The sequence below is a fragment of the Idiotropiscis lumnitzeri genome, chromosome 22 (assembly GCF_059441095.1).
Source record: "Idiotropiscis lumnitzeri isolate Australia: NSW breed Sydney's pygmy pipehorse chromosome 22, RoL_Ilum_1.0, whole genome shotgun sequence".
Taxonomy (NCBI): Eukaryota; Metazoa; Chordata; class Actinopteri; order Syngnathiformes; family Syngnathidae; genus Idiotropiscis; species Idiotropiscis lumnitzeri.
In genome coordinates, this window is record NC_142412.1 from 4,155,093 (window position 1) to 4,299,271 (window position 144,179).

General features: G+C 42.4%; 1 long non-coding RNA gene across 1 annotated transcript; it reads left to right on the plus strand.

Moving 5' to 3' along the window:
• The first annotated feature begins 37,949 nt into the window (after positions 1–37,949).
• On the plus strand, positions 37,950–68,033 carry LOC148316153 (uncharacterized). Its single transcript, XR_015840333.1, has 9 exons — positions 37,950–38,239; positions 38,315–38,373; positions 60,080–60,163; positions 60,462–60,518; positions 63,469–63,517; positions 64,525–64,623; positions 65,342–65,465; positions 65,676–65,701; positions 65,919–68,033. It is a non-coding gene; the product is annotated as an uncharacterized LOC148316153 (long non-coding RNA).
• The last annotated feature ends 76,146 nt before the right edge of the window (positions 68,034–144,179 follow it).

Below are 144,179 nucleotides of genomic sequence, written 5' to 3' on the forward strand. Positions count from 1 at the left end.
TTTCCAATGTAAATTTCCACCTTTATATAGTGTAGAAAGGCATCCTGAAGCCTGGAAAGTCATTAATTTGATTGTCCGTTTACAACTAATTGCAGGGGCAACGATATGCATGAATACAAAATACATCACTTTGCTTAAATGTATGGGATTAATTTGATTGTCCAATATTTCCCTTATGGGGGCTAACTAAAAGTCCGATTGTACTCTGTGGCAACAACCAAAGAGTGGTTGATGGGTGTGAGAAGTCTGCCAGTAAAAAATCTGATCCTCCGAGCAGAATGCCTCAGCTAAGAAGAGGTGCCACCACACTCGGAACAGTCCCTCACCTTTCCATTCTTTAACTCAAAATAAATACTTTCAACGTGACGTTTCGACGTCGAACGGCTACATACAAAGGTGGAAATTTACATTGGAAACGTTTAGTTGCGCAAATGAAGAGACGATGTCACTCATGATGTCGTGCATACGGAAGTGTTGAGGCAACTGGTAATGCTCTCTTGACTGTGTTTAACATAATTCCAAGAGGCTCCCAAATGTGTACAGTGCTATTCTTTTTAGCATTGGTAACGGATACAGGGCCCTCCCACTCGCCCCCCTCGGCCAGTCAGACCACCTGTCCTTTTTTTGGATCGCCTCTGTCATGCTTTCACCAGCAAGGATTTCAATTTTTTTTTTTGTCAGTGAATAAACGGCAAAAATTGTGCGATCACAAGGCTTCCTCTGATATGGTGGACATGAATCATCGTTTCTTTCCGATCAGTTTTTTAACCCGCCTAGACGCGTTGACACCGCGGGGTCAAAGACTTCACCGCAGCGGCATTTGCTATAAAACAGTCAGACGCCACAGAATGTTTGTTCAATCATTTCGATGCTTGTAATAGATAATGCAAGTGGTGAGAGTGGGTATCCCGAGGTGATCTTTGGCATGCTCGCGTCACAGTAAGCCGAAGAGGAGCACCTTCCGCCCGGGCTCCTTGATCAGCTGCCCTCATGTTGAGGGACATTCCCGTGTGTGTGTCAGAGAGGAGGACACGGGCGTCTCTGAGCTTTATTTCCTTCAGGATGCCTTTCTACACTATATCTCCTCTTTTATAGAGGGATTTGGATTGTGTAGTCATTAATTTGATTGTCCAGTATTTCCTTCATGAGATATAAGCGTAAGACCTGATCCTAGCACTCTGAACGGAGGCTGGTCAATTCTCTAAAGGCGCGTTCGAGCAAATTTATCAATATTTTATACGTTAGTTGTGCAGCTTTTTTGAAATGGCTCGCCATGGCCCTCGAGAAATGTTTGGCAAGACGCCATAGTTATGTTGATGAAATAAAAATACAAATCTAATTTTAAAAAATCCATATATTTTTAGAGAGCCCATGCATCTTGGCGGCCCCTCCTAATATGGAGTGGTTAATATAGAGACATTCAGCTTTGCATGCCTCCCAACCAGTATGGAAAATAAGGGGAAGGTGCTCCTCTTCGGCTTACTGTGACGCGAGCATGCCCTCCTCCTCTTTATTTTAACAGGGTGAATTAATTTGATGTTTGAAGTACCTGGCATGTGAATGCACGCCAGCGCGCGCTTGTCCAATATTTCCCTAAAATTGTCCAGTTGCCTTGGTTAAAAGTTTTAACATGACCCATCTGTGGAGTCACACATTTCCACATGAAATTACTTGCTCAGCATTTTAAAAAGACGTGCATATACATGAAAAATTGGTGTTGAGTGTGGGCTTCGTTAAAGCAGCTCGTATTGTGTCCTTCATCCTTCATGTATAACGACTAATATTAATGTAAATCTGTAAAAAGAAAAAAAAAGAAAATCGAAAAATTGCTCTCTTTGCAGCACAGGAATATCTCAAGACACGACAGGATGACCACATGATACGCATACCTCCTTTTCAGAGTCTGTTCGGACCGTACCAGAGCTCCAGCCAGCGTGCGTGGCAGTTAAGCCGAAGAGGAACAACTTCCGCCCAATTTATTTTTTTCAGTCTGAGGCGAAGAGAACAAACAACAGCGCTGGATCAGAGAGGACTGGAGGGAAGCATCTTGAAGGGCCATCCCTTTTTCTGAGTATCAATAGTGATGTGTAGTGACAGGCATACACAACTTTTGTACTCAATCACAATTAACTGTACTGTTATTATTTTTATAATTATTGTACTAGCATTTTTTGTTCGTTTTCAGAACCATTCTTAGGCTACTAATGAGATGAATGTCATACGTGATTATATCTCAAATGTCCTATGGGTTGTTAAGCAATGATGATTTATTCAGTGTTTGTCTTAAATAAGCGACCATATGCAAATGAGCAGCAGAATAATGTGTCTAATATTATATTAATATTTATAGAGATATTAAAAATTATTTACATGTAATATTTCTCAAGAGTGTGGCTCTCGACTGTGGCTCAATGTGTAAAGTGACTTGAGATCACTTCTGTTATGAATTGGTGCTGCATAAATACAATTGATTTGACTTAATTTTCGATGGTACGAGAGGCTGTTGTATAGAATAACTGTTTAGATAGAAATTCTAATACAGAATTTTGTTTGTCTTTTTTATGACATTTAAATAAACTAATTAAGAGTAAACCACTGAATAAAGGCATATTTATTATATTGTCACAGCAATGCATAATTGTATATAGTTAACTGTAGTTAGTTTTTGGATTTCTGAGATAAAATAGGTGGATTAAACTATATTATTGACAGATATTTACGCATATATTGATCTCCGGTGTAGCAGCAGGAGGAGAGGTGGTGTGAGCGAGGGTCAAAGAGGTGTGTGTGTGTGTGTGTGCGTGTGTGTATGCGCGTTAGGGGACACCAGTGGAACCTCGGTTCTCTCTCCCCGTATATATATATACATATATATATATATATATATCGGACATTCTGGGTCCAAACAAGTCTGATGTATAGCGTCAAACAAAACCAGACTGGGCAAACCTTCATTGTCAAAACTTAATTGTTCATGCAATCAGATGTGCGACCCGCTGGCCGGTTTTGGGCATTTTGTAGTTAACACCTGCGACCTTACCCAACTCTCACTCATCCAACAATATGCGCGCTCGTCCTTCAAAGTCTTCCTCCCCTCCGGGCTTTGGGCAGTGGACAAGCACGGACAGCTCGTTCAGCCGTACTGTGACGAAAAAAAGCATGTTCCCCCAAGCAAGAACAAAGCAAACACAGTCAAGAGAGAGGTACCAGTTGCCAGGATGGCTGAGCGGTCTAAGGCGTGTCGTGCCGCTCGGCGAAACTACAATGCCCCCGAATATTTTTTAGACCCGCGAAGCACTGAACCCGCGAAAGGTGAACCGCCCGAGGTCAAATGGCAGATCATGAGATATTGCAACACTTAGAAAAAGTGTACGCATGTGTACACCCCGCCATACAAATTACACAATTCGTTGGGTATGTGGTATACACTAAAACAATTGACGTCCGCCCGAATGGCCCCAACTGGACTTGCTGGTCTGGCCTCCTGGACATCCGCCAGACCAGCCTCGATCACGGGTCGTTGACCCGCCTCCCGGCCCCTTCCGCCCACCCTCGTTTTGAGAAAACAAAAAAAACTAAAAAAATTCCCCAAATGGTTTAAATTTCAGATTTAACCGAAATAATTATACGGGTTACGATTGTGACATTGGGACAGAAACAATTTAGGCAGCCGTTGATATGGGAATTTTACAGGAAATGTGAATTGGAAGGGTTTAAAAGATTTTTACGTGGAATTCAGACAAGTGTGCTCGTGTATTCAATGGCCTGTGATATCCGCTATTCCTATCCAATTTAAATTAGGTGACGTGTGCAAACTGTAAGAAGCCTTTGAAGAAAGGTCAGACGGCATACCAACGCAAAGGGTCGACGCACCTCTTCTGCTCCACCACCTGTCTCTCCGCCTTCTCGCACAAACCCGCACCCAAGAAAAGCTGTACCATGTGTAAAAAGTCTCAATTTATAATCTAATTCAATATAGCCTGATGACAAACAAAAAGTTTCCCTGCGAATCTAAACTGAAAGGTTCAGTAGTGCGTCATCACTTCAAAATAAAATGCAATACAGCATCAAATAACATCATCGGGTATGAAAATGCAAAATGAATAAACTGTAAACGTAAATGAAATCAGTGCTGGGACCACGTTCTGGCTAATATGCGCTCGGGCTCCAACACGTTTGAAGGCCGCAACGATGTGGTTCCAATGCCCATGCCAATTGCGTCAATCATTTCTTTAGCTCGGTCTGCTTTCACTTCTGCAGACTCCTCGAAAGCTGTCCGGACAAGTTGGTGGTGTTGGACGGGCATCTTGCTTTTTATCGACCTCGACTCTACTGGCACAACGGGGTGATGCCGTCATACGAGTGTTCGCATGTCGCAAGTCTTACCCACACCGCACGGAGGTCGAACCACGCCGACGACGTTTTTGTTCAGTCCACCACTTGCACTCTGTCGCCGTTGCAATCAACTGGAAGCCGAAATGTTCTCACACGGCTGACGGCTCATCTCGATCCATGTTTTTTCCCACACTCGCCCTTTTTTTTCTTTATTTGTTTTCATCTATTTTTAATTCTAAGACCAAATGTGGCGCTTGCTTGCTCTCAGGTGTGAAACCCATACGGGTCGTATACAAATGCCATTACACGCATGTGCGTGCGTCTCGCCAGCAAACTCGTCCGCCTTCTGGTTTGCAGCCAGTTTCGTGACACTCATTTGACTGAATCTAGTCAGACAAGCATCAAGTTATGAAAATTTTAAATCATTATGATCCTCGAAAATACAATGAATTAATGCATTTCCCGCTTCAACTTGTGTAAGTGGAGAAGCGATCACAGCGCATCAAAAATGTGACTGGAAAAAAAGGAATTTACCAGTGCAGACGCAGTGCGTGCTTTTCTGGGGCTCAAATAATTGGATTGTTGTTATGATTGTTACTTTGCAAACCGAGTCCACAACAAACAAGACAAAGCCAAATTAAAGAAACAAAAAAAAGACAACTGACAATGACATGTTCTGTGATGAGAAAAACCATAAACAGGTTAACGAATAGCATGTTTGTCTTGGTGTTGTAACCCTTCAAGCAATGGATATTAGAACACAACCGGTGGGTCAACACATGTAGAAGTAAATATACACATGCATATATTCTTTATCATCAGTGAACAAGGACAAAAATGAATGCAGCTTGTCGAGGGGCTGAGATTGGCTCCATGTACAGAATATGCATATGATGGCTGTATACTGCCCCCTGGTGGCCAAGGCGCATAGACTAGAAGGAGGAGCACAATGTCCATGACGATACTGTTTTAAAGATTACCAAGGCTTGTTGGACCTTTCTCTGCCACATAAATTACAGCATTTTCTTGGATGTTTTTCTCCGTGCAACTCAACAAGGCCGCCCTCATATATGCTCGGGAACGTGGAGCGGCGGCGGCGGCTGAAACAGTCCATTGTTCGGCATATACCAATTAATATTTCCACCTTTATATAGTGTAGAAAGGCATCCTGAAGCCTGGAAAGTCATTAATTTGATTGTCCAGTATTTCCTTCATGAGATATTGCAACACTTAGAAAAAGTGTACAGAGTGGCGAGAGAATTGCCCCCCAAAATAGGACTGCGACCCCCATGAATGCAAAATCGTCGAGGTGTTTTCAGTTTAGAGCCTGAATGTTTATGCGTATCCGGTTTATGTTCTCCGGCGTATCGCTTCGGACGCCGAGCTTGCGTCGGATTCGTCAAAAGGGCACCGTGCAGTACGTGAAAATTAAAATAAAAACAAATTTTTGATTCCACTTGGCGGCACTGTGTGTATAACAAAATAATAACATTAAGATGTCTTCAGGTCGGGACGTTTTATTTACAGGTGAAGGTTTGGATTTTTAGGAGCATGTGCAGGGGAGTTATTAAGCATTCATTTATTTGTATTAGGTTCATTTTGTCTTCTTATTATTGATATTTGACTGATTCATTAAAAGCAGACAATTATGTTTTAGGTTAATTTTTTACCTGACATGTTTCGGCGAGTCTTTCGCCTTCTTCAGAGTGTCGCATGATGGTGTCTGCCGTCAAGACAAATGTCTTCTTCTTCAGGGGATGTTGTTTTAAAAAGGAGGGAATTGATTATGGCCTCTCTGGAAAGCTGACATTTTCCATGGAAACGTTCCCATCCATTTTTATTGTTTTTTTTTTTTTTTTACTGTAGTTTATTGTCGCGTTGCTGTTGACTGTCGACACTTTCGTGGGTTCGAATCCCGCCTCAGACAGAGCCCATTGAAAGTACCAAGCAAGAACAAAGCAAACACATTCAAGAAAGCATTACCAGGTGCCAGGATGGCGGAGCGGTCTAAGGCGTTGCGTTCAGGTCGCAGTCTCCCCAGGAGGCGTGGGTTGGAATCCCACCTCAGACAGAGCCCATTGAAAGTACCAAGCAAGAACAAAGCAAACACATTCAAGAGAGCATTACCAGGTGCCAGGATGGCGGAGCGGTCTAAGGCGTTGCGTTCAGGTCGCAGTCTCCCCAGGAGGCGTGGGTTCGAATCCCACCTCAGACAGAGCCCATTGAAAGTACCAAGCAAGAACAAAGCAAACACATTCAAGAGAGCATTACCAGGTGCCAGGATAAGATGTCCTTTATTAGTCCCACAATGGGGAAATTTGAGAAAAAAATTCGAGATTCGAACCCAGGCCTCCTGGGGAGACTGGGTCCTGAACGCGGCGCCTTAGACCACTCGGCCATCCTGGCGGAGCGGTCTAACGCATAGGTATTTTGCCATTTAAGGTCTTTCTTGTCAAAAAATGATACACTGATGGGCTCCTCAAGTTTTTGGTTTAAATACGATACTGTTTCTACAAAAACGTGATTATGGGCAGAAAAGCAAAGATGTAAACTTGACCAGGGAACATAACAGATAATAACAGGGGACCTGTTTTTATGGTTTCGGGGGCGCTATGTAAGCTACCCACCCCCAGCCTGTGCCCGGGGAAGGTGCTCCTCTCCAGCCCCAGGTCGCCTCACCCCCTTACCCCTGGTCACCTAAACCCCTTACCCCTGGTCACCTAAACCCCTTACCCCTGGTCGCCTAAACGTCTCACCCCTGGTCGCCTAAACCCCTTACCCCTGGTCACCTAAACCCCTTACCCCTGGTCGCCTAAGTGGCCCACCCCTGGTCACCTAAACGTCCCACCCCTGGTCACCTAAACATCCCACCCCTGGTCGCCTAAACCCCTTACCCCTGGTCACCTAAACGGCCCACCCCTGGTCACCTAAGTTGCCCACCCCTGGTCGCCTAAGTGGCCCACCCCTGGTCGCCTAAACCTGCCGCCCCTGGTCACCTAAGTGGCCCACCCCTGGTCGCCTAAGTGGCGTATCAACGTTATCGTTGCCGTCCAATGGAAAAAAAAAATCTCAGTGGCGCTACTGGGATGCATTTTTGGTGAGGATTTGTCACGTCATTGTTTGTATAAAATGTTTTATTTTAAATGAATTTTATCTCATTTATTTATATTGCATTGATTTAAACACAATAAGTTGAATTACAATTCCTCAGTGGAGTCTATTACTTGCTTGCCACGCCGTTGCACATGCCCTCTCTGGATTCACAACATGTTTGCAGTTTAGCGAAAAGGACTTTGGTCAAACCACTACGAAATGCTGATGGTTTTCTGGTTTTCAAACTATCGTGAGTTGCCCTCACTCTGAATTGTAACATGCATGTGAGGCATTATCTCATAAGGGAAATACTGGACAATCATTTAGGTCAGCGTCTCTTCCAACTCAACAGTTGTATTTTCGTGAACCAACAGCCTTCCTCCTTATTTCTTCTAAGTCCCCTTTCCAGCGTCATGTGACACTCTGAAGAAGGCGAAAGACTTTTGTATTGTGACATGCTCAAGGCCTAAACACTCATCCGAGCAAATATAAGGTAGATTTTGTTAACCTGCCCGGAGAAAAACATCAACGAAATGTTATTTCGGCTGCAGCTCGTGTCACTGCGGTTTTTCCGGCAGTCTCCCACGGGCGTACGTCACCGCCAGAGTGGTCCGAGCTACCGCGGTGTCATTGGGAGGCGTCCATTCGGTTAAACTTAGGGGCCGCTTGGCACCGCCCGTGCTCACGATCACACAGAGCATCCAATCAACCGACCATGGCCCCAATAATAATTTCTACACAAAGTCCATTGTGGTGACCCGCCCCCTTTTAAGTAAATTCAAAATGGCCGACTTCCTGTAAAACCTAGCTCAAGGGAGGATTAGTAACAAATAAATGTCAATATCTCATATCTCAATGTTGGGAAAAATAACAAAACTGTCTCCACGCAGAGTTTGTCTCCACGCAGAGCTTGTCTCTGCGGCGATAATGAACCAACTCTAAACTGTGCAGCAGATGCAAAATGCTTAATAACTCTCCTGCACATGCTGCTAAAAATCCAAAACTTCACATATACATAAAAAGTCTGTACCTGAAGACATCTATATGAGTACTAGGGGGCACTCCGTAAAATGACTGCATCATAAGAGTCAAAGAAGAGAAGAGCGTAGGACTCCGGATGCCAACTTAGCTGTGCGTGTGAACGAGAAAATTAAGCAGACGTTGAGAAGTTATAAAATACAATTGACATCTACTCTAGTGCAACATTTAAAGAATATGCACACAAATTTTGGAGATGTGGATACATTTTCTGTTTATGTAATTCTGATCTAATTTAAGACAAATTAAGCTGAGTTTAAATGTAGTTTTTTTTTGTACTCCTCGCTCATTTCATTAATTGACACCCCCGTAATATTTCAAATTAAATGTAAACTATACTTCAGTTAATTCAAAATAATTAAATTAAAATGCGAATAAATATTTGTTGAAATAAACTATTGCATTCATACAAACCCGTTTTGTATGTGAGTATTTAGCCTTTATTCTCATAACATTTAACATTCCTTGTATAATAAAATAAAAACTGAATATACATTTAAAAATATGATATATTGAATAAAGAATTGATTGATAAATTCAGTTTGAATTACTTGTAAAAAAAAAAAAGCATTTCCAAGAATCGGCCTGATTCTATCAGAGCATTTGGATTCCGTGACAGTAGAAAACTTGTTCACTAATCGACGATACTGAAAGACAAAGAAGCTAAAAAAAATTAAAGACAATGATAATATATAAAATGACAATCCTGAATTAAAAGACTAAGATAAATTATTTAAAAGCCAAACAAATATTTTTAGTGCAACATGTATGCACAGATCTAGCATATGGCTCAACATAGGAAAACATGCCGACTGGTATGTCATGTACTGATGCCAGTGCTTTCGAGTGTGAATTCATGAGCAGTGTCAGGTGTTATTTGGCCTGGAGCACAAGTAGATGTCAGGTGTTTATAGGCCTCTCTGGCTCGGTTAGATCCCCCCCCCCCGCAGACCGCAGTCTTTGATCGAGTCAGAGCCACCATGTTCATTCAATAGACAGATCAGTTGTCAGTTAGCACTGATGAAAATTAGACTTAACTGATAAGGTTGAATGATTTGGGAAAATTAGCTAATTGCGATTCAATGACGATTAGCTGTTTGTGACGTGATGCAGCTTCAAGTTATAATTTTCAAACGTCGGTAAACATCCATGCCCTCCGCGTGATCCCCACTATAGTGGCGATGAAGCGCCGCACCCGAATGGCGAGAGCGAGCGGAGGCCATCACCTAAAATATCCAACGGCCTTTGCAGCTAACACACTCCGCCTTACAAAGAAGTGTTCAGTAAACACACACATCATGAGAAGATTTTGAAAAAAAATGGGATTTGGGTATTATATCGGAAAGAGCAGTTGTATACCAGCAGAGATTTTTTATTTTTTTATTCCCCAGCCATTCTTTTTGTATTTATTTAATTACTCAGACTTTTACCTGCTGGTACGTTTTACAGCCCCATACTCAGTAATGCACCAAAAGTTGTTTTCACTGACATTCAATGTTGCTTGCACCAGAGCTCCGGCCGGCGTGCGTGGCAGTTAAGCCGTAGAGGAGCACCTTCCCCGGGCACGGGCGGTGAGTCTTTTCTAGCCAATTTTCAATCAGATTCGTTAAAAGGGCACCGTGCAGTACGTCAAAATGTAGCCCAACCAAAAATCTGGTTAAATGCAAGACTGCCTCCTTTAATGATTCACCATCTGATGTCGATGATACAAACTTCAACACCCCGAGCTACTGTGTAACTTTGACCCTGGTGTCAAACCTCAACGTGATCAGGGAAGGAATTAAACTCAAGTCAAGGCAGCACAGTGTAACATAAGTGTTAGGGGAAAAATCATTCTCTAAGCAAAAATGTATAATTACTTTTATTCATGCGTTTCCAGGTTTGACAGCATTTACCAGCACGAATCTGGAGCGTAAATAAACCTGATCAAATAGACATACATGACACACCTTTTTGTCATGACGGGCACCGTGCAGTACGTCAAAATGTAAAAAGTGTCTGATGGGAGGCAGGCACGGAAAGGAATTATAGCAAGCGCCTATCGGACATTGTCGGAGTAAGAAATTCGGCCATGATGTTTATTTTATTTTTTTGAAACATTTATGCGTGTCAAATTGTAATAACAATCGAAATACAATCGACAACTAATCGATTATCAAGTTGGCTCATTCACTGCAAGCCCAGGTAAAATGAATGTACTTTTCTTGATTAACTCACTTACTGCCATTGACGGTTACAGACGTCAAGACGAACAATCGGAAAAATAATAATAATAATAATTTCTACAAAAACAATAGGGACTTCGTCTCAAAGAAGATATTTGCGGGGCTGGTGGGCGCGTCTCGCAGCAGCTGACGGCATGGCGGGAGACGATCTAAACAATTGTTGTCCATTTCTTAGTGATGTGGTCGCTCGCCAAAATCTCACTTCAGGAAAACGATGAGTATCCAATCGCAAAAACACGTTCATCACCTTCAGAAAGCCATCTTGTGTCATCTATGGGTAATTGAGAGTCTTAAAATCTACAGATTGGCCCTCAGTTGGCTAATATTCCCATGGTCACGAATTACATTTAAAAAAAAAAAATTACGTTTCCAAATTCCCAAATGGCTTTAATAATGGATGAAAAGGAGTTATTAAAAATTCTGCGCACTCACCCATGTCCAGACATGTTGACTCAAACAAATAACCCACAAGACAACCAATTTAAGTTTATTTTACTAAACATTTTTGTTTCGTTATCCACTTGAACCTTAGTTTTTGTTATTGTTTGGATCATCAGAACTTCTCTATGAATTTTGAATGTGTATATATTTCTCACAATGCTATCATTTTAAGTCAATATTATTATCAAACCTATGAAGTTAAATTTTAAAGTTATGAATTTTCTTTTAAAATGGGTGAAAATGACACTTTTACAAGAGAGCAATTTATTTGATCATGTAACAAAATTACAACTTGAGTGCAAGTAGATAAATGTTCCTGATATCCCACCAATGGACTAACCAGGATTGTAAATATTTATTATCATTTTATTTTATTATTTATATTTGCACTGGAGAGGGCATGCTCTCTAATCACGCTGCACACACATCAGAATCAGAATCAGAATGCCCATTATTGTCATTAGACTACGATCTACCTTTAAAAATCTGTCCTTTCATTTCTTTAAAAGTGGAGTGTAAGGAGGTAAACATGAAGTGATGAAGAGAGACTTTTGGGATTTTGGTGCTCAGCCGAGCTGCCGTTTTATCTTGCCGTTCTTTATCGTCCACCTGGCTCTTACTCCGGCTTTTTAGATGAATTTTCTGAATTCGTAGCTGATTTAGTAACTCATGCGGATAATATACTTATCATGGGCGACTTCAACATTCATATGAATCTCCCGTCGGAACCACTGAAAATAACTTAAAAAATGTATAAAAAAAATACACTACTGAATGAAAAGTAAACGATTCTGTCTTCAGGGCTGAAGTATCCTCAAATGTGTACAACTTCGAGAAGATAGGATCATCTGAGTCATGTTGGCGGTGGCACGAAAATAATGTTCGCGGTGAATTTAAAGCGCTTGTTCTGATTTACGGTAGAAATCTTTTAAAAGTGCGACGAATGAAATAAAACGTCAGCTGTCGCCGCCTCCCACTCGGCTCCTCTTTGGAATGACACGATTTCAGCGAGGGGGGACCTCGACGGGCGGCGAGGCCATCCAAGAAAGAAAGAAATACGGTCCCTCGGGTCGCCTTAATAGTAAAGTTAATGAAAGATTTTTTCTTTTAATTTAAATACGTTTTTGTTACCTTTTCATTTTCTTATTGAATATTGAAATTGCACATGTAACTGGTAATTTAGTTTTAGATATTATTTGAACCAGTGGAGGGCCATGCATTTCACACCTGGGCCTTCAATGAAGTATGGCGAACAATGTTGTTTAGCTCCGATGAGTCCTGCTGGACCTCATGTTGGGCACGGGCGGTTCCAAGCGGCTGACGCGGGCCTGGGCTCCCGCGCCCCTGCGTCATCATGATTCTGGTCTATATTCGGATATACCAAGTGGCAAAGACCAGGACCAGAACCACGTCAGATCGGCCTTTCATCAAATGGCTAACATTCTTGCAGAATCCATGTTGAGGAAAAAAAAAAAAGTAAAAATGGTGTGTGGGTAAAATAAAAAACACTACATATAATTTTACTAATATTTAATTATATTTCTTTTCCATATAAAGATAAGCATTTTATTGAAAATGAAGAAAAATATACCATAAATAAGTGAAGGTCTACCTACAGTCATGGAGTTACTCTGATATAATGTACAATAAGTTCATAGTGCATGTCATGATCTGTTTTCCCAAAATGGCTGACTCAAAATGCAGTCTGGTAGGAGTTGGAATGGAAACTCGAAATTTTTCACATTTGAGGATATTCAGGCCCTGAAGACGGCTGCCAACTTATTTTTGATCGCAGTGGTAGCGCCACCGGAAAATGTTTGCATAATGAACAACAAATGGAGGTTGATCATGCTCCAAGTAAAGTTAAATTTAGAGATGCATTATTGCCATTGAACAGAAAGAAAGACCCTAAATTGTTTTGTGTTTTGGGGAGCGAGGTGCTACGAAAAGCCATCAAAAGAAAGATTTAATCACAAATAGTTTTCATTGAACATCTTAAAGAGGTCAAAGGGATATTCACATCATATCCCCGGGAGGCGTGGGTTCGAATCCCACCTCAGACAGAGCCCATTAAGGGTACCTAATGGTGTCATTGATAAGAGCAAGAATCTTTTTGATGCCTTTACTTTTGGCTACTTTTTTCTACTAACTCATAACAAGTGCAGTGCAATGGATCCAGTGGGGGGTGGTACGGTGCCAATGTCTGGATCCACGGTTTCCACAAGAGGTATGTGGAGTAGGCTCTGGAGCAGCGTCACGTTTCACAATAACAAAAGTTGCTAATTAACCAAGAGGCTCAATTCTCATTGACGTCAACCTAAAACTGACTTTAAATAGAAGTTTTTGCCTTTTGGCAGAATTGTCATTTTACGTGACATCACTTCCAAATGGTGGAAATTTACATTGGAAACGTTTGGTTTAGGTGTTATAAAAGGGAAATTGTACGGAACCTTTGCTCGATATGAAGCTTGTTTTTGATGCGGTTGGCTTGCTGTCTTTTTACTCTATATAAAGGTGGAAATTTACATTGGAAACGTTTAGTTTAGCTGTTAATGAAGTTTCACAAATCTCTGAAGGCATCTCAACGCAGGTTGTTGCTCTATGCTTAAAATAAATAAATAAATAAATTAAATGCTATAATTCCCGGTTATGTCTTATGATTCACGTTTTTCTCCCACATTTTGCCTCAGATTCCGTTTCTCACAAGAGTCCAACACGTTTCCATTGTCACCGTGTCTCTCCAGTTATTATTTAGCAGACTGTGAGGAGGTGCCATAAAAGCTAAATGCACCCCGTGCGTGAGTTGTGCAGCAAACATGAAATTAGACACGATCGCATTTTTGACCATCCTTTAAACATCATCTTTAAAGTCTAAAAAGGTGAAATATGAATAGAAAATAGCCGCCCCTAGTGTCTTCTTGTGTCGAGGCTTGTTTAATTCAATTCATGACAATGCTCACAAAGACTGGAGGGGAACGTTGGCATTCGCAACAGCTGCTTCAAAGTGAACAATCTGCTCCCCATTTCATGACGTTTAATCCAGCAGATGGATGTTTGCAAAACTGGCCCGAATATGAGCACCTTCCCCGGGCACGGGCGGTGCCAAGCGGCCCAATGCTAACAATATGTAGCTCGTTGTGTGTTTTATTTATTTTTATGAGGACCTTCATCTCCGTGCTAAAAATAATAAATGCATTTGGGGCATGACTGATTTTAGCTTGACTTTGATAGGTTTGAAACTTGGCAATTGGAGGCAATGACTGTTATGTTATCAATTATTTATGGCTTCACCGTGTTCTGAATACGAGAGCGTAAAGCCAGTCTTTGCAATGGAATGCCCTAGAATTATTTTCCCCTTTTGCAGAGGCTAGAAGATTATCAGAGAAGACTGGACCTGTGGTCGTTTATATAGTAAGGCGTTTAAAAAAAAACAAAAAAAAACAACGACCATGTATAGTAAGTCGTTTGACTTGCTATACGTGGTCGTTTTTTTTTTTTTTGTTCAAATGCCTTACTATACGTCATCTTTTTTTTTAATAAAAAAAAAATCCTCACTCTATTTTTTTTTTTAATTAAAAAAAGCCTGTTTTTTTTTTTTTTTAAATCCTGACTATATCTGGTCTTTTTTTTACAAAAAAAAAGCCCGTTTGAGTGGTCACAGGATCATCATAGTCCAGTTTCTTGGATAAGTCAATAGTTTGTTCCTCAACTGAATCCTCAGGAGTACTTGCAGGTAATTTGGATTCCTCAGGTATGTCAGGAGTCAGAGGGGAACTATTTTAGTCATGTCAGAGGAATCCGAAATGTTCGGATTTGAACGAACTCGTCGCCAATTTTCGGCCAAAATATCGTAGGCTTTTGTTGTTTATCCACAATTTAAAACTGTGTCTTAGAAGACGGTTTCTTGAAAGGTGTCCCGCGCTTTCATCAAAACGTTCTTTCAATTGAACACCAGTGGGCTGGATCTCACCAGCGTGTTGCTGCCCGGTGTTGCTCCAATTTCAACCTCACTCGGCAGCAAGTTTCGCATTCATAACGGCCGGCTACTTGCTTCTTCTAGCAAAAGCAGAGCCGAGTGTGGATTTCAAGCGAGTTCGCTGTCTTGCGCACATTGTCAAACACAAATGCACCCCACATATCTTCATGCTATCAAGAAGCTAGCACTTTTATGACGCTAATCTGTGCATCCAATGTCACTCAGTGTAACTGAATTTTTTCCGCAAAGCCACCATTGGGTAATTTAACCATAAAACCCCTGCACAAACTTTTAACATGAGCACCCCTATAGATCGCATTATAAGAATTTCACTTGCCAGTTCATATAGCAGTGTGGCAGTGTGTCTCCCCCTGTGTCCCTCTTTCCCGGTGCTGCTCTATATTTAAAAGGGCCTTTTCAGCCAGAGTTATTCTTGCAGCTGCTGGAGAGAGAAGTGATAAAAGTTTAATGGTAGAAGAAAAAAAAAAAAAGGGGGTTTGCGGTACATTGGGTACACACACAGCAGCCATGCCAGCTTCCGAGTTGGCAGAGGGAAAAGATCGAAGGAGGCAAGGCAGGGGGCTATTAGGGCAATAAGAAATAGTGGGGGGAAGAAGAAAGCAGGACTCGAGGTAGGCTGAGGGAGGGGGATGTTGATCGGTGAGAGTGACAAGGGCTTCAAAAGATTGCAAGAAAGGTAGTAAAAGATAAAGCTAAATGGATTCGGAATGGTAAAATGGAAAAAGAAAATGGCAAAAGTTATTTCAGTTTAGAAAAATGAGGATAAACATGATTTGTTTCTTTTCAAAACTATTGGCCAATGGCTGCGATGTAAGATATTCGAGAAATTGTTAAAATTAGGTCAGACAAATATATAGAGCGTGCGGAGCAGCGCAGCTGAAAACTGCAGTCACATTTCTCCTCGTGCGCATGCATTTACGCCTCAGGGCTTCAAAACCAAAGACGGTCACGTGGTTGTATTTGCTAAGGATATGGGCGGGTCACCACAATGGACTTTGTGTAGAAATTATAATTGGGGCCCGAGCAGCGACCGCGGCCATCTTGTGATAAGCCCAGTCATTTATTGAAAATAAAACGTTCTTAGTACGACTAATTGGATTAAAAACAAGCGCCTGAACGTGTGCGTGTGTGTGTGTGTATGCGTGCGCAGGCGCGTGATGAAAGTTGAATGTGTTCCGGAAATGTGCTGACGGCAAACAGACGGGCGTGACGGCGTTCAGATTTTGAGGTTCTTCAGAGAGTCCGCTCGCTTCTTGAGCAGCTCAGCCGCCTCCTGGAGCGAGCGCAGGTGACTGCTCTGCAGCTTGTCCATGGCAGCCCTCGTAAACGACGACTCCTCCTGAAAGGACACAAAACACATGGGAAGTGTGCAGGAAGTCAGCAGAAAACGGTGCAAGTGTGGATGGTATCGAAAGCCTGCGCCGCCATACGTGGCGCTAAGCTTAAGCTTGTTTCCCCCTGCTCCCAATGCAGGTTAGCTGGTGGCTAACTGCGATAGCATGGAGCTTCAACTGTACATTTGCTACAAGTTAACAAAACTGCTCTGAGTAAATTATTTGATTAGCCGGTGTGTTTCAGTTGGCGAACCCACTAATGTGGCGTGCGACCCTTTCGGCAGGTTTCTGGGTTCACTGCAACGACTCCAAGATGAACGTGTGTTCCGTGGACGAGGTTTGCCGAGCACAGGCCTACATTCTCTTCTACACCCAGAGGCTAACTCAGGACAAAGACCGGCCCTTGTAGGCCAGGACGTCTGTTGGAAAGGACTTTTTCCCGTATCGGGCGGTGACGATGTAGCTTCTTCAGTGTACAGTTGGATTTTTAATCCGAGAAGAGAGGATGGCACAAAAAAGCAACAAGTCATGCATGGGGGAGCTCAGTCCTGCTAACTAAAAATTTCTAGTTTTTGTATGCAGGAAGGCAGGCAGGTGTTGGCAGGACTGGAAAGCCCAGAAGAAAGCTTCACTTTTAGTCCTCACATGCAGGATTGTGGCAGGTAATTTTGTTCCATCCCTGACAGATGAGCCAAAGTGTTTAAAAAAGCTGCACAACTAACGTATAAAATATTGATAAATTTGCTCGGCCTGATGTGTGTGTAAAGTTTCACTAATGTGTTCAAACGTCAAATGGAGCACGTTCCCCCGGACACGATCGGTGGCGACGTTTCGCGCGGTTCGGACCGTACCAGGGCTCCGGCCGGCGTGCGTGGACGAGCAGTACACGCCGACGATCGAGGACTTCCACAGGGTTTTGAAGGAATTGCTAGGACGAGGACTAATTGCCGTGGGAATAATAACAAATTTTCTCAAATAGTGGCTCGTGCTTTACAAAATACTAGCACACGCCTAGCATCCCTTGTACATAAAGAGTCTAGTTTTGTATTTTTTTGCTCTCTCGGAAGAGAGAAAAGGACAGCCTTCACGCGGGGTGAGAGGTCAGAGGTGGTGGCTGCGAGCCGAGCGGCAGGTCAGATCCAAAATGACAACAATTGTTCGACAATAAAATCCTGTATTTTTGTGAACAAAAATGTCATTTAACAATTACAAAGTCCTCCGATTAACGTAGTTTATTTCAGCACCTTTTGTCATGCTGTTTTTATTTTATAGAAGGAAAGCATTATTTTGATGTCTGAGCTGTCACAAAAGAAAAAATAGAACTGTTGAAGTCAAGTCAAGCTTGACGTGAGCCACTTTTGCCATCACTCTCGCCTCAGTGAGAATTTCTCACCTCCAAGCAACTATTATTCCTTTGAGCAGTTTTCCGCCATATAAATTGAGTAGAATGAAGAGTCAGAAAATGGCTGTGCCGTTTGAAAGGTGCTACAGAGAGGATTGGCAAAACTGCCCGAAGACGCTACGGATACTAAAGGATTAATAATGAAAATACTACTTCCAATTCTGTATATATATTCTATATATATATTATATATATAATATATATATATTTACCTCTTAACGGTTTCACGCCCTGTTGAACTCTCTCTTCAAAGTTCTAACCCTTTTAATCTTAATTCTCCACTGTACCATTTCGGTCGCGGCCGGAACCTGCGCGACCAAGACAATTAACATCTTGACATGTGTCAAGGTCCGATGTAACGGAGTGAAGACGATCACCTGTCAAGATAAAATTGTTTTCAGCCTCAAATAATAAATCATTTTTACATGCGACCTATTATATAAGTTCCAATGTTATTGTCAGTGAAGTGTCCATTTAAGTAGTCTAATATAAAACAAGCAAAATTGATTGCAAAAATAAAAGGGCTTCTGGGTATCCATCTCATCCTCAACCAAAGATATTTTTTCCGTGATAGGCAAACACGCTTATTTGGACGCTCGAGTTCAGAATTCCCAGTTTCAGAGATTCAGAGATCATTGAATCACATCCAAAGTACTTCACACTTAGGGAAAAACTTGGGCGAAGACTGTAGCGAAGGCACATGTATAAAGGTGGAAATTTACATTGGAAACGTTTGGTTTAGCTGTTATAAAAGTTTGGTTTTTTTAGTGCTGTAAATGCATTTTCAGCTCGCGCTGTACACATTTGCTATGAGAGGCATTATCTCATAAGGGAAATATTGGACAATCAAATTAATGACTGCCCAGGCTTCAGGATGTCTTTTTACACTATATAAAGGTGGAAATTTACATTGGAAACGTTTAGTTTAGCTGTTATAAAAGTTTGTGAGGGTTTCAGTGACGCCGCAGCAGAAGCGCAACTGGATGCTGTGGACGAGGACAACAGGTCATCAAGCAGAAAAGATGGCTTCTTCTGTAAGAATCTTCGCAAGGCCCCTTCTGTCAACAATTTCTTAAGTTTCTCAGTCTGTTTTCTTACCGGTCATCTCAGGCTTCTCTGCTTCTGGCAATTTGGTACCGAAACTACTAGTTTTCTCTTGGGACTTGGACCTTGCCTTCCTGTCTCTGGACCTGGGCTTTCTATCTCTGGACTTTGACCTTGTCTTCCTTTTGCGGGAGTTGGACCTGGGCCACCACTTGAAGAAAGACCAAGAGAAGCAAGCTAAAGTTAACTGCAGCATACACATAGCCAATAGAATCATGCCAGGATGCCTTTGTCTCTGTGTCATTTGCATATTGTGTCTATAAATTAATGCTGAACAGCGAAGACAAGCAACACATGTAGACAGACAAAAAGATCGTACTTAATGGAAAAGGTGTGAGAAGAAACGGTGCTGATGAGGCCCCTAAGTTTAACCAAATGGAAGCTCCGGGGGTATTTATTCAATTACTTCTTTTTGTATTTATTTAATTACTTCGACTTTTACCTGCTCCAAGCCCCGCCTTGGTTTCCATTCCAACAAAACCCTTTTTTTTTTATTTGATTAAAAATTAGCACAGCCATGTTTATATTCAGTTATACACCTTGCGCCACCAAAGCCATTACTGATATCCTGACCGACCTCTCCCGTCAATTTTAATCATTTGTACAGTCGTTACATCACGCAGACAAACTATGCATTACTACCACTCCAAAAACCTTTTTGTTTCTTAAATTAAGTACAGGATATATCGGCTTAACCTTTGTTAATTTTCCAATAATTCTTGATTCTCAGTAATTTCAAACACAGGGCAAGACTTCCACTAGTACAATCGGACTTTTCAGCACCGTAATATAGCAAATGTGTTCAGTGAAACCAAACGTTTCCAATGTAAATTTCCACCTTTATACATTTTGGGGCCGGTTAAAGTGTGATTGGTCCCTGACGTGACTCGCATTAGGGCACGGAGGGGCGGGCTAACAAGTTGTTTGCATCACTGCTCGTGTTCTGAAGAGACTCAAAAGGCAAAGTGGGTCTAACGAATTCCACCTCCGTCAAAGCATCCTTGCTTGATTCCGTGCCAGGTTCTCATCAGCGGTCATCATTAGTTGCATGCCGCAGGGCGACAGTTTTGAAGTGCTTCGTAAACAAAAACGACATTCCGAGCTCGCAAACCTGACGGTAGGTTCCCATCAGTGAAAGGTAAATTTGTTCTCAGCGATGCGTCCAGATGGCAATCAGACGCAGTCGCTTCTGATTTTTGACGGGATTTAGTACCGCCGAGGGTGACCCAACCATTCCGTCAAAGCCCCCGAACTATTATGTTCATGCTTGATCAGACACAACGCCGAACCTGGGTGATTGCTTCCTGTCTGTTGGAGCTCATTAAACACGACCAAGGCACATAACACTTTATACAGAACCGCTCGCTGCATATTCTTTCAGGACACTCAAGTACGACGCAGCGGCGGAGGCTTTGGAGCCGGAAGAACGTGGAAACGAGGGATGACAACGGCACAACAACGGCAACGGGACGAGCCCCCCCGAAGAAGTCAATAAATAGATCCGAGCCCAACTGTGCTCAACTCTGCGGAGCAGCAGAACCTGTTTCAGTGGATGCTATTTTACACTATATAAAGGTGGAAATTTACAAATTCCATGGTTTTTTTTTTTTAAACTTCTTGTAGGAACCTTGACAGTTCCATCACATGCGTCAGACATACCCAACCAGCTCTTGATGATATCCAAATAGTCGTCACGGTCCGTTGGAGAAGGTGCTTAGTTGGAGATCTTAGACGATGCGCCTGTCGCTACGACTTGCAGTCGACTAATCGCTACTCGTGTGGTTTCGGCAATAAAACACTGCATTTATGGCATAAATCAAAAAGTCAATGTTGCAATTGTTATGGAGTGTTGATTATTTTGCAGTGTCAAAGTGTGTGAAATGATGTTTAGCCTGGCGTCCCACATGCGGCCTGTTAAATGTTTTAATCTGGCCCGCCAAACTTGAAAAAAATTAGATTAATAAAGCTTGTTAATGTTTTATTTTCTACTTTCGTATTGTGACATCCTCAAGGCCTAAACACTCATCCGAGCGCGCGCCTGTGAGTCGCCGCTACTCTCCCCCCCAAATGACGTTTTGCGTAAATTTCCCCTCCCCTTCCCACAGAGCGACGAGCCGGGCACGTACACGCTGCGGCAGTTGTGCGTGATGTTGGCTTTATATTTCAAGAGATAATTTCATAACGCAGACTACTGCTATTAGCATTTAGCACCTGCGGGAATTGTTCATTACCAACCTTGCAGATTCACGGGTGATGTCAGTTGTCTCCCGACAACTTTGTGTAGAAATTATTATTGGGGCCCGAGTGACCACTTACGCAGTAGGAAAGTTACCAGGGGATATTGATTCTGGCAGCACCTTCCAGAATAGGTACCCCCCCCTCCAATCACAAGAATATTAACCCCAGACATCAAGTGAAAGAGGCGTGGCGACTGCTTTTCCTTTTCGGGGTCATCTTAATTCCCTCTCACATCCCCCAAAGGTATTTTGCTGTATCCCATACTCCTCGGGAACGTGCTATTAGACATTTTCACACTGACTATTAATTTTGATAATGTCATGAAAATCGGACTCCTTTATTGCTGTTTATGGACATGTGACTAGTTTGCACTGAAAATGATGATGTCACTCCTTCAGACAGCCCATTGAACGTACCGAGCAAGAAAAAAGCAAACACAGTCAAGAGAGCATTACCAGCTGCCAGGAATATTTTTTATACCCGCGAAGCACTGAACCCGCGAAAGGTGAACCCGTCAACAGTTTTATGCCCGCTGCTGCTTAACAATCAGCGGTCAGCATAGACACGACAGAGGATACATCACTGTGGTTTTTTAACCACGGGACATGTTTCCAACTTTTTTTTTTTTTTTTTTATAACCTCAGTCACATACTTAACTCACAAGAAGCCAAGACCACACAGAGATTTATGTCATGCGTGTCAGCTGAGGTGATGACATCATGTAACCAGTTGGCTTGGACTGTTAGTGATGAGCTTTCTCTAGTCGTAGATTCCGACCGTGCCTGCACATCGGATTGTAAAAAATGTTTTGCTACATTTCGGGGATTTACTGAAGTGTGTGTTGTCGATTGGTTTTAAGAGAAGACGGACGCAAAGATGTTTTGTGAGCTTTGCTGATGGTCATCGGATTAAGCCCAGGACACCCAGGGACGGACTTCCATGCTCACTTGCTTGAGCATTAAAAACAACAAAACGTAATTTCTTTTTAATGCAGGAAAATGATAATCATCATAATCAGCCCTATGGCAACACGAATGAATCGAGCGACGGAAAACGATTTCTATCGATGTGCGTCGTTGAGGCCCCTAACACAAGTCGTGTGAGTGGTTTCAGAGAGTTGGACAATGATGGAAGAAATTCCATTTGAGCAAGACGTGGAGGCCACAGCGACATTCGGCACTCAAGGGCTTGCTGAACGAGCGCTGGTAGCTGAACGTGGCCCCTCCGAAGTTGAGATAAATGCCTACATTCCGTTACCGGGAAACCGTGTTAACACGTTTGAATGCTCCGCATGAATAATGCTTTTCGTATAAGAAGTTTGGTTTAACATTTAAGAAGAAAACAACACTTCATCTTTTTGACAGGTCCAATATGTAAATTTCTGGAAGGCCAAATAATGACACGACCCCCATTAGGGCCTGAGCAGCGACCGCTACGAGGTCCCCATTGTTTTTGTGGAAAGCCGTATTTCCCGATATGGACTACATCGGGCGTGACTTACCTGTCACAAGAATGCTGGAATGGACTCTGATGTCGAAACTGCCACCAAGTCGTGTGTGAAGCTTGTTCTAACAGATATTTACTTGAATTATATCTTGGAATGAATGCAAACATCACCAAATATGAAGTAGATTTCAACAGCAGTCTAATATGTTCAGTAAATTGGCAATTATATTTTTCTGATTCTGGTTACCCCAACAAGAAGCACTTACTGCTTCAGAACACAAGTGAGTGCTTAGTTTTGAGTAAGCTTGGTGACGAAATGTCAAATTTAACTAGGTTGGGCATTGAAAAACACATTCCAAAACACGAGGCTGATTGAACACTCTAAATTGCCCCAGGCTTCAGGATGAAAATATTATATAGAATATATATTGAAATATTACAGCATTTTGTCCATTGCGGCGACGATATTCCATTCAAAGAAAAAGATGAGAAAATGAAAATCTTCACAAAAGCCTCATTTTACACGTTGTGTCATTAACATTTACATAAACATGACGGCGCTCGCTTCCAAATCCAATGGCAGGAATTTTGCCGCCCGCGGGAGACGGCCTCCCGCGGGGTTACCCCCTGTGTGCCCTGCCATTGGCTCCAGCATGCGACCCTGGTGAGGAGAAGCTGAACAGATTTTGAAGGATATTGAATAAATTCTCGAACAGTTTTCCATACATTTCTCACAGACAAGTAGAGCTTTTTCTGATCGGTGGCAACGTTTCGCGCGGTTCGTATGGCACAATAGCCTCGAGGGCTGTACAATGGCTGGAGTGGAGGAGGAATAAAAAAACAATACGTTTTAATAATAATTTGGTTTTTTTGTTATAACATTAATTTCACTCTCTCTCTCCCCGTATATATGAATTTTGTTCCTCTGTTTTTGTGCTCGTGCAATAACATGAAAGGTGGCATTCTTTATTTATTTATTTATTTATTCATTTATTCATTCATAACTGACAGCTTCGCGCTCCGTTTGTGCCCGGGCGGAAGACCTGACACCCAACTGTCAGGTTTGTGTTTGTGGGGACCCCGTAGAGCCATTTTTATTGTTGACAGTCACTCCCCATCAAAAAATTATGAGAGGCACGTTGATCGTATTTGAAAATCAGGTGAAATTGAAAAGCCCTCATGGAACATCAGCTGATAAAGACGAACTTATGTGCAATAAGTCTACATCGGCGTGACTTACCTGTCACAAGAATGAAGGCAAGTCACACCCCCCGCTGTCCGTTCACTCCGCCAAGATGCTGCTCAAGCCAAATAAACGCGTGTGCATCATCACCGTCTGCCCTCACACTCATACCTAGGGGCAATTTAGGACCAGTTTTGGCGACAAAAGTCGACGCTGCAGCCTCAGTGCACAAGAACCTTGTGAGTTTAGGTCCTGGCGTCGTGTCTCCAGCTCACATTCAGGCCACTTTGTAACAGATTTATTTCGCAGGGGCCTGCCCACACACACAAACACACACTATTCTCCGTGGCAACAAAAGTTCCCATTCTATTGTGTTTGACGCCTTAGACCGCTCTGCCATCCTGGCAGCTGGTAATGCTCTCTTTACTGTGTTCGCTTTGTTATTGCTTGGTACTTTCAATGGGCTCTGTCTGAGGTGGGATTCGAACCCACGCCTCCTGGGGAAATGCACCACTAGTGCCTCCCCGGTCCAAATGGCCTGAAAAGAAGAGTTGGTGTGAATTTTTCATGGCGAGGGCTGCCCCCCCAAACACAAAAAGCATTGCTCATCATTTTCCGTTTGGGCCGCATTCCGCATAATAAGAAGACAAAATGAACCTAATACAAATAAATGAATGCTTAATAACTCCCCTGCACATGCTCTCAGGAGCGGGAAAGAGTATATTCTTGAGCACTCAGGGTCTTCCTCAAGAACGTCCTCAGGCGAGGGCACAGCGCCGTGGCCACCTTGTGGTACAGATGAATTTGGAACTTGGAGTCCACCGCCTGGGCTAACTTGACTTTGAGCTAGTCACAAAACAAAAAAAAAAAGACATTTTATACGTTAGTTGTGCAGCTTTTTTGAAATGGCTCGCTTGCACATAACACTAAACGACTGAACTGTTGAACTATGTACAAAAATGAAATACATCAGTGTCATACATACTTTTTTTTTGTGTGATATAAAATAAAACAGTTGCCTTGAGGCATTATCTCATAAGGGAAATACTGGACAATCAAATTAATGACTTCCCAGGCTTCAGGATGCCTTATTTTTTTGTGTGATTTTGATGTCGGTGGTTATAAAAAGCACAAGTCCGAACATAATTGTCTGCTTTTAATGAATCAGTCAAATATCAATAATAAGAAGACAAAATGAACCTAATCAGAAGTAGGCCTACTCATCCCAGAACTATGGTTTATGCTTAGGTTTTTCTCATGTCCACTGCATTGGCTAGAATGTAATTTCCACAAAAACAATGGGGACCTCGTAGCGGTCGCTGCTCGGGCGTGACTTACCTGCCATGACGCAGCTTTATTTCAATGCGTGGTGCGCATTGAAAATTTAAATAAAAACAAATTTTTGATTCCACTTGGCGGCTTTTCATTTTTTCTAGGGCCGGGCGTTGGGCGGCAGGTTATGAGGGGGCTGGCCCGACAGCGCACCGCGACCCGAAACGACAGCACCGTCTTGAGACTTCGGGCTGGCTGAAGGATGAGAGGTCAAAGGTCATCAGAAGCCATTTGAGCATTGACCTGATTTTCATTTTAAAGGCCACCTCTCGTTCTCGCTCTCTCAACATTCGCTTTGTGCAAATGAGGAGACGCTCTTTGTCGTCTTCTTTTTGTTTGTTGTTCGTCACCTTCCCCGGGCACGGGCGGTGCCTCTATTGATGCAACTTAAAAAGATAATATACATTTTTTCCCCCCTTTACTCACACTCTCAGCATTTTACAATATCACATTTTCTACATAAAAAGATCTAAAAATGAGATTTGAATACTGAACTGTATTTCAGTGTTTTTGAGAATTTATTCCTTCATGTCCACGACCAGTTTTTAAAGTTCATATGATGATGCCAGTTTTATTTCAATTTAAGGGTGCATTACCAGGTGCCAGGATGGCCACGGCATCATCTCCATGACTAACAGAGAGCATGACTGAGGCTAACGCTCAGTTTACCAGAGGAACATTGTAGAGCTTTTTTTAACCTGTACAAAAAAAAAAGCAACATTTTGACGAAAACGTGTGAATAAGCCTTTTTTTCCAGCCATCTCAGCATTCACTTCCCCCCAACGGAGTCGTTGATGGCGGTGTTAAGAGCACAGGACACATATAGGACACACCTAATGGTTGCTGCAGATTAACAGTGCATAAGGGAAATACTGGACAATCAAATTAATGACTTCCCAGGATGCCCCAAATAGAAAAGACAATAAGGAAAATATTTATATTCAAGACATAATAATAATATTAATTACAATTATTATTATTATAAAATTTTTTAAAAAACACCTCATAAGTGTGCAAAACTGTTTTTGAAATATTTGAGAATTTTCATTTTTTTCATGGTGAATGGGTATCTTTTTTGGAATGACATCCATATTCATACCCTTTCACAAAATGTAGATAACAAATTTTCTAAATGTACTCAAAGTTAGCATAGGTATGAATGTCCAAATGCAATGAATAGAATGTGAGTGCCATCTATAACTGCATGTGTTTCTTTCTTCCTCTGTGTTTTTCTCTGAGGACAAGGGCTATTACCGGAGCTCGACGGTGGCCAACTCTTTGGATTTTTAACTCGGTCCTCACTCACGGATGCATTCAAAATAGTCATGTCTGTTAGTTTCTGCTTCTTTGGTCTTGTGTGTGTTTTTTTTTTTAATTTGCTGACAGGGGGTTCGCCGTGCGGCGGGAAGGTCGTGGCGGTCGGCTTGGCGGCGGGTGTCCTCCGCCCGGGCCCCCCCGGCGGATTTTTAGCAGCATGTGCAAGAGAGTTATTAAGCATTTTGTCTAAGTGGCGGCTGAATCACGTTTTCACAATAAGAATCATGTTGTTTGTTGCATGTCCTCGGTGGGTCATCAACAACCTGTGGATCCTGTCTCTCTTTCCCACAGTATACCAATAATAAATGCAAGCTCCAAATCATTTTAAGTGCCCATTTGCTATGAGAGGCATTATCTCATAAGGGAAATATTGGACAATCAAATTCCTTCAGACAGAATTTTAAGGCAATCAGATGAAGCCTTTAGGATCTGGTAGCGCCACCAACTGGTTAAAACAAATATGGGGACCTCGTAGCGGTCCAGCTGACCCAAGACGACTGTACTGTACTAACTATACATTACCGCAATTCTTGGCAAAAATCATGGTAGGAGGCCATCGCCGGCGCCGATGCCTCCCACAGGGCGGCCCATTTACCATGTGGTGTAAAATCCCCGTTAACCTGAGGATGCTGGTTCAAACTTTGTAAAAAATACGCGGGCCAGATCAGGCCCACAAGCTGGCTGCGTCGCCGAGGCTGAGGCAACTAGAAGCCTCCTTTTTGAAGAAATGCTTCCCGAGCAGCGACCGGGGACCTTTTCTTACAGGTGACGTTAACAATTTCTAGAAAAACAATAGGGACCTCGCAGCGGTCGACGTCAAGTCCGCTTTAATGCCATCAAATGCTTGCTGCTGTTGTGGTCCCCAGACCCACATGTTGGACTTCCTAAGCAGGTCTCTGAGAGGACGCGTCTTTTCCGCCAGGTGAGGTAGGAACTTTCCAAGATGATTAGTCATCCCTAGGAAACGTCTCACCTCGCTGATGTTGCTTGGTTCCTTCATAACTTTTACAGCACTCACTTTGTCAGGGTCTGCACTGACCCCCGATGAGTCGATAACTTGTCCCAAGAACTTTATTGTGATGGCATCACAGAACGTGCGCTGTACACATTTGCTATGAGAGGCATTATCTCATCAGGGAAATATTGGACAATCAAATTATCAATCATAATCGATCAACAGAATCAACAGTGGTTTTACTGTTTGAATTTCCTTGCCATGTTGCAAACAAGTACGAGCTGGTTCGTATCATAGAATTCCAATTATAGATTAGTCATTTGAGTAGTTTTTATATTTTCCGAAAATACGTCACAATAAAGTTGAATTAATTTTGGCCTTAGATGGAGTTTACCACCCGCTTTAAAGAATTTGATTTCTCTTAAAATTGTTTACATTTGAACTTTTTTGGGGTAATAAGAAGAAGAATCAGCACTAAAAAAACAAACTTTACAGACTTTACCTTCCATACCTTTCCAGTAGTGTCCTTTTGGGGCCCAGCTCACCTCACCAAAAGATAAATTTCTAGTCTTGGCTGATGACACACACATGCTTGATTCTCATCTTGCCATATTGGGGCCCTCGCGTAGTGGTCTGACTCTTTTTTATATTAGCGTAACTATTTTGAGACTATCACCATCTTGACGTGCGTCAATTGTAATTTTTAAAAAATATATATTTTTTTTTCATCTGTGCAGCCCTCGGACCCCGGTGCGCCGAAGAAGAGCGTGGGCGAAGAGGAGAGTGGACGAAGAAGAGCACGTTCCCCCGGACACGATCGGTGGCGATTTGTGTGCCTTGCCATTGCCTGGCAACCAGTTGATCTTATTGGTGTCACCAGCGCAACCTGCCAAATTCTCTTCATAAAAAAAAAAAAAAAAAAGATGTGGAAAATATTTTGACGTACTGCACGGTGCCCTTTAATCATGGTTATTACCATTATTCATTATCTCATTTACTGCCATTGACGGCTAAATACGTCAAAAATCAATTTTTTTTTTTTTTACTTGGCTGGTAGTTAATGAGTTAAGTTAAGTAAAACACACACTATTACTTTCCAATGAACAATAAGTAAACACTTTTCAGGGCAAAATCATATTTTAAAATTAATTGATTATCATTTTAGAATAAATGATCATTTAGAATTACCTGAAAATGTTACATTTACTAATGGCTAAAACTGAATAAATATGCCATTATCTTAACGCTGGCATACAAAATCTTGATTAAAATTTGATTAGCGTAATCGTGCAGCCCTACCAAGAGCACGATGTTTGAGCGTAAATCAGATGAACATGAGATTACTCTACAGGGGCTCCCGGGTTTAATGGCAGTCCGACATTTGTTTCAAGGGTCGAAACTAATTTGTGCGGCGCATAGATCGACACGAGGCCCGCCGCCCACGTTATCAAAGCATGATAGTTTAATGGCTAATATAATATAAGAATCATAAAATAAGTTTTGACCTACATGCACCAATCAAGACTCAATTGGCAGCATTATGCTTGTCGACCGTCACCATGATCATTACCTTGAAGGCCGGCAAAGGGCAGTTTAAGGAGGTTTGCCGGCTGTGTGGCGGCGGCGGCAAGTCCAGATAGAGTGGCCACGTTAGTAGTGGGCAGGGTGAGAACAGCCAGACCCCCTTGGCCCCCGATGGAGCCCGCCATACTGATGGGGATGAGCAGAGGCTGGCCCAGGGAGCCGGTCTGGGCCAACATGCCAGTCATCAGAGTGGCCAAATTTTCTTGGGACAGAACCTGCGTGGTTAAATCACACATTAATTCAGTACACACAAAACAATTGGCTGAGTTGTATTTATTTATATCTTTAGACAATTAGTTCAACAAATGTTGTGAAATGCAAGAAAGACAATTTTGACAGAAGTAAAACATCAAATATTTTGTTGAATTGCCCAACTTAAAATGTTATCAAAGTGTGTCGTCTTGAAATTTTCACCCAACTTTTTTATAGAGTGGAAAATGGATGGATGCATAATATTCTATTTGATTACATGTTAATATTTAATTAAATGTTGCGTGCAATTTGATTCCTTTCATGTTTTTATTAACAAGCTCATTTTACATCGATTACATGTTAATAATTTTGTCGCCCATGTGAAAGAAAACCAATTAAGTGATTATATGTTATTACATTATATGTTAACTATGTTAAGCTCAAACTCTTATATTCCTTTAATAGTCGACTGCGACCTGAACGCAACGCCTTAGACCGCTCCGCCATCCTGGCACCTGGTAATGCTCTCTTGAATGTGTCATGGGAAGCTCATCATGAGTGTGCAGCACTGGAGAAAAACAACCTCCTGCAGGCTTCTCGTTTCAAAGCGTTCCTGTGTTATTTAATGTCGTGGGCTCAGTGACTGCAAGGGATTTTGCTTCCTCTCATCGCCCGACGCGGCGGCGGATTCATCATGGTTAGAAAATAATGTCAGATAATAAGTAAATTCATTATAATAACTATTCACACCCTGCCCTTCCTTCCTTAGAGGAACACATTGGGTGTATTCAGCCTGGAAAGTTGACGCCCTCGACCTCCACTCGCTCGGGCCCTAATAACAATTTCTAGAAAAACGATAGGGACATCGCAGCGGTCACTGCTCGGGCCCTAATAATAATATTGAATCGTAAAAACAAATGAAGAATGTATTATATTTATAGAATATTTATATAGCGGCGAAACTACAATGCCCCCGAATATTTTTTAGACCCGCGTTAAAACTTTCATTCAGAGTTGTGTAGCCTAAAATGTTACTGCCAGGATGGCAGAGCGGTCTAAGGCGTTGCGTTCAGGTCGCAGTCTCCCAAGGAGGCGTGGGTTCGAATCCAAGACATCCGGAAGCCTGGGCCAGATTAAAATTGTATTTCATTTTAATGGAAGAGGTTATTTAGTATTTAAGTTTTTAATTTTCTGGTATGAAACCCCTGATGTTAGCCTCTCATCATGCACGGACGTTATATTTTTTATGGCACCGGGCGGTGTAGACGTCCGACAGTAAGGGGAGAGGGCAGCCAATAATCATGGCGTAGTCAAGAAAAATGAAGCATCTCGAAGCCCATTCGTGTGTGAAGTATTTCCCTGCAGGGCTTGGCTGCTTTATGGGGTTTCATTTTGCCATCACTACGGGGCCCCCGCCAGCTTCTCCGAGATCGTTTGCGTTACACACGCATGGTCAGCGGAGTTTCAGTATAAAAAGCGCTTGGGAGGATGCGAGGACGTTGCCATGGAGACGACGAGAGATCACTCATCATCGGCGCTCTCTGCAGCGATCGGTGATGAGGGGATTGACGATATGGACAGGACATTTGATTTTGCTCGCTTTCAACCTGTTTCAACAATCCGAGCGTCGGGCCCACACCCGGCCGTCGCCGGACGGATGGGCTGCGAGATCGAACACTGGTGCGGGCAGCGAAAGCGAGCTATCCAGGCATATTGAATTGAAGGATTTAAGTACTAAAGCCAAATCTATCTATTACCCAATGTAAATTTCCACCATGGTTTTTATGCCTCGCTTGCAGATCTCAATGGCCTCTCTGATCCAGCGCTGTTGTTTGTTCTCTTCGGTGCGGATGTAAAATAAGTGATTTTTCATTAATTTGATTGTCCAGTATTTCCTTCATGAGATATGAAATGAGTGCTTCTTCTTCGAAGGAAAAGAAGACAAGTCAGCCGACTATTGGCGCTCGTATCAGCGACGGCGCGACTCGGCCGGCGCGCACTGAGGACAGTCCGCGCCCTTTTCAGCCACACACACACACGCGCCTCCTGGGGAGACTGCAACCTGAACGCAACGCCTTAGACCGCTCCACCATCCTGGGCAGCACGGCGGGAGAAGTGCAAATCTCACGCATCTGAAATCTCAGATCTAACGGATGGATGGATGGATGGGTTTAAGTCCATTTGACCTTTTAAATGATGCTGGCACCCTGTTGCTAGTATCGTATAAAAACAACTAAAAATAGCTCGCCAGCTCTGTTGTGAGTCACGCATGTACGTCAGACTGCACGTGTATTTGCTGAGCAGTAACCCGTTATCAGCTGTTTCATCCCGAAAAACATCAACGAAAATAATGATTTTTCGTGAAAAGTTGTGGGAGTGAGCTATATCGTCCAACACTCGGTCAGTGCTGGTGAGCTATGAGACGCAGGGCAGTCATTAATTTGATTGTCCAATATTTCCCTTTTTTTCCAGTAAAATCAGCAGCAATTGTAGGGCTGGGCGATAAACCGAAAATTTACCGTTACCGAAATGTATTACAATGACCGACATCATTTTGCCCATGTCGGTAAATTCGGTGTCTTAAAGTCACAAATTGGAGTCAGATTATTAATTTGAGTTTACATTGGTTTAAAATTAAATTCTAACATTGATTTAAAGATAACACCGGCCGTCTAACCGCTCCAGCGCCCCGTCGTGCCGCTCGGCGAAACTACAATGCCCGGGGGGGCCAATCGGATTTCAGCTTCTATGTGTTGCCATGTCAAAACTTTCTTACTTTATTTTGCTTTGTCTTTTTTTAACGCCACACATCCCTGTCGTGTCGTCAGCAAACTTGACACGACAGTGGTCGGTCTGATCTCCCCAAGGCCCCACGTTTGATCCCCGCCTCCGCCACAAGACGACACATCAAAGCGTCCTTGAGTAAGGAAATGACCTACGACCTTTCCCGCTGCCGCCATCTGTGTGCAACAATTTAAACGGAAAAGAAAATCTAATATGATGACATCTTTATTTGCCACTTAACATAAATGATAAAGATTACATGCCGTGCATCCCGTCTGGAGTGATTTGATGTAGAAAGGGAAAACCTCTTCATTAACCAATGAAAATCAAACATTGCTTTTGAATTGTGTTTAAAGGTTAAGTTATATGTAGTGTTACAATGCCTCTCAGATGTCAAAACGTTGTTTCTATGATCCCGGAGGGCCACACATTCCTGACAGGTCCAATGTAGTCAAGGAGCAGTCATTAAAATCACTGGCTGGTCGCCACATCGTAACAACACAAACACTCATCGAGACCCGTGCCGCTTGGACTAAAACCTTCGTGAAGTCATTATTATTGGTCTTTGAGTCACAAATCGCAATTGCATTTTGTACATTCCACTCATGTGGTGTAAACATACTTTTTAATTTCACCTCATTCATGGGCTAAAGCTGGAGAAAATTGCTGTGAGCAAGCCGAAAGCGTTTCCGGAATATATATATATATATATATATATATTAGTGCTGTCAAGCGATTACAATATTTAATCATGATTAATCATATTTTTTCATAGTTAACTCAGAGTTAATCGCACATTTTATTCATTGTAAAACAAATCCCTCCCATTCTTTTGTATATTATGTATATGTATATGTGTATGTAATCCCACAAATTAATATTACACCACATCAAAAGCGCTTTTTTTTACAGCTCCAGCTGTTGAAATGGCACTAGTAATTAAGCTTCATCTATTCTGAAGCTAGAATGACTCAAGCCGCATGCACTCGCCAAAGAACGTCTTCCGCAAGTCAAAGTAGCACGAGAATGACCTTGTTTTTGTCCCAAAAAAAAAGCAAAAACCAACACACGATTGTGCAGTCTTCCTTTACCGTAAAGAACATACAAAAGTGGGGCTCCCTGTGATGCAATATACTGTATTGTAATATCTTCCCCACACCGAAGCCTTCATACGACGTCGCCACCCGCCCGCACTGAAGCCGCGAAAGGTGAACCGCGAAGTAGTCCCCAGTCCCTATCACGAGCGGGGTTCAGAGGGTTACGAAGGTCTTAATCACCTTTGACTTTTTTGATGGTCCTCAAATTTCCTCCCACATTCCAAAATATATGCATGGCAGGTTGATTGGACACTCTAAATTGCTTCTAGGTATGAGTGTGTTCACGGATGGTTGTTTGTCTTTGTGTGCCCAGTTCATCTTTTACAGAGATGAACTCTGGAGGAGGTAGATTGTATGATGAGCTGAAGGAAATGACAAACAACCTGCAGTGGCTATCCAACTTCACAGAAACAGAATTATCCGTCAAAATAAATCAAAACAATAAATGAAGAAGATTCTGGAAAGGTTTTGAGTCATGAACACAAATAACAAAAGCAGGGAATAAAATCGTCACACATAAACAAGGAAAAAATGTTTCATTCTTTTTGTATTTATTTAATTACTCCGACTTTTACCTTTTCCCCACTCACTCACTCTCTAACTTTACTTCCCCTCGCTCACCACACAAGACGGCATTGCTAAGCTGATATCATGCAACTTTTAAAGCCAGCCGCGGGAGTTCGAATCCCGCCTCAGACAGTGCCCATTGGGCAAAAGGTAAACAAATAAGGCCAAACAAAAAAACAATTGCCTTAATTGCAAGAAATAGTTAATAGAAGTTTAACTGAAATGTTAACTTTGTCATGCATCATCTTGGTTGTGTTTAGCAATATGTGCACATAAATTGACCTTGTGCAAGTAGAGGACGGACACAAGGTTCGAAGTGACAGACAAAAACACTGACATGACTGACACGGGTTATGACAGCAGTATTTTTTATCATTGCAGCACTTGTGCCCTTTTGACGAATCCGACTGAAAATTAGTCAGAAAAGTCATTTGGTCACAAAAAAAAAAGTGAATTCTAAACGGCTTTCATATGGAACACAGGGCAGCTTTGTCCGCCTGTGCGCGTGTGTGTGTGGGGGTGTGTGTATGCGTGTGTGTGCATGTGGGAATCTGGCCTCGTTCAGAAGTGCTTTGGAATATGCCGTTGGGTTCGAATCCCACGAGAGTCAGGGAATGGACTCCGGAACGAAGAAGTGTATTTTCCAGAGGTTTTGGTTTTAATCAGAATTATTGCGGTGGGGAACACGGCAAAGGTAAGATGGCGTAACAGTTCTGATACTCCAAATCTGTTCTCATCCATGAATTATTTTTCTTCAGTCATCAGGTTAACGGGTAACTGGATCCTATTGCAGACAACTTCAGGAGAAGAGCGGGGTACTGGTAGTCATTTGCAAACATTCAAACCCGAGGTGTACAACACTAATGGAAGTAGATAATTGGTGGAACATCTGGTGCATAGACTTATTTGGGAATATTCAACTGGATTTAGGTCTGGGCTCAGGCTAGGCCATTACAAATGGTGTCACCCCAGGAGGCGTGGGTTCGAATCCCACCTCAGACAGAGCCCATTGAAAGTACCAAGCAATAACAAAGCAAACAAAGTCAAGAGAAACTTTGAAGCCCCGCCCCCGTCATATAGTATTTCGGAAACAAAAGATTTTAGCCCCAGTGTTTGTCCCAGGTTATAACATGAATTTCACTCTCTCTCTCTCTCTCTCTCTTTCTCCCCGTATATATATATATATATATATATATATATATATATATATATATATATATATATATATATATTATTATATATATTGTATTTTCTTTTAAGCATTTTTGAAAACCACATCATGGACCGGGAGAAGGGCAGGGTCATCCGCACCGAAGAGAACAAACAACAGCGCTGAATCAGAGAGGCCATTGAGATATGAATTTTAAATCAACTCTGAAAGCTCATCTATGATACTAATTGCGATTCTAGGAGGCCTATGACAACGTGACAGTGGACGTGGAGCTTGAAACGAGGCCATGTTTAGCAATGTCCTGAACCGGCACGAGTGTAAGATTTGCATTATGTTTGGAGGGATAGACGGATAAATCGATGCCACGATACGCATACCTCCATTTCTGAGTCTGTAAAGCCTGGAGGAGGCTGAACGCAACGCCTTAGACCGCTCCGCCATCCTGGCAACTGATAAGGCCCTGAAGACGGCTGCCAACTTATTTTTGATCGCAGTGGTAGCGCCACCAACTGAACAGCATGGCCCACAATTGTGGGACCAAACACCCGTGCCAGGTTACTGATGTCCATCTTTGTGACTGAACTCTCAGCTAGTCGACTTTGCAATCAGCCTGGGCGCTATAAATAAACCAGTGTAAAAAGACATCCTGAAGCCTGGGCAGTCATAGTTAATAAGTGACAATGTTACACTTTTCTTTAGGAACACCAACGGGAATGTATTGTTATTGAAAATGAAAGCTGACAGGCAGTTTTTCATGCTTCTGTGTGTGTGCATGCGTGCGTTCGCTTGCTTTACAAAGATGTCAGTATGTGAAGGATCACGTATATAATCACGTTTCTATATATACATGAACATGCATGCATCCCAATATACAATCTTCAATGCAGTTTTACCTAAAAGTTACGCAAATGCACGCACACGCACGCACACACTCGCTCTTCAGGGCTGAAGTATCCTCAAATGTGTACAACTTCGAGAAGATAGTATCATCTGAGTAAATAATTCACTCGTAATATATTTTGGATGAGCAGTAACTATAAGGTACAACATGGTGGTAATAGAAACCCTGCAACACTCCTCACACATCGGTAACGGAAATTTCGGCAATGAGGATGTAGATTTAACAAGTAACATCTCAAGACACGACAGGATGACCAATAATAAGTTGCAGCCCACTCTTCTTCGGCAATTACTTTTTCACATAGAGCCAAATAGGTTTGGATTAAAAGAGGGATGTTTAAACTGGACCATGGAGCGAGAGGAGTTTGCCCTACTGACACACAATGGACTTTGTGTAGAAATTATTATTGGGGCCCGAGCAGCGACCGCGGCGAGGTCCATCCAAGCTGATTTTGGACAAGAGACGGTGTAAACCTTGGACTGGTTGACAGACCATCACAGGGCACATACACATGAAGCATTGTTTTCCCAAAATTGCTGCCTTTGCAATTTGAAAATTGCATGGCCATCCAGCGGCCCGACCAATAAAGGTTATTTCATTGCACACCATTTACCTGCAGCTCTAATGTACTCTGATCCTTTCCCAGGTTGTACCTCCAGATTATTAATCAGGGTGCCCACAGGAAGTGCTCCCAGTGGATAGGCGTCGCACTGGGAACGCCTGATCTCTGTCTGTCTGCCGCGTCTGTTCATCTGTCAAGATGCTCAACGAAACTATTCGGGAGAATAATTTGCTGTAAATTCCCTACGACGTTCACTCTCTCTCTCCCCGTATACATCCGATGCAAAGTTCCTGGGAAATTTAGTTTATTTATACTGCAAGGACTTTGCATTTGGAAGTGCATGCCTGTGGAATGACTGGAACGTGCTGCTGCTGCTCTTACCTGTTCGCCGTCCGGTGTGCCCTGTGAAATGAAAGGTGGTACTTTCAAAGGGCTCAATTGTTCAAATTTCAATGCAAAATTGAAATACTATATGACGGGGGCGGGGCTTCAAAGTCATCATGAGACAAAAAGTCAACTTTCAGAGCGCAAATAGCAAAGAAGCGCGAGTTGGCCTGAGGGAGGCCGCCGCCCTCTGGTGGCGACCCAAGCAGGTCAATTCCACCCTTTACGCCCTGGAGAAGCTCGGTGACGGCCATGTTTTCTACAGTATAGTGAGACTCACGTATTATATACAAGTGATAAGTGACAAGGCCATCAATTTTGTGGAGCGAGACAACGTGCAGAGAGTACGGGTAGAGAGAGAGAGGGTGAAATTCATGTTATAACAAAAAAAAAAAAATTATTAAAACATTTTTTTATTCCCCAGCAGGTAAAAGTCGAAGTAATTAAATAAATACAAAAAGAAGTAATTGAATAAATACAAAAATAATGCAAAGTCACGTGCTCCTCGTGTGCACCTTCTGCCCCCTGCTGGTCAGCTCCAAGTCCTTCCTGCTGCCCGTTCTCGCCGTCACGCTGCTGCTGGCCGCCGTCCGCCAGCTGCTGGTCTGCAGGTTCAACAGCTACATCCAGAAGTGCATTTTCAGCTCGCACTGTACACATTTGCTATGTGAGGCATTTGCAACCACGCTTATTCTAAACACTGCACTGTGATTGTTTCATAATCATGGTCTCCAGTCAGGGCTGTCAAATTCACTTTTACTTTATTTTTTCCAGAAGAAATATCACGGCTCAGGTTTCCTTCAGAGTGTTGTAAAATTATAAATATGTAATAACCTTACCTTTTGGATCGACCAATGCTCCCGCAGTGTTTCAGAGTCTTATCAATGACGTCTTGAGAGATATGTGATGGTGCTGAAGAATTGAGGGAACAATGAGGAGACATAAACGGCACAGGGATAACTCCTCATGTTAAGGTCAACTCCTGGGTGACCAATGGGAGTCACTGGTGATTTTTTTTTTTCTCCAGAGTTTCTGGGTTAAGCATGGTGTTTCCAACACGTACCATCCTGAATCCAAGGTGCCCCGTGTCTTTTAATACCTGGTATTGGTACGCGCCCGTCCCTATTATATTGCTTCATTTAAAACTCATATTAGGATGAAATGAATATTTTCCACTCCCCTCCTCCTCCCTCTTCCCCCCACCCCTTTTTTTCCTCTTTCCTTCCCCCGCGAGTCACAAAATTCGGCAGAGAGAAAGATCATTGTCTTGAGTCTTTTCTGACTAATTTTCAGTCGGATTTGTCAAAAGGGCACCGTGCAGGATGTGAAAATTAAAATCAAAACACTTGGAGTTGCAACTTTTCATCCCAACCACTTCACACTCGGCTGTGAAGCGCTCCCGTGGGAGTTGACGATGACGGCTTGAAGAAGCAACAATCCACGCATTTAAAAATGATTATTCATTTTGGATTTAGTGCTCGGTCGCTGGGGCTCTCACATATTTGAACAAGATATCGTAAACACAAGAAGCTGCCGATCGAACTGATTTCGATCAAGGTGGACTTTATTTATTTATTTATTTTATTTTGGGCGTGTGACTGAATTAACTCAAAGATGCTACTATGTGTTCAGAGAATGATGCCAAAATGGAGTCCAACTCTTCGTCTCAACTGAATGAAGAGAGAGAAGTGGTAAGTGCTTCATTTAGTCATTTAGATCATCTTTTGTCTCTGGGTTGTTCATTTACTGAGAAATTGAGGCAAAAAAATAATCATTTAGTATTTATCTCATGTAGATGATGTAACTTTTCAATTGCAATTGAACGTAAAATATTAAGAATGTCAGTGTCATTTAGCTTAGTTGTCATCCATCGTCGCCAGCCAATTGCAAGGCACATAAAATAAATAAATAAATAAATAAATAAAATCCAATCTTCATACCTAAGAATAATTTATTTTTTTCAAGTAACCTTGCATGCATGCTGTTAGTTCATTTGTATTGGATCTTATAAAGTAAGTAATTTAAATAACCTTTAATAGAATAGTTGATTTTAATGTGAGTGTGTGCGGCCGAAAATAAAAAAATACATGAAGACACCATCATGCAATTTGCACAGCATTTTGTCTTTCGGGAGGTTAGTTTAACATGTGCAATTATTACAAAATTGCCGTATTGTGTAGTTGATCCGTTTAATTAATAACCGCAGCCCAGGTATGTCAAACTTGTTTTTTTTTGGCGTGCCAGATTGCAGTTAGGGTTGCCCTCTAGGCATGGATTTTAACAGTGAAACCACTTAATTATTCATCGCTACTGTACACCAAAAATGGTATGTAGGTTTAAGGTCATGGTTTGGCTCCAATTACAAAACAATACGAATTTATTTTTATAATCTGGATCTGAGCTGCACTTTATTTATTTATGAACGGTGTGGCAACCCGAATATTATTAGGGAATTATTACATAATTTCCTCCACATTTGGTTATTTGTTATTTTTTTGGGCGAGTTTTGAACAAAAGTCAAAGAAAAACGGTCGTAACAGAGTGACAAAACAGAACTGACGGCGACGCTCACACAAACTAACTTTGTGTTGACAGACAGACAATACTTAAACCTCCAACTTACTTGCTAACTAAAATGAAGACACATTTTTTTCCTCAGCCAGCATAGTGGCGTAGTGGCTATCCTGTTTGCCTCACAGTTTTGGGCTTTGGGTTTGAATCCCAGCTGTAGCTGTCCTTTGGATTGTTCTTCTCATGCTTACATGTTATTTTTTTCCGGGTTCGGTTTCTTCCAAATGATTTGACTCATCTTTTATCACCAAAAAAGTTAGTTTCTACCTTATTACATTTTTAAAAAATTTTTTTTAGTAATCAGCAATAGAACATGCGTTGGTGTCACCTCTCCTGGACCAAAAAACACAGAAAACAAGCTTTTTGTGAAAAGCTATATTTTATTGCAACAATGACATATGCTAATAATGTTTGCTTTACTCACGCCATAAACATCTGAGCGGTCCCTTTCAAAATCACGTATTTGCAAATAAATCACTAGTGTGACAAATTTGCATTTGACCAACTTTACAAGTTATTTGCACACTATGTATTATTAGTAGTAGTATTAAGTAGTGTGTGCGCGTGTGCGTGCCATCCCCTTGTACGAGCATTACATCATTGCTTCTACTTCTAAATTTAACTAATCTCTGTCACGTTTTCTCTCCTTTGGGACACTGTTTCTGGTAGATTTAACATCACAAACACTCTGATCAATCATAAGGTTCTCATAACGATATATTCCCAAAGATCCACCATGTTCTCGGGTTTCAGCATTCCCGCCGCACTTCATTGAGACACGGTGGTCAAATCCTAGAGAAACGCAGTGCTGCCATCTGCTGGCCATAGTTAAAGGGTTTTCGTTATGCTACATGTCTACGGCACTCAGTTAACTCATTTGCTGCCATTGACGGCTAAAGACGTCAAAGACACGCTGTCTTTACACGAAGCATACTGGTGATGCTGACGAGCGGGCTTGAGGCTGACTGTTATGTGAGGACTTTAAATTGCTCCTACTGTAGGTGTGAATGTGAGGGTGATTGGTTTGGCGTCTATATGTGCCCTGCAGTTTAATGAGGACCAACCCAGATTGTATCGTGCCTCGCAGAAAAAAATCAGCTTGGATAAGTCGTCGCTCTGGCTGGCACTTCTATAAACATTTACATATGAACTCGTTCACTATCAGCTGAGTGGAAAAAGAAAAATGGAACTTTGACGTCTTTATCCGTCAATGGCGGTAAACGAGTTACTTTGTGTTGGGAATCTATCCGGGACTTTTCCGGTTTCGAGCAGTATTGTCGGATTAATTCATGACTACGCTCCAGAGGGGCCTTTGGCTGGTGGGTCTGGCTCAATCACTGGCCGGCAGTTGAATTTACTCAATTTTATTATGTCAAGTGATTGCAGGAAATAAAATCATCTGGATTTGGCACTGATACATCAGATCAACATCCGGGCTAGGGATGAACAAGTCATGGAATTCACATCTACATTGCAATGTAGTAAAATGCAATTTTGAAATTGCCAAGGCTGAAACTCTTTGGGCAGGAGGGAAACTCAACAGGGCAGAGGTCGTGGGTTCGATTCCGGCTACGGAATTTTTTAGTTTCGCCGAGCGGCACGACGCCGTGTTCTTTTATTTTTATTTTTTTGATAATATGTATTGTTTTTTTAAAGATAATTTCAATTCAGCCCTGAAGACATCTACCGACTTATTTTTCATCGTAGTAGTAGCGCCACCAACTGGTAAAAGCTAATACAAGTTATTTTCTTGGATGTTTTTCTCCGTGCAACTCAACAAGGTCGCCCTCATATATGCTCGGATGACTGTTTCGGCCATGAGGATGTCACACCAAATAATAATAATAATAATAATAATAATAAAAGTAATAATGTTTTCTACAAAAACAATAGGGACCTCGCCGCGTCGTCAGCAAACTTGACGATGGTGTTAAGAGAGATTAAAAAATAATATTAATAAATAACTCCATTACCTTTCACAGATCATGCTTCAGTGATAGGATTTTTCCATAAAAAATATGTCATCTTAAATCATTTTTTTTTTTTCATTATTATTTAATTTATTTACTCTGCTTCGTCTTCCTGTCCTTGGTCAAAGTGAACCACATACCGTCGTAGTTCCGACCATAAACGATGCCGACTCGCGATCCGGCGGCGTTATTCCCATGACCCGCCGGGCAGGTCCCCCCTTAGCTCCAGTGCAGTGCCAGCCCTGAACTCAATTGATTCACATGTTGGCGTGGCCTTCGATAACCTTGCTGTGTCGGCGCACTTTTGAGAGGCGTCTTTGCGTTTGCTACGCCTTCATTAAACCCGTTATCCAAAAGAAAAGCTCTGATTTTTCCGTATTTGGCCCTTCAAAGTTTGGACACCCCTCAAATGGTCCCAATCTGTCTTGGCTAATTGTCGGGGAAAAGGTGGGGGATTTTCAAGTTCTTTTAAATTGCTTTGCAAAGGACTGTAATTTTCAGTTGGATTCGTCAAAAGGGCACCGTGCAGTACGTGAATGTTTAACTCTTTAATTAGGCACCAAAATAGCAACTCGGGCCCTAATAACAATTTCTAGAAAAACAATAGGGACCTCGTAGCGGTCGCTGCTCGGGCCCTAATAATAATTTCTACATAAACAATAGGGACCTCGCCGCGGTCGCTGCTCGGGCCCCAATAATAATTTCTACACAAAGTCCATTGTGGTGACCCGCCCCTTTTAAGTAAATTCAAAATGGCCGACTTCTTATCACTGAATTCAATGCTCTTTTTTGTGGGGCCAAAATTTTTGTGTTTGTGTTTAATTTGTATAGGACATTTGCAAAAAGTTGCTTTTACTTGGGGGAAAATCATGATCCACATTTTCATACTTGTTGCGGACCAAAATAGGAACGTAATCATATTTTGTCGTGGCGCTCGGCGAAACTACAATGCCCCCAATGGGCTGCCCGTCTCGAACCGGACCCCGGCACACGGTGCCAAGCGGCCCCTAAGTTTGCCCAAATGGAAGCTCCGGAGGAGGAGGGCGGGCGTGTGTCACACTTGGCCCGAATAGGAGCACCTTCCCCGGGCACGGGCGGTGCCAAGCGGCCCCTAAGTTTGCCCAAATGGAAGCTCCGGAGGAGGAGGGCGGGCGTGTGTCACACTTGGCCCGAATAAGAGCACCTTCCCCGGGCACAGGCGGTGCCAAGCGGCCCCTAAGTTTGCCCCTGTTCATATTAGACGTTAAAATATCAAATTTTTCGGAGAATTAATTTGCCAAATTGGGAAAAATAAACCGGCGACCCTGACAGAATGTTCCGACCTCGAAAGAAGGACCCAGCGAGGGGCTCGCGGCGGTGAGATGATATTAAATTACGCAAATGTTCCTGGCTACCAAACTAATGAAGGCAAGCACATTGAAGAAGCGAGCTCTTCGATTAGTGCGCTGACCAGGCACAGCAAGTCACACCCCCCGCTGTCTTCACGTGAAGAAACGATCTGCAAGCGAGGCATAAAAACCATGAACAGAGACAAGGGAGCCTTCATCCTCTCTACCACCTGGAGCAGCATCTTGGCGGAGTGAACGGACAGCGGGGGGCGTGACTTGCCTTCATTCTTGTGACAGGTAAGGCACGCCTTCATGGAACATCAGCTGATAAAGACTGGTCACAAGACACCATCACAGGGTTCGAAGTTAACTTTAAAAACTGCTTGCCCATAGGGCAAGTGCCACTAAAATTTGCCTTGCCCGAGTGGCCAAATTACTTGCCCAATTGATGTCATATCATAGCTGAGCGTTGTATTTTTAGGTGAGAGTTTTGAATCCAATCAGAATTCCGTTCGCTCGTGTTGCTGGGCAGGTTTCACAATACGGGGAGCGGGAAAGTCCTTTAGTAGATGAAAACACTCGAGTCGATGGGAGATTACAGCCAAGCGAAATTAAAAGAAAGTGTGGCAACCGCGGGGAGGATTCGCACTAATGGCAGACATGTGTCATGTGTTATTTTGCCTCGGCTGTTCCGGAGTCAGATGTTCGAAGCACCCCCCCCCCTTCCCGCCCTGAATCCTACTGCTGATAGCCTGGCATCATTAGTGCCGTGTTGTCTTTTGTGACAGCGGTGATACATTGCAGCGCGATGGCCATTTGCACCATTACGAGACGTGCGCTTGAATAAAGGAGTAGTTTGTGTGGAAAGTACACACACTCGCTTTGTCATGTATGTTTGCCCCGCAGATGAATAGAAAACCGTGTTGTTTTGTCACGCCGGCTGATTTATGTCCTTACCTTTTTACGTGTGGGGAAGTAGAGCATGCTTACAGTGACTGGGGGGGGGGGATGTAATATGTACTTGGAAAATATTTCAAACTGATGTGAAATCGAAAATTGGCTAGAAAAGACTCAAGACATAATTGATCATACCTAGCCAGCCAGTGACAATCCTTTATAAATCCGCAAAAAAATGCATGCCTCAGTGAAACCTTTGAAAAAAAATTTATGAAGAAAAATCTCATTTGATGAATAATTTGAAGTAGAGTGATTCTTAATTTCACTCGATTGGAAACCAAATTTCACTAAGTGACAGCTGTGATAAAATCGCCTTGTGACTGACTATAAATAAGTCCAGGGTGTACAGCACATTTGCCCTAAATCAGCGGACTGGTGACCCTAAACAGGATAAACAGTAGAATTTTTTTGATTTGTATCAACCTAACAAAATAGTTGCACGATCTCAAAAAGGCCAATTTGAAACTCACTGTATTTTTTTTTTTTTTCGTCCGTGATTAAAGCCTCAGTTTGTAGAGTTGAGTTGATTTGACCATGCGCGCGGTTGTTGGCTAGTGTTGAAATAATAAGTGTCCCTGACATGCACTTCTGAGCTCCTCCATTTTTTTGTTGTTTTTTTTTGGAAGGATGTGACCTTGCATTGGATATCAGGCTCCACATTCCCAATTTTCCCTCATCTTAGCTGCCACTCTGGACCCCTACCAGTTTGCATACTGGGCTAACAGATCCACTGAGGACGCCATCAACACTGCTCTGCATGTTGTGCTGGGCCACCTGGAACAGCCCTCGCGCCGCTGCCCGTCATCGAGAGTATGTAATGGTAGTCCATAACTACGACTAAAGTTCACTAAGAACGACTTGGAATTGTTGCAAACGCCGCCGTCATCCACCGTTTGGAAGAGAGCCCCACTGGTGCTGTCAAAGGTTTCAGACAGTCCACACATTCCTAAACAGGAACTACACGCGTCAACACTCGCGCGCACACACGCACGCACACACACGCGCGCGTACACACACATTCATTGTTGCTGTCCCGAGTGGAGTCCAGCTGTGTTGCGCAGTTCATAAAGCGTACAAAGCATTCACGACAACGATATTATGCATATTTCTAGAAAATACTGTCAGTCGGTGCTGTTGTTGTTGTTGCTAAGAACTTAAAAAAAACCCGTTTCATTTGCCGCACACAAATTACAACATATTCTGCAAAAATAATAAACCCATGTTAAGAGTTTTCTTTGCTTGTAGTTATTATCAGTCATTTAAAAAACAATCTATATCAAATTCTGCAAACTAAGAAAAACGAACAAGATTTTTCCACTAAATAATAGTCCAGATGTTGTTCCTGTCGGGAGTGAACAAAAAATGACGGTAATGCAATACCTTTAGTCTTTTCTATAGTATTTTTTTTGCACAAAATTATTCATTCATGTCATCAAAGATAAGAGATAGCTAACAATTGAAAAAGTAAGAGTTGAGTCAGGAACAAGTTCAATACTTAATTTGCCCCATCTGCTGGATACAGTGAGAAGTGAAGGCCTTATTGACCTAAATTTTTCAACGTGTTTCACAACCTGAGGAATGAAAAAGATATGACTCAATAGTCGAATCATTTTATAATAGTGCACCTGTGTATGTGTAATATTTAACACTAAATAGTACTTTACAATCAATAATTTTCACAGCTCCAAAAAGTGGTGGCTATTGTGTTGTAATAAAACCCAAACAAACCAACAACAGGGTAGAACACTAAATTATGTGCACTGATAATGGATTTAATCAATCTGTAGTAACAGCTTCAATTTCATAGATTCCGTTATGAATGTTACCACAACCACCCATCCAGGGGAAAAAAACTGATGATTTTCTTAACTCTTTTAAGTCATCTGCATTTTTATATTAAAAACTTTTGTAATAACACAATTCAACTAAAGATTTCACATATGTATTTTAATCAGAACAAGGTTAATTGATTACATGTCTCTGTCACCCAGTATGATTAAACCCAGGAAGTTTGCTCACAGGTTAGTGTCATCTAAAAAATACTTCTTAACTTTTACGGTCAATCAGGTTGCATATAGCACAATATAATATTGCCTTCTGCCAAAGGTTTCCTCTAACATCAACAAAAAGCTCTTACGATTGTGAGAGACTATCTAAACGTCACAAATCAATTCAAGGTCCATGGGATATCCAGGAAAGTTGAAACACACACACCTACACACTCACACAACATAGACTACACACATGTCAATACATCAATGCAGCTAAAAGCCTTGAGCACCAATATCAAGGCATCATCTCTTAGAGGAGAGTGCTGCACATGAATGATTGGCAATTACGGTGCTGTCTCCTCCGGAGCCTCCACGCGGTTGAACTTGGGGGGGGGGGGGGGGGGGGGGGTTGATAAGGGAACTAATAAATTAAATGTAAATTTCCTTGCTTAAAGTTAACATGTAATAGGAAATGCCATAGATGGGCTAACAAATACTGAGGAGCTGGGCTGTCTCCATGTCCAATCAATCTTGGCATGCGCGATCAGTCAACTTGTGTGATTGTCCAGTATTTCCTTCATGAGATATTGCAACACTTACACGTGTGCATGTGTGTGTTTGAGTAAAGAGAGAGCAGTGTGATGTCTAGTGATTTTACGACAACAATTCACAACAGTGAGCTACTACTTGCTAAATAGTGAGTCCGCCCGCAGTTGGCAAAGACAGCCAGATAGATTGTCATGGATACCGAGATTCATCACACTCGATACGGCACAGTGAGAATTGTTAACAAAATATTACAAAAGTTGGGTCGTAGATTGTCTGTTTATTTACAGGTGAAGGTTTGGATTTTGGCACCGCCCGTGCCCGGGGAAGGTGCTCCTTTATATAGTGTAAAAAGACATCCTGAAGCCTAGGCAGCCATTAATTTGATTGTCCATTCTTTTGAGTTTTTTGAGACCACCTCCCACACTCGCACACGCGAACGCACGCGCACACGCACTCCTACGCACCACGCCCACACACGCATATGCACGTACACACCTACACGCACACACACACACGTGCACACGGAAAAAGCGTCTTCTTGTGTACTGCGTCATCACGTGAGAACTTGATAATTTAGATTGGTTTTTTTTAAATGGGCGTCAAGAATACTTTCATGGACACATAAAGCCAATATCTCATGAAGGAAATACTGGACAATCAAATTAATGACTTTCCAGGCTTCAGGATGCTGTTTAAGGGGGGGGGCGTGACTTGCAATGATTTCTTCACAAATTGCTAATCAAAAGGGCTCCCTCCACACAAAAAACATAATAAAAAATTGGCAATAAAAAAAAAAGGCATCCAACATGTTATGCGTCTCATTAGGACAAATCAGAAAGAAAACGATTGGTTTTTTTATGCGTAACATTTTTTGGAGATTAATCTCCAGTTAAAAGCAATAGCTAATTCCTTTATTAATTTTTTTTTTTTTTTATGGTTTAATAATTTGAACTGTTCCAAAGAAACAATCTTTTAAAAATCTTGGCCGATCGAAACTCGGCCGCCTTGATATGATGGCGGAGAAAACCTCAGCGGACACCCAGCATCTTGCGTGTCTCGCAAAAATTGAGATGATTTGTTCTTTTTGAATGTACAACTTGGCAATTCCCTCATGTTTGTAGGCAGTGACATTGTTCAACGGAGCATCCGGTCTCGGTCCCCATTAACTCAATGTAAATGTTTTTTTTGTCAAATTATGCCGGTGATTGAGGGTCGCTTGGAACCGCCCGTGTGACCGCTGCGAGGTCCCTATTGTTTTTCTAGAAATTGTTATTAGGGCCCGAGCTGCGACGGCTGCGAGGTCCCTGCTACATGCTCTAAAGGCTGCTTGGATTTTTTGATTTTTTTTTTTCCCAGCTGCATAGAGCATGTCACCGATGTCCTGTCATGACATTGGACAGTTCACACAGTTTATTAACAAACCACTAGAAAGGGTGGTTCCATCGCCCAGCCCTATGCTGTAGCATGGCTTTTGGGATTTAATTTACATTAAAGAAAATTGAAAACCAGAAATGTTCAATACTCGGTTTAATTTTTTCGCCACCTTTATATAGTGTAAAAAGACATCCTGAAGCTTGGACAGTCATCCTGGCAGCTGGTAATGCTCTCTTGACTGTGTTTGCTTTTTTTGTAGTCACACTGCATAAATCTGTCTGTGTCTGTTGTTTAAACTTCAATATAAACTATTATGGTTGAAATCGTTAATTGGGATGGAGGGATTGATATTTTTTTAATTTATAATTTATTTTTCTTACACTGATATTGTTAAAACTCCATTTAGCCTATAGTATTAATAATTCTCAACACAAAACTGTCTTTTTTCTTTATAGTATAAACAATGCCTTCCCTGAGATGCAGGAAGTCCCCAAAGCCGCTGATTCAAAATCCGCAGGTTTTAATATTAATAATAATAATGACAATAGCAAAGGATGAGGCAGGAGGTCCCTATTGTTTTTGTAGAAAATATTATTACTTTTATTATTATTATTATTATTATTATTATTAGGGCCTGAGCAGCAGGCGACCTTGTGTGCATGCGCCGCAGATTGTGAGAGCGCCTCAAATAGTACAAATAAGAATTTGATCAATATTATAATACAAATAACTAATGTCACCATTTGATGGCGCGGTACATTGTTTAATCTGTCCCCCCACCTCTCCTACTTTACACAGACACGCATGCGTGCTGAAGCGGTCTAAGGCGTTAACCTCCCTTTAACTGGACCGCTAATTAGAGAGAAGGCTAGATCAGGAGAAGGTGTAAATCTCGCGCCAGGCCGTACCCATATCCGCAGCAGGTCTCGTTCTTGCTTGGTAGTTTCAATGGGCACTGTCTGAGGTGGGATTCGAAACCACGCCTCCTGGGGAGGCTGTGCCTCTTCCTTGGTGCATGCAGCAGCATTTGGTCTGCAGCGTTAATACAGAAAATGTGATAGGTTGTAAAACGTTTAACCTGAAGGTTTTAAGTGGCGTTTCTCCACCAATGAGAAGCCAAGGAAGTCGGAAAGTCTTGAAAATCTGCCTCTCCTTTTGCAAAAAAAAAACATGCAGTATTTGTAATATCTATCTGTCTGCCTGTCTTCATAAAAAAATCCAAAAATATATTTTTTGTTTATAAAATGGAACGGATTAATGGCATTTCCATTCATTTCAATGGGGAAAGTACCTGTTCCGTAATATCATAACTCAATTTAAAATTACATCACATCAATTTTCCACATTGACTTTAATTAAAACGTCATTATTCCATCCAGCCAAAACAAAAACGCATAAAAACCATGAACAGAGACAAGGGAGCCTTCATCCTCTCTACCACCTGGAGCAGCATTTTGGCGAAGGCCGAGCCTGCTGGAGTCTGGGAAATGCCTATGTGTCTTTAGCCAATCATAAAGAAGCGCTAAATGTGGGTATCTCTACTTTTATGCAGTAGTCGTTTTTCAGCTACTGTAGAACAAGTCCTCGCTCCCTCCCACGGCACGGGTCATGCCTAGGGCTGTGCAATTAATGCAAATTCAATTATAATTATAATTATTACATTCAACGATTAAAAAAAGTGGTATAATTTTTCACCGACAAGGCACACTGGACTTCTCCTTCCTCTATCGGCCCACCACAACCACTGCATTGTGAGGCCATCGTGGCACCCCGTCGTGCCGCTCGGCGAAACTACAATGCCCGTTGCGTTCAGGTCGCAGTCACCCCAGGAGGCGTGACATCCTGAAGCCTGGGCAGTCACGCACACTCACAGGATAAATCAAAACAAAACAAGTGGGATTCAATTAAACTCAAACATTACGGAGCCACACACAAGTCTCCTGACACGCATTTGCAAATCAGCACACGCATTTGCAAATAGCCACCATGTCGGAACTTGAGTTTTTTTTTAGTTTTTTTTATCGTACTGATAAGCTTCCATCCATTCATGTGTATATTATTTTCTCCCATTAATTTTATGATTAATATTTTTATTTTTGTTACTATTATTTTTATTATGGGCACCGCCTTTGCACTCGGCGCTAATGCGTTCACAATGGCACCTTCACAATCTGAGTATGAATCCCTCCGCTGCAGACCAATTATATGTGACAGACAGTAAAAGGCGATTACGTCCTTCCACGAGCGGAGCGCAAAGCTGTCAGTTATGCACGCCGGCCGTCTAACCGCTCCAGCGCGGGCGGAAGCTATCTTCAGCTAAAAAAAAATACTTGTTTTGACTGTCTTCATTTATTAAAAAACTAATTTCCACCTTTATATAGAGTAAAAAGACATCCTGAAGCCTGGGCAGCCATTAATTTGATTGTCCAATATTTCCCTTATGAGATAATGCCTCTCATAGCAAATGTGTACAGCGCGAGCTGAAAATGCATTTTCAGTTTATATATTTTATAGGTTCTGATTACACACAGACCAGCTGTTTCCAATTGGCCCGTCTTTATCAGCTGATGTTCCATGAGGGCGTGACTTACCTGTCACAAGAATGAAGGCAAGTCACGCCCCCCGCTGTCCGTTCACTCCGCCAAGATGCCTTTTGAATGTCGCAGATGAGCGCTATCAAAGTCCAAAATCGGAACACGTCACGCGGCAACAAGCTGTCAGGTCGACTTGACCACACGAGGAAGCAGTCAAGCTCACTGCGTACCGATCGGTCAAAGTATTTTTTTTTTAAATGCGTGTTCTATATTTGTCGAACACCCGCCGTTGAGAAGAAGATGCTCAGTGCTCGCGGCGCGGTCTTGACAGCGGACTAATCTCTTCGTATCGTTTGCAGTGCACTCCTAACATAATAAGCGTGTCCGTTGTCCCTCGTGCAATTCCATGAAAAGCTCATTTAAACGTGGCTCTGTTTCCTATCTCGGCTCAGCCTCTCCGCCTGGGGTTGCGATACTCGGGTTTCTGAGGTCGCGGATGTTCAGGGTCACATGGTGTACAAAACCTTGGACTGCGCAAGTCTCCCGCGGAGCAAATGTCTGACTGCTGCAGCTTGAGCAAACATTGTCCTCAAGACGCCAACTAAAACAACCCCGCTGAAACTCTTGCGGTTCTTCTCTTAAGTATCCGCCAGAGAGACCTCCACCAAGGCTAAAAAAAAAAAAATGTTGATAAGGATCATTTTGTATTTTTTGCTACACAAGCACAGAAAATGACTACCAGTTGTGCCAGACAAGCCAAACTAGATCTTCCTTTCGGTCGGGATTGGCTCCGGACAAAATTGGATTTGATGACACACACACACACAGTGAGCACATTATCTGCTCAATTGCTGTTACACAGGAATCAGCTATGAAAGAAAGATAAATTCAACAATCTCCTAGCGGTGCACATTTGGCCCGAGGCGCCATCTTAACATCATAAAAAGAGAGAGGACGATTGGAGGCTTTCAGGGTTTCATCAAACAGACACACAAACGTGATTATCACAAGCAGGTTATTGCATCCGCGTAAACAACACTTGCATCTTTTTACCTTTGTCCTGAATACTGGACCTGGTTGGGAACATTCCTGTCCGACGTTACGGAGCCCAAACCCTGACGTTTAGAAAGCAGCAAGTACTGTTATACACATGGTTATCATTTTTAATAGAGCTGGGCGATAAAGATTTCAATAAAATCTCAGATTTCCCCCCCACACACACAAAAATCCTGTTTCCGATTTTAATGATTTTTGCATGCTTTGAAAAAAAAAAATTATTGAACTCAATTCTAAATCCCATAATCTCAAATTAATAACTAAATTCAATCACTCGCCCAGCTCTACTTTGTGCAACAGTATTTTTTTTCCCAACACAGCACAATTAAGTAGCATTTATAGTACGTCAGCAGGCTCCGTTTATACTGTGTATATTTTAAAAAGGCATCCTGAAGCCTGGAAAGTCATTAATTTGATTGTCTAACATGTTTATGTCATGATTTTGTCAAACTAGCCCCGTGGCCAAATACCTTTGTCCATGTAGTACTGTGTCTCCACCTGGTACGTCTCTTGCGAACTGGAGACTGGTGATCTGGAGCTCAAATACTTTGAGGTGAGATGGCAACTTGTTTCAATGATTCAAACTGCATCAAGCACATTTTCTGCAACACAACAGATTTACCTGTGACCTTGTTTAGATGAATGAACAAATTTCGCTGACATTTAGACAAATGATGAATGGGGATTCGGTTTTCGCCATGCCCGTATTCATATTTCCATACCTCCGTGCAAATGCACAAAATAATCATATAAATTACCTTGTCATGGTAGTTATTTTTTAATTTCATTTGCCGACCGGCGAGTCCTGACAGTGCTTGTTCTTTTACTGCTCTGATCACGTTCCTTAGAGGCACACATCCAACACACAAATACTACAGTAAGTATAGTTTACAGTGCTATTTTTCGGGGGCATTGTAGTTTCGCCGAGCGGCACGACGGGGTGCTGGAGCGGTAACATTCAATGGAAAGTCACAGTGCTTGTCGTTTTGCACCTCTTCCGCCCGGGCACGAGCGGAGCGCGAGGCTGTCAGTTATGAATGAATGACCGACTTGAATCAATCCCCCTCATAATGGCATCATTTATGACACCACGGCTGGACAAATATGCAAACTGGAGTGGGTCCATTGAGGAGCTGACCAGGGGGCGCAGATGGACGAGGACCAGTCTCTCCAGGGTCTTCATCAGATGAGACCCAATGCCGAGCTGTAGTCCACAAAGAGCATCCTTGCAGCCATTGAGATCTGCAAGCGAGGCATAAAAACCATGAACAGATCTACCAGGGCCGGGTGGGACTGGTCCACGCCAAAAATGTGCTGGTGACGGGAATCAAATAATATTTAAAAATCAATCCCAAAGCTTATGTATTAAGTGATTTTTGAATTTTTGAACAAAGCATTTTTGTTCGTTTTAGTTATTATATTTAAAAAAAAAACGATTGACAGCCCCCCGCCCACCACAACGGAAGAGAAGGTATCCCGGATGAACGCCAATATGTCATTGATATCAAGTTGAACTTTTCCAAGTTTCTCGGGGGTTCAAACAGGAAGCCTGTGATGAGACGACACCGGAGTGTCAATGTTTGCTATTTGCAAATACACTCGCAACACCACACATGGGCAGTCTTTTTAAACAGTTGTATTCTAAAAGCCGTTGGAGCTCAAACAAAATGTGCTGGAAAAAAAATTTTTTTTAAGTTGTTGAAGTAAACTTTGTAGGGACCTCGCCGCGGTCGCTGCTCGGGCCCCAAGGTGATAGACCGATTATTGGCCAGACCGATTATTGGAGCCGATACGCTGTACACATTTGCTATGAGAGGCATTATCTCATAAGGGAAATATTGGACAATCAAATTAATGACTGCCCAGGCTTCAGGATGTCTTTTTACACTATATAAAGGTGGAAATTTACATTGGAAACGTTTGGTTGCCAGCAATTAATATTCATCTTGTTAGATGAGGAGAAACAGGGAGGGGGAGATGAGGATGAAAATGACAAGAAAAGAACAAGAAGAGGAAAATAAAAAGTCACGCCAGCCGGAGAAGGCTCTGCAGTCACACTTCAGCTTTGACGTTTTATTTGTAACTTTTGAGCAGTGCATTCATTGAGCTCATGCTAAACTTAAAACGCAAGCTAACTGTTGTTACAGCATAAAATTCTTTCAGAGTGCTCTGAATAAATCAAGTTCACCCAGCACTCAAAACATGACAAGGTCATTAATTAATTCCAGCCAAAATAATCTCGGGATTTTTTATATAAAAATAAAAACATATAGTAAGGACATAATAGAGTGTAAAGAATTTTTTTAAAAAATGCTACTGTTTTGGCTTCAATTGATATCTGCTGCTTCTACAACTTCTCAGTAAGCTGCAGTAATATTAGTCGTTCTTCACAGAGGATAAATAATATATGCATGTGAGTATTTGTGCGTGTTGTAATACTACAAGGATCTAGTCAACCTGCTACAAGAAAAAAACAGTCTTAAAATGTCAGGACTACAATGGAATTGTTATGACAAAATGTCAACGTTCTGGGAATAAAGTTGTAATACTAATGTCACAATACTGCGGGAAAAAAAGTCATAATGTGTGCAAATTATGCCTGAAAAAAAAACCAGGAAATCTCTCATACATGCACAGTTTTCTGTCAAACCTGCAGAATACGCGCTTTAATTCACAACGTTGTATTTTTAGGTGAGAGTTTTGAATCTCATCAGAATTCCGCTCGCTCGTGTTGCCGGGCAGGTTTCACATACATTTCACATCTTTTCTGTCAAAGCCGCTGGGTCCGTGGTTGGTCGGAACATTCTGTCAGGTTCGCCGGTAGGCGAGGACCACAATCCACAGTCCTGAAAAGCATTTCTCTTAAAAAAAAATCGAGAAATTTGATATTTTAACGTCTAATATGAACAGGCATTTCCCTGCCTGGATTAATTAAAAACAATGTACAGGTGTGATCTGTCAAAATCGAATACGAAGTCAGGGTACAAGATGATAGTATGCAGTCCCCCCAAACCGCCAGCAGAGACAATGCTCTCTTGAATGTGTTTGCTTTGTTCTTGCTTGGTACTTTCAATGGGCTCTGTCTGAGGTGGGATTCGAACCCACGCATCCTGGGGAGACTGCGACCTGCACGCAACGTCTTAGACCACTCTGCCATCCTGGCAGCTGGTGAAAAGTTGTCAAGCTTAGTATAGCCACTTGGTTAAAGTAAAATATCAGATGTCAAATCTTTTTTTTTTGTGCATACTGAAACGTATTTGTTGATCAGTACACGGTCACCTTGCTAACAAGATCAGGTTGCAAAGTGATGGTCCACCTGCTAAATGCTAACATTTGTTTTTAAAAAGAACAAAAAGGAGAAGATTCAGAGATTCAGATTCAGATTCAGATATACTTTATTGTCATTCTTGTACACATGTATACAGAACGAAATGTCGATACATCTGACCCGCACAGTTTCCTTAAATATACAGATATAAATATGTCGTATTGAGTAGGAATCTAGAAAAGGGATTTTATGTACAACAGTGCAAAAAAATAGAAGTTTGTAGAGTGCAAACACGCAAGTGGGGGGGTAACAGCTGGGTAGGCTTACTATATGTGTGATTGACCGTTTAACAGTCTAATGGCTAGGGGGACAAAGCTGTTGCAGAACCTGGTGGTCCTGCACCGCACACTGCAGTACCTCTTCCCAGAGGCTAGCAGAGTGAACAGTCCATGATGGGGGTGAGAGGGGTCCCTAATGATGTTTTTGGCTCGGGATAGGCAGCGCTTCTGGCCAATGTCCTGAATGGAGGGGAGAGAAGTCCCGATGATTTTCTCTGCTGTCCTCACCACCCTCCTCACACTACTCCAGTCGGAGGCACAGCAGCCTCCACACCACACAGAGATACAGTTAGTCAGGATGCTCTCTATGGTGCTTCTGTAGAATGTGATGAGGGTGGGTGGGGGCAGGTGGGCTCTCCTCATCCTCCGCAGGAAGTACAGGCGCTGCTGTGCCCTCTTCACCAGTGATGCAGTGTTCACAGACCAGGTGAGTTTGTCTGTGATGTGCACCCCTAGGAACTTGGTGCTGCTGACCACCTCCACAGCCTTGTTGTTGATGAGAAGTGGGGCATGGTTGGACTGGAAATCTTGAATTGGTGCCATGCCTTGCATTCGTTTTGGAAATAAGATTTTCTGTTTGCCTTTCTGTGGATTTTGCGTGGTTCAACGTCGATTTTTGCCGCATTGCCGTTTATTCAACCCCCCCACCCCCAAAAAAATAAAAAACAGAAGTCACTATGATTGCAATCAAGAAACAAAAACCAGCGTGTTGCCCGCGAACCCTGCAGTGTGAGACGTGTAGTGTTCACTTGCTCCAAGGCAATTGTTTTAGTGTATACCACATACCCAACAAATTAATCCACTGTCCCCCCGCCCCCAAAAAAATAGGGGAAGTCATTCAAAAAAAATAAAATAAAAAAAGTAAAGAATTATTTTCACCCCCCCCCCCAAAAAAAATGAATGAACGTATGAACAGGAAGTGAGTTATGAATTTTTGAAAATATATATATATATATATATATATTTGCTCCTCTTCGGCTTACTGTGACGCGAGCATGCCCTCCTCTTTTACAAAATTAAATACATGTAAAAAAAAGATGATTCACAATCGCGGATTTTCACGATAAAAGTGTATTCACTCACCGATGCCACACCTCAGACAGAGCCCATTGAAAGTACCAAGCAAGAACATAGGAAACACAGTCAAGAGAGCATTACCAGTTGCCAGGATGGCGGAGCGGTCTAAGGCGTTGCGTTCAGGTCGCAGTCTCCCCAGGAGGCGTGGGTTCGAATCCCACCTCAGACAGAGCCCATTGAAAGTACCAAGCAAGAACAAAGCAAACACAGTCAAGATAGATTGTCCAGTATTTTCGTGAAAACATATTTAGAAGTTAATGATGGCGATTGTTCAGATTACGAATATTTCACATCTAAAATAAGTAGAATTACCAAGTCATGTTTTGTCCGCACAGGCGGCTTTGGCGCTTGTTCCACCAGCAAATCAAAGTACGCATGTTGACTGTAGTGCCGCAAACACGCCACCGGGGGCAACATCCACCTGGAATCCCACCATTGAAGAACTGCAGCCGTTGGGCTCTTGGTGCTGGTAGCCAGGACGAGGCTCAGGACGTTCTCCTAAGGAGAAATAGAAGATCGCATCCACAACAATTTAGCAGCTCGTCTGCTGCACACAATTTTTTTTTTGTCAATATTCTTTGTTGTCTTGTCTCTCTTGACAGGTCCTCTAGGCCCTAATAACAATTTCTAAACGTGACAAAAAGCAAAAAAAAAAAAAAGAAGATAGGATCATCTGAGTCATGTTGCCGGGAGATCAAGGGCGGATTTTTTGGAATTCATTTGATTTTTTTTTTTTCAAGTTCAGCGGGCCGGATTAAAACGTTTAACGGGCCACATGTGGCCCCCAGAGGGCAACAGGTCGAACAGGTGTGAGTTGTGCTTGCGTATGGAAAATATGGGCTCTTTCTGAGGTGCTCGTCGCCAAACTGGACACTCTCGGCCTCCCAATGTAAATTTCCACCCTTATATAGTGTAAAAAGACACAAACTCAACAAAAGTTTATTTGTAGAGGCAGAATTGGAGGCTGAAGCAGTTATAAACAGCAGGCCTATCACAATGACGTTGACCCACTAGGAAGCCTGCCAAAAAATTAATGATTAGCAAAAATGCTCCTCAAATAAAAAAACGTTTGGTTTAGCTGTTATAAAAGTTTCCCCTCCCACCAAAAAAAAACAAAAAAAAAATGTTTTCTGTAACGAACAGGAAAAGGCTCTCCCATCCTGCCGCAATTTGATCCACCAATTTATACTCGTCAGGGACCCCTCTTGGGACTCCAATTGCATCTATATATGTGGGATCTCCTGCATTCAACCATTCTTGCATGTCCCTTCTCTTCCTGTTATCTATTTTGTGCATTTTACACTATAATGAAAATTAGAGGTGGGAAAAGTGACAGTAGGGCCTGAATCTGGGCAGGCTTCCAGAAAATTGGTATGCGCCAGTTTGCCGATCACTCTGGAGGATGTCAACGACCTGGCCCTTGTGAATCGATAAATTCAGAACAGCCACTTTTCACCTGAGTTTCAGTGACCGCCGCCATTGTGAATAATAATCCATTAATCTGGCCAGAGTATGTTATCTTTGCTCTTCCTTTGCACAGACCCAAATGAATGCAGAAACGACAAAAATGTGAGACGGCGCAAAATTTAAAGGGTACTCAATGGCTTTTCTGCCGATGCAGCTTTTTTTTTTTCATGGGGTGCACCGAAGTGAGCAATACGGCCTTAACGATTGGTTGTGTACGTGAATGCTTCTGTCGTCAGGCAACGCATCTTCACCGCAGGTAAAGTCAGCAACGTGTTTATACAATTTCTTAATAATTATTTCATACAGTCATTATATATAATAGTTTGAAACCAAAAATGCACATTAACACAAAGGCATCTTAGTGACAATGTCATTTTCGCTCGGAAATGGTAGTTCTGTGTGTGTCTCTGCTATCTCTCTCCCCCCGTACAATCGGACTTTTCAGCACCTTAATAGCCACGCCTTTTGCCAAAACGTCACAAAATTCGGCAGAGAGTAGGAAGGAGAAGCATGATTGAAGTCACCAGAGATAAGGAACAAGGCATTTGGGTGCTGTGTTTGTAGCCTGCTCACAGCTGCATTCAGTACATCACAGGCTGTCTCTTGCTGACTTTTCTTATATATAACATTTTGTATGTTTAGCCTTCCAGTAAATCCCCCGAAGCGTGTCTCCGTTCGGCGTGCATGACAATTAAGCCGAAGAGGAGCACCTCTTCCGCCCGAGCACGAGCGGAGCGCGAGGCTTCGGCTTACTGTGACGCGAGCATGCCCGCCTCCTCCGGAGCTTCTGGAAATTTACATTGGAAACGTTTAGTTTAGCTGTTAATGAAGTTTCGGGGTTCCGCTCTTTATATTGTGTGATGGTCATAATAAATTAACACTCAATCAATGTCTACACACATTGTGTAGTGGACTACATCAAGTTCTGCATGGAAACTGTGTCCCTACACACTGTCGAACAAAATAACATGAAAATGAATAAATGTAATAGATTTGACTGTTATTACAAATTCTTCACACATTTTCAAATGATAATCAGTAAATATCGATAAAATACACAAAAAATCCGTCCAAACGTTTCGCTGATGCCCGACTGCCCTAAGGCTGTACGCAGCAAATCGCGGAAGGTTTGAATGGAAGAGCTTGGTTGTTTTTTTTTGGAGATTTCTTTTTCTTCGAGTCCCCCTGGTGTGATCTTGGACCTTGAAAAAAATAATTGCATATTAAATCGCGAGGGGAGGAAAACATTTTATTTTTTAATTATTTTCCAAAACGTTCACGCTGATCTGAAAACAGTCCAGTCGAGTAGCCCCATTAAAACGCTGCTTTTATCCATTTAAATACGTTAATGTGAATTGTAAAAAAAGTACCTTCATTCACATGTGTTAGATAATTTTCAAGCATGCTTTGCTGTGGAAAAAATTATTTGTCTCTACACACAAAAGTAGTTTAGGAAATATTATTATTATTATTAGGGCCCGAGCAGTGACCGCTGCGAGGTCCCTATCGTTTTTCTAGAAATTGTTATTAGGGCCCGAGCTGCGACGGCTGCGAGGTCCCTATTGTTTTTGTAGAAAATATTATTACTTTTATTATTATTATTATTATTATTATTAGGGCCTGAGCAGCGACCGCTGCGAAGTCCCTGTTGTTTTTGTAGAAATTATTATTATTATTATTTTTCCGATTGTACGATCGCATTTTTGACCCCCGAAACAGATTAGGAAAAGGCCCAAGTTGAATCAGCAAGCAATAAGATTTCTTTTCATGGGTACCAAAATTTTTTGGGTTCGAATCCCGCCTCAGACAGAGCCCATTGAAAGTACCAAGCAAGAACAAAGCAAACACAGTCAAGAGAGAGGTAGACCCTATTAACAGCTTGTCTTTGAGACTTCATGGTCTATATTCGACATGTGGTCTTCATCAATCATATACTTGCCCACGCTGCTGCCAATGCCGTCTGCGTGTCGGAGTGGTGAGTGGTCAAGAAGAGGCCGGCGACATTGAACTTAGGAATAATAGAAAGGCCGTGGCGGGCCAATTCCAGGACTGTGGTGAAACAGTCCTTCAAGGCCTCGAAACTACGACATCGCTCATGAGCAACTGGGAAACACATGGACTCCAGTCCCAATCTATTTTTCCCTAAATTAATCTACTGTATGAAAAATAGATCATTACTTTACACTTTACTTTACTTTCAGTATATCTATACGTAAGTAGAGAAACGCTTTGCTTGTGTGACCCTTACAATAATCAAGTCCTTGTGCGAAATACATGCTCATTTTGCTTTTACACACACTCGCGCACCTCCAAATGAGTCCCAGTTGAGGCAATCAGCCATTATTTGGGCAATTTTACCTCCTATCAAGGTGCAATGACCAAAAAATCTTTTTCCACGATATAAAGGTGGAATCTTTCATCTGAAACGTTTGGTTTAGCACGCCACCTGGGCACAAGACAGAAACACTTTCAAGCGAGCAGTCTCCCCAGGAGACGTGGGTTCGAATCCCACCTCAGACAGAGCCCATTGAAAGTACCAAGCAAGAACAAAGCAAACACATTCAAGAGAGCATTACCAGGTGCCAGGATGGCGGAGCGGCTTGTGACAGGTAAGGCACGCCTTCATGGAACATCAGCTGATAAAGACTGGTCACAAGGAAGGTCACCGCACCGACCTATCGAAATACTTACGCCAAAGTTCTTTTGGCTGTCCCGTGCTCCATTGCGACCAGGAAAGGAACGATGAATTCATTTCGAATCCCACCTCAGACAGAGCCCATTGAAAGAGCATATACATCATTTCATTCCAGTGAGACGTGTACACCCCAGAAGAACAATTCACCTGCTTAATGAAGCTTTTGTTTCACTCAAGATAATGACTCGTCAGCAGCAGATTAATATTTTACTTTGTTTTCAGAGTGCTTACAGACCTCGGCAAACTTAGGGGCCGCTTGGCACCGTCTGTGCCCGGGGAAGGTGCCAGCAGCAGGCTCTCATAAAGGTGAATGACGTTGTTTACTCATACCATTTTGATTCGCTGTCTTATATATATATATATATATATATATATATATATATATATATATATATATATATATAAATATATATACGTGTATGTGTGTGTGTGGTCAATACAGAAGTTTAAAACGCTTAATGCATAATGCACAATATTATGCACGGAAGGAAATAATAGCCATGTGACACTCCGATGTACTGCACATAAAGAAGAGCACACTGTTCTTAAAGATTGAATGTCAATGCATTGATCTTAAAAGTTAAATTCAACTGGTCATTTTCAGGCCCCGCTCTTCAATCCTGGCAACTGCACAAGTGCGCTCACGGTTTGCAGCTAACAGGTCGGTGAAACCAATATAAGAGAAGAAAAATGGTATTTTATTTTTATTACGATCAAAAGTCAAATAGGGTCAAAAGGCGTTGCGTTCAGGTTGCAGTCACCCCAGGAGGCGTGGGTTATATATTACTAACAAAGTTAAGTTTGTAATTTTCATTTTCAAATTAAAACTAAAATTGTATGTGTGCACGCAAGCATGTTGAAACGCTGACCGAGATGACTTTCGGACCTGTTAAAAAGGTTTCAAAGGAATAGTTTGTCATTGAAGAATAAAAAGCGCGGTTTGCCGCATGCACATGTGTGCGAGCGCGGCAACACACCCCTTGTGTGTGGAAAGAACACGTGGCAACGCAAGTGCATATGCAGGGATATGCATATGCGAGACAATGCTTTTGAAAGGCATGGAAAAGCCTGCATCTTTATATTAACATACAAATAAGGCGAATTATTTAAATAATAATTATCTACACAAATATAATAATTTTTCTGTGGTCCACATAGCGGGACGAAACGGGGACATAGGATATATATATATATATATATATATATATATATGTATATATATATATATATATATATATATATATATATATATATATATATTATTTGCTAATATTATTGTAATGGAGGTTCGAACAATGACACGAGAGCATTACCAGCTGCAAGGATGGCGGAGCGGTCTAAGGCGTTGCGTTCAGGTCGCAGTCTCCCCAGGAGGCGTGGGTTTGAATCCCACCTCAGACAGAGCCCATTGAAAGTACCAAGCAAGAACAAAGCAAACACATTCAAGAGAGCATTACCAGGTGCCAGGATCCAATGTGCTCAGAATGTCACAATTGGGACAAGGACAGGCCGCATTTGACCACCCTGACCATCCAGGGGTGGGTAATTGGCACACAAACTTGACTGTCGGCCTGCACTTGCTAAAAGACACTGTTGAGAATGTCAAAGCCAAAATCCAGGACAAAAACACTATCTAAGGGGGCCGCGCGACAGCAATAACCTTGGGCTGCAACTACTATCACAGCAACGGCTCATTATATTTTGGCTGCTAAATATGCCAATTTGTCAGAGAGAAGACCGTGACAAAGAATGGCCCAAATCCTGAAGATGTTTGGATATTAGAGTGTCAAGTTATATTTCTAGAACTAATGTGAAATGTAAATTGTGAACATGCACAGTCCGTCTTTCCATCATGGGCTGAGTCACTGCAGCGCGCCGATGTTAATGAGGGCCGCCCCCCCCCCCCCACACTCTATAAATGTGGAAATTTACATTGTTATTAATTACATCTCTCGGTCTAAATTGGTCACCTGTTGGGTCGTTTAATTCGGGCCTGCTTCGACAGACCGAGGTCACAGAAGCCGTCGCAGCGTGGGCTTCTCTCCGCGCCGCCGGCTGATTAGTGTTATTCGGGGAATTTAACTTTTCTTGAATTTTATTGAACAGACCTTTCAATCATAATTTAAATCCTTCGCCGCTTCCCAGAATGTCTTCTTTTTATGTTCCAACATACAAACCACACCCATCGCTTTCTTTCTCGCGTGTTGTTTTTCCTCATCTGGATTATTAATCAGCCATCGAGGGCGAGACTGTCAGAGGGGGAATCCAGAGGTTTGGACATCAACTCGCAGTCCGAAGCCCCACGGGAGTGTTGGGTGTGAGTGCTTCAACCCGATTGTGTAACTGGGCATCTCCGCCATCAAAACCACTCCATACCACCCATAAATGTTAAAATAAATTGATGCTGTACGAGCGCTGATGAGATGATGTTTCTGGGTCATGTGAGTACAGGATTATCAAACTAGCTCAATAAGCATGTTCACACGAACCCTCAGAGCCATTGGTGACGCTCCCAAACATTTTCATTTTCGCCTCTCTACCTTACGTCACTGAAGCCAGTACGTCCCCTGAAGGATGTGTCTCTACCTTATATTTGCTCAAACACAGTCAAGAGAGCATTACCAGTTGCCAGGATGGTGGAGCGGTCTAAGGCGTTGCAGCAACAGCAAACTTCTGCAGGAACCTTTATATAGTGTAAAAAGACATCCTCGGCCCGGCGTTCGTGAAAGTCAGGCCGAAGAGGACGGCCTTCCCCCGGACGCGAGGTCATAGAAGAATGTATGCATTCATCAAACTTTCTTATCGTCTTTAAGGCTCCTGGTGAATTTTTTTCTGTTTGCGTATCTTTATCTTTACCAGTTCGCTTCTGAGAATCGCTCTTTACCTTAGCGGTGAATCTTTGGGGGGCTGGCACACAAGATAAAGATAAAGATAAAGATGTCCCTTTTAAGAATGACGTGGAGCGGCGACTCGGCCTCGTCGTATTTTTAATTCTTTCTATACAAACAACAACAACAAACAAAGTCCACAAATCATCACATCTCTTATACACACTGAATGCATTTACAGCACTAAAAAACCAAACTTTTATAACAGCTAAACCAAACGTTTCCAATGTAAATTTCTACCTTTATATAGTGTAGAAAGGCATCCTGAAGCCTGGAAAGTCATTAATTTGATTGTCCAGTATTTCCTTCATGAGATATTGCAACACTTAGAAAAAGTGTACAGCGCCAGCAGACAATGAATTTTCAGCACTAAAAAAACGAAACTTCATTAACAGCTAAACTAAACGTTTCCAATGTAAATTTCCACCTTTATATAGTGTAAAAAGACATCCTGAAGCCTGGGCAGTCATTAATTTGATTGTCCAATATTTCCCTTATGAGATAATGCCTCTCATAGCAAATGTGTACAGCGCGAGCTGAAAATGCATTTACAGCACTAAAAAACCAAACTTTTATAATAGCTAAACCAAACGTTTCCAATGTAAATTTCCACATTTATATAGTGTAGAAAGGCATCCTGAAGCCTGGAAAGTCATTAATTTGATTAAACTTAGGGGCCGCTTGGAACCGCCCGTGCCCTTCATTTCTGGTTTCTTCTTCAAGGTACACCGAAGTGACAGAAGACGTTTGAGTGCTTGTTCCCTGTTGTTTGGTAAGCGCTGTCTTGGAACCCGGAACGGAAGTGGTGCCACCCAACTGTTTGATTCATCCTTAGAGAAATGTTCCTCTTTTTAACACACGTGATGGAATTTACCCAGTCGGTGGATCACTCGGCTCGTGCGTCGATGAAGGACGCAGCTAGCTGCGAGAGTTTGTTACTTAGCAATTTTGAAAATACAAATACCGTCGTACACGAGCAACCATTTCAGGGTGTACGCCCGCCTACAGCCCTAAAACAGCCGCGATTGGCGTCAGGTTTGCTCACAAGACTGTAATTGTGTATTTAAAAAAAATCATTTCTCAATAAAGACAAGAACAATTTTCCAAATTTTGATGATCATTAGATTCACCTGTGGCAAAAGTATTGTGAATTTTGCTATTGATTTTACACCCTGCACTGCAGTGTTGCCAACCAATCACAAAATACCTGCAGCGCAAACAAACAACAATTCACACTTCCTGTTGACTCTCGTTGACAATTTTGAATTGTTGATTTTGTTAGATTAAACCCTCACAAGGACGTCGAGAAGTTAAAACCTTGTGGATCGCTGCAGCATCACACGAGCGCACAGAGACAAACGTGGCAGCAACTTAAAACAACGATCTTTGCTGAGGGACAGCCGCGCAGGCAATAAATATTCAGTTTGGGCCTCTTGGTCACAGTAGTAGAATGAGTGTCTTTCTTACAAGTAAGTAGTATGACCATATATACATGGGGGATGTTGAAAACATGCCCAAAGTGTTTCGATATCGAATAAAGCAGGCGTGGGCAAACTAAGGCCCACATGCGAACTTGAAAAAAATAGCTTACTTAGCCTTTAGTCTACTAGTTAAACACCAGCACATAATGGAAAACACCATAGACCAGAGGTGTCAAACATGTCACAGGCATATGAAGATTATACATTGTGGTTCATATTTTAGCAAGTATTATTGAAGTTTACACACTTGTTGCCAGGCAGATTTTGCACTATTCTTCTTTCATCCTCGTCCAATCAGACGGCGGCGTCCGACATGCGCTACCAACCGCTGCCCAGCCCCGCCTCCGCCCCGCAGGGTGCCTTCTCTGATGGCCGTGCCCACTCGTGTAAATCCAAGGTAAGCCACAGAATCTTTTACGTGCGTGCTTTCAAGTGAAGCTCCATTGTTCACAGTCGGGGGTGATGTCTGGCCAACTATGTGACGGCCTTCCCCCGGATTAAGGGATTAATGTAGGTAAATATTGAAGCTCTTGAAGGGAAATTGGAAAGTAATTGAGCTGACATATAAAACTCCAAGCATGAGGTGGTAAGGCTATGTAAGCACACAAAACATGCGGTGCCTATCCCAGCTGTCAGTGTAATGTATTAAAAATGTATTTTGCATATTGGTTAATGTGCTCAAGCATTTTGAAAATGTATATCACTGAAAGAAAAAGTCAAGTCACGTCAAAAGAATCTCAAATCAGGACGATACGTAATTTGACAAAAATGAATGTGATGCTAGAACGGGAACGGCTTATATTCCAGCTCCGCACAAGGGTCCTAGACCGCTCCGCCATCCTGGCACGGTGCTCCTCTTCGGCTTACTGTGACGCGGCTGGCTTCACGGCTCACGCACCGTAATTGCCACGCAATGAAAATGCCACGTGATTTATCATGTGATGTGCTCCTGCATTTATTGTCATTATTATTTTCGGATGTTGCCAGTCAAACTTCATGAGGTGGCATTCTTTATTCATTTATTTATTTATTCTTTTATACATTCATAACTGACAGCTTCGCCTGGGTCTCGGATCCCTCTCAATACAACTCTACACCTCTCCTGCCATCCACAGAACTCCACTCTACTTGGCCCGACTGGAGAACTCCTCGGTGGGCACAGATGAGTCCACGTACTTGTCCCCGTAAGAGGATGGCTGCGCGCAGGAAGTCAGAGAGAGAGTTTGGTGATTGAAGAAGGTGTGACGAGTTGTCGAGAACACTCCCGCGCCACCTGCGGGCCCCACAGACTACAAATTATTTTTTAGACCCGCGAAGCACTGAACCCAAGGCGCTGCGCGACCGCTGCGAAGTCCCTATTGTTTTTGTAGAAATTATTATTATTATTATTTTTCCGATTTGTTCTTCTTTAATGACTTCAGTTGTTATTCTGTTTTTTCTTCTTCACAGATTTGGCCCGCTGCTGTCCTGGTCCAGTGAGTACCTCAATGACCTCCACCACATTGGGCCCGGGGGGCGGGGCATCAAAGTTTTAACTTGTCCCCGGCAATGCCGTTCACCTTGTGCTGAAAATGCATTTTCAGCTCGCACTGTACACATTTGCTATGTGCTGAAAAGTCCGATTGTACTCTGTGGCAACACACTGCCATCCTGGCAGCTGGTAATGTTCTCTTGACTGTGTTTGCTTTGCAGATTTGCAGTTTTCTACATTTTTCATCTGTGGATCAATGAGGAGTCAGTTCGCCGCGTCGGGGAGGTGGAGCCTGAGCGCGCGCGATGGGACCCGAAAGATGGTGAACTATGCTTGGGCAGGGCGAAGCCAGAGGAAACTCTGGTGGAGGCCCGCAGCGGTCCTGACGTGAGGTGGCGCAAGGGAAAGGAGCATATTTATTCTCTCTATCATGACCTTTTTTCAAATGGGACGTTAATCCCTCAGAAATGTAACGGTGCTGCATGTGACCCACAACGCCGCATCTCCGATTAACTGAGTTGTCAAACACATCGTTAGCTATATTTGTTGGTTTGTTGGTTAGAAAATCATTTCCAAAGACAACCGAAAATGGAGGATTGGGCCTTTGTTTTGCCAACATCACTCTAAATGTTGGGTGTTGAACTTCAGATTGGAAACGTACGGCCCAATTGAAACACACGAAGTGCATTTTTTCTTCCTTTTCTCTCCTCACTTCAAAGGTGATTTTTTTCTGCACTCAACATGATGAAAAGCTTCCTCTCCACTCAATCATTTTGCTTAAGAGCCTCCGGGTGAATTTTTACAAATTTCTTCTAAGTCCCCTTTCCAGCGGGGAACTTTGAAACATTGTATCCGACCGTGGAAGGCTGTTGGCGGGCACGGCGCGGCTCATAGCCGGCCCCCGGGCATCTATGAGGGCGACCTTGTTGAGTTGCACGGATGACTGTTTCGGGCCATGAGGATGTCATAATACGAAATTTGTCCTTTTTCATGAAAAGTTGTGGGAGTGGCATTGCACTGTTCGGCAATAAAACAACGCTGGAGGTGCGGGACGAGGACGAGCCAGCACTGGGTGCCGCAGATCCGCCGGCACTGTCCCGGTGCGCCGCTTTCTGTGCAAATGTAACCTGTTTAGTGGGCAGAATTTTGTATTTCATGGCCACAAATCAATATAAGGCATCGCACACAGTGCTCGCTGTAAAAATCGCAGTGTTAACCTCCAGCTTTTAATACACACAAGCTTACTTTATACAACAGAAAACTATTTTATTTATATAGCGCATTTCACATCAGCTGGACCTGTAACAAAGCGCTTTGCGTTTGTTTGGCCAATTTTTATTTTTTTTTACTTTTTTATATTTTGTGAAGAATAATGTACATTTTTCTCATAAATTTTATTTGTGGTAATGTTTCATCATCTATATGCATGAGGCAGAACTGCCCCCAACGACTGACCCATGGTCATGTACCATTTATTTGATGACGCAGATCTACCATGCCGGACAGGCCTTCAGGCTGGGTCGCTACCCAACCCAATTTGCACGAGATGACGCATTGCGATATCATCAAGTCCATACATCACTCCTTGTTTGGCTACTTCTATACAAATTAGTGTTAAACTATTTGTAGAAGAATGAAAATCGCTGCTAAATGTCAAGTATGAGGGGAGTTCGAGGAGCAGTTTCGCAATTTAAGGTCATCTTGTGACTGGTATTGGATATTATTTGCTTTTGTGGGTCACACGGCAAATTTGAGATATGAGCGCCGTATATGGTGACAGTGAACTCATCTCAACTCTCTTGCCGTCTGGTGTGCCCGAGCAGTAACCTTTGACGTAACAAAAATGTACCCGCAATCATGGGCAGGAATGGGCCGTAATGAGGACAACTGCGAGAGAAAACTGATGGACAGTAAAACATACCTTGCCACCAGGGGGCCAATACATGATGATCCCCGTGTCGGACCCACAGCCGGTTCCTCTGGCAGCCAGCAGGTCCATGGGGTTCAGCGGAGTAAGTGGGAATGGCCTCAGTTGTCTGAGGCCTCACCCTTTAGATCTTCCTCATGATCTAAACATCATGCATGTGTGTTCCCTTTAGAGCATCCCCAACAGCAACCTTTTTTAAGAAGACAAAATGAACCTAATACAAAATACGGCAGATATAAAAAGTCTAAACACCCCTGTTCAAATGAGGGCGAGGGGCAGTGATGTGTACGCCTACTTGGTGTTGGCATAGAAAAGGTCGAATATTTTATTGTCTCTGGTGTGGCAGGAGTTGCAAAAAAAAAAAAATGCACAAGCTTCAAAAACTACTTTGATACCAATTTAGGATTTTGCATGACAAGAGGTCGACAGCGATATTGGAAAAAGCTGCAGGAATTACTGGCAGATTCGGCAACCGGACTGTCGTTTGTTGAAGACGTTTCATCTTTAATCCAAAATTCTTCTTCACTTGAGTCATTTACTGCCATTGACGGCTAAATAGAAAGAGCGCACACTAGTGGTTGGACAAAGGACCGGTGACAGGAATAAATAGAGTAGTCTCCCCAGGAGTCGTGGGTTCGAATCCCGCCTCAGACAGAGCCCATTGAAAGTACCAAGCAATAACAAAGGAAACACGGTCAAGAGAGCATTACCAGTTGCCAGGATGGCGGAGCAGTCTAAGGCGTTGCGTTCAGGTCGCAGTCTCCCCAGGAGGCGTGGGTTCGAATCCCACCTCAGACAGAGCCCATTGAAAGTACCAAGCAAGAACAAAGCAAACACATTCAAGAGACCTTTATATAGTGTAGAAACGTTTGGTTTAGCTGTTATAACGTCGCCACCGATCGTGTCCGGGAGAACGTGCTCTTCCAGGGGACTTGGGGCCGTTGGTGAGCGCCTGGTGGCCGGATCTGCTCCCATAGTGCCTGGGCAGGTGCTCAGCCCGAAATGCAAACGTTGTCCCATGGGCTGACCACCTTTGGGATGGGCCAAAGGGCTCAGGTGCCCTGTGAGCCAAGACCTACAAAAAAGTCTCTTGGAGCAGGGCGGCGCATCCCTGTCACTGGTTTCCAGGAAGCAGCCCAGCGACGATATTATTACTCAAGTTATTTCTTATTTGATTCTAATAGCTAAATGAATTTCTGTGCAAGAAGAGAGCCGCATCGACATTTGTTGTTTCAAAATTGGCATTGAAGCACAATGCCCTTTTTCGTGAAAAGTTGTGGGAGTGGCATTGAATCCCAAAGTCCTACCAAGGTGCACACATTTGCAAAACTGTGCGCAAAGTATGCATTAAATCTGGGGTGGGCAAACCTTTTGATTGGCGGGCCACAATGGGTTCTAAAATTTGACAGAGGGGCTGAGCCAGGAGCAGATGGATGGAGTGTTTTGGTAACCTCACCTCATCAGAGAAAAAAAAATACATTTAATTTGAAATGAAAGTGAAAAAAAGCATCACAACAATATATATCTCTTTGAAAAAAGCACAGTTTTTAGAAAATAAAACATTAACAAGGTTTATTCACTTTTGCCATCATCCTCCTGCCCCCCACTGAGTCCACAGAGTCCAGGGAGTTGTATATATAATACTCATATAAAGTAAAGGTGAAAGGCAACAAAACAACACAATCGAAATGATGGGTCCCCCTGCTACAAAGCGTTACAATAAAAATTGGGTGTAAAACCGTGAATTTGAATTTCGTTTGAATCTCGTTTTTTCATATTAAATCTTTATAAATGTCTTTTTTTTCCCCAATGCATTCCAATGTGCATTTTCAGCTCGCACTGTACACATTTGCTATGTGAGGCATCAACCCCCAGCGGGCCTTCTGCACCCTCTGCCCGTTCCCCCGCGACCATGGTCGCATATTGCTCTGGACTTTGTAACAGGACTGCCGAACTATACTCGTTCTGAAGAACTCTCCTCAAAATCAGCATATTTTTATGTTTTTTTTGGGGCCCTCGCAGTTTTGATTGTGACATGCCAGGATGATGGTAAGTAAGTTATTAAGCATTTTGTCCATTGCGGCGAAGGAAATCTTAAGTGAAAACTTCGAAAAAAAAAATATATATATATATATATATGCATGCACACATGTGTATCTGCGTGCATGCATGCATGCGTGAAAAAAATAATACGTTTTAATAATAATTTGGTTTTTTTGTTATAACATGAATTTTACTCCGAGCCTGAGCTTCGACAGGTGCTGGGGTTCACTTGGGACAAACCCACTACTTGGGTCAATTTGGCCCAACTTTCATTGTTTTTGCAGCAAACAATCCCAACAATTGTAAATGGCAGTCAATTTAAAAACTGAACTCGGTTAAACTTAGGGGCCGCTTGGCACCGCCCGAACTATCGCCCGTTCGCCGCCATGTAGACAATAATTAGTGAGTTTTACCATCATGTGACACTCTGAAGAAGGCGAAAGACTTTCGTATTGTGACATGCTCAAGGCCTAAACACTCATCCGAGCAAATATAAGGTAGATTTTGTTAACATGCCCGGAGAAAAGCGGACGGCCAGATTACCTGATTGACATATCTTGGTTGATGTAGTAAACATCTCTGAACATGACTTTTCCGCTGCTCGGGCCCCAATAATGATTCGTTAAAAGGGCACCATGGAGTCTTTTCTGACTAATTTTCAGTCGGATTCGTCAAAAGGGCACCGTGCAGTACGTGAAAATTAAAATAAAAACAACCAAACGTTTCCAATGTAAATTTCCACCTTTATATAGTGTAGAAAGGCATCCCATTGTTTTTTTGGTCCCGTTTCAAATCGAGTCATGTAAAAAAAAATTCTTAACAATATGTTGCTCCCCAATAATCTAAAAACTATATTGTGATCAATATTGCATTTGTGGAATCTTGATGAGCCAGAAAAAAATTTTTTGTTTCCGAAATACTATATGACGGGGGCGGCCGAAAAAGAGTTGCTGAAAGTGCCTTGAAGTGCCACCTTGGCGCCGGTCAGGTGCGAGTTGGTGAGATAGAGCGTGCCGCAAATTCGAGCTAATTCTACTTAAAAACCATGCATTTAAATATTTTTATTGCGCCTTCTCGAAGAACTCCTTGCCGCAAACGTTGCACCTGAGTGGGAGTCAGCGAGGGGCCCAGTTGGACATGTTGGCTGGGTACAGTACTTTTATTCTTGCAGTATTTTTATCATTGCAGTATTTTCAATCACGGTTAAACGAAAGAGAAACTGAGCTATTCAATGCTATTTTTGTATTTTGAAGGAGTCGTTTTTGACAACTGTGATAAACGAGCATTTAAAAAGGAAGCACGTTGCGGCTGATGTGCATGGAGGGACGATCAAAAAGCCCCCCCCCACCGTTACGTCACCATAAAGCGTGGCTGATATGCCCTACGTGCCTCAGGATGCCTTTTTACACTCTATAAATGTGGAAATTTACATTGGAAACGTTTGGTTTAGCTGTTAATGAAGTTTCGATTTTTTAGTGCTGAAAATTCATTGTCTGCTGGCGCTGTACACCTTTTCTAAGTGTTGCAATATCTCATGAAGGAAATACTGGACAATCAAATTGGAGTTTTTATAACATGGTGGAGACACTTTTTTCCTTAAAACATTCCTCTTGGACTGTGGGGTTTAAACCTTGTCCATTCATTGCTCCATTTTTCTTCACAGTTGTGTCCTTTAATAATAAATGTTTGTTTTGTAACAGGTGCCAGGATGGCAGAGCGGTCGCATTCAGGTCGCATTCAACGACTTCCCAGGCTTCAGGATGCCTTTTTCCACTCTACACGATTTTGTGTTTCAGTGCTTGCCTAATTACACTTCTCTTCTAACAATAGACCTATATAGCCATGCGACGTGGTACCTTGAAGTTTGAATGCCACGAAACACAATGTCTACAATGAGCCGATACGAGTGCCCGTATCAGATATGCTGTGTAACAAAATTTTACCTACATGTGTTTCGAATTGTATTTTTTGACATTTGATGCGCTCTCCTCGCTTGCTGTATCGTTAAGTGTTCTTCCAAACCTGTTGGGGTGTACTTATTTATGTTGGCACTGCACAAGTTAAAGGTGTAACCAACATAAAAACCAGAGATCAGAGGTTATGATTTTTCGCCATGCCCGATGAGACTGCCAAGTTTGGTGAGTTTTTGTGCATGTCCGAACGCTGTAATGCACTTCAGTGATTAGCACACTTAGCGACCCCTTGTTCGCCCTAAAAAACCAAACTTTTAGAACAGCTAGAAAAAAATGTGTAGTTTACGGCATGCACAGAACAAAACATGCAGCAATGCTGAGACTGTGGAGTATAATACTGCGCTTGGTACTTTCAATGGGCTCTGTCTGAGGCGGGATTCGAACCCACGCCTCCTGGGGAGAACTCAACTCTGCAACCAAAATGTGATACGGCATTTCAAAATAAAAGTAGCCCCGCCCCCACAATGGACTTTGTGTAGAAATTATTATTGGGGCCCAGCTCAAGATGCCTGACCAGAAGTGTGACTGGTTTAATTTTTGTTGGTTGCTATCACTGTCCTCAAACATGATTTTTGTTTGAACAGTTAACAACCTCCACAATAGATCTTAAATAGTGGAAATTTACATTGGAAACGTTTGGTTTTTAGCTGTTATAAAAGTTTCAGGTAAGAATAAGAATAACAGTAATATTGTTGTTATAATATTGTTATACCTGTGAGATTTTTTTTTTTTAAACGGATCGAGGGCCTAAAGTGACCCGCTGTCGTGGCGCCGTTTAGCTGCTAACGCCATTAGTCCTTCTAGCTCCGCTAGCCGCGCTAAAGTTAATAGACCTCAATGACTCTGCACGCGGCACTGTGTGTATAACAAAATAATAACATACCCACGCCTCCTGGGGAGAACTTAATAATTTGTGTTTTATAAAATTAACCTAAAACATAATTGTCTGCTTTTAATGAATCAGTCAAATAGCAGCGGAGCGAAAAGAGAATCTCCAGGCTTCAGGATGTGGCAAAATTCGGCAGAGAGTAAGATCATTGTCTTGGGAGCACCACCAGGCCACGCACGCTGGCCGGAGCTCTGGTACGGTCCGAACCGCGCGAAACGTCGCCCCAAATCGTGCCCGGGGGAACGTGCTCTTCTTTGTCCACTCTCCTCTTCGCCCAGTCCAATTTGCTGGCTAACTGAGCCTTTTGCTCCAATTCGCAGCGCAAAGCCTCTGGCATGACCAGCTGATCGCCAGAAGCAATTTATCTCGATGGGATTGTTGTCGCGGGAGGGCTGAGATTGTATTGGTGTCAAATTCCTCCGTTAGTGGGCGGGCGGTTCCAAGCGGCCGCAGCACGCCTCCTGCAGGCAGAGGGCAGCGTAATTCGGCCTTAAATTCAAATAAAGGGAAGGGGTTCAACTTCCACAGATTTTGATATCATTCATATAAACGCATCAACAGATCCAATGAGTGGCCTCTTACCTTTCCATAGTCCGTGGTGAGGACCTCACAGACGCTTACCCGCCGCTTTGCCAACTCAGCCCTTTTTTATTTTACTACAAGCGCCGCAGCGGCCATTTCGATGTGACCACGGTTGCATCCATAAAGGAAATAACCGAGAAGGTATTTGCCACCACTTCGGATTTTTTTTTTCTGCTGAGTCAAGCCTGTTGACTGGTTTGCACACTTACTATCGGTTCCCGATGAGCAGGATAAGACAGAAGGGTTGTTAGGGCTCCACCAATCATTTGTAAAGAAGACGGGGCAATAAATAGATGAATGCTATACTGCAGCCTATTTTTTCTTTAATTGAAACAGAGAGAGCAGGGGTCAAGCAGGCACGAGAGCACGAGGAGTCGGGCGATCGGGGAGCGAAGCGTGACATGAGCCAGTACCACGTGAGGTGACGAGCACCGGTCTAAGCCAACAATTTCGGCAACCGTTGACCCAGTTCGTGTCTACCAGAAACCAGCCGGAAAAAAGCAATTTTCAAACAAAGAAATTTTTCATTTGCCTGCTTTCTCCATGTGTTAGCAACTGTTAGCTTGTTAGCATTTAATCGAAGTTAGACTTCTTTTGTCTGACTGAAACCTAACGAAATCCAAATGACTACATCACACTAAACCAAGCACCCCTACCATGTTTACCTCCAAAACCTAAAAACCACATACCATTGGCAACATTTTATACTAGAACTAAATACTGTAGGGCACCGCAAGCATTAGCGTCACCAGACTTTGGGATTGTGAAGGGTAGTGAATGATCCTGCAAGTTTAGGTTAAATGGACTTTTATGTTACAATTTACCAAAGTCCACGACAACTTCTTCCGGGACTTTCCCCCCAACTGGTAGGAGGTACTTTCAATGGGGAGAGAAGGTTGGAGTCCAGTGAGAAGGCTATATTTCTGAGAGAAAGCGGTCAATAGAGAAGAACTCCTGCTATGGTGCAGTCTCTCGAGCTACTTGTTGTCGCAGATTACCTGAAGCGGTGGAAGCAGTCAAAAAGGAAACTTCATTAACAGCTAAACACAGCTTTCTTATCTTCAAACAAATCTGTTATTGCCACACAACACAGATTGCCGAGAAGTATTGTATCTCTTACAATCCACAGTCTATATTTCGCGTCATCCTCTCAACCAAAGCGTCGTCCAGCACTAGAAGATACAGCAGCAGGTATTACTCCTCCTCTAAAATAATAAAGGCAGTACAATCATCACTTAATTTGACACAGCACATCCTCTTTATGGGGGATTTTAACAAATCCGACTGAAAATTAGTCAGAAAAGACTCAAGACAACCATCTTACTCTCTGCCGAATTTTGTGACGTTTTGGCAAAAGGCGTGGCTATTACGGTGCTGAAAAGTCAGATTGTACTCTGTGGCAACAAAAGCTCCGGCAACATGACTCAGATGATCCTATCTTCTCGAAGTTGTACACATTTGAGGATACTTTATATATATATATTGATTTAAAAAAATTAATTAAAAACTAGAGCTGCGAGCAGCTATAAAGGGTTAGCGAACTTGTTATGGTGGTTGAGGCGTGGTGGCTACCAAAACAATAGGGACCTCGCCGCGGTCGCTGCTCGCGCTGTACACATTTGCTATGAGAGGCATTACGGACGCCGAACGTGCTCCGCCAGAACTGGGACTTGTGGCGGACGCATGGCGTGCTCCGCCGGAACAGGGACTGGTGGCGGACGCAGGGCGTGCTCCGCCGGAACAGGGACTTGTGGCGGACGCAGGACGTGCTCCGCCGGAACAGGGACTGATGGCATTTATATATATATATATATATATATATCGTGGCGTTTTGACTCTCCTAATTCAAAAAACACTTGTAGGTAAAAAATACAACACAATGAAATGAACGAAAAAAACAGCATTAACTTGGGTTTGGTGAGCTTTTTAACCGTGCGTTCGGTGTTCCAGGTGCGTCCCTCTTCGCTCGCTTTGACTCGCCCCAATCGTCACACCCCCGTTCCCTATTGACGGAACGGGCGCTTTATAACCACGTTAAAGGTTTTTGGAAGCTGGTAATGCTCATCTTGACTGTGTTTGCTTTGTACTTTCAATGGGCTCTGTCTGAGGTGGGATGAGATTACTGCCTGTAGCATGCCCTCCGAACAAGGATGAGATTTTACGGATGATTTTGTGGTTAATGTTTGAGCAACATTTATCCATAACCGTGTAACCTTGGAACCTAATCACCGTATGAGCTGAAATGTGTTTCAAAGGCTGCAGTTTGGTGGGCTGAACTGCTTCAGTTAGGTTGATTTGCTATGTGTATATTTGATTTATTTTCATACTGTTTCGGTAATTTCAGTGTTTTCATTTTGTTCGATCACGGTGCGAGTCACGTCCGCTGTCTCTGTTTCAAAATGTGGACTGAAGCCGATCCCTGTGTCTAATCTCTGGCCTGGCGCTGTAGACTACAAAGCTTGTTCTTCTTGGCTCGTGATAGAAGCTCTTTGGAGTGAGCAGCTGTATTTAACTCCTCTCATGTCATCCCTCCTTGCTCGCTCTTTACTCTCCTCCAACATGAGTGTGATTGTTTTTTTTTCGGAAAAAAAATCATGTTAAGATGAGGAAGATTAGAATGCATAATATGTATATATGTAAAAAAGAAATTCGATCTTATGAAAAGCCTGTGGTGAGCTGGACGCCACTAAACACTGATGGTGAAGAGACCCGGGAAGGGTCAATCTGTTGAACAAAAGAGTAATGTACGGTTTGGTAAATTTCAATTGAGATAAAGTTCTCGGTCAAAAGGAAACCAAATTGGGTAAAGATTGAAGTTATATATACACGGGTAGAGAGAGAGAGAGTGAAATTCATGCTATAACAAAAAAAAAAAAAAAATTATTTCCTCAAAATTCACGGATAAAAAAAACAACAAAAAAAACCCACGTTGATCCCCACACACGAGGGGTCAGTTAGGAATGAGGCCAGATGCACCAGACGATACCAGCCATTAGGAGCCCGCATGCAATTCACTTCCCGGAAAGCTTTAAATTTTCACAGGTGGGCTGACAGACAGACGGCGTGTCGTCATGAAGCAGTGGGCTGCTCGGACTCGGACAACAAAAGCAGGCAAGCAGGAAGTGGAAGAAAGAAAGGAAGAGGGGGCGCGGGGAGGCGAAAGGGCCAGCGACGACAGTCGTCTTTCAGGACACAGCCTGTCCACAGTTCCGCCTCCTGGGGAGAATGCGACCGGTCCGTAGAGGCCGCGTTACCGCGTGGCGGTCGCAGTCAATCTAAACAGAACAAAGGGTAGACTGCTAGGAGCGATTTGTGGACATATTTAGACGCCGTGTCAATGATGGGCTCTGTCTGAGGTGGGATTGCACCGTGCATAATGGACCAAGGCCAGAAGAAACCAGGCAAGATTGATGGCCTCTCTGATCCAGCGCTGTTGTTTGTTCTCTTCGGTCAGCTAAACCAAACGTTTCCAAGCCCCCGTTCATATAGTATTTCGGAAACATAATATCGTCAAACATTTCAGAAAATCTCGAAACTGGAATGTGTCCGAACTTGCAACATTGCCGCGCTTCACTCGAACCGTTGGTAATGTGTACAAAGGTCAGTGGCTTTTTCCGATTATATTTGTGGCTCTGTCGTTATTCAGCAGTGGGCTGCTGTAAAAATCCGCCTTAAAACCTCATATTTGCTAGACTCTCACTAAATATGGCAAAAAGCCATGGCGATGCACAAACGTCGTCTGACGCAATGGGCGCTCCACCTCAAAGGGCGCATTTCATGTCGCTAAGTGAAAGCGGAGTTTTAACAATATCAGTGTAAGAAAAATAAATTATAAATTAAAAAAATATCAATTCCTCCATCCCAATTACCTTGCAGAACAGCATCTATCATTGATTTTTTTTAATGTGATCTTATCTTAACAGGGGTGTGTAGACTTTTTATATTGACTCTCCTGGCATACGACATATTTAACTTGACAAGTAGGACTATTGAATTGGTGTCACTTTTTGTTTTGTTTTTAACTCAGTAGAATAAGCGTGTGGACTGACCAATAGAATCTAAATCTGCTGGAGGATTGAGCCCTTGGTTTTGTTCAATTAAAGATGCTGTAACTTGACCCAGATGATCCTAAAATTTCACACATTTGATGATAGTCCAGGCCTGAATAAATGTTGCAGAGGCCAGGAGAGCTGAGAAGGTTTATGCATGACCCAGTCTTTGTGGAGGGTGATTTTATTCTAAGGCTTAAGGACAGCCAATGTTAACATGGACCGAAAGAGTCATGACTATTGCTGAGGTGAATGAGTGGCCATTGGGATTTGGTAGATTATTTCACATCTGGGCTTTGTGTTTTCCTTTAAATAGCGCTTAATCAAAGGCAGACGCTCGGCGGAGGAAACAGTGCATCCGAATAAATCACGAAGGAATTTTCGTTTGTTTTTATTCAAAACATGCCTCGAGTGCATTTGTTCATGGTTAGAGATAGTTGTGTGGAAAATGACCATCTCAGAGGAATTTTGCATCAATTGTGGCCCGTCAAAATTAAAGATATTTGGCTGCTTTAAAAAATGCTTGCCCGGTCGGGCAAGTTGCCCATAATTTTACCTTGCCCGTGGCCAAATTTCACTGCGGGTTCCTTGTTCCAGATGGCCCCAAATCGTGCCCGGGGGAACGTTCAAAACCCTCAGTGTTAGAAAATGTACTCCTGCTTCCCATGATTTCTGCATTCGAGGATGCTGGGATGGCGGTGTTCGTCATTAGCCATTCACACAGATGGACCCCACTCGCAGGCTTGTCCTCACCACCAGAGTCAATAGACCTCCATCAATATCCTCAAAGCAAATATTGCATCTGTTGCATTTTTTTACGCCTCACAGGAATCGGTGAGTCATGTTCAATTCAATAATGTGTGAGATGAAATAGTCGACACATAATTCACCATGGCAGATTCAGATTAAGCATAAGCGAAGCCTTTAAGAGCAAGATATTTAAAGAAAATATCAATTTGATTATTATAAAAAAAAGAGAAAAAAAAGAGAGACAGTGATTGAGAGAGTCGAGGCAGTTCTGTGGCGAGTAGTTGCTAATACGGCTTGCTTTTCAAAACAGACAACTCACTTTTGAGGAAGTTTCCCATCTCGTGGAATTGTAAAAACAAAAAACATTGGATTTCTGTATTTCTTGCAAAGCCGCAATAACAGATGAATGGGAAGGGTGATGCATATATATATATATATATATATATGTGTTTGCGATTTTCTAGGAATGCAGCAGAAGTGATCATTTGAAACTGCAAATACTGGCAGAGATTTGGAGAAATAAAGTGTTGCATGCTATGTTGTTGTTTAAAAAAAAATAAACATGATCAGTGTCTTCATTGCAATTTGTTATTTTTGCTTAAAAGATCATACCGATTGCTTTAAATTGATTAGATTAAATTAATTAATTAATTGTTTTATTAATTAATTAATTGTTTTATTAATTAATTAATGTAATTAATTAATTACTACTTAATTATCTTATTTGAATTTACAGTCTTAGCATTGAATGTTAACACTGTGAGGGTTAAAATAAATACTTTCAACATTTTAAGATAACTGACCAAGAATCAAAGGATCTGAAGAGAGGTTTCATAAGTTGAATTTTCTTATTTTAATATTATGCATCCTCTCGTAATAAGAGTATTAAGAATTTGGTTCTTGCATACTTGGGACAGTTACACACCGCGTCTTTGTGAACGGTTGTGGGATGGAAGAGGACCAATCAGTACAGACAAATTTGGTGCAACTGTTGCTCCCCATTGTTTTTAAATCACACTAATGACCCAGTTGGTGAAATCAATTTAAAATATTAATATTAAAATGTCTGTTTATGTGAGTGTGATAAATACGCGACTGCTATTGTTTTACTGCTGTTTCCCATTTGATGAAATGACCAGGTAGCGTTGGGTCTAAGCAACAATGGAAACATAGGCATGGGATGTGTCTTCTTGTCCAACTTTTATAACAGCTAAACCAAACGTTTCCTGAGCCTTTATGTTCCTTTTGGTCAGCAGTAGTTTTTGCCTTAGAATTCTGCCATGGGTGTCGTTTTTGCCCAGTTTCTTCCTTCGTGTCAGCTTGCAGTTCTGTAGATTCTCCCCTGGCTTCCTTTGTGACCTCTTGAATGAGTTGGTACTATGATCTTGTGGTCATTTCTGAAGGCCAGCCACTCCGGATGCGGGTGCCACTGGAAGATCCGGGGGTTCCCCATCCTAGACCACAGCTGGGGTTGTTAACATCATCCCGCCCTGAGGGGTGTATCCAGCCACCTCTTTCAAAATTATTAAAATGCTGTCATTAATCAACTTCATCGTAGTAGTAGCGCCACCAACTGGTAAAAGCTAATACAAGTTATTTTTTTGGATGTTTTTCTCCGTGCAACTCAACAAGGTCGCGCATATTCTTGCTAAGAAAATATTAGGGTTCCCCGCGACCCTGTACAGAATAAGCGGTGTGATAGGCGACAGGACGCCCGCGGCCCCCGCGGCCGCCAAGCACCCTGCCGGGTTGAATCCCCCGCGCGGACTACGCGGGCCCTATTCATTCTCCGTGGGCGTGACTGCTGAATAACCTGAAAACACGCCGGGGAATCAAAATGTATTTCTGGCATTAGCGAGCGTGCATACGTTAGTTGTGCAGCTTTTTTGAAATGGCTCGCCATGGCACTCGAGAAATGTTCAAAAAAGCAGCCCTCAGGAAATTCAACCTGGACAGGAAGCTGCTGATGGCCTTCTACCACCCGTCCATCGAGAGCCTGCTGACGTGCGCACCCCAAAAAAAAAACACTAGATAGCACTCATCAGGTTTTTGGTCTAATCAGAAGCACAGACCTACACTCTCTACTTAAATTACATGTAACGTTTTTTTCTCAATGAAATAAACAGCTTTGATCTATCATATTCGTTTGGTCATCACACAAATGATCAACAGAGCAAACATGCAATAACATGAAGCAATTATAAGTTAAATCAATGACAACCGTGAGACGAATGAGATTTGAGAGTCAAAACCGGTGCCGTGCTCAAGACCAGATCGAGACTCACAAGAGAAGAGCAACAATTTGGGATGTTGAGACCGGGTCCAAAAAAATTTGGCTAATAATAGATAGAGAACCATACACTTTATTTTGAAGAAATGACACCAAAAAGTGTTATTGACACTGTGTTGACACTGTGTTGCTGAATACTGACACCTGGAAAACCTGATGTTAAAGAGAAATGAGGGCAGATTCGGAATCAGCGGCTGCGGGCGACATAAAACGATGTCGCGGGCCAGATAGTAAAAAATGATATTGATTGGCGCAAGGTGTATAACTGAATTCAAAATGGCGAGCGGGCACCCATGTGAGCGATGAGCCCGTGAGGATGAATGAAGGCTCAGGTGTAGACGGATGACTTTTTAATTACAACACGTTGCCGCCGACTCGTCGTCATCAGCGCCGTTGACAAAAACAACACCGATCTCAATAGCCACGCGTTTAAAGAAAGAAAAAGTTTACATAAACACGTCGATCATTCCAAGTTGAGTTTCTTTTGCCGGAGCATTTAAAAAAAACAAACATTTTTTTTACTTCATTTGCATTTTACTAAAGACTTTGACATCATTCTGTGATTAGTGTTTTGTATATATAATAAATATATATATTGTAGAAAATATTATTACTTTTATTATTATTATTATTATTATTATTAGGGCCTGAGCAGCGACCGCTGCGAAGTCCCTATTGTTTTTGTAGAAATTATTATTATTATTATTTTTCCCTCTGCTGGAAAGCAAAACATTGTCAGGAAAAACCTACTTGTTATTTTTTTTGCTATTAACTATTCTTAATTTCTAACTGAAAAAGAAAGATTTTAAAAGTTGTGCTTGAGCCAACCTCTCGCCCGGCTCCCGAACCATACTTTGCCCTGCACTGATTTACCAGGGTTGAAATATTTTTTTTTAAATTAAAATTAGCGTTTACTTCGTTTTTTGTTTTGTTTTTTAATTAAAAAAAAAAATCCGAAACAGTCTCACCAATTGCGGCCATTCTGATGCGTGCGTAATTTTATTTATTTATTTATCTATGTATTTATTTATTTATTTATATATTTTTGGATGATTCGGCGCGTCCTGACCGCCCCCCATTGTTCACTGTAGCTGTTCGTTATTGTAAATAAAGAAGTTGAATTCTACGGGTGGCCTTCTCATTTCCGGCATATATAATTTTTTAAAAATAAAATATACGTTGGTAAAACCTTGTAAAAGCTAAATGGTTTTGCAATTTTTGTGACCTATGCATATAGGCATATACTAATGAATTGTATGCAAGATTATTGGCATGAATGCTTTCCCAAAATGACTGTTTAACGTTTTAACACGGTTGTCTGTCATACAAATGCAAAAAGAAGTTAACCATTACTTCAAGTGGTGGAGAACGGCTTGCTAATGTAATGCTCTCTTGAATGTGTTTGCTGGCAACTGGTAATGCTCTCTTGACCATGTTGATAACATGCAGAAGCCGCTTATGCGGTCTTTTTAAAGTGATGATGGGATTTTCCCAATTTGCATCGTTCAGTGGATTTAACTTGGACTGGGCGATATGGGCTGCTTTTTTTAACATTTCTCGAGGGCCATGGCGAGCCATTTCAAAAAAGCTGCACAACTAACGTATAAAATATTGATAAATTTGCTCGGCCTGATGTGAAAAAATAAATCATATTATAAGTATTTCATATGGGTCCATCGACCATTCATGTAACTAAAAAGTTGTCTCAAAAGGCAAAGCTGATGGCTTCACGATGCCTTTTTACACTCTATAAAGGTGGAAATTTACATTGGAAACGTAATCTCCCCAAAGCCGTCAGGTCGTCGTTCAGTCTCCTTTTAAGGTGGTACGATCCCATCAGTTGATCCCGAGTTGCCCAGGATCATTTATACATTGTACTGCAAAATAGACCATCACAAGGGACGGACCAGCAAAAAAGGGTTCAATGGGCTCTGTCTGAGGTGGGATTCGAACCCACGCTGTGAATGTGGCGCATGCAAGCGGGCACATCACCAAACAAAAATATGGAAAATTTAGAGTCTGCTATGAATCGAAGCACCGTGATGGCTGACCAACGAAATAAATGTGGACCTCCCTCCTCTCAGTTGCTCTTCTCTCCGACTATGCTCAGTAAACTTTAGGAGATCAGTCTCATGTCAGCGCCCCGTCGTGCCGCTCGGCGAAACTACAATGCCCCCGAATATTTTTTATACCCGCGGGGGGATTTTAAACAAAAATTCTTTATGAATAACAAAAAGCAACAGCTTTAGTATTGTTGGAGTTGAGTCACAGTGGAAATGAGAACTAGTTAGTAAATCAACCTTTAAAAGCCAAACTTCCTCCAATGCGTGTTCGTTTTCTTCGTGCGCCTTATGGTTGTGAAAATTAGAAGTTGCTCCTGGCTGCAACCCACCTGAATCAAATGAGCAGGATGCTTATACAAGCTGCAAAGTTCAAGTATCATTTTAGGAAACATTGAAAACGCTCCATGTAGATATGCTACAATTCAACTGTATCACTTGTAAAACATCCCTCCGACCCCTCCCAAAAAAAACGCAATGTCGGACCTTAGCTATGTGTCATTGCCGCAATGCGCGCCGCGGCCCTCCGGCGCGGCCGGGCGCGGCGGGGCGTTGGGCCGTCTAACCGCTCCAGCGCCCCGTTGTGTCGGGGGTCAAAAATGCGCGGGGGCATTGTAGTTTCGCCGAGCAGCTGGCGGCGTGGCTCCAAAGTTGAACTGGTCGCCATGCCCGATGAGACTGCCAAGTTTGGTGAGTTTTTGTGCATGTTTCGGGGGTCAAAAATGCGATCGAACAATCGGAAAAATAATAATAATAATAATTTCTACAAAAACAATAGTCCCAGAGGTACCATGAGTCTCTTTATCTTGGGTTGCCAAATAAGGTGATTTATTTACCTACATATGAAGGCACATTTACCTGTGTACAGACGGGTTTTCTCCTAACGAAACAGGGCACACTTGTTTGACTGTTTGTTTTTAGTGAGACGGATTATGTAGACATTTCATGAGTGAGGTGGGTAGATTCTTAAATTTCTGTTCATTCATGGCCTTTATTTTTAGGGGGCGGTTTTCAAATAAGCTGCAGTGCAAGATAGAAAGCTGCAAGATGGTCTTTAATTGTGAGGGATTGACTACATAATATTTGCACATTTGTTTTTAATTCAGAAAAAGAACATTTGTGACGCATCCCAATAATGATGCCGGTTTTTGGGGAGGCTTAATTTAACCTTTTGATATCAATAACCCAACGCGTATGTGCGGGCGCGTTCGGGACATTAGGTCCCGGAATGCCTTGTTGGTTCTGTTCTGTGAACACTTTAACAGCAGCGCAGTCAATGTAGCATTCAAACATCTGCTTACATTACAAAGTGAGCTCCTAATGAAGTGTTGATTACATAAAGGCTTGTGAGGACTGGACTACATCAAGTTCTGCATGGAAACTGTGTCCCAACATAAGACTATACGGACCTTCCCAAATGCGAAGCACTGGATGTCCAGCAGGGCTAGTTTGTGTCGTATTTTCTGGAAGGGCCTCAGACTAATAGACTGAAAAACATTTTCTTTCCGAGAGCCATCACCATTCTGAACTCTCACACACATGCCTCCTTACAGCAGACCCTAATTCTTATCCTTTTTTAAAGAGTTTGTGGTTGTGAAACATATAATATAAAAAGAATCAAGTGATGAACTTCACTCTGCTGCATGCCTAATTCATCTTTTTTTTTTTTCAAGAATTTCGGCCATGACCACAGAGTGACCATATAATTGCTCTGTGTTCAAATTGATTTGCCTTGCCCGAGTGGCCAAATTACTTGCCCAACCTGGGGGAGGCGCAGCGGACATGATGTCTACTGGATCTTGTGAAATCCATGCTCTCTACCGTTTCCATCCATCTTCTCTGTCTCTCCTCCTGCAGTCTCTCCAGCAATTTCTCTCCAGTATCTGGATTCTGGGTTTCCTCATAGGATTTTAATATTTCCTCACATTCTGGTGTCCAGCATGGTATATATCTTTTACGGACTCCCCGGGGTATGTGCTTTTTTGCACTGCTCTGAATGAGTTTATTGAACCTAATTATATTCTCCTGTTTTGCTGGGATTCGCTTGCATGTCTTATCAACTTGCTCTGCGAAACCCTGCCAGTTTGCCTTTCTAAAGTTTAAAGGATAATGTAAATGGCAGTCAATTTAAAAACTGAACAAGGACTAATTTCGTATTGTGACATCCTCATGGCCGAAACAGTCATTGAAAGCCAGAGCCCTTTCTTTATTGGCAAAAGGCGTGGCTATTACGGTGCTGAAAAGTCCGACCCGAGTCATAGGAAGTGCCGTGTGGTGGGGCCGGGAGGGCACGGGCGGTGCCAAGCGGCCCCTAAGTTTAACCGAATGGAAGCTCCGTCTTTATCAGCTGATGTTCCATGAGGGCGTTGATCTGCTGGGCTTAGCCCATTGGACAGCTGTGTGTTTTGTTAATGGCCACTTTGCTATCCTCCTAACGTCCACACTGTTACACTTTTTTTTTTTTTATTGGCTCATATCAGTGACGCCTTCACATGATTGTCGACTGCAAAAAATAAAGAAATATGTTCACGCCGCGCGGCACTGTGTGTATAACAAAATTAAACAGCATCTGTGCACCTGTCAAAAGTTGTGCGCCGTGACATAAAACACACAACTCAAAGCCTCACCATATTTTTAAAAATGTGTGCCTCTCACTCGTCACTCTTCAACGTGATTTAGCATGTTGACACTAGCTCGCTAGCTACAGCCCCAACGTTGTCCGTATTTGATGCTGGTGTCATTTGAATAGACGAAAATAAAAAAAGCAAAAGCTTGAGTGGTTAACACCTTTAACTGATGAATGACTGATCGTCCTGCGTCCTCCGCCCCACAAATGGGCCGACAAAATGCAGGGAGTTGGTGAGTCAGAGACCAGCTCGGATTGCCCCTGTAAACATGCAAAAAAGGGCAAAAGTCGGACTTTCAAAAATTCATAACTCACTTCCTGTTCATATTAGACGTTAAAATATCAAATTTTTCGCCATGCCCGATGAGACTGCAACCCAAAAGGCTAATTAATGTGAGTAAGTAAGACATTAAGACAATATGTGCAAAGAAGAACAGTACGTGAAAATTAAAATAAAAAAAAATTTTGATTCCACTTGGCGGCACTGTGTGTATAACAAAATAATAACATTAAGATGTCTTCAGGTCAGGACGTTTTATTTGGAAACCCGTGAATGAGAGTGATTAACGGCCTTGTCGGAGAAGACCCCTCTTTTTTCTTTCATCTACCTTGCCTGCCGTTCTTTATTAAAATAAAAACAAATTTTTGATTCCACTTGGCGGCACTGTGTGTACAGTGCGAGCTGAAAATGCATTTTCAGCACTAAAAAACCCAACTTTTATAACAGCTAAACCAAACGTTTCCAATGTAAATTTCCACCTTTATATAGTGTATTGTCAAGACTGAACAGAGAGGAGGTCCAAGTACAGAAACAATGGGGCTTCTTGAACACGGCAAGCGGGAGCTCCTAAAAAGCAGATGTTCATTTTTTGATGACTCATCCGCAGTTCAATGGGATTTTGGTTAAGTCCGCAAATAATTGTGGACAATATACTTTGGCTGCGCGCTCGAATCCATCAGTCAGCTTGAAAGTGGCTGGCCCGAGTTGGATGGCGATCTGCATCGGTGCAGACCAGAATGTGAGTAGTTTGTGGTCCCGGTTAGGCTAAGTGTTGCAATATCTCATGAAGGAAATACTGGACAATCAAATTAATGACTTTCCAGGCTTCAGGATGCCTTTCTACACTATATAAAGGTGGAAATTTACATTTGAAACGTTTGGTTTAGCTGTTATAAAAGTTTGGTTTTTTAGTGCTGTAAATGCATTTTCAGCTCGCGCTGCTGCTGCTGAAAGCACAACAGTCGAAAGGATCAGCGGACGGCGGGTCGCAGTTGTAATGAGATTGAAAATTAGTCAGAAAAGACTCAAGACAATCTTACTCTCTGCCGAATTTTGTGACGTTTTGCTTGGTACTTTCAAGAGAGCATTACCAGTTGCCAGGATGGCAGAGCGGTCTAAGGCGCTGCGTTCAGGTCGCAGTCGGAAAAAAGTAGCGGCTTGTAGTCCGGAAATTACGGTATGTATGTATGCGTTTTGGTGTCTTGGCGAGACCGTAGGAAGCCACTGGACTCGGACGATGTATTGGTTTTGTTTTGCAGTGGTTTCTTTTTTTTTCTAATCCCGTGTGTTGTTAATGTCTACTCAGGTAAACCTCACTTTCTGGCAAAGCCCCAACCTCTCAATTCAACTTTATTCGTGCAGCATTTTAAAACAATAACTGCTGCATGCAAAATGCTGTACACCATCAACAATGATATCAAGGCAGAGTCTCATGCTATGTTGAAAGCCAAAGAATAAAAACGTGTCTTAAGATAAGTTATAAAAATGGACAGAGAGCGGGCTTTCCTAACATTTACTGGGCGATCGGTCCAAAGGGAAAGGCCAGCAACGGAAAAGCCTCGATCCCCTCTGAACCTCCACTTAGTCAGCAGTACCTCCAGTAGCGCCTGGTCCGCAGAGGCAGGTGCATAGGGGTGGAGGAGCTCAGAGATTTTTTTTTGGGACCCTGAATGTTTACAGCAGCAAAGAAAATTACGGGAATAACATTTGACTGTTTTACAATAGTTAGTCCTTTAGTATTTATTTAACTCATAGCAAATGTGTACAGCGCGAGCTGAAAAAAACAAAACAAAACGACCTTCGTCTGCAGAAGGCGTTCCCAGATATCATTCATAACGGGGCTCAGCAGCCTGCTGGGTTCATTTGGACTACTCAACGAAGAAGAGAGTGGTCGAAGAAGAGCAGGTTCCCCCGGCCACGACTGTGAGGCCGCCATCTTTCCACATCACGATGTGTTCATAATAAAGCGACTTTGACGTCCGATTGTACTCGCATTTTTGACCCCGAAACATGCACAAAAACTCACCAAACTTGGCAGTCTCATCGGGCATGGCGAGCATTTTCAGCTCGCACTGTACACATTTGCTATGTGAGGCATTATCTCATAAGGGAAATACTGGACAATCAAATTAATGACTTCCCAGGCTTCAGGATGCCTTTTTACACTCGCAGGCGCAGGTTTTCTTGGCGGTTCAAGTCCATGAGGTTACAATATGCAAAAAAAAAGATCTAGCAGTGGAAAAGGCTGATTAGGATGAACCAATCGAGCCCCACCTCGACGTTGCTTTATTCATAAACACGTCATTAGTCAAGCAAAAGGGCTAAACACAAGTTCATTTCAAGAGCTTGAAGACAAAGAAATTGACCTTTGACCCTGAATAAACACAGTCAAGAAAGCATTACCAGTTGCCAGGATGGCAGAGCGGTCTAAGTTGGGCTCAAAACCGCTTTGCTTACCCGTCAAACGTGTTAATTGGTCCACAATTTTCAAAGATTCACTTCCGTCTGAATCAGAGGCCTCACTTGTATCCGGAATATATTCATCTCCACTGTCATCTGAGTTGGAGTAATAATGCTTATCCATTGATTGGCGCAAGGTGTATAACAGAATATAAACATATAGATGTCTTCAGGTACAAAATGCACGAGCAGACACAACATCTTCAAGCATTTACAAACAGAACAGTTAATTGGCAGCCGTCTTCAGGGCCTGAATATCCTCAAATGTGAAACATTTCGAGAAGATGGATCATCTGAATCATTTTGCAGGAACTTTTGTTGCCACGGAGAATAATCTTACTCTATCCCTATTTTTGTGACTTTCCCATAGGAAATGTGTACAGTGCGAGCTGAAAATGCATTTAACCGCCACTCCATTAGCCATCACCGCACGCTCACAACCTGGCCACATTTTAGCTCGTCGAGGTTGCGTTGATGTGCCGAGGCCTCAACATCGACGGGAAACCCGGACACGTGACTTGACCCGGTTCGTGACGATTAAATCCTCTTCCGTCTTCCGGCATTTTTTAAAAGTATCCCGTCATCCATCCGTCCTCATCAAAATGGCCGTTCCGTCCGTGTACGCCGTCCGGTGTGCCCTGTGAAATGAAAGGTGGCAAATACACTTTTGTTTGCTTCTATTTTGACATTATTCTCATAAATGGCAAATGTTTTTCATGCAATGCAGCACTTTAGGCTCGCTCACATGACCGCAAGCAGGAAATCTTTCACATTTGAGGATGGTGGTCTCGGTCCCCATTAACCGCAATAACCGAGGGTTCACTGACAAAGAATACTACCTAAGGATTTCACACATGTACATACTTCCTGACCACATTGACACATTGAATATGAAAATAGAAAATGCAAATACAGCTCAGGGTTTGTAGGAGCCTTGAGGTGTAAACCTACTTTTTGATTCAATAATAAAAATGTTCATGTGTATATACACGTGCAGGGCTGCTTGGTTAACGAGTCTATCATTTGGATTTGATTTACATATAAGAGACGGATAAGAGGGAGCGCAAGTTGGACAAAGACTAGGAAGACATAGTACATTTTTGTAGTGTACATTTTTACTCTAAAAAGAGGATAGATTTGGACCCGGTGAACAGTGTAAAATTTGAGAGTAAAACATTCAGTGTAAAATTCTCAGAGTAAATTTCAGGCAGGATTTTACACTGAATATTTTACTTAAATTTGACTCTGTTTACTGAGACTCAATACTGTAATTTCTGGACTATAAAGTGTACATGCGTATAAGCCGCAGCAGCTCTTTAAAAAAAAACAAAAAAAAAAACACGATAATTACTTGTTTTCTCAATAATATTTTCAAAACCAAAAATAAAAACTACAAGGCGTGAACCTTTTTGTTCTTGATGTCAAAAAGGAAGTACGACGACAAACACGAGTTTTAGAACGGTCTATCTCTTTGCGACCATCGAAAGCTGGAGCCGTGTCCCCTGACCACTGCAAAAGGGAAAATCACATCATGGACCGGGTATGTGAGGCATTATCTCATAAGGGAAATACTGGACAATCAAATTGACACAATGTGTCAGTTGTCGACCGTGCTGACGCGACCGGTGCAGGTTTCCACAAGAACTCTGAGCTATTCACACAACTTGCCTTGCGCCTCATCCTTTTCATGTCATGACTGGCTTTCATCCTGAAAATATTTTGAAAAATATTTAGAAAAATGCCCAGCTTCTCTCCACGACGCACAAAGACTCCCTGCCTCTACTGCAAGCTTCATCTTCTCCAGGAACACCAAACGGCTTGTTCTTGACACTGGTGCCGCCTCCTCGACTGAAGAGCAGGCTCGAACTTTGACCACATGCGCGTTGTAATATGACCACTTTAAGGTTTAATCAGAAGGATATTTTTGAGACTAGTGAACACTTCCCTCAGATATTAGAGGCGATTGGAGGTCTCCCATCACCCTCCTGTGTCGGCCTTTTAGAGAAATTATTATTGGGGCCCGAGCAGCGACCGCGGCGAGGTCCCTATTGTAACCCTTTTAGCCGCTCTTCTTCGGCGCACGCCGGACCCCGAGTTGAACCACCAACCTCAGAACTTTTTTTCCCCTCCTCTTCATTAATTAAATAAATGACTATTTATTTATTTTCAATTGTAGTGCAACTTTTACTACATCGGGGGTCAAGTTGGTGCCCGTGGGTCTCCTGGACATGCAGTAAACAACTCATTTTTTAAAACTTACTGTACACATTTGCTATGTGAGGCATTATCTCATAAGGGAAATACTGGACAATCAAATTAATGACTTCCCAGGCTTCAGGATGCCTTGGACGAGTGGCACTTGCCAGTGAGAATGAGAAGGGGTAAATTATCTTTTTTCTTTTCACTGTTGACCTTGAATCAATGAATCCCAGTCATGGAAATCATCTTCTTGGATGTCTGCTTTTTTCTTGAACTGTTATATATATATATATGTATATATATATATATATATATATATATATGGGCTGAAGTATCCTCAAATGTGTACAACTCTGTTGTGCGACATGCGAAATTTCGGTCCTTTAATGCACTTTATATTATTTCCAAGTACACAATTATGCTATCAGAAACATTAGGCTAAAAGAAATACATGTAAACATATTTCACGTTTAATGAGCACCAACATTTTTTTTAATATAAAAGGGACTGAAATCGTGAATAAAATTGAGGAAATGCACCATGCTTAGAAAACTAAAATCATCACTATAATTGGTTGTTTTTAGCCTGAATAAAAAAACGTTTTGTTTTGCTTATCTAGTATGCATAATATCATCTGCTCGTTCAAAAAGAATTTTTGTGCATGTTTGATTCTGCCAAATATTGGTTGCCAACAGGTAACACACTCCATTTGACATAATCAAAATCTGACAACAATAATCTCCCATATCGATCAATTCTTAGCAAGCCACACATTGAATACAGTGTGGAGGCGTGGAGACTTCAGTACCAGAGCACTAAAAGGGGCACATGCTTGGGACGTAGTACCCCTCCATGCCATCGGCGGCGCTAATCAACGCGTAGCCTTTGACGGTGATGTTCAATAACGGCGCGAGGGGAAGAGGTCGCAGTCTCCCCAGGAGGCGTGGGTTCGAATCCCACCTCAGACAGTGCCCAAAAAACGATTATTTGACCATTTTTGTTCCACGAGACAAACATGGGCAACGATGTTTGCGTAAATCCGTTTGTTAAGGCTTTAGTGCTTTCTTCGGCCTGATGTGTGTGTAAAGTTTTACGAGTTGTCGTTCATATTTAGAACCTCATAATCAGCTTTGTTTTATTGCCGAACGCCATGGTACTTTTTTTTATCGATACGCAAACAACTTTGGAACATATTGAATACAAAAACTGCATTGTTGAAAGATGGGCAGGATCACGTGGGTGAGCATCGTCTCGGCTGCGTCTGGCCCGTCGCCGCTCCAAGTTCCTGTCTCGGCTGCAAACACTTTTTGGTGTCCAAGCTCGCCGGCGCCTACACTGGCTGCCTAATTTTCTTGGAATGACTGTGTGGGGGGAGCGGGGGGGGGGGGAATCTTTTCAGCGCTAATCTGCTAGCTATTTGTTTACGTAACACCAAAGCGAGGGGAAACAAACACTCCAGCTGTTGGCTGACATTTTGCAAGATAGCAACGGAAACTTCTGTTGAGAGGTTTTCATCAACTTGGTTAAGTAAATGACGCCAAGTAACAAGGAAGTAGGGTAGAGTGGAAATATTTACAGTTCCAGACAGAGCCCATTGAAAGTACCAAGCAAGAACAACGGTTCCGACCGCGATCCAGATGAGCCCACTTGCGTGGGTTGCTCTCTGCAGGCTAAAGTTAGTTTTATTTGCTTGAGAGCTTGCCAACAATAAATTGCCTTTTAGACGATTTAATAAATGCTACGAAAAATAAACTGTTTTTTCAGCGTTACCAGTTTACATTAAGTACACTAAAGTCCATCAAAGGCTATTAATTACATAAATCCGACAATAAATACGAGACCGTCAAGACTGACACGCTCGCGCACGAGCGCACGTGGCGGGCCAAACCTGTTGGCTTTGTCCATGGGAAGGCGTCAGAAATCGCCCATTGAAAGTACCAAGCAAGAACAAAGCAAACACAGTCAAATGTAAATTTCCACCTTTATATAGTGTAAAAAGACATCCAATAATAATTTCTACATAAACAATAGGGACCTCGCCGCGGTCCAGCGCTGGATCAGAGAGGCCATTGCACGATCAAGAGCAGAGATGTTGGATTAACGCGCTTCACTTTATAACCGAGGATTCATGCTAGCGTGTATTTTTAAAAAAGCATTGGGAGCAAAACTGAGTTTGGTTGTCCTTTATGTTAGTTTTTAACAAAGTTCTTAAGTTGTTTTTTGATCTGTCCTCATCCACAAGTCCTCATAGTTCTCTGTCAAACCCAAGAAGGACGGCAGCAACTTCATCATGGGTAAAATATGGAAGATTTTAGTCTTGCTAAGTCAATCACTGGACCTTAACCCAAAAGAGCATGCATTTCACCTCCTGAGGCGGAGACTGAAGGGAGAACACTTATAATTAACTTAACTTAATTAACAATAATATAGCCAAAGTTGAGGTTGGCATGTAGACCTGGCCCTCAGCAAGTGTTCCATTTTATCATGCGGCCCCTTTGCAAAATTAATTGCGAATCTCGGTTTTAAATGGATTTATTTTGGTGTCACTAAAAAGCCAAATGGAAAGACAAAAGAAGAGTCGGAACTCTTGTTTACTTCATTACACAATACTTTGTGACATGAGTCACTGATGGTGTCGTGGTACACTCGCCTGACTTGTGTGCGGGCGGCGTGGGATCAGTTCCCGCTCGGCGAAACTACAATGCCCCCGAATATTTTTTAGACCCGCGAAGCACTGAACCCGCGAAAGGTGAACCGCGAAGTAGCGAGGGTTCACTGTATTGCAGCCAGATACCTATAAAATGTCATTTAATTTGCACTGTTTTGATCGCCACTGTTTTGCTCATTGAACAACAAATGAAAAGATGAATCATACACAGTGTTTGTAAAGATAATTGTCAATGTTTTATTAAATGAAATTCCAATGTAAAATTGTGTAATATTGTGTTATATAATGGGTCTACAACATACATTTCTCACAGACAAGTAGAGCTTTTTCTCATGAAATGTGTTGAAAAAAAACTAACATTTGAACATTGTTTTGCGTTACAACATCCGTGTTTACTGGTCATAAATTATTAACTTAAGTTTAATATACACTACACGAGCTGGGTAGCCACCACGCCTCAACCACCATAACAAGTTCGCTAACCCTTTAAGTCGAACGAGGTAGCTAACATATCGGGTTCAATTTGTACCAAAAATATGCTGTTGTGCCTTGTGTCTCTGTATATGTCGTCATGACGTGTCATTTGACAAAGCCTTGTGTCGATGTTAGTTGTCGATGTAACAGTCTATGTTAGATGTCAATGTATGTCTATGTTAGATCTCAATGTGTCGATGTTAGATGTCAATCTATGTGTCTATATTAGATGTGTTTATGTTAGATGTCTATGTAAATGTTTGTTAGATGTCGATGTGTGTAAGATGTCTATGTAAAGGTTGGTTAGATGTCGATGTCTATGTAAATGTTTATGATGGATGTCGATGTGTCTGTTAGATGTCCGTGTTTGTTAGATGTGATTGTAATGGTTTATGTTATAGACGTCAATGTAAGTGTCAATGTTAGATGCCCATGCATGTTTGTTAGATGTCGATATATGTGTCATTGTTACATTTCAACGTAAATGTTGTTCGTGCAAGTTTCCAGTCCTCCAGCCACGTGACATCATGCGCGTCAAAGTGATAACTCGTACATTTCACGGAGGGAAAAAAAACAGACACCATTGGTAGTTTAGATTTTTAATCACGTGAAACCAGTTCTTTTCAATGCCAAGTAGGCAGGACTAAACTTGTAGGCTGCATATACTCGTCCGCGCTCTTGAAACTAGAAGACGATTTTGAGTCCGTTGGATCAAAGTGGCGCGTTGCAGATGGCGTGTGGTTTTTGCGGCCCTTTTGTGCTCCCGTTTGCCAGCGACACCGGGGTGCCCCAAAAAAAAAAAAAAAAACGTTTGCTGAGAGGAGGACGACGCGAGCGGAAACATTGTTACATTGTTAGCCACTGATCACGACAATCGCAGATCAAAATAGATTGCACTAACGAAATAAAATGCCGGGATGAGGCAAACATTTTACGCAAAATAAAGTGTTTGGTCTGAGCAGAAGTCGAATTATTATATTTTTTTTAAGCATTCAAACTATTATAACCCCGACAAACCCATCTTTAAAAACATTGTTGTGTAATGCACGGCGAACTGATGCTGATCAAGCAGTCACACTTTTTGAACTGAGACAAATGATGGATGGAAGGGAGTTGATGTCTGTGTTGGGTGACTGAACCCCCCCCTCCACCTCCACCTGCGCATAGTTTCGTTAACAATGCCTCAACATAGCAAATTGTTACCAAGACAACCATTTTCCTTCAACGTCAGAGGCGGTCCTTCCACGTATCAAAGTCGCCAATGCGGAGCAAATTCCCGGTCAGTCCTCTGAGTCCAGTTTTGCGAAAAACAGGACATTTGGCAGGCATGTCTTCACTTTTATCTTTCTTCTACTTGTGATCCTTTAGTCCTCCGCTTTACCAACAGAGCTGGCCTCGTGTTCTAATATTGTTTTCAATAAGTCTATTACATATTCCACTTGGCATTTTTGTTTTGTTTTCCTTCATTATTTTGGATTCCCAGGAGAACGTATTGTGACTGCGATAAAGCGGTTTAGGGTTAGGGATATGGTTAGAGGTTCGGGGAGAGGGTTAGGAGTTTGGTTCGGATGTCTATAAAATCACCAAAAAAATAAATGAGTTGTTTACTGCATGTACAAAACGACACCCACCAGGAATGGATGGCCACACGTCACCAACACACTCCATCCCTTCTCGGCCCCAGCAATACACATTCTGTGGTTGGATTTTCAGGGAGCTCTCTAATCTCAGCAGTGACGGCACCGGAGTCGCCGTGCCAAAATTTGCAAAGATGGGGGGCAGTGGCTACGCAAGCATGCCCCTGGTGTAACCATGGCCAGGATGGCGGAGCGGTCTAAGGCGCCAGTATCTGGAAAACGGCTAAGCACAGTTGGATTGTTTTTTTAGTGCTGAAAATATTAGATCCCGTATTCTAACCTGCCCGGAGAAAAACATCAACGAAAATGGGCTAACAGATCCGTCATGGCAAATGTATAATAACCTCCAAATATTATTCTAACATTCCCCACTGTTCAGTATTCCTTTCCCTTGACTAACTTGATGGTAAATTACAAGCACGTTACCTTGCAGCTGAGCGCCTGCGTGTGCGCTTTTTAGGGTTCATGTCCCACTCCTGACAAATATTCCAACATAAGAAAAAGAAACATGACTGACCTCCACTCACAACGGGCCGCTACCCGGACCCGGACCCGGACCTGGATCTGGATCTGGATCTGGAGCTGCGCCACCCCCAGATGCGGGAAGGTGCTCCTCTTCGGCTTACTGTGACGCGTGCGCGCGGCATTGCCGGATCCGTCCTTCTCCTCGCCCCGGGCCGCTGCCATCCTGGCAACTGGTAATGCTCTCTTGAATGTGTTTGCTTTGTTGTTGCTTGGTACTTTCAATGGGCTCTGTATGAGGCCGCTCGTGGCCGCGTCTCCGGGCAACGCGCACATTCATCAAGAAGGGCGTGCCCATCATCTTCGCCGACGAGCTGGACGATTCCAAGCCGCCACCCTCCTCCGGTGCCCCGCTCATTCTCCTGGAGGAAAAACCGCTCCTGCCGCCACCAGAGTACCCCAACGCCGGCCCGCCTGAAACGGCGCCCCTTGACCGCCAACTCCCAGGTGAGTATGCAGCGCTCCGAGACGACGACCCCAACGCCCCGCCCTACCAACCGCCGCCACCGTTCGCCGCGCCCCAGGAGGGCAAAGGCTCACGCCCCAAGAACATGACCCCGTACCGCTCGCCGCCGCCCTATGTGCCGCCCTAAGAACTGTCAAGATGCTTGCAAGTGTCGCGATCGGTGCTGGTTTTTGGTCCCTCCTTTCATTGCCGTCTGTGGAATAACATAATACACGACGGAACGTCTCATGTAAGAAGTCATTTTTGTTTTTTTGCTCAAATATTTGACTTCTTTCATTAAAAAAATGAAACCATTTCTTTCGGTACGTGTTAAATATCACAATAATATCGACATCGTCATAGCCAACATCCGCGCTCCGAAGACTCCCGACAAATTGTGCGATCGGCCGGCGGCGGAGGGAAAGTGGCGTTCGCTCTTTCAACGCGCTTCAGTGAGCCGAAAAAGTCTTGAATGTCCACATATTCGCGGTTCACCTTTCGCGGGTTCAGTGCTTCGCGGGGGATTAAAATGAATCAGTATATGGTACCTTGGACAATACGGGCAGGTATATTCTCCGTGGCAACAAAAGTTCCTGCAAAATGATTCAGATGATCCATCTTCTCGAAATTTTGAGCAAAGTCGCAGGAATATAACGATAACCTGCCTGACTTATTCCCCCTTTTCTAGCCAATTTTCAATCGGATTCGTTAAAAGGGCACCGTGCAGTACGTCAAAATGTAAAAAATGATATTGATTGGCGCAAGGTGTATAACTGAATATAAACATATAGATGTCTTCAGGTACCGACTCTTTATGTACATGTGAAGTTTTGGATTTTTAGCAGCATGTGCAAGAGAGTTATTAACCCTTCACATCCTACTGTAAAGAAAGTCGGAAAAGTTTGCGCTTTGCGTTTTTGTTATGAATCCAGATACATAAAGCACAATTGTTGCCATTTTTGTTTCATGAAAGAAACAGGTTCCAACTCACTGTGTGACAAGTCCAAGTCAGGATAAGAATTGGCCATGCAGAGAAGGGACGTCACTAAGAAAAAAAGTGGTCCAACTGATTTCAATTCAGATGATCCATCTTCTGGAAATCTTTCACATTTGAGGATATTCAGGCCCTGGGCCGGACCTGAGCTACTACCCGCCCATTAAGCGGGAGCACCTCTTCCGCCCGGGCACGAGCGGAGCGCGTTTTAATTGCCTTTAATCACACGTTTATTAAACAACTTAAACGTTTGGTTTAGGTGTTATAAAAGTTTGGTTTTTTAGTGCTGAAAATGCATTTTCAGCTCGCACTGTACACATTTGCTATGTGAGAGACTTGCTAATAATAACGTTATTACATTATTGATTACACAACGAAACAAAGTAAAACATATGCCAAACAATTCAGAAGCAGCCCAGCCTCGATGCTATTAGCCCCGACCGCGTGCTGGGTTACCGTTCAGTCAGGGAAGGAGGTGGAAATTTACATTGGAAACGTTTAGTTTAGCTGTTAATGAAGGATGACGGGAAATATTGGACAATCAATGCGTGAACGCGCCAAGTAGAACTGACATCAACGTACGATCTATTTGCTGCGCTTTTGTGATATTTTTCCTGGGTTTCATCGCAGCTTCTTTAATTGCGTAAAAGTCAAATCACAGTGAGCAAACTTGACAGCCAGAAAGTCTCGTTTAATTGTGGGATGGGAGGGGATTCGAACCCACGCCTCCTGGGGAGACTGAACCTTCGTCAAAACCCCCCGCCCCCTTCGAAAGAGTAGACCCTGGTTCAAACCTACAAACCTCCTTGGAGTTCCGTAGCACGGCCCGCCGAAGCAGGGATTTGGAGCTGCGGCCAAGATGTCGCACAGAGAGTCCAGGAAGCTACTGGAGAGACGAAACATGAACGTCTGCGGCGTGAAGTGCACCGAGAACGTTTTCCTTTGACTTCAGCTTGGATGCAAAAAACGGCAGGGTGTCTGCACCGGTAAACATGGACGCCTGCTGGTAGACTTTATTAATTCATTAATTATTTTTTTATCTTGACAAAATCTGTATTTGTTGTTGTAAAGATTATTTCCTTTTTTTTATGAAAATATAAAAAATGCATTTTCAGCACTAAAAAAACCAAACTTTTATAACAGCTAAACCAAACGTTTCCAATGCTCTTATCTAAGCTCAAGTTGAAGTTTGGTTTTTTAGTGCTGTAAATGCATTTTCAGCGCGAATAAAATCATTTCAGTTTCACCGTAAAATAGTGTTGCACTAGTGATATTGTTGGCCTTGCACACCATCATGCGACACTCTGAAGAAGGCGAAAGACTCGCCGAAACATGTCAGGTAAAAAATTAACCTAAAACATAATTGCTGCTCAGTGAAAATGAAGTGTAAAGGCTGTTTTCCCCGCTGGAAAGGGGACTTAGAAGAAATTTGTAAAATTCACCCGGAGCTCCGTGCCCATTCTGCGCTTCGGATAAAATCAAACTTGGACCAAGACTAAGAAAATTGGCTAGAAAAGACTCAAGACTACGGTTATTGATTTGGCGAATGCATATTTCTGTTTACCGCTGGCTGACATATCAGGTTTACGAAGAATGTTTGATATTACGTGTCGGGTCAAGCCAGCTGCCACAACAGCCATTCATGGTGAGTTAAAAGACCTTCTTAATTTTCTTACTTTCAAAAAGTCAGCGCTGTTCTCAAATGTTAGTTCACGTCGCAGTCACCCCAGGAGGCGTGGGTTATTACCAGTTGCCAGGATGGCGGCGCAGTTACATCCATCCATTATGGCAGGGATTATTTGATATGGACCACAAAATAATAAAAAAAGTGTAAATCTCGCGCCAGGCCGTACCCATATCCGCATAGTCCTTGATAAAGCGTCGGTCAAGTCCCTCGAACCCACGCCTCCTGGGGAGACTGCGACACATCCACCGGCGGGATGCCCAGTGACGCAGATCCCGCGGGAGGTTTCTGTCCTCCCTGAGCTCGCCTCGGCAGTCGCACATTTTTTTTTATTCGGATTTACATAAATTTGCAAGTCCACAAGGGCGTGCACCTTCCAGTGGCAGACATCTATTTTGTGGCAAAATGACTTTTGTTGCAGTTTGTGTGAATCTTTGTTGCGATGCTTCCTTTAGGGCCGGATGTGCCGTTCGTGTCCGTATACAAGACTGGCTGGCATTGTCTTGAGTCTTTTCTGACTAATTTTCACACGCAATGTTACTGCAGCTCAAAGTCGAACGACGGCGGCCTTCCAAATTCACAGGCTGCGTCCTCAGAAAGGCCGCATTTATCTTTTTTTTCTTTTCAAAAAGCTGTTCGCGCCCCCCCCTCGCAGAGGTGGGATCCCGGCCCTGCGGGGTATCTCATAAGGGAAATATTGGACAATCAAATTAATGACTGCCCTATTGTATATTTTTTTTAAGCATTTTTGAAGGTGCACCGCTACTTCGCGGGGCAAAAGAGCAGTCCTGCTTTTATTTAACAAATCCCTCTTTCGTCGATGGCAGGTTTTCCACTTTGTGTTAGCATTAAACGAGTGGAAATTTAAGACAAAAGTGTGTTTTTGGCAGCAACATTTATATATATATATATCTAGCGCCCCGTCGTGCCGCTCGGCGAAACTACAATGCCCCCGAATATTTTTTAGACCCGCGAAGCACTGAACCCGCGAGCCAAAAAGAAGTCCGCAGGGCCTCTCATAAGGGAAATATTGGACAATCAAATTAATGACTGCCCAGACTAGACAACGATTAAGCGGCGAAGGAAATCTTAAGTGAAAAAAAAATATTCGATCGACCCCAATGCCCCTATTTGATATTCTCTAGTCACAAATTCGCCCAATCGTGCACGAAAAAGGATGAATTACGTATTGTGACATCCTCATGGCCGAAACAGTCATCCGAGCATATATGAGGGCGACCTTGTTGAGTTGCACGGAGAAAAACATCCTCATACGCCGCTGCTACGTGTAGCTGTCCTATGAATACACATTTCACACATACACGCCGGGGATAAGAGTGCCTCCCAATCTTAGGAGTGTCGACAGCCCTCATCCGTGTCCTTCCTAATTCGGGAAGTTCCTCCAGACTGTACTCTCCGGTAGAACTCATGGTATTTTTCTTCCTTTTCTTTTTAACATGGCATTGTAAAAGGCCGTTCATGGATTTCTTTGCGGAAGAAAAAAATGAAGACCCCTGGAGTTGTTGAGAAAGTGCTCTTTAAATATTTGAAGGGACATTTTCAAGATCAGACAGAAATGCACGAATTCTCATGAGCATTTGGGGCGCTGATTGGATCCAAAAATCTCTGACCACTAAAACAGGTTCCCCTTGTTCGTAATTTTGTGAATTTCACGTTTTCATGTAAAGTCATCGATTTTGCTGCAAAAGTGCACAAAAGACAACAATACTGCTGGCACGGGAGGATGCTAGGGTGTCGCCGAACCTGATGGGGAAACTTCCGGGACAAGTGAATGCTGAGATGGCCCTCGCCAGATGATACGCCTTCCATTGAGGAAGCAGAGCCGATAAAATGGACGTGTAGGAAGTCAGTCTGAATGTATCAAGCAGGGCCAATCCGGCTCTGTCTGAGGCGGGATTGGAACCCACGCCTCCTGGGGAGACTGCGACCTGAACGCAACGCCTTAGACCGCTCTGCCAGGCCATAAGACGCACCTGAATATAAGCCACAAGCAACCCCTTTTTTGGAAAAAAAAAAATTAAACAAAAAATATACAATCCGCACAAGACAATAAACCGCAATTTTCTATGTTGACAAAAAATTGTTGTTTCAGGAATGACTGGCAACAGAAGAGGCGCGGTTCCCCCCTCAGGCAGCGCTTAGTCCTTGGCACCTCCAGCAGCATTTGGTTGGCAGACCTGAGGCAGCGAGCAGGGGCATCCATCCATCCATTTTCTGAAGCACTTAACCTCGTAAGCGTGCAACAAGTTTTGTAGTTTGTTTGGGTCTGCGTAATACTGAACATCGTAAACTGGCGATTAAATATTAACATATTTGTCGCATTAGTTCACCAAAAATGGCTAATTAAACTGTATTTCCTGACTTTTTGTTGATGCCTTCATTTAGGAATTTAATGCTAAAGATCTGCATCTTTAAATAAATAAATTCACAAAGACCTCCTGTCATTCCAATAATTACTTTTATGAAGTGTCGGGATGTGCAAAATTAATGTGAACATGTAACCATTGCCAATACATGTATTCACGTTGTTTAAAGTGAAATAAAGCCACAACAGTCGCCAAATTACAAAAAATTTGGTTCTCGGCTTATTTTGTAACAATACAATACAATACAACATTATTTATATAGCGCATTTCACAACAGCCGAAGCTGTAACAAAGCAAACACCAGAACACATGAAACAAATATATGTAACATACATATATATATATATATATATATATATATGCCTGTGCTAATTACGCTGACATGATAATTGAAAGGTCATTTTGGATTGATCATCACTGTATTTGTGTTTACTGATAATAGGCAGGAACGTTGATCTGAAGAGGCAGGTAGGGAAGGGATGAATAAGAGAGCTGGGATGGAGAGATAAAGAAAGAAGAGTGGGTGGACAAATCAAGAGAAAGTGAGAGCAAGATAAAGTATGATTTTGCAAGTTGCTTCTGAGTTTCCTAACAGTGACTGGGCCTGCCCAGTCACGTGCAAGCCCGCACTCGTGAAACTTTACACACACATCAGGCCGAGCAAATTTATCAATATTTTATACGTTAGTTGTGCAGCATTTCCTTTAAAAATAAAAATAAAAAATCTAGGAAAACTTTCTATTGTTTTTTGGACAGAGAAGCCATGCTAATTGTAAGAAACGGTGCTTATGAAATCGGTGCCTTCACAGCAGACACACTCAATAAAGGAAGAGGAGGGGCGTGTGGTGAATTGGGTCAAAAATGAACCCACGCCTCAGACAGTGCCCATTGAAAGTCCCAAGCAAGAACAAAGCAAACACAGTCAAGAGAGCATTACCAGTTGCCAGGATGGCGGAGCGGTCTAAGGCTGTAAAAAGGCATCCTGAAGCCTGGGAAGTCATTAATTTGATTGAATGTACAGCTGTGATTTTTCTTCTTGTTGTGACGTTTTACATTTTTCAAATATTTTTGTGCTTTCGCCTCTGTACTTAAGCTCTGTTGTAATGTTTTTTTGCATGAGAAGTGTGTTTTTTGAGAAAGAAACCACAAACATTTTGAAAATATTTCTCAAAAGTACCATCATTGTATGTGAGGGTAAACAAACCACCAACTGGTTAAAACAAATACAAATTATTTTCGTAAATTTCCACCTTTACTTGGACCCCCTAGTGCCGAATCAGAAGCAACACCTTCACCTTCTTCCTGCTTTGGTGAGCATGCCCCCATACTCTTTAATGGAGGCCGACCCAACCAAAACGTTCTACGGACGTCAGCTTTCCTCTTTTCTAGGAAATTTAAAAAAGAAAATTCACAGAAAATTTCGACTTTAAACCTGTGATTCGTTTTGACTATTTTTTTTTCCAGAATCATTCTACTAAATCCCCCCTGATAATGCAGGCCAATAAATTCCTACAAAGCCTCACTCTCCACACTCTCTAAAGCCCCCCAGCCGGACGCGCCCGACGACGACCCGGCCCAAATTGTACAACCTCAGGGATGTTTGACTTAATAAGTTCCACTGTAAATATTTGATTTAATTCCTAGAAATCTATTGCCCGTAAAAGTTACACCGAATGTAAATGCTGTCAAGTGATTAATTTTTGTAATTAATTAATCACCCAAAAATCCCATGATTAGTATCCTCAAATGTGTACAACTTCGAGAAGATAGGATCATCTGAGTCATGTTGCCGGAGCTTTTCAGCACTAAAAAACCAAACTTTTATAACAGCTAAACCAAACGATATTCAGTTGGGAAAAGTCAAGAGAAAGTGAAACTTTCCCCAACTGGAAATCCATGGTTGTAGTTGTGAACGACATGCACACATACGTGGAACCATTAACGGAGATATAGCATGGATCTTTTTAACTGCTGGTATGCAATAGTTGTGCCTTCACTGTGATTGTCCAAGTGACTCAGCAAGTGTGAAATTACAGACAACAATGCCTTTGAATAAACACCATCTTTTGCAGTCCGGAAAAGGTCTCCAATAACACTGGCTCTGCAAAGCTTTAATTCATGTCCCAAAATTCACCGCCTGGGGCCAAATTAGCAATCAGTTGAAAAGGCTTTCAACACAATTAATTTTTTAGGATTCAAAACTGGGCCTGCACTCTTAAAGGAAGTTCAAATGGAAGAAAAGGTTGGAAAGAACCATAAAATTACCCAGTTGTCCTAGTTTCGCCGAGCGGCACGACGGGGCGCCGGAGCATTCACATACAAAGAAAGAAGAGTTTCACAACTAAGTGACTATGTAAACAACAGTAAATTTTAATTGCATTCCATACAGTAGAATATATGCCCGTGTATATCTATATCGTCTGACAGCGCGTGATCTGCTGCACGGACCGGACAATCAAATTAATGACTTTCCAGGCTTCAAACAGCCATGTGATTTGGCTGAGTCTGAGTGGCTCCCAGAAGGCATTGCTAAAATTGGGCAGTACTTGCAGTCCTGCCGCAGATATAAAATCAAATTGAATTGCGACCTGAACAAGAGCACCAAATTTATTTATAATTATATACACTGCGATCAAAAATAAGTTGGCTACGGGCGTTTTTCAACTTTTTCAGAATTTCCCAATTTTATTGATCTAAAAGTCGAGTTAATCATCTACTCCGACCAAAGGAGCGTTCCCTGGAGAGCTTGAACTCCTTTACTTTTAAAAATGCAGAGATGTTTGCAGATCCTTCCAGGGAGAAAAGTTTGTACGTATACACTTGGATTTTTTTTTGTTTCATTGTTTGCTTGTATGCTGAGTTGTCCGATTGTACTTTGTCCGCTGCTTTAAGGAATCCAAAAATGACATCCTTGTCCACCAATTGATTTAAAAAAAAAAAAAATTAAATACAGACGTTCATTTATCCACACACACATGCACACATGCGCGCACAAATTTATCTGCAAAGTGTCTGACTTTGATCCAATTCATGCCATCTACACATTCCCTCTCTTGACCTGCCCGTCCGGGCGGTCAACCTCTAAGCTCAACCTTGGCGGGCACAAATACTGGGGCCGGGCGCAACTGTGAGTTATGGTACCACTTTTGTCCTGTAGTTCCCAATTGGGTGGCGCGTGAGGTTCTAGCCAGAACTCTAAACTGTCCTTATCAGCGAGATTGAGTCCACCTCCGGGAAAGCACCCGGAGGTTGATGTACGGAGTGATGTCCGACTCCAGTGATGCTGAGTTCACTGAGTTCAAATATCTAACTGTGTTCCGAGATTACAAATTAAGCCTCGAGCTAACGCTCCAATTTTGACTGTTAATTGACAAATTTTAAAGCAACACAAATGAAATAGTAACCATTTATGCTTAAAATAAAAAATCCCAAAACTATAATAACGCAGATACCGGAGCCTCCACGCGGTTGAACTTAGGGGCCACTCGGCCCACCTCGCGTCCGGGGGAAGGCCGTCCTCTTCGGCCTGACTTTCACGGATGCCGGCCTGGTGGACGAAGAAGAGCACGTTCCCCCGGACACGATCGGTGGCGACGTTTCGCGCGGTTCCATGACCTCCGATAGATGGAACGGAGTAGAATAAAGCACAGCCATAGCTTCAAGCGCAGCAACCTGGTTTTTCAAAATGTGTTATTCTTCCCGCTTTCCTGTGCCTCTTCTTGTCATTCAGGCGGGGCTGGGGGGGGGCACATTTCTCGAGGTCACAATGGCCATGTGCTGTAGAGCATAGCAGCCGCGTCTCTAATACACTGATCTAATTAGATACAATTTATATATATATATACTTCGCGGTTCACCTTTCGCGGCTTCAGCCCGCAGTGTAATTATATTTGGCCTAAGTACCCCAATGTAACACCCCCACCCACCCGTTCCTTCCTTTCTCCTACCTGTCCTGTTCCACTCCAACCTCCTACTCAACCCGCGACCTGAACGCAACGCCTTTGACCGCTCTGCCTGGTACTTTCAATGGGCTCTGTCTGAGGTGGGATTCGAACCCACGCCTCCTGGGGTGACTGTTAAGTTTGGAGGCTCAAAGGTGGTGTGGGGGATTCGATTTACGCTATGTTGAGATTAGCAAACGGTAAGCGCCTCCATCAGATAACATCACTTGGAGTAAAAAGCCTTCTTCAGGTTCCACGCCTCCTGGGGAGACTGCGACCTGAACGCAACGCCTTACCTACGTGAGGAGAAATGAATCGGACAATGGCTGAATTTACCTAGGAGATTGGCAGCTTAAGGATAACATACATATTTAAACGTCAAGCTATCAGCTCAAAACACGACAACACTCGCTGCCGTCTTCCGAGAACTGAAAGTAGACTTGACCAACACAAGTTCCTCAATATAACTGTCGCGGAGAAATCACAAGCAGCATCTAATCTGCATCAAGCACGGGTACAGAGCCATCCCCCTCGGCCCCGTCGGCCAGTCAGACCACCTGTCCTTGCTGCTCACACATGCGTACACCCTGGGACCTGCCCCTGGTTAGGTGACCAGGGGAGGAGCACTTCAAGCGCATGAACGAAGACAGCCTGATGCACGTGCCGGAGTTCATCATCAAGCCTCGCTCACACACCGTGTGGGAGAAGCAGTGCGTGAGGTTGCACTGTACCGTCAGCGGCTGGCCGGACCCCCGAGTCGTCTGGTACCAAGTCAAAATCACAAGCAACAATTTCTTTCAATTTTTTTCCCAATCCTCCGAAATTTGAAATTTCGTCTTTTTCCCTCCCGCAAGGTACAAAAATAACGTGGCCATCGACCCTCTTGCCAACGCTGGCAAGTACAAAATCGAGAGCTGAGCAGCGACCGCTGCGAAGTCCCTATTGTTTTTGTAGAAATTATTATTATTATTATTTTTCCGATTGTTCGATCGCATTTTTGACCCCCCCTCGTGTGTGGGGATCAACGTTTGCCTAATTACAATTAATAACAACATTACTGTAAAACGTATTGCGGATCGTAAGAGGACAATAACATCCTGAAATTAGAAAACCATGCATCACATTAACGACGGTGCAGCATATTGAGCCACATTAAAAGCTCCAGGGCTCAAAGCTTGGTTTTTTTTTTTTCTTTTTCTGCACAAATAAAGCATCCATTGCACGTGTTTCCCCTTTCCTTACTGGAGACCAAACCCAACATTAGTTTGAAGGTGATTGTTTTTTCTTACTTTTTCCCCAAGTAAAAAGTGGGTGTGCACACTTATTCAACTACATCAGGCGCCTCTAAGTCTGGTCTTGGCACTATATAAACGTGGAAATTTACATTGGAAACGACGCGCCCACCAGCCACGCACCTGTCACTCGTCATGCTTCAGGGTTTTAAGTGTTCAAGGCCTCATGGACCTATAAAAGATGTGCAAGTTACTCTGCTAGTGGATAGATTCAATTTAAAGACTTGCGGCACATCTGGACAAGGTTTATAAATAATTCGTAATTAATATCGTTTTCTTTTTTTTCTCGCGGTATCCGAGCAACTGTTTTGTTTATTACCACTTCTTTACGTGTTTGAAAAACTTCCTGTGAAAGGAACGGGTTCACGGAGGTGGACATAGAAGAAATTTTGTTACTAAAAACGTGGTTCCTAAAAATGTGCCCCAGGTGTTTTTAGTCGACTCTTTTGTCTTCCTGGCATGTCACATCCAATCAAAAGGAGCACCCGCTAGGACGGGAGGGCTGCTGCGTTGGTTGGGTATACATGAAGATCTAGAAAAACATGAAATTACTCAAATTATGACAATCAATGTTAAAATCTAACGCACTGTTGTTTGGCAAAATTTGCATTTTTCGGATGATAATTTCAGTCCATACTCTTTCAGACGTTGAAGTACTCGCATCTAAAAAACCAAACTTTTATAACAGCTAAACCAAACGTTTCCAATGTAAATTTCCACCTTTATATAGTGTAGAAAGGCATCCTGTTTTTTTGTTATAACATGAATTTCACTCTCTCTCTCCCCGTATATACGCTGCGAAGTCCCTATTGTTGAATCTTTGTTATTTACATTTGCCTGGAGCGCATTGGGGTCACAACTGGAACTATTTATAGACGAGTGTATGCGTGCTCGCCCGCGTGTGTGTACAGCTGCTCGAGTGCGTCAGAGGACGATCGAGGACAAAGATGAGGGTGACGATGGCCTCGCCGGTAAACAGCCGGTGACGACATTAAAGCAATCGATCGATTTTTTAATAAATGACTTCATTAGCCTGGGTTACTGCAGGAACACGCATTTGCGAATCGTCCACGGCGAGACTGTGGGGTATTGGAAGCTCATTCCATAGGGGCATTTGACACTCTGAAGAAGGCGAAAGGGTCACAGTCTCCCCAGGAGGCGTGGGTTCGAATCCCACCTCAGACAGAGCCCATTGACGCGAGGTGGGCCGAGTGGCCCCATTTAAAATGATCGGATTGCAAAATGGGACATCTTGCAAATCGTTATATTGTCTAACTCATGTCTGTAATGAACCCGCGAAAGGTGAACCTCGAAGAGGGTGACAAGAAACAGAAAAGATGAGACATTTGGGCAATACAAAGTGGCAATCTGTCATTCCGTCGGCGCAGAGCACGGCCGCGCGATAGGCTGCCTTCGGTCTACTCAAAATAAACTTGCTGAGTAACATTTGAGGATAAAGCAGCTATACATTTTTCTTGCTGCCCTCAGTCTCCTCTGAATAAAATTGCGGTGAGGGTTCGGGAAGCGACCTTTCAGGTGAGGCGAAGAGCTGGTTGGGGTACGTGCCGTGTGTATAACAAAATAATAACATTAAGATGTCTTCAGGTCGGGACCATTTTAAGGAGGTCATGTTACTTTCAATTAGGAGGAGCATCAGGCAAGAAAAAAGGGGGAAAAGTAAAAAAGAATGAAAACATTTTTCAAATTACCAACCTATGTCAGGTTTTTTGTTTATTAATATATATATATATATATATATATATAGTAAGAAAAACGCGGGTGTTGACACACAATTCTGAACAAATTTGCTCCAGAGCTAGGTTTTACAGGAAGTCGGCCATTTTGAATTAAACTCCCTTTTAAGGCAAATGAGGTCAAAGTTGAGGGAGGAAATAGTCTATTTTTAGGTGTTTTGTGAGGATATTCTTTTTGGATATATGTCTTTGACACACCACTGTATTTAGAAACTAAAACATGAACAAGGTTTATTGATTTCATTTTTTTCAAGTTCGGCGGGCCGGATTGAAACGATTGACGAGTATAAATTGGTGGATCAAATTGCGCAGACCCAACACGCCATAAAAAAAAAATAAAAAAAAAAAAACGTGGAGGAAGCACTGCTTATAGTAGGCGGTTTTGATCTGAGCTTGGGTGGCCGTGGGAGACACGCCGAGGATGTCGTAGTAGCCCGCCCCATAAATGTCCCCATGATCGCTTAAGCATCGGGAAAATGAGACAATGATCTTACTCTCTGCCGAATTTTGTGACGTTTTGGCAAAGGCATCCTGAAGCCTGGGAAGTCATTGCTAAGCTAGCGGCCACAATTTATGTATTTAATTTTTAATTTTCTTGTTTTACAGAGATTGTTAATCCAACTTCAACAAAATACTGCATCAGTGCTATATACTACTATAATGGTAGCATGACTTTTTGTAATGGAGTGTTGCTATAAAAGTAAGGGCCCTATTTTTATTTTTTGCCCAAAGTGCAGTCTAACTGTGCGCACGGGTGTTGTTTTCTTTCCTTTGATAGTTTTGTAAACGCACGCTAGTAGAATTAGTCGTTTGCGCCGTTGTCGGAGTAAACTTTGTCGACGCACGGTCTGCATGGCGGAAGCATTAACACGCAGTTAGATTTGGAGAGCAGATCTCATTTCATTGTACGAGGGCACGCTCGCGTCACAGTAAGCCAAAGAGGAGCACCTTCCCCCAGCCAGCGATGTATTCTGTACAACGCGATTTCCAAGCTAGTTAATGTCGATCTAAGTAGAGACCACAAGTGGCGAGTCTCTGTCATTGGTTTTGGGGCGATTCAAAATATGAATACCCTATTCATGGTGTGGTGACGTCGCAAAGGCAAGCGTAAGGTCTGAATACTATTACTACTGCATGGAATGCCACCTTTCATTTCACAGGGCACACCGGACGGCGTACCAGCAGGTAAAAGTCGGAGTAATTAAATAAATACAAAAAGAATGGCTGGGGAAGGCCGCTTGGCACCGCCCGTGGTAAAAGCTAATACAAGTTGCTTTTTTCATGCTTGGTACGTTCAATGGGCTCTGTCTGAGGCGGGATTCGAACCCACGCCTCCTGGGGAGACTGCGACCTGAACGCAACGCCTTAGACCGCTCTGCCATGAGAAATGTATTTCTATTTTTGCTCTTTGTGTCGGTTGCGTTACGCTAATATTAAGCACACAAGCTAGCGATATTATGTAGGAAAATCTTAATTGACGACATGTGGACAATACAAACCTCTATACAAAAAAAAACAAGCTTTTACGAGGTCCCTATTGTTTTTGTAGAAAATATTATTACTTTTATTATTATTAATATTATTATTATTATTATTAGGGCCTGAGCAGCGACCGCTGCGAAGTCCCTATGAAGCCTGGGCAGTCATTAATTTGATTGTCCAATATTTCCCTTATGAGATAATGCCTCTCATAGCAAATGTGTACAGCGCGAGCTGAAAATGCATTTACAGCAGCATAACCATATTTAAAAAATGATTTGTATTTGGACGTATTGTATTTTAAAATTAGGTAATGGCCTCTCTCAACAAACATGCATGCCCATCTATGGATTTTTGTCCGCATTTAACCATGTGTTTGTGCCATCAAATCATTGTACACCCGCTACGAGGTCCCCATTGTTTTTGTGGAAATTATTATTATTATTATTATTAGGGCCCGAGCAGTGATTTCAATGGGCTCGGCCGAATTGGGCTTGACGTTTTTGTTTGCTTGATTGAATGGATGGATTTTAAAACGCATGACTACAAGTGCCGGGAGGGGAAGGAGAGGAGGAGGGGGGGGGGCTTGTGCGCTGTGGACCACAAAATCATGCAAACGGAGGAGGCAGATGATAAGCAGGATGACCATCCACTCCTCACCATGGGTTTTGCCCTTGGTAGTGGTGAAAGATAAGTCCGGCCGGCTCGGTAGTGGTGAAAGATAAGTCCGGCCGGCTTAGAATATGTCCAGATCTTCGTGAGCCCAACCAGGCAGTGTTCATTGATGCCCACCGCTTGCCAACAGCGGTGACGTTTACAGGAGGTTGGGGGGGCTTGTGGATGAAGTGCCCCAGAGATTTGACACCAGCATTTTTATTTTTTCAATCTTAGTAACCTCTGTGTGGGTTCACACGTCTGTCTCTGTTTGGACAGCAGTTGCGCTTGCTGAGGGAAGGACACCAGTCGACCTGGAAAGGGGACTTCGAAGATATAAGGAGGAAATTCCCCCGGAGCTCCGTCAGCACACTGTGTATATATATATATATATATATATATATATATATATATATATATATATATATATGTATATATATATACATATATATGTGTATATATATGTATATATATAAATTTTTTTATTTTAATTTTCACGTACTGCACGGTGCCCTTCTGACGGATATGACAGTAGAATATTATTAAAATATATATATATATATATATATATTTTTTTTTTTTTTTTTTTTTTAATGCACTTCATGGACTATGAGAAGCGCCTGTACATGAGCCGCAGCAACTCTTTTGAGGAAAAAAATAAAAAAAGGCAGTCTCATCGGGCATGGCTCCTCCAGGCTGTTGTTTTTCTGCAGGAACCCTAGTGTGTTGCACGGGGAAGGGCACGAGTTATCACCAAACATCTCCATCACGAATGATTTCTATCAGTGCTTCGCGGGTCTAAAAAATAAATTATTGTTGTATTGCACTGGAGAGGGGAGCTCCCTAAAAATACAGCTTTCTTTATATTTCTTTAATTTTTCACTGAATGACTAAAATGGCTCAGTATGAAGTTTCTGTGCTAAAGTGGGGGAGGTCCTCTTCCAGGCTTTTGAAGACATGGACAATCAAATTAATGACTTCCCCCTAAGGCGTTGCGTTCAGGTCGCAGTCTCCCCAGGAGGCGTGGGACGTGTGTGGCTCCGTAGCTACACATTCGGACCACATGGGGGCACTAATATTATACCAGCCCCGTACCACCAATATATACACCAATAACGTTTGCTCACCAGGTAGAATTCGGAAAGAAGAATTTGGGAATCATAAGCGGACCTTTTCGTCTTCCACGCCGGCTGCCTGGCAGGCTTGTCTGCTCCCGTAGTGTCCAAACCCGTATATATATATATATATATATTCTATATATATATATAATATGCTATCACCAGAAATATACAGTTTGCAGAATGTACTATTGCGCGTGAGGGATTAGCGTGGTTTCCTGGCACACGGACTAATTACAACATGGCCACTACAACAGTACTACAGATAATTTAGTTTTCGTGAATTTAGCCAACGAAAACTTAATGTTGGCTGGGCTCTAATATATCTATATAAATACTCTGTATCTTTGTGCCCAGAATCACTCTCATGTGTTTGGGTCCTTTCTCTCAAGTTACCAAACCGTTTTTTTTTCAATTACAAATGGTTAAACAGTGCGGCACGTAAATACAGACACGCATGCTTATCCAAAAATTCCAAGGCAAGTGACAATTTTTTTTCTCTAAGAATAAAATGCTGATTTTAATTGAGTCGAGGCATAAAAACCATGAACAGAGACAAGGGAGCCTTCAAAATCTTTCACATTTGAGGATATTCAGGGCCCTAATAACAATTTCTAGAAAAACAATAGGGACCTCGCACAACGCCTTAGACCGCTTCGCCATCCTGGCAACTGGTAGGAGCACCTCTTCCGCCCGGGCACGAGCGGATGGACTACAAAGATCTGCAAGCGAGGCATAAAAACCATGGAGGCTTTCGTCTTTGGATCGGAAATAAAGCATCTGCACAACTAACGTATAAAATATTGATAAATTTGCTCGGCCTGATGTGTGTGTAAAGTTTTACGAGTTGTCGTTCATATTTAGAACCTCATAATCAGCTTTGTTTTATTGCCGAACAGTGCAATGCGGACATTCTGAAATGTTTTTTTTTTGGGCTATCAAAACGGAGCTTCCATTCGGTTAAACTTAGGGGCCACTTGGCACCGCGAACCAAAAAACAAAAATCATATCACGTATTACGACCAAGCACAACTCAATGGTAATAGATGAAAAAAAAGGTTTTGATTTAAAAAAAAAAAATGCCAAGCGTGTGCGCAACAGACTCAAGTGGCTCAGGAAATAGTATAGATAAATTATAATGCACACATAGATAGAAGCCGAGTTTAGGTTAAAAGTGAATTCATGCGCAAAGATGTTTTGTTCTAGGGAGATTGTTTTTAATTCCTCAAAAAAAAGGTCTCGATCATTTTACATGTCACACGAAGCGCAACGTGAACATCGAGACGGGAAGTAATGACTTCCCAGGCTTCAGGATGCCTTTTTACACTCTATAAAGGTGGAAATTTACATTGGAAACGTTTGGTTTAGCTGTTGTAAAAGTTTGTTTTTTTCGTGCTGTAAATGCATTTTCAGCTCGCGCTGTACACATTTGCAATGAGAGGCATTATCTCATAAGGGAAATATTGGACAATCAAATTAATGACTGCCCAGGCTTCAGGATGTCTTTTTACACTATATAAAGGTGGGAATAATATGGAAGAGCTTTAAATCTCGAATGTGTCTTAGAACGAAAACGGAAAGCCTGGGCAGTCATTAATTTGATTGTCCAGTGTAGTGAAAAAGTCTGCTTTGGGTCGAAAACATATTCTGTAACACCAGTCCAGCTCTAAAGTGAGACTACAGATGACGCTGACGGACTCATTAATTTGATTGTCCAGTATTTCCCTTATGAGATAGAATGCCCCCGGCCGTCCCTCTCAATCATGGCCCCAGTTCAGGAGGCATCTGCTCGTCTCTCGTCATCAACTGTCTCAGGGCCCCCCCGAGGCCCTCTGTGGACCGGGAAGTGAAAGGAAGCCGCTGACCTGCATGTCTTTGGAATGTGGGAGGAAACAGGAGTACCCGAGAAAACCCGCGTAGGTTCGGGAAGAACATGCAAACTCCACACGGGAAACCCGGAGCTGGAATCGGCGTTATTCCCATGACCCGCGCGGAGCAACTCCTCTGTGCACGTTACATTGTAGGACCTGCAGTCATGACACAAGGAGATCAGGACAGCTTGGAATGAATAACTATTATTTGCTTCTACTCAGCCTCAGTCTTGTTCACTTCTACTTTCTTTGCTTCTTCTGTAAAAAATCGTACCTCACATTTTTGTCCTTTCGATTAAACGTATCGTATTTTTCGGACTAAATGTGGCTTCCGAGTATAAATCGCATTATGAAGAAGAAAAAAATCCTGTGAATAACACTTGGTTTGTGTTTTTGTTTTTCAAAAAAAGAAAAAAAAAATCCCAAATCAAGTGTTCTTGCTTGGTACTTTCAATGGGCTCTGTCTGTTCGTCTGCTTTCATCCACCAGTCGTCGGACCGTCAATTGGTCACACCTCTACAGGGTCTGGCATTGAGTTTGTTTTTTTGTGAGGGACAAGCTATATGCTTGATTTTTGTAGATTCAAGTTGGAGTTGTCAAAATTACAGATTCTTTTGAAGGCAGCATGATGGTGTCTTGTGACCCGTCTTTATCAGCTGATGTTCCATGAGGGCGTGACTTACCGTCGCAAGGGAAGCGGGCTCGTTTTTTTAGTGCTGAAAATTCATTGTCTGCTGGCGCTGCACACTTTCCATTCAAAGACGATTGTAATGTTTAATGTTGAGCACTGCAGTCTATCTGTGCAACATATTCTTTTTTTTTTCAATAAATAAGCAATTTGAAGTCAGTTTTTTTTTATTAATTTCTCACATTTGTGGAAGTATTTAGTAGTTTGGTACACAAGCTGTTTGTTCATCTTGAATTTACTGCTGATAAAAATGAATTTTATTAGACATTAAAATATCAAATTTTTCGCCATGCCCGATGAGTGCGGCCCACGAGAAGGCGTCAGGGGTCAGCGGTGATTGTGGTCGCCCACCCCATTGAAATGAATGGGCTGAAAATGCATTTTCAGCACTAAAAAAACCAAACTTTTATAACAGCTAAACCAAACGTTTCCAATGTAAATTTCCACCTTTATATTTAAACAAGTGTCCTACCTCGAACGAGGCTTCCAGTTCGTCCACCAGCGTGGGGGGGGTATTTTCGCAAGCCATCTGAGCTGCACCATATCATGGTTGAAAACTATGATTTTTTTCCCCCATATCTATGATTAAGGTTCTTCATTTTTAAAATGTTATGTATTTTTATTTATTTATTATTTTTCATACATAGCTGTTGTTGTTTTACAAATTTAAATTTTCACATTTGTGGGAGCAATACTGAAAAAAAAAAAAGCTAGCTGAAATACATGAAACGAGAGCGAATGAGGGGCCCAAATGGTCCCTGGGACGTTCGGCCCTGTAGTGTGGGGAGCCAATATGTCCCCGATAGAGATTGCAATAGCTTTGCCGGGTGGTGTGTATATACGTGCATGTGTGTTTAATGTTTGTTATATTGTGAATAACGGGATTGGCGACTTTTGCACTCTTAACTTTGCTGCAAACAAATCATGTACTATTTGACCCACTGAGGGAAAAATAAAAGCACATGAGCAATATACAGCAACAATGTGGGTGAGAGAGGGAATTTCATTATTCCAACATATTTCACCAAATTTGGGCTTGATCTGGAGCTTACTGTGGGCACGAGCTGGTCTACACCCCCTCCTGTCGTTTCCTACTTGCAGTAATTCATAAGCAAATTGTCTCTGCGTGTAAATGCTCTTTAAAGATCTGCCCAGTACAGTTGCTCTCCTGGGGGTTAAGATCGGGGATGTCGATTGTGGTTATGTAAAGCCTGGTACGCCGTCCCGTGTGCCCTGTGAAATGAAAGGTGGCAGTCTTCATTTATTAATTGGGTGGATTGTTTTGTTTTTTTTTTTGTTTTTTGGGGGTTTTTTTCAACCCTAGAAAATATTTCAAAACAGCTGATAAACATTCACTATCCATTTTCCACAAAAACTGGGTGAAATGGGGTCAAATAACATGAAACTAAATATCTAAAAAAAATACGGTCCGAACCGCGCGAAACGTCACTTTCCAGGCTTCAGGATGCCTTTTTACACTATATAAAGGTGGCAATTTACATTGGAAACGTTTGGTTTAGCTGTTATAAAAGTTTGGTTTTTTTAGTGCTGAAAATGGATTTGTAATGTTCATGTTGTGCTTGTTCTTTTACTGCTCTGATTTACGCCTCCTCTTTGCCTGGCGTTTCGCCCCCGCGCGACATCCCCCGTCTCTCACTGCTCGGGCCCTATTGTTTTTCTAGATCTCATAAGGGAAATATTGGACAATCTGGAGAAAAAGGAGGTCCAGTCCTCGCCGGGTAGAAACACTTGTTGCCGTCAAGGACGAAGGCAGTTTGTATGTCTGACCCCGCTCAGGCTTCCCTGATGCAGCCCCCACCCACCCCTCCTGCCACTGCGAACAAGACCCTCTCTCCCCCTCTCTCGCCCCTCTCTCTCTCCACAGGCTCCAGTTCCCAGCCTCATCAGACAACCACCACTTCCTCCTGCTCAGCCTTGTTCCTCACAACATCTCAGGTGAAGAACCAGCTGAGGAAGATGAAGGCGAGGAAGGCGGCAGGCCCAGATGGGATCAGCTCCCAGCTCCTCAAATCCTGCGCAGACCAGCTGTGTGGAATTGTCCAGCACATGTTCAACCTGAGCTTGAAGCTGGGCAGAGTCCCCCAGGCCCCAATAATAATTTCTACACAAAGTCCATTGTGGTGACCCGCCCCTTTTAAGTAAATTCAAAATGGCCGACTTCCTGTAAAACCTAGCTCATTGCTCCAAGAGACTTTTTTGTTCACCGATCGTGTCCGGGGGAACGTGCTCTTCTTCGTCCACTCTCCTCTTCGCGGGTTTAAATGACACGCGCTTTTTTTCCCCCTGGGTATAACCACACATCATACCCGAGGAGAGAGTTTGCCTTTTTAATTTTGCGGTGACCACCCAACTTATAAAACTCGCACTCCCTGCTCGATCCTTAAACCAATATTGACATCTAGAGGAGTCCCCTACACCACAATATCCATTTCAAATTATTCTGATAATTTAATCCGATTAAAGCTGTTGGAGGACACTGGTGAGGCTGCTATAGCTGTTTGATCATATTACCCCGATACTTGCCTAGGGATAGAGTAAGATCAATGTCTTGAGTCTTTCGGTCCAAAAAAAAGTTGCAGTACTTTTACTATTACATGTTGTGCTTGTTCTTTTACTGCTCTGATTCTACTACTACGATGAAAAATAAGTTGGTAGATGTCTTCAGGGCTGAAGTATCCTCAAATGTGTAAGTTTGGTGAGTTTTCGTGTATGTTTAGGGGGTCAAAACGTTTCCAATGTAAATTTCCACCTTTTCGGCCACTGAAAACGGAAATTACAAACACTGGACAGAGACTATATCATTCATATGTTCCAGCGTTGCGGACAATACAGTTGGCCGCTGTAAATAAAGTGCTTTTAGCTCATATAACTGCGGGTTATATTATAAAAGGAAAACAATTGAATCATAATATAGCTTCCGTCAAAAGTAATACCGATTTGAGACATATTCACTAATTCATCGTCTTTCCCATTAGCTGGTCCGAGATTGCGGGTCTCCACAATGGACTTTGTGTAGAAATTATTATTGGGGCCCGAGCAGCGACCGCGGCGAGGTCCCTATTGTTTTTGTAGAAAATATTATTACTTTTATTATTATTATTATTATTATTATTATTATTAGGGCCTGAGCAGCGACCGCTAAGAAGTCCCTATTGTTTTTGTAGAAATTATTATTATTATTATTTTTCCGATTGTTCGAAAAAAAAGCAAGTTTATTTCATTTTTTTTTTTTATTTTATATATAAATATATATATATATATATATATATATATATATATATATACGGGGAGAGAGAGAGTGAAATTCATGTTATAAAAAAAAAACCAAATTATTATTAAAACATATTATTTTTTAATTCGATAGCAAAAGACAGTGCGGCGTCCATGGCGGACTATATAATAGACTTCGAGCAAAGATACAACCGCTGTGGCACTTTCCTGCACAATCAGAATGACTGGAAGTCATTAGCTGGATGTTTCTAGTCAAGGGATGAGAATGCATTTTCTGTCTGTGAGGAAGACAAAACCATATGGCCGGGCGCCATCTCAGCTTACAGAGTATCCTTGGTGTTAGTGTCCCTTCTTAAATCTATCTGGATGTGCCATAACTGTCTCTCTGGAGTTTAGAAATGCTGTGAGTAGAATAAAAATGACAGCCTAATGTCTGACCCAAGGGAAAGAGTCTGCCCTCTAATTGCATCTTGCCTGCAAATTTAAATGGATGGATTCGTTATATCCAACGGCATGTATAATTGCGTATCATCAGCATAACACCGCTGCGAAGTCCCTATTGTTTTTGTAGAAATTATTAAAACGGTCGGTCCATCAACCTTTGAAATGTAGCCGGTGCATTGCAGAGACCGAACGGCATCACGTTCCACTCAAATAGACCTAAATAAATGAATAAAGAATGCCACCTTTCATTTCACAGGGCACACCGGACGGCGTACCAGCCGGTAAAAGTCGGAGTAATTCAAAAGCTCCGGCAACATGACTCAGATGATCCTATCTTCTCGCGGATATACTCACAAGTTGAAAAACCAAGAAGTACAATGAGACTCAGCCACATGAACTTTGTCAGGTCTCCGAATAAAATCTAGGAAGAAACGAGGCAAAAGATGTGATCATGAGAACCAAAAAAAACACAATTGGCTTCGCTTTTTTTTTTTTTTTTTTTACAAAAATGACTTGCAGGTCGCCAAATCACAGAGGTGCCTTAGACCGCTTCGCAAGCTGTGGCGTGGCTTCACAAGTTCGCTAATAAAACAACGCTGATTTTGAAGGAATTTTTCTTTTTTTTTTCATTGGTGCCAAATGCACCCAGGCAATTTCAGCATCTCGGATCAGATGGCCTTTCAAAATTGACAAAGATGGAAACGAGAATATTTTCACCGCATTTCTGGGTCACGTGACAACAGAAGGTGACGAAGACCACCGGGGGCCATCACAAGCACATAATGAGGACACATTATCAGACGCTCATGACGATGATGATGATGATGGGCAAGCCACAAAGTCTTTGGGGTAGATGCCCAGCACAAAAAGTTTCACAGTGTCACCGTAACGCAAATTTCTTCATGTCACTTCCGCTATTCATTACGCTAATGCTATTTAATGCATGTACTAGGCGCGCCGCACTACAACTCGCGCTAACGCGAGATGTGTGTGTGTGTGGGGGGGGTGCACTTGGGGTTGCCCACATGCACCCCCACCCCCCACAGGATGTTCTAATAGAGAGAGCAGGATTCGACACAAGCAGCAGAGTGCGTCACTATGAAAGCATTGGTGTAACCATGGCAACCTGATGCACATCAGTGAATGACATCACACCTGATACAATATGGCAGTGAGTTTGTTTTGTTGATTAATCCCATTAATTGACGCTTTTTTCTGACGGAAATATTGCAAATGACAGCTTTTCTTAACGCCTCATAATAATAATAATAATAATAATAATAATAATATTTTTTGAATATGTCACATTACAATCAAGGAAAAAAATCATGTATATATAAATATATATATATATATATATATATATATGGTCTTCATTTTTCTTTTTATGTTCCATATAAGTAAGTATATGTACCGTAGAAAATGACTTGGTTGTTTAATTCCACACTTGGCGAGTGGGCAGGCACTCCAGAGACGCAAATATTTTTGTGTGCACGCAATTAAAAAGCCAATAGCAGAGAGGTGGAGGCGGCAAAGAAGATTTATGTTGCGTGCTCTGCCTCTCTTCGGGAGAAAAGAGGAGGGTATATATATATATATATATATATATATATGGCAGTGCGGTCTAAGGCGTTGCGTTCAGGTCGCAGTCTCCCCAGGAGGCGACCAATCTCATGCACAAAATAGGTCCTTTTTGGTTATTATTATTATTGAAATTATTCATGAGGTGAAATAGTTACAATGTAATGTATCTGTTTCGGTTAAACTTAGGGGCCGCTTGGCACCGCCCGTGCCCGGGGAAGGTGCTCCTCTTCGGCTTACTGTGACGCGAGCATGCCCTCCTCCTCTGGAGCTTCCATTCGGTTAGCACTGCCGCATCAATCCATAAACCTGGTGTGAAAGTGACAAGATTTTCAGGGAGATTGTATGCAGATACATAGAAATTGGCAGTAAAAAAAGAGTTTTTGTATGGCCAAAATACTCATGGACATGTCACTCATTGTGCTTGCTTGGGAACCTCTGAATTGGCATGTATTTTGGCCATACAAAGGAGGTGAAGGAAGAGGGAGAGTGAGTGACAAAGTGATGCAGCGGAATGACAGGGCCTCCTCGTATTACCATAGCTAGAGGATATTTTTTAATGAAATTTTAAAGTCAGGCATGATGACAGTGAAATGTGCAGATTTCATTTTAATAGTTCTCTGACGGTGGAATATTTTTTTTTGCAGAAGGTATTTGGCTCCTCAATGTGGTCAGCTGCAACCGCTGCGAAGTCCCTGTTGTTTTTGTAGAAATTATTATTATTATTATTTTTCCGATTGTTCGATCGCATTTTTGACCCCCGAAACATGCACAAAAACTCACCAAACTCCGGAGGAGGAGGGCGGGCGTGTGTCACACTTGGCCCGAATATGAGCACCTTCCCCGGGCACAGACGGTGCCAAGCGGCCCCTAAGTTTGCCCTAATAATAATTTCTACATAAACAATAGGGACCTCGCCGCGGTCCTTTATATAGTGTAAAAAGCATGACGCCTCCTTGCTACAACGTCGATAGGTGACTTGAGCTCGGCTCGTTTGTCGCTGCGACCAAAATGATGCCTGTTGAAATATTTTGTAGGAATAAAGAGTGGGAGTTATAATACATTATAAGAATTGAAAAAAATATCGGACAGACAAGGCTTTCTTATTTCATCACACAGGAAGACGTGAGCATGCACCGCATCCTTTTGGGCCATACTGGTGTTCCAATATGTTACTTAAGATGTTATAACACCGCATTTTCTGTTGGCATTACAAAAGGGCAGCTGTCCACAATGTTGTAGTCTGTCTTATCAAAATTACACCAATAATGAATTTATATTTATTCAGAATAACATTTTAAACATATATTATGGATTCTCCTCACAACGAAGACGGTAAAGTCAAGCTGGAGGCTTTTAAGAAGAAGCCGTGGAGGACAACGTGGGTCGAATCGACTCAAAAACGACCAAAATGGCCTCCGAAGGCATCTTTAGCGCCGCCGGTAAAGGTTTGCGTTTCGGCGCCGACAATTTTTATGAACCATTATATAGGAGCATGGATGTGTCCTGAGAACGTACATATCACAGCAATGTCCTCCACTAAGTGAAAGTAGAATCATTATATTTTCTATGAGTACATGAGCGGTCTAAGGCGTTGCGTTCAGGTCGCAGTCTCCCCAGGAGGCGTGGGTTCGAATCCCGCCTCAGACAGAGCCCATTGAAAGTACCAAGCAAGAACAAAGCAAACACATTCAAGAGAGCATTACCAGGTGCCAGGATGGCGGAGCGGTCTAAGGCGTTGCGTTCAGGTCGCATTCTCCCCAGGAGGCGTGGGTTCGAATCCCAATAGACAATCTTACCTTAAGAAATCCAATTAGTTATTAATGAGGACTCTTTCGATTTTAGCCAGCTTTCCAGGTGCAATAAAAAAACGGGATTCACTTTTTTTTAATACTCAAGCTAGAAATAAATTAAGATGGCTATTTCAACTGTTGATTTAAACCGATGTCTGTTCTGACTGAAAATAAATAACTACAGCGGTGCCTCGAATTTCATTCCTGCCGTAACCACATTTGTTTGTAACTCAAAGCACTGACGTTAATTTGTTCCAGCTTCTCCCAAAGCACAAACACAAAAATGTTGAACTTGTTGTTTGAAAAGAAAAACTGCAGATTTGGGGCGCGTGCTCAGCCTACCCAGATGCGTGTGCGCGCACGAATAAAATTTGTTTTTATTTTAATTTTCACGTATGATGTGTGTGTAAAGTTTCACGAGTTGTCGTTCATATTTAGAACCTCATAATCAGCGTTGTTTTATTGCCGAACAGTGCAATGCCACTCCCACAACTTTTCACGAAAAAGGATGAATTTCGTATTGTGAAACTTTTATAACAGCTAAACCAAACGTTTCCAATGTAAATTTCCACCTTTATATAGTGTAGAAAGGCATCCTGAAGCCTGGAAAGTCATTAATTTGATTGTCCAGTATTTCCTTCATGAGATATTGCAACACTTAGAAAAAGTGTACAGCGCCAGCAGACAATGAATTTTCAGCACTAAAAAAACGATCGGCGAAACACAACTGTTATTTCAACAACACAGATCACCTAATTTGTGACAATGTTTTATTTGGAATTTTATTTATCGAACTCTTGACACATGTCAAGATGCTAATTATTATCAGTCGCATTATGCTAATACTAAACCCGCAATCTAGAAAAATGGGTCAAAAAAGATCTTGTTCAAAGCTTGCCCTCCACAATATGCGGTGAGCACCCAATCCGATTTGGCCGACCGCATAAGTTCTGGACTGATAGGAACCGGGCTGCGTCAATATTCGCAGCTCGGGCCCTAATAACAATTTCTACGCGGATGACCCTGCCCTTCTCCCGGTCCATGATGTGGTTTTCCCTTTTGCAGTGGTCAGTGAAAATAGGGATAGAGTAAGATCAATGTCTTGAGTCTTTTCTAGCCAATTTTCAATCAACAAAAAACTTTTTTTTAGACAAAGTGTTAGTTGTTTGGGTTGCAATATTGTTTGGTTATAATTAATGTGTTTTCAAAATGGATTACGTTGTTTCACGACCCGGATCAAGTACCGACGGACTACTCAGTCCATTATTGATGGATGAAACCATGAACAGAGACTTAGCAGCATGTGCAGGAGAGTTATTAAGCATTTTGTCCATTGCGGCGAAGGATCCGGAGCTTCCATTTGGGCAAACTTAGGGGCCACTTGGCACCGCCCTGCTGAGGGAACTGAATAACACTCGTGCGTATGTGTTGGGTCTTTGACGTTTATTTCACATTCAAGAAAATGAGGCTCCGGTGTTTTTGTTTTAGTCACCAGTGCCTCCAGATAGTGTTAATTCAGAATTTGCCATATCTACTGCGTGATATCTACAGGATGTTATGCTTTTTTTTAACATTTCTCGAGGGCCATGGCGAGCCATTTCAGTGCAGAGAGAATAATGCTGTAAAAGGTGATTTTTAAAAAATATATATTTATTTTTATTTATTTTTTATTTGATTGCGGGGGGCGTCATTAGGTCATGTCAGATAATGAACCCCGGTCCTTAAGGGCCTCTATCTAGCATGATTTAGAGATTTCCCCAATTGTAATTGTGTCATTTTCTGTTAAGTGAATTTTGCGTTCACAAATAACTATTTTAGACCGCTCACAAAATGCTGGTCTTAAAGTTTTTTTTCACAAAAACAAAACACGCAACAATCAACGAATCACTTTCGGACAAATTAAGTGAAAACATTCATCAGGTGATCAACGCAATCCTTTCTATGGAACAAAATTAGTTTGAATCATCACCCTTATAAATAAATGATTTTATTTTGAATAATTGCACTCTGACGACTTGAATAGAAATACTTGGTTACTGCCCATCAATTGCATGCCTGCACACTCTGGTAGTCAAGGCAACCACCCTCAAGTTATGCAGCACACACAAATTATTATTAAAACTTATTTTTTTATTCCTTGCAGTAACTAGGCAGCATTGTCAAAGCGGGCGTCTGATTTATTTATTTATTTTTTTGGGGGGGAGGGGGGGACACAGTATTAATAATCTTACAAATAAGGGCAACATTTCAAATATGAAATCAATTCAAATGAGAATGAAGCTTGTAGAAATGCGCTTGTAGATGGCAAATTTTAGAAGAGCAAATCATCGCTTAAATGATTATCAAGCTCTAATTCAATGCAGTGTCCAAAACGAGCGCGCATAATTGTTGGATGAATGTTGGTTAATAGAGTCAGATAATAGTTAGCTCTTTCTTGAGAAACAGGTGAGACCTCGCTTGACAAGCATAGGCCCCAAATTGTCGCTTTCACACGTGCGGCAAACACGCACGCATTTAAATCTGTGTGATCTTGCGGGTGCGCTGATTGTGACCTTATTTGTCCAAACACAGTCTGCCTCGCCTTCGGGGAGATGGGCGGCGGCTCAAACACATACTGTTGCGAGTCTGGCAACTGTGGATAAATGCCTCTCAGACATTCCGTCTTTTCTTCTTGTTCCGTCCCACGTGCACGTGCCGTGCTAGACAGTTGTGTCGAATAATGTGTACCGATGAATTCAACGACATGAAAGTAAAATATTTTATATATATATATATATATATATATACTGGTTGCTCTCAATGCGGATGAGTCGATTCTGATGACCCGGATGACCAAGATTTTGGACAATCAAATTAATGACTTCCCAGGCTTCAGGATGCCTTTTTACACTCTATAAATGTGGAAATGCTGACGCTCAGGTGGAATTAACACACTCTTTTATACACAATGGAACACACACACACACACACACACGGGCCACTAAATTAAAATATGTTTGTGTACATGAGTCTATTTGGGGTTGTTGATTTTTTTTTTTTTTTTTTTTCTTTTTTTTTGGTGCAGCACGTTTGTGTCTTCCTGTCTTGGATGGATCTCAGTGAGTGCTCAAAATTCCGTACATTATGAGTAAATAGTAAGGAAATTCAAAGCTACAGTCGGCTAACGATGTAGCGTGGCAAGCAGGAACACAAGGATGCTCTTTGTGGACTACAGCTCGGCAGACCATCATTGTCTTTTTTTCAATGAATCTAAGGCTTTTTGCACATTTCCAATTCCATTTCGTAATTTTCATCACATCATGTCCACCATGTCATCATTATCAATTGATAAGATAACAAGCAAAGCAGCATTTCTTCTGTCTGCAGGCTCGAAAATGTCCTCACCCTCTCTCTGGCTTATTGTCCATCCTTTCATCTTTACTGCCAGTGCTAATCGAAACTGTATTCTGATTAATAATGCATTCGTGGACTATATATATATATATATATGTATGTGTGTGTATATATATATATATATATATATATATATTAAATGCTAAACTTTTATCAGGTACAGCTGCCATTTTTTTTAAACACTTTTTTTTTTTTTTTAACATTTGGACCCAGCTCACTTTGACTCGCCATCTTCAGGAGCTGGATGTCTGCACGACACATGATGAAGAAACCGACGGTTGGAAATGGATCCTGTGACCACTCAACCATTGAGGCGATCAAACGGTCTGCTTCAGATTCAATTTGTTTTCGATTGTCTATGGAAAAATGCATAAATAATAATATTAGAAATATGCACTAATTTGACACTATTAAAGACAATACAAAATAAAATCATTCCAGGCAATGAAATCGCAGATATACAAGTTGTCTTGGCGCGCATGCCTATGGCGGCGATGACCCATGACCCCTCCCTTCCCCGCCCGCCCTGCTTTGGTGCCAGGGTCGGGCCCGTGTCAGGGTAGGCACCGCCCGTGCGGCTGTTTTTAGCCTCACAAGTCTAAAAAAAAAACATCCGGAGTTTTTTTAAAGCATGTCACACATGCAGGATGTTATTTATAGACTCTCTGGACTATTTTTAAATCTCAACCGCGCGAAACGTCGCCACCGATCGTGTCCGGGGGAACGTGCTATTGAGGAGCAATTAGCATTTTTGATTTAATAACACTCCCACTCTGGGTCTGCGTGAATCAGACTCTCCGAGGCAGGCAGCTGTTTCCTCGCAATTAAGCACCACTAGCCTTAGCTGCTTAAATATGCGACCAAGAGCACAATCACTCGTTTTGGTGATTCACATCTACAGTACACGTCTGGCATGATAGTTTTCCAAACTTTTATAACAGCTAAACCAAACGTTTCCAATGTAAATTTCCTCAGGGGCCGCTTGGAACCGCCCGTGCCCCATCTGTAACCCACGCCTCCTGGGGAGACTGCGACCTGAACGCAACACCTTAGACCGCGGTCCCTTCGACACTCTCTCGCATGTATTACCATCCATTGTTCAGATGAAAGAAAAAAAACTTGCTGTACTCCGGCAATTCTTTTATTTCTGCATAGCTTTTGAGTAATTCAATTATAGTTGTCTGCGCAATGTGTGCACTAAGACACCTTCACAAACACTTTTCCAGTACAAGAACCATTAATAATACCACTTTTCAATTTGGTCGCCGGCTTTCACAGTGGAGCACCCAACTCGGACTTACAGTATACCCTAAATAGCTTTTCAAACGTTTCCAATGTAAATTTCCACCCTCTTTAATAGTTACTTCCTGACTTCTTGACTGAGCGGTAGCATCACGCCGCAATAATGTACATGTTACATTATTTTTCGGGAGACTGCGACCTGAACGCAACGCCTTAGACCGCTCCGCCATCCTGGCACCTGGTAATGCTCTCTTGAATGTGTTTGCTTTGTTCTTGCTTGGTACTTTCAATGGGCTCTGTCTGAGGTGGGATTCGAACCTACGCCTCCTGGGGAGTCTGCGACCTGAACGCAACGCCTTAGACCGCTCCGCTATCCTGGCACCTGGTAAGACTAATTTTCAGTCGGATTCGTCAAAAGGGCACCGTGAAGGCGTCCACCTCGGGCGGGAAAGTGCATATTATTACTTTTATTATTATTGCTCATTGCTCCAAGAGACTTTTTTGTAGGTCTTGGTCTTATACATACAGTGAACCCTCGCAAGATGAATACATTTGGGTCTTTTTAATGAAACCTGTAATAAGACATTCACCAACTGGTTGGAGTGGTCGTCATACAATTTAGTTTATGGTCAATTATATGCCTCACATAGCAAATGTGTACAGCGAAGCATTTGCACTAATTTCAATGCGGACAGACGCGTTGAGAGGCACGTTTTTTTTTGTTTATCTGAGTATCTTGTTTGCCTTTTTTGTTCCTTTAAATGAAATAGCCCACTCCGTGCTTTTGGGTCGAGACCGGCCGGCGTTCGTGAAAGTTATTTTTTAGTGCTGTAAATGCATCACTCAAGAATTGTGAAGACACTCGGAACAAGACTTTGTCTTAAATGGCGCACGGGTCTCCACTGGGGGAAATTATTTTCGTTGATGTTTTTCTCCGGGCAGGTGAACAAAATCTACCTTCGCTGTCAGCCACTAAACTGCACGCACTTTTCATGACACGGTCGGAAAACCTTCAGCTTCTGTCCACAACTCATATTTGTGAAAATGCATTTTCAGCTCGCACTGTACACATTTGCTATGTGAGGCATTATGGCATACTGTCAGCAGCACTCTTTTCCGATCCGCTGCGCAATTGGCAGTGGATCGTAAACAAATGATCTGATTGTCTCAAATCAGTTTCCCAGCTCCCCGGGAAGGAGGTCTATGGCGCGAGCGCGAGCGCTGAGATCAGGTGACCCTACTAGACATTCATATTCATTCAATGACGTGCATATTTTCATATTTCCCCATCCCCCCGCGAATCGCTTTTGCAAAACGCTCACGACACGCGGGGGCCGCCTCGGCCGCGTGGACGCAGGCGGCGTGGAGAAAAATAGGTTGACGAAATCTGCCCGGCAACACAAGATTGCTGAATTGTGATCGGATCAAAGTGATAACTCGTACATTTCACGGAGGGAAAAAAAACAGACACCATTGGTAGTTTTGACCGGGAAAAAAAAATCATTTATTTTTTTCGTAGACGGCTCTCAGTTTGCGTCCGAGTCTCACAGGCAAGACACCCGTCTTACTATTTTATTTATTCATTTTAAACCACACTTATTGCCACAGCCAATGCCACAAAGACAGCAAATAATGTGAAAATGTAAAAATGAGTTAATTGTCTTTAAGCCTTTTTTTTTTTTTTTTGTGTTAAAGCACTTTAAAGTTAATCAGGATACACGTACGTGCAAGCATACCCTTCCTTCTGTTTTGTGAGCAAATAAGACAGACTGCCACATATGTTGCATGTTATTGCTCTTTGTCAAGCGCTAATCTGCGTGGCCACATTATGATAAAGAGGGGTGATTGTGTCAGAAATGAAGAATGCCCAGTTAACGGTGAGACCTCAACACATTTGTCACCCTAAACCCCCCCCCCCCCCCCCACACACACACACACACGCCCCGACCCCCACCCGCACCATGCTGATTGATGAACCCACAACAGCTGGCAGCGCAATGAAAAGTGAAATGACGATCTATATTTCCCGGGCCGGCATCCGTGAAAGTTAGGCCGAAGAGGACGGCCTTCCCCCGGACGCGAGGTGGGCCGAGTGGCCCCTAAGTTCAACCGCGTGGAGGCTCCGGAGGAGACAGGCCGGCGTCCGTGAAAGTCAGGCCGTCCTGCAGCGACTCGAGTGTGCCGGAGTTGACTGATGCTGTTAATGACTGCCCAGGCTTCAGGATGTCTTTTTACACTATATAAAGGTGCCGAGGTGAAACACAACACAACCAACAAATTGTATATATATTTATATAAGTTGCATTTTCATGCAGCCGTTTCATCGAGGCTCCGAAGACGAGTTCCTTGCGAGTGTATATATATATATATATATATATATATATATAAGTTCATACAGGTACAAGCGCACAGAGGAAGGCTTATCATGTTTTTATTATATGGGAGCATTTCCCGAGCAGATTGGGGAGGGAAATTCACTTCACAGGGCTTTAAATACAAGAAGCTAAGCAATTAACTCACGTGCAATCTTTTGTGGCACACTTCTGCAATTAAATCCCTTTGGCGATATGTTGTATTCATGTTTGTTCAGAGGCGCGTTTCTTTTGCGAAATGAATAAGCCCCCCCAAAAAAAAAGAGAAAGAAAAAAAAAAAAAAGCAAAGGGAGATGGCAAAGCATACACACAAAAAAAAAACTTAAAAGCAGTTCAGGGGCACCCTGCCATGACCAGAAGTATGAAACACCTCTATTGATTACTAAAATTAAATCAGGAGCCAAAGTGATTTATTCCAGGCTCATTAATTAGATATTGATTCATGACACAACATGTTGGCCTAGTTCTTGTATTCTGTGAGCTTTGGTTGCATTTAGAAAGATTAAACATTTATGAAGGCCTCGCTCGTCACGATAAAAGCCAGAGGGGGGGAAAAAAATGGGACAAAAAAGAGCAAACGCTCTTAAGGAAAGAAAAACAGTCGTGACCTTGGGGTGAAAAGAAAGCTAACAATATTGTCATTTGTATTTTGAAGACATGGTTTGGAGATACTGGACATCTTTTTTTTTTTTTTTCAGAAATCTAATTGGAATAGTTTAGGGTAGAAAAACTGTTAGGACAGGCGTGGGTAAACTACGGCCCGCGGGCCACATGCGGCCCGTTAAACGTTTTAATCCGGCCCGCCGAACTAGAAAAAAATTAAATGAATAAACTCCATGTGGGAAATTGTTGAGGTTAGAAATGATGAACTCCGAGCAATTCATTTACGACTAACACACTCTCACACGCACGCACACACTCGCCTGTTTTTGGTGGATTCCTCTTCACCTTCATCCAGTCAAATGTTCGCCCCCGAAATGTTTTCCATGTCAAGGACTGCGGGTCATTCGGGGAACTTGATTGTAGGGGGAGGACCGTTAGAACTTTTTGGTGTTTCACAGGGTCGAATCTGACCACTCATTGGAGGTACAAAGCAAGGGCCTGATACGGAGAAATATGCTAACTCTGATGCCTTGATTGCATCAGAAAATATCTGGATGCACCCCCCCCAAGAAAAGCCTTGGTCATAATAATCTATTATGCTTTTTTGCTGAAGCGGTCGTCAGTAACATGGTGAAGAGTTGCCTTGATAGGAACGAAAAGACCCAGACATCACTTAGACGGGATATTGGCCAGACATGACATGCGAACGTACCATGTTATTTGGCATTTTTAGCAACTAAGTTGACACTAGGTTTTTAATAACAGGATAATGCAAATATGAAAACAGGTCGGGACGTTTTATTTACAGGTGAAGGTTTGGATTTTTAGGGACGTGCATGGATGACATTGTATTCATGAATAAATATGAGGCTTTCAGTGAACTACCAGGAGAGCCTAAAAAACCTTTTCCAGGACTGGACCTCCGCCACGCCCCTCGACCTTTGCTGCCGTCGGGGTCACTGCAATCACCTGATGAGGGCCGTCCCAGCGTTCACTGTTATATATATTGTGATGTCCTATTGTTTTTTTTCGTGGGACGCGGCCAGAGAGGGCGGACACGCCGCCGCCGCCACGTTGGTGCGTGCGTTGCTGCTCGCTCAAGCCTCCCCTGGGGGCGGTGGGGGGGGGCGCGTTCGTGCACATACATGATGGCGAGCAATGGGGGGGGGGGTTGGGAGGGGACGCCACACGGATCAAACCCGCCCAAAACAAAAAACAAACAAACAAAAAAATGTTATTGTTCCATTGTATTGCATTTATTTGTACCCCCCCAAAATAGAAACGAAAAAAAATGAAAGTCATTAATACCCAATGGTGAGTCATGTTTTTTTTGTTATAACATGAATTTCACTCTCTCTCTCCCCGTATATATATATATATATATATATATATATATATATATATATATACATGGGCATGAGTGATATGCAGAACAAAAGTGAGTTCAGAGCCCAAAATATCACCCAGGTTTTTCAAAGTTGTGTATTTGCACCGCTCCGACACACATTTACGACCAGCTATGTCAAGTGTGGGCAAACTACGGCCCGGGGGCCACAAATTGTACACAAAGGGGCAGAAATTGAACATAGTCGTGCTGTGTCACTTTGAGACCTGAAAAGTGTCCACAGCATCAATGGAGTCAAGCGCAACCTAGGCTGTCGATGAATAATAATTTGCCGATGATAAGGATCCAAACGGGAAGTCCTTGCCAGGCGCCTGAGATGATTCAACAACAACAACAACAACAACACCAGCAACTCTCAAACACATGCGAGCCAAAGAGCAGCAGGAAAGAGAGGGGAGACTGCGACCTGAACGCAACGCCTTAGACCGCTCCGCCATCCTGGCACCTGGTAATGCTCTCTTGAATGTGTTTGCTTTGTTCTAGCTTGGTACTTTCAATGGGCTCTGTCTGAGGTGGGATTCAAACCCACGCCTTCTGGGGAGACTGCGACCTGAACGCAACGCCTTAGACCGCTCTGCCATCCTGGCAACTGGTACCTCTCTCTTGACTGTGTTTGCTTTTTTCTTGCTAGGTACTTTCAATGGGCTCTGTCTGAGGTGGGATTCGAACCCACGCCTCTGCGGCTTAGGCTTACATTCTTTGTGTTTTCACTTGTCAGGGCAAGCCGACTTTTACAACGTCAGCAGTCGGCGCGTTGATTGCGGGGACGCTGCAACTTTTACATGTCAATCTATGAGCAGCCAGTGAGTGAGCGAGACGCACACACACGCACTTGAGCACCGAGGGGTGTGTCAATGCACGTTGGGTTCCTCAAGGAAGTACAAGTCGTCAGTATCGCAAGGCGGAGTAAACTTAGGGGCCGCTTGGCACCGCCCGTGCCCGGGGTAGGTGCTCACTGTGTTGCTCGGCCCCTACACGTCCTCCACCCTCATGCTGAGCACCGGTTCCCCCCAAGGATGCGTGCTGAGCCCTCTCCTGTACTGATCAACAGAGGATGTATAATTCAGTGTACCACACATTCTGAAATCGGGGGGCGACAGCGGCCTGGCTGGGGGCGAGGCCGAAGGGGCGAGGATTGCCATCCTTCCATAAGTGTGACGATAGTTTTTCAAAGCAGATATTGCGTGTTGTCTTGTCAACATAGACGCCGCCTCCATACAACGGCAAATGAACGACGATTTATGTGTTACATTGGAGTGTAATGTGCAAAGTTGCTCATTCGATGTTCATGCAATGATTGCATTGACTTATTTTGTATATTGTGTCCATGTTCCGACCTTTGCTGCCGTCGGGGTCACTGCAATCACCTGATGAGGGCCGTCCCAGAGACTTTTTTGTAGGTCTTGGTCTTATACAGCATAATTACGTTTGCTATTAATGAATTTACCTGGTTGTGTTTTTTCAAACTACCCCCAACTATTGCCTGAAAGCCTTTTTAAAAAAAAAAAAAAAAAAAATCTATTTTGCCTTACACGATTGTCCAGTATTTCCCTTATGAGCGTCGCTTACCAATCAATCGGGAAAAGGAGGGCGGCCGACCCCGTCCTCCGCTACTTTCCCGCAGTTGGGGGTTTTCGTAGGCCTCGGCCCGACAGCCGGCCTCCGTCCCCTTAAGTGCAGCCTGACGCGCCGTGCCGCGTTTCGCCGCGCCCGTCACCGTTTGTCTAGGGGTTTTTTTTTTTTTTTTACGTCATAGTGTACATAAGGGTCTGATGCAACCTCTGACTGAGAATCAGCCTTGTCCGCATTGTGAATCATGTAAAAATCACCCAGCAGGGGGCAGAGGTGCAAAAGATCCGCCTTGAATCTGCGCCAGAGGTACAAATGGGGGGCGGGATCCTGGGGTAGACTTATAAGTGTGGAGAGCAGCGTACAAAGTTGTGGGCTTCCTGCTCGTCCAGCAGAATATACACAGGAATGGATAAAAGAGCCGTCTTGTTTTTTTTCTTTGAGCCGCAACTAAATTTAAAAAGTTGCACCTTAGCCGGTGGCATTTCTATTCAAAGTTCAAAGTAATTCATCCTGAGTGTTGCGCCAACGTTTCCAATGTAAATTCATGCCAACATGGTGCCATGAAAGTTAATACTTTAAACACACTGCTTTTTATTTATTAAAAATGACTAAACTCGCCCCTGCCTCAACAGATGCAGCAAGCGAGCTCAAAACCTTGATGTACGTGAACAGGTCCACGGACGGGACGGGCCTCTCCATGACCAGGACGATCTCGTGCTACATCACTTGTCTCTATTCACTCATTTCTGGTTCATTTTGAATACATGCATCGAGCGTGAGTTGGCAAGCTAGGCTGGCTCACACGACGGAGAAGAGAGGACACCCTACTCACAAGAGCAAATGTATCATCCTGTGCAGTTATTGAAAATGACATTCGCCATGCACACGGCCACGCCTGGCAAGGCCAGCACAAATGTCAGGATCTTCCAGGTCCTTGCTGTGGAAAAAAATCGGTGCCAACGGCGATGGTCATGAGACTGAAGGCGCAGAAGGCCCCCGCCGCGGTCACACTGACAAGATTACAGGGGAATACCAGCAGGAGAGACGGAGAGACTGCCCGCCGGAGAAGGCCAGCGAAGAAAGAGGAATGCCTGTCAGTCTTTTTATGCATGCTTGACAGCTGCCAAGCACACACACACACACGCACACACACGATTATTTCTGCACTAGACTTTTTTGGTACTTTCTTAATTGTAGTTCTTGGTGGATCTTCAACCCTGTAACTGATGTTACTTTTGTTTTCAACACACAAAAAAAGCCAATTATACATAAATATCATTTCTTGGTGGCGCTACTACTACGATGGGCGTGACTTGCCTTCAGGAAATACTGGACAATCAAATTAATGACTTTCCAGGCTCCGAAATACTGGACAATCAAATTAATGACTTCCCAGGCTTCAGGATGCCTTTTTACACGGAAAGTCATTAATTTGATTGTCCAGTATTTCCTTCATGAGATATTGCAACACTTAGAAAAAGTGGCACCTTATCTCGTTGACCTCGTGGTACGGAATACATAAAGGCCCATTACATAAGTGCCAATGTTTTTTTGGTTGATGCGCCGAAATAAACAAGGATTCACGCCATGAGAACACTCTGTCGACAGCAATATTTTTGCTGCTGGTTGCGAGCATTTTGTCCATCAATCATCCAGTTGAACGTGGGTGGGACACGGTAAGTCCATTTCGGTGGGCATGATGGTCACCGTTGGGGGTAATTTGAGAAACTGGGGTGTAAGAGGAGATGTGACTGGATGCTGCTTGCGTACATATATAATTGCACTGCGTTTGTGTTTTGAAGCAGTAAAGTGCTGCATCCTTGCCTCTAACTTTAGAAGCGGTGTTCAGTGAGGTCACCGCCTGCTTTGGACAAATCAGCGGAGGAATTACAAAGTTTTTTTCTGAACTTGTTTCATATTCGTTTCTATTCACCTCCGCTCGGCATCAAGGAAATTAACTTCTGCTTCCTAAAAGAAAATGAATTAGTCTGCCAAAGTCTGGCTGTGTGAAACCACATGCATCGCATTAAACGATGATCATGATTTATTTGACGAGACGATCGAGATTTCTGAGAACATATCTAATCTGAAAATTGCTATTCTAATCACAATTTCTGTAGCATTATAGAACTGCAGTTTTAGACGTGAGAATATGTCCCATACGGGTAGAGAGAGAGAGAGTGCATCCTGAAGCCTGGGCAGTCATTAATTTGATTGTCCAATATTTCCCTTATGAGATAATGCCTCTCATATTGAGTCTTTTCTAGCCAATTTTCAATCGGATTCGTTAAAAGGGAAAAAAAACTGTTGCCTCGAAATGGAACAGGTTTTTTTTTTTTTTTTTACGCCACCTTGTTTTTTGTGCTGAAACATCCAATCTTGAAGTTCTCTTTTTAAAAAGCTACAGAGGTTTGAAAATTGGAGGCCAATCTTGAGACGGTGCCCTTTTGACAAATCCGACTGAAAATTAGTCAGAAAAGACTCAAGACAACCATCTCATCCGAATGTTGATGTGTTGCGTAAGAGATGGGATGAAACCTTAGTTACACCCCTTGCCAATGTAAACAGACCCTTTCTTGCCGAGGCTTGTATTAGTTATCCTCATCTCGTTTTGCTTCGTTTAAAGCGCTAAAAACAAATTATTGCTGTGGTACAAAAACCTTTGTGCTGCAAATTATCGATGAAATATTCTTACTTGGGGAGAGAGAGAGTGAAATTCATGGGCGTGTTTATTGGGAGAGACGTGTCTTATTCTCCACACGTTTGTTGAGAGAGGCCATTACCTAATTTTAAAATACTTTACAGCGAAAAACAAAATGTTTTAACAATTAAAAGAAAACATCACGGAGGTGCGAGAGCCTAAGCATTATCCGTGCGTCCTGTTATGAGCGACAAGACCACCGCTGTCTCTGTGTTTATTTTAAAAAATGACAGGCTAATTGCTGGTTTATCGGGACAAAGCAAATGAAAACTACGCATGCACATAATTGTCAGCTTTAGACAGAAAAAAAAAAATTTCTGTCCACTAAACTTTGCACACCAGTGGGATGATCGTCATTTGCAATTTCAAGCTTTACAGCCCCCCAAATCCAAAGTAATTAACTCCAATATTCCTTCCCGGCATGAATGAGTACTTACTTGTCGTCTGCTGTGATCCAACTGACAGACATCGACGCTCCAAAGGACTTGCAGGCTTTGGGCGTCACCACGGAGTCAGCGAGGTTGACCTGGGCTGCTCCTTTCGCTGACATTGACGGCTACATCCTGACCTACAGAGATGACGATGGCAACATGGAGGCGAGTTGAATATGCACTCATCCAATATTACAGATGGAAAACGAACGATATTCAATTAAACGGGTGACTATGTAGACCAAGAAGCTCTCCGAGGCTTTATGTGAATATCTAACCCATGTCTCACTCTTACCAGCATAAAGGGCAACATGGGAATAGACATTTATTCAACGCGTTATTTCAGATATTGAACTTTCAACCGTGATTTGGATGCCCCACAGCTGGCTTCTATGTTAGGGCGGTATTCTGTTGGAATCTATGACCATGCTTTTCTTCATTTTATTCTAAATGTCTAATTGTTGATACATGACTCCAGGCTATTTGCTGGCTTTGGAACTGGGCAAAATGACCAAGACGAAAAAAAGGACAAGTGAGCTATGTTAAGGTCCTCGAGCCCCGCCGAGACAGGAACGTGGAGCGGGCCATTACTCGCTCGTTTAATCCCCATGATGCTACTTTCTCCTCTCCAAGTGCCTGCGGCTCAAAATAACAAACGCCGAATTGGCCTGAATGGAAAAATAAAATGTGTGTTTCATCAATTTTCGCTCGCATTTGCATCTTGGACGTGACTGGAACGTATAATCCCATGCCAATTAATCTTACACACACGGCAAAAACTCGTCAATTAAAAGATTTAAACCAAATGAATAATGCAACAAAGATCACGGTTGTCTACCAGAAAACCCTATAGGCGAATGTCCGGCTGTGGTGTGACATTAAACGGGCAGTACATGCTTGAAAGCATCAGCGCCTTAAGACAATAAGATTGTTTCCCCGACCTCTGCAGTTTATGACTCGTCAAATACGGTAATGGCGGTCGTGTCCACCGGGCGGATGAGATATCGTTCTGGGGTGGACTGTCGTGAGTCTTGCAATCGGATGAAAAATGCGGGCTTTGGGTTGTTTTTGCAATGAATCAGTCAAGCGTTGTCGGGGTTATCCAACTTGCTCCGCACCTCGTAATGGCACCTGTAGTGCCTGCCAACAAGGTCATGAGCGTGAATGTGTCGTTGCATTGTAGTTAAAGTTAGAGCAGCTTTTGTTTTCAAAGCCTCGTCAATGTTTGCACAAATAGTATTTCACCAGAGGCTAACCTAAATATACTAAAATAGAATATCTAATACTGACAGCCATACTTCGAAGACAACATATTAGTTCTTATCCACGACTCAAAATGTTGTGTTTGTTAATGATAGATGGTGTAACCCTGGGATCATAACTGTTAAGGATCAACTTTGCGCAGCCTCCAAAGGAAACCCGTCAACGAATCTGATTGAAAATTCACACCAGTGAAATTGAAATGATGCGTATAACAAGCCTGCGCCCTCACGCGGGCCGTTACTGACAGCGAGGGCAGGCCGCGTCACTCCGACTTTTATCTGCTGGTACGCCTGCAGCAATACTTTGCAACATTAAAGCATCGTGAATCCACAGCGCTCACCGGGTTAATATCCCCACCGCCCACTTCTGCTCATCAGACTGTCGCCGAACGCATGGCTGATTAAGTTGTATCGAGGGCGGCCGCCATATAAAAATATATAAATATATATATATAAAAAATATATATATATAAATAAAAATAAAGGATGGATCTGCGGTGATTTGGGGACATAGCCAAGCCGGCTGGGGCGAGCGGTTAGACGGCCGGCGTGCGCCGAAGAAGAGCGTGGGCGAAGAGGAGAGTGGACGAAGAAGAGCACGTTCCCCCGGACAACTGCAAACAAAAACAAATGGCAGTGGGAAGGTTTTTTTTTCAGTTTTTATGGGCATAAGACTGTTGAACAGCAAAACAACAGCTGCTGTTTCTCACAACAGCAAAAACATAATTGCAGTGTAGTTTTATACAGTCTCTCCATAAAGTCATCAATCTGAAACAGAAGCTACTTCTTAAAGATATTATTAAAAACTGCTTAGGCCACCAAGTATGTAATGAAATTCATCTTATACTGTAACAACTGCCGAAGAGTAGCTAACTTTATCTCGGGACTACATCAACAGAACCCATGTGATATTTATTTTAGAATACTTCTATCACTGTAGTATTTCTACCACTGCAGGATGTTCACTATTACAGTATTGTTACTCTCTTTAAGTGTATTTTCAGGTTTGTTACAGCTCCAGCTGTTGTGAAATGCGCTATATGAATGAAATTGTATTGGATTGTACTTTACTTGAGTATTTATTTATTTATTATTCCGATGATGTTTCACTTTACACCCTCCATTTTGAAACAGATATTTGTTCTTTATACTCCTTACTTTATCAATTGATTTCTGACTTTTTTCCAACAGTTTTTGTTATATACATACACACACATATATAGACTTTACACAGATCTGATGGGCTGGATCTTTTTCATTTCATGCAAAAGCGCTGATCGTATGTGTTGTTATAATTTGCAGACCGATCAATGATGTCATGATGGGCTCCGTGAAACAAGACATTAGGCAGGGGTGGGCAAACTTTTCTACACTATATACACAGTCAAGAGAGCATTACCAGCTGCAAGGATGGCGGAGCGGAGGCAAATAAATATATTTGGAAAATACGCGCTTGGATTTTTAGCAGCATGTGCAGGAGAGTTATTAAGCATTTTGTCCATTGCGATTCTAAAATATATAAATAAAAATAGCCACTTGAGGCCACCCAGGCTGGAAGGGCAATAACTCTGCTTTTAATGAATCAGTCAAATATCAATAATAAGAAGACAAAATGAACCTAACTTGCTCGGGCCCCGCCGGAGGCCGGCAGCGGTGCCGGCGGCTGCGTCGAGAAGACGATTTTGTTTGCCTTAGTCCACAAAAAGCAGTACGTATTGTGCGTTGTCTAGTGCTGGCACTTGATCCATTCTTGTGAAGAAAAATATAGGTTTGGTTCCCTTTGAATGTGCTATATATATGCCGAGTGGTCTAAGGCGCCGCGTTCAGGACCCAGTCTCCCCAGGAGGTAGCCTAAAAGTATCTCGATTTAGTTAGCAATACTTCTTTTTTTCTAAATCCATCTCATAAGGGAAATACTGGACAATCAAATTAATGACTTCCCAGGCTTCATACCCCAACCGCTTTGCAAAATTCAATATAGCACGCGCGCCACACTGAGCGGACCAGCGTGTTTTTTTGTTATAACATGAATTTCACTCTCTCTCTCCCCGTATATATATATATATATATACATATATATATATATATATATATATATATATATATATATATATATATGTCTATACATTAGTAACTAGCACTAGAGAACCTTGCAGGTAAATAAAAAAAACCCACGCAGGCACGGGGAGAACATGCAAATTCCACACAGGAAGGCCGGAGCCCTTGTCCATTTATTTTTCAATCATGCTAGAACAAAACAGAATGATTTGCAAATCGTGTTCAACCTATATATAAATGAATACACAACAAAGATAAGATATTTTATGTTCAAACTGATGAACCGCATTATTTTTAGCAAATAATCATTCATATGGAATTCTATGACACCTTCACCTTTCCATCACCCCGCATGGCTCTGTGGTTCTTTTACTGTGCAACACATTTCTTCATTTCAAATCCAATGCGACTCCCAAAAAAAAAAAAAAAAAAGAAAAACGCATAACATCGACTGTACAGCATGTTATTTGGGACATTTAGACTGTTTATATGATTACGATGCAAGAGTGCACTTCAGAAGAATTCACCCAAAAAAAAAGCAGAACGGTAAAGCATTAAAAACCTTAATCATTTCACTATACAGTGGTCCTTCAATTATCGTGGGGATGGTTTTTATGCCTCATCCTGCTTAGCGCATTCTCAAAGCCGCTGTCAGACAGTGGACTCTTATCTTGCTCATGAGACAACTCCTCTGGGGACTCAAGAATGGTGTCACCCCCCTGATAAGACTCGGCCGGCGTGCGTGGCAGTTAAGCCGTAGAGGAGCACCTTCCCCGGCTCACATGCACACAATGATGTCCGGTATCGGACGAAAATCCTCTTTTGTTGATGCTTATACCGTCGTTACGTTTTCTGTCATTGGTCATTCCGTCAGTAATCTGTGTAGAAAAGAGCTGGTTTGTGCCCACTTACATTTGGCTCAATAGAATGTGTGCAAAAATAATAAGTAATAATAATAATTTTGAGTGAAATGGAATACACTTCGTTATGGGAGGTATTGACAATGTAATCAAAAGAAGACATACAGCAGTCGTCCATTTGCTCTCTGGCCTGATTTTCCCAAGTCAAGCAGAAATAGTGCAACAATAATTGATAATTTTATCAATGAATTAGTGACTAAAATTGTCAGTGGATTACGCCTTACTGACATACAATAAGTGACCATCTCCCAGTATTGTAATAAATGCAATTTAATAAAAATCAACCGATGAAAATCAGGCGGGGGGCGGAATGGTGGATGACTGGTTAGCACAATGGCCCCACAGTGCAGAGGTCGTGGGTTCGCTCCCCTGTGTCGGGCCCTAGCACACAACCCAGGAGGGCACTCACGTGACTGGATCCTGCCCGCTGATTCGCAGAATGAAGGTTTATAATTTCCTCCTACTTTGTGGCCACCCATTTACGGACTTGTATGAACACTGGATAATGTAAAATTGCACATCGGGAAAGCAACATTGACAGCACTAAAAAAACGAAACTTCATTAAGTCGACATGCTTACAGCAGATTGTCGGCCATTTTAAAAAAAAAAAAAATTCCATTCTCAACTTTCCGTTGGTTCCTATCTTCCAGTTTTTGATTTTGCTCCAGCGGCCTTACAGTTGTGGGTTGCAGAGCACTTCTTGTTGGTCTTAGTTTTAGTTTTTTAGTTTTGCAAGATAGTAAAGTAAGTAAAGTAAAAAGAGGCATTTTTGATGAAAAAAAAGTGCATAAAAATAACTTAAAATTAACCCACGGTATCTTGTTGATTTGGAGGATTTCATTGCTAACGCTACTAATGCGACTGCTGCTAGTGCTGCCGATGCTGCTGCTACCCACGCTGCTCTCCACACTTATAAGTCTACCCCAGGATCCCGCCCCCCATTTGTACCTCTGGCGCAGATTCAAGGCGGATCTTTTGCACCTCTGCCTCAAAAATGTAACTTATATCTTGTGGCACCATAGAATATCGTCCCGAATTGAGATTCATCCAGACAGCAAGCCTCCGAGTCGAGGTCTCTCATCCTGCCACACCAGATCCCCCCGAACGAGGAGGTAAGCGCTCGCAAGTTACCATTGTTCCGTCATTGACGGTGCCCTTTTAACGAATCAATAATAATATTATTAATAATAAAAGTAATAATATTTTCTACGTATAAGTACGTTTCCTGTCTTTTTTACGTCATAGTGTACATAAGGGTCTGGCCGCTGAACTTGCAGCAAAGGAAGCAGAATATAAAACAATGCAAGATGAAATGAAGCAAAGGGAGAAAATAAGAGACAGGGAAAGTGAGAGATCTCGCCTGAGAGTTATCAGGTGGGCATTAATCGAAGCATTTGTAGAGGGGACTTGGTGGGACAGCCTACTGCAAATTTTCCTGGTTGGATTTATTTTATTTTATTTTATGCCGAACAGTGCAATGCCACGAAAAGCTTTTGCCACAAATTGAGCAGGGCATAATCAATTTATGTATTTTTAGCGCTCCCGTGCTGCAGAGGAGCATGTCAGACACACAGTCCACATACGGCCCGTTAAACTTGAAAAAAATTACAAATTTGGTGCTGTTTGAAGGATAGGACGTCTTGGCCTCTGCGATCAAAAATAAGTTGGCAGCCGTCTTCAGGGCCTGAATATCCTCAAATGTGTCTGTGAACCGTCGTCAAAACGGTCAAATTCCCAGTCAGGTGTGATAGTTTCCAAATTTCTGTCAGTCGGTCTATGCTGTTCAGATTAGATTAGAATTACAGACTATTGTCAGATAAAATTGGATTACAATTGAAATTGATTCTATGTAGCTTTGTGTCAGTTTTACGGTAAAAAACAACTAAGCGTGACAACTATATACAATTACAATGATCTTTTTTTTTTTTTTTTTTTAAACTAAATATATTGACAGAAAGCGACAGACACAAATATATTGTACGAAGAGTGTACCAACTAATGGCAGGTCTATGCTCCAGCATCACTTTCCCATGCGTTTACCCCATTCCTTGTAAACACAACGGACTCAATATTAAGTGGGATTTGGAGAAAATGGGAGCAGCCGAGCTAATCCATTGGCAGAAAACGAGAGCCCCATGCGTACCCTGCAGCACTACAGTCAATGATGATTGATTATGCCCGCACAGGCTCATGACGCCACTCATTTCTTCCTTCAGTCGTCACTCTGGCTTCACACAATTTTGCTTAATCCAATTGTAGAACACAGAAACTAGAAGTCCACTGAAGCCAGGGTAGAAAAAAATGAATTGACTTCCAAATCCAAAGTGTTACACCACAGAGTATGGGGAAGCTTGTGGAAAATCCTGATAAGGGCCACTTGTTAATTCTTAAAAAAACAGCAGAAATTTCACAGTTAGTAATGAGCTCTCGTGCTTTTTTCTGCAGGTCACGAGGTCAACATTGAGGGTGCGTCAATGTTTTCTTTCATGATTGATTTAACTAAGAACAGATTTCAAGTCTGTTTTATAAGTAAAATGATGTTAATGCCAAGGTATTGTTCCGTGTGTATTGGATTATTGACCTACTTGCTCTCGCACCGGTATGGTTTGGGGAAAAAGAGCTGAAAATGCATTTACAGCACTAAAAAACCAAACTTTTATAACAGCTAAACCCCGGGGGAACGTGCTCTTCTTCGTCCACTCTCACTAGTGCCAAAGTGCACCACACAAATATGGTGGAAAATGTGAAACCGGCATGGTGTCTAGCCACATATGAAATAGCACACGGAGGAGAAAAACAAAGCGGTGTTGCACAGCTGTTGGACAATCAAATTAATGACTGCCCAGGGTTCAGGATGTCTTTATATAGTAAACATGTATGCTAACTGTGTGGAGTCTCCCGCTCATCATTTGGCTAAGAACTAATTATGTGTGTTTAAACAATAGTTAGCTGCTCAGTCAACACTACGGTTGAATGGAGTTTGACTTTTTCTAGTATCTTTGGTATTTGATCTATTTTTATATTTTGTTATATTTGTGTATTTTCTGGTTTTGTGTCTATTTAAAAAAAGTGTATTTTATCTCAATGCTAGCATCAGCATGCGCAGTACATGTGTAAACACCAATATCGGCTGTAGGCGGGAGCCCATTGAAAGTACCATGGCAGAGCGTTTTTTTTTTTTAAGACGACGACGTATAGTGTAAGGCTTTTTGATGTGTACAGTGTAATGCAGTATATTTATAAAAAAACACCATGTTTTTCTTGGTCTGCTCTGAGATAGGAAATTCTTGAGTTTCCGGTTCCAGAACTGCTGATTTGGAAGAATGTGGGTGCGAGGGGTGGGGGGGGCTCTCAACACAGGCCCAGGAATGAGTTTTGTCAGATAAGCCCGTCTCCGGGCTATTGGTGGAAATTAGCGCCGGTAATAGAAATATGTCAAAAACCGAGCGTGCATTCTTACAAAACAACGTTAATTATATTCACTATTAAGTACGCAATCCACGAATGAGAAAGCGTGATGAGAGGCTTGCCCCTCTCCTTCTTTTCATTTAAAATTAAATGTTTTTTGTTTTGTTTTGTTTCATAAATCCAAATGCCTCGCCTGTTATAGCAGAGGTCCCTATTGTTTTTCTAGAAATTGTTATTAGGGCCCGAGCCCATTGAAAGTACCAAGCACGAACAAAGCAAACACATTCAAGAGAGCATTACCAGGTGCCAAGATGGCGGAGCGGTCTAAGGCGTTGCGTTCAAGTCGCAGTCTATATATATATATATGAAAGGATTTGTGTACCCACCACAAATCATTTTACATTTAAAGCAAAAGTGATGCGGCGTCCTTTTCCCAGGAGGCCGTGACTTTTAGCGACATAGTTCAAGCGTCCACTACAGCTCGCACTGTACACATTTGCTATGTGAGGCATTATCTCCCAAGACCATATTTATGTTCTAGCCAAGAAAAAATAAATTGTGTATAGCACGATGTCGTGGAGTCACGTCTGATTTAATTTGCAAAACGAGCTCTTCGGGCTCTTTCCGCACTAATAGGGTTTCTGTTTATTTTTGTTTGACTGCCATGGGCGACTTATATTCATTTGTTAGTCTCGCTAAACAGTTCTGTCTTATCTTGATGGCAAGAAAATGCACCTCGAGACTTGCCTTTTGGCATATGCTGCTAAAACTAAGCTTGGATTGATTGTGTGAAAACAAAACCGACTCCGGCGTCTATGTAACGGTTTTAATCACACAAATGGAAATTAGCTTTCTGGATTGTTCCTCCTTTGTAGTTTGTCGTGATGAAATTACGCAGTGGATCAAAAATTCTGTTTTGTATTCAGCGTTATGCAGATTTCTGCTTGTCACGGCACAGTGAGGCTGCCAGTTTATGATTAACAGCTAAACTAAACGTTTCCAATGTAAATTCCCACCCTTATATGGTGTAAAAAGACATCCTGAAGCCTGGGCAGTCATTAATTTGATTGTCCATTGGCAAGTTTTGTCTTGTCTGAAAGTGCGTTCGTGTTCAATACGAAAGTCTTTCGCCTTCTTCAGAGTGTCACATGAGGAAAATTCATACAAAGTAGGTTCACATTGCCCATCCATGATTAAAACAACCAAATGACTCAGAGTTAAACTTTTCCTGCAAGCGAGGCATAAAAACCATGAACAGAGACAAGGGAGCCTTCATCATAACCTCATGGAAAGTATTGCATTTCAAACCATGGCCTCGGAGCTGATATATTTTTCTCTGTCGGAAAGAAAACACCAAGATTAGAGAATTCAAATAATTTATGTAATGTGAGGAACCCACACGGGGGCGTGGGTTCGAATCCGAGGACGATTTTGCATCAAGAGTCGGTACCTGAAGACATCTCCTCACCCTTTGAGTACTGCACATATTTGAACGTTCTGACACAGTTTACGGCACTGTGGCATGCGACTTCCCGACGGCGGTTTGGTATGTGGACGCGAGTGTGAGATGATGACGCGTTGGCTGCCAGGATGGCCGAGTGGTCTAAGGCGCCGCGTTCAGGACCCAGTCTCCCCAGGAGGATATATATATGTGTATATATATATATATGTATATATATATATATATATATATATATATATATATATATATGTGTATATATATATATATATGTATATATATATATATGTGTATATATATATATATGTGTATATATATATATATGCGTATATATATATATATATGCGTATATATTTGCGTAAATATACGTGTATATATATATATATATTTTGTATGTTATATATTAAAACATTTATATAGTTATACAACACTTGGTGGTTTTATCATCTAAGTGTAGGTAAAGAAACAGAAGAAATGATTAGATATTTGTCCAATTTAAATTCTAAAAATTTCCACATATAGTGACAACATTCGAAAAAACAATAATGGAGGATTTGTTACAACTTCTCTGGCTCAGGGTGGTGGTTCTAGGAATGAATCTCCGGTCGTTTTCTTCAAAACCACGGCTGTTTGTGTCTTCATACACTATCTTCCTCCTATATATTAAAAAAAAAAAAAACACTTACTTCTCCGTTTCAAGCTAGAACAAAAAGCTTTGCATTAAAATGCATTTTCAGCTCATTGTCCAGTATTTCCTTCATGAGATATTGCAACACTTAGTTTGGCCTCAAATGATCAGCAAATGTCTTGCTCCTTTCCCACCACCCTTGCCTCCTCTCTAGGCTTCG